Raw genomic sequence first — 144,179 nt, 5'->3', positions numbered from 1 at the left:
AAGTTCCACCTGGTGGGCATGTCACAAATGAGGCGGTTGGTGGGCAGGTTGCATTCCCTTTGAATGTCAGCCAGCCGAGCACTGGCATTGTATGACTGGAGGAAATGACCACAGACTTTTCTGGCCTGCCTCAGGAGATCCTGTAAGCCTGGGTACCTGCTCAAGAACCGCTGCACCACCAAATTCAGGACGTGTGCCAAACATGGGACATGGGTCAAGCATCCCTGTTGGAGGGCGTGAGAAGGTTGGTGCCATTGTCGCATACAACCATTCCTGGCTGAAGCTGGCATGGTGTCAACCACCTCTGAGCCTACCCCTGCAAAGCTGACAGAATCTCTGCCCCAGTGTGGCTCCTGTCCCCTAAGCAGACCAACTCAAGCACCGCATGGCATCTTTTTGCCTGGGTGCTTGCGTAGGCCCTTGACTGCTTACGGAGCACCGCTGGTTCAGAGGAGAAATCAGAAGAAGAGGCCATAGAGGAAATAGAAGAGGAGGGGGTGGAGGAGAGAGCTGTGGCAGAATGACCACTAGCATTTTGTAGGCGTGGTGGCGGAACAAGCTCCAATACTGAACCCTGTCCTGCATCCTTCCCAGCTGCCAGCAGAGTTACCCAGTGCACCGTGAAGGAAAGGTAACGTCCCTGCCCATGCCTGCTGGACCATGAGTCAGCGGTAATATGCACCTTACTGCTGACTGCACTGTCCAACAATACCAAAACATTGCCTTCCACATGCTGATAGAGAGCCTTCCGTGAAAAGAAATGGCGTTTTGGAACCTGCCACTGAGGTACAGCACATTCCTCAAATTCATGGAAGGGGGCAGAGTCTACCAGCTGAAAAGGCAGCAGTTGCAGTGCTATCAATTTGGCCAAGCTAGCATTCAGACGCTAAGCATGTGGATGGCTGGGACCGAATTCCTTTTTCCAGTTTAGCAACTGGGGTAGGGAAATTTGCCTGCTAAAATCAAATGGAGGTGTACTGATAGCAGATTGGCTGCAAGTACTTGGGACACCTATTGCTATACCTTTATTCCTCTCAGTGCAGGTTTTTGAGAGGACTGGAGGAATAGTGGGGTTGGAGATCCCAGATGAGGAGCAAGGAGAAGTCCACCTTTTTCTTTGATGTGGGTCTTTCAAGTGCTGTTACCAATGGACTGCATGGGAGGTCGTCATATGTCTGATCAAGCATGTGGTGCCCTACTGTTCTGGACACGCTTGATCCACTTCAGACGAAGGTTGCAAACAGCAACGGTGCAATCTGCTGCACAAATGTCAAAAAAGGCCCACACCAAGGAACCTTTCAAAATCAGCGGGGAGTCAGCAGCGCCCTGCACCTGCGGAGCTCTGTGGTGTGATGCAGTAGGGTGGCTGCCCTTAAGCTGCCCCCTAGAGGACATCCTGCCTCGTTGGAGTTGTGCCTCCTCCTCCTCTCTTCTATCAGGCACCCAAGTAGAGTCAGTGACCTCATCATCCCCTCCCTCCTTGTCACTGGAGCAAACTTGGCAGTATGCTGCAGCTGGGGGAACATGACTGCCAGTTTCTAGTCCTTCTTGGGCACCCCCTCTCTCTAGGCTCACGTTACTCCCTTCCTCAACCTGGAAACTAACATCGGAGCCTTATAATCGCTGCGCATCCTTCATTAGTATGTACCCGACACTGTGGTCAAATAGTTTGGGGGACTCCTCCATGCATGATGGTGGGGCTACAGAAGGAGTGACTGTGGACAAGGAGCCAGTGGAATAGGCCACTTTGGCAGCTGCATTGGAAGGCAAACTACTCTGAGCCTGGGTGACAGAGGATGAGGAGGATGAGGATGACTTTGTTATCCACTCCACCAACTCTTCTGTATGTTCAGGCTCAATAACACGGCCAGCAGCAGAAAAAAAGGACAAGCATGCCCCACGGCCACCTGCAGAGGATGCACCATGTCCGTGACCAGCACTGTTGACTGTAGACACAGAGCCTGCTTGCCCTCTTTTAGTGGCCTGTGAGTGTCTGCCTCTCCTTGGTGTACACCACCCAAAAAGTAGTAGCAACTGCAGTGTATTAAGTAATGTGTACACCACCAGAAAAGTAGTAGCAACTGCACTACGGTTGCACTGTATTGTGTGCTGTGTACACCACCAAAAAAGTAGTAGCAACTGCACTATGGCTGCACTGTATTGTGTGCTGTGTACACCACCAGAAAAGTAGTAGCAACTGCACTACGGTTGCACTGTATTGTGTGCTGTGTACACCACCAAAAAAGTAGTAGCAACTGCACTAGGGCTGCACTGTATTGTGTGATGTGTACACCACCAGAAAAGTAGTAGCAACTGCACTACGGCTGCACTGTATTGTGTGATGTGTACACCACCAGAAAAGTAGTAGCAACTGCACTACGGTTGCACTGTTTTGTGTGCTGTGTACACCACCAGAAAAGTAGTAGCAACTGCATTACGGTTGCACTGTATTGTTAGCTGTGTACACCACCAGAAAAGTAGAAGAAACAGTACACCACGGAATGCACTGTAGATATACGCTACACTGGATGCTGCAGAGTGTATATATATATATATATATATATATATATATATATATATATATATATATATATATATATACTAGACTGTCTGATCCTGTCTGTATAGCTGAACCCTGCACCTGAACCTTGTCCCTCCTTATATAGTGTGGGGTGTGAACTTAGTCCCCATGAGCCATAATTGGCCAAAGGCACCCTGCCAATTATGGCTCTCTTAGCAGAGGGCGCTGATATTGGCCAAAGCATGTAGGTCAGGTGCATGCTTTGGCCATTCATGCCTGAAAAGTGCCTCAGTGTGAAAGGGGTCTGAAGTAATTTTCATAAATTATTTGAAATGCATGTGAATACTAAATGTGAAAATGGATCAAGGGATATACAGTATAAAATTATAAAATTATATATATATATATATAAATACACACACACATATAGGATCCATTGATGATGCTTCAAAATACACAAGAAGTGAGAGCTGGGATTTTTAATGTGACGGTAACTTGCGCCACTAGTTTATTATATTCATGTGAATGTTGAAATAGTTTATTGAATTCATGTTAAAACATTGGAATATATATTAAAAACATTTAATCATAATTGGATTTAAAGTCCACAATGTCATTTATCTACAATTAGTTGTCAGCGTGTAGCAACCTGACATCATGTTTCGCAGATTTTTAGGCTTCTTCAGGAGATACTGTATATGCTACCAATTGTAAATAAAGATAAGCAATTTCACTTAAAAGGATTCAAATCCAATAAAGACTCAGCAGGGGAAGACACGGGAGGGAAATGGGGTAGGGAAGGAGACGGTATACGAGTGGCCGCAGGAGGAGTATGCGAGACAAATAATAATTCTCCTGAATGGAGGCTTAAGCACAGGTATGCAAGATATTAGCAGACCATATAATATCACACAGGGGTTGCATCAGATGCTTCAGGCAAGTTATCAAATCACTTTATAAACTGGTATTTTCTGGATCTCCAGTTTACTGCAAAATACACCACACAGCTCCCCACCATCAATCAATCATTGATGATGCTACGATACTATGTACCCATCGATTTTTTTTTTTTTTTTAATGGAAAAAAGTATAGTATTTCTTAGCTTTAATATTTTATATGTGTGTGTGTAATAATATATAATTTAATTAAAAAATATATACAGTATATATATATATATATATATATATATATATATATATATATATATATATATATATAAATATATGATATATGATATATGATACACACTGTATATATATATATATATACAGTGTGTATCACTTTAAAATATGCCAGACTGCGAGGCACAATGGAAGCTGAGCCAGCCAGTGCCAGCTTGTTTGCACACAAAGTCACATGATCATTATGATTGGCTGTCATAGTGAGCCCATGATCAGTAGACTGGATATCATTTGAACAGCTGCTGGGCTGTGAGGCACATTGAAAGCTGAGGCAGGCAGCGCAAATGCCAGCACCAGCTTATTTGTAAACAAAGCCATGTGATCACTATGATTGATCTGCTGATTGGTTTCTGATCATTGTACAGCAGCCAAAAACAAAGTCAGCTTGGGCCACAAGACATTTATTAACATATCTTTAGCACGGAACATTGTACAAAGAAACATCATATACAGATAGCTAGTGGGAAGCTGTAAATAGTATCCAAGTGAACCTTAAAGGAGTTGTAAAGGCAGAAGGTTTTTTTTATCTTAATGCATTCTATGCATTAAGATAAAAAAACCTTCTGTGTGTAGCAGCCCCCTTACCTGAGCTCCTTCTCTCTCCAGCGATGTCCACGATCCCCTCAGCCATCCAGAACACTCCTCCTGATTGGCTGAGACAGAGCAGTGGCGCCATTGGCTAATGCGGCTGTCAGTCAGCCAATCAGGGGAGAGAGGGAGCCGGGCCAGCTTGGGGTTCCGTGTCTGAATGGATACACTGAGCTCTGACTCAGCTTGGGTGCCCCCTGTAGCAAGCTGCTGGCTGAGGGGCACTCGCCAGAGGAAGGGACTAGGAGCAGCAAAGAGGGAACCCAGAAGAGGAGAATCCGGACTGCTCTGTGAAAACCCCACTGCACAGAGGAGGTAAGTATAAAATGTTTGTTATTTAAAAAAAAAAACGGGCCTTTACAATCACTTTAACTGGTTACGTGTTTATGAACCTCCAGGGTACAGTTGCAGCAAGCTCTATGGTTTTAACTGGAAATGTATTATTTATAAAGTAATCTGTAAACCTCAAAAAAAAAAAACAAAAGAAAACCAAAACCGAATATACCAAAGAAAAGAGATTAATCAGTAAAAAAACAGAAGAAAGCAACTAATCAGAGCTGATCTTTTAGTCGTAGCAGAGTATTGGTTAAACTTTATCTGAAAAGGTACCACACTTTTTTTGTTAAAGTTTACGTAAACCCAGGAACAAAAATAAAATATTTCAGCTTATCAGTATTTAGATTTGGTAGCGATATAAATGAAATCATCCTCCTTCCCACGCACACAAACACACAATATGATAATAGTGATTACAAACACCTTGAAGTGCATCTAAACCCAAAAACAAAAAATGTATATATTGCGGCTTACCAGTCCTTAGATGGTGTGACTGCATTAGATTTTTTCAGGCTCTTCCATTTTTACCTGGAGATCCAAATAACATGCCTCCTGCCCAACACTGTGAGTGTATTTTGATGTGATATGCAGCGTGTTATATTATATTGTTGTAACTCTTTTTATACATCATTTTTAGTATTTTTTGGCTATTATAATGTTCTTTTGTAGAGATTTCCCATTTCATCAACCCCCTGAGGAAGATGACTGAAGTTGAAATGCGTTGGAGTTCTATTTGTGTTTTTTGTGACCTTTATGGGTCCCCTTCAGTGGATTGATGGGTATTCATATGACAGTCATGTGATATGGATTTATATTTGAGCTTCTTGTAATCAAAGTAAAAAAAAATATACAGTCATTTGACAATATTCATCATAAAATTGACATCAAATGCATATCATCAACAATAGAAATCTAGAATACTTTTGAAGCATACAGAAAAAGAAGTATGAAAAAGGTATATCTAAAGGTATTGTCAGTTAAAATATAACAACATTGAATGGTATTTAGTCCTGTATTACCAATATATGTCTATGGGTTTTCCAAGCTAACTATCTACATTCAAATAGGTGCATTTTATCTTGTAGGGTATACAAAATCCTATCCATTATCATAATCATATCCACCCTGTCTCGGGTGGAGGGTAGGGGCACTACGGGGGTCTTCCAGTGGAGAGAAAAAGACCACAAAGTTGATATACATATAGTATGTACAAGACATTCCTCTTTGCGGAGGATACCTGGGATTGTCGCTCCGAGTAAACCCATTGAGATTGTGAGCTGTAAAGGAGTTCCAGCTATTGCAGAAGCAACAGCAGTTACTCCTTTCCATACTGAAGATAGAAGTCCACAATCCCAAAAGATGTGTCTAAAGGTGCCTGGAAGTTGACAACCCTGAAAGCATAGCCCAGGAAACCCAGGACCCAAGCCACCGGAGGATTGGGATTTATATAGAATGTGTTTGGAGAACCAGGGTCGTCTGTTCTGCCAGATAAATCTATTGATATCCTGCTGTAGTTTGTCAATAAAAGGTTTAGAGATCGTGATAGGGAGGGATCTGAAGAGGTATAAGAGTTTCGGTAGTTGGGTCATTTTTCACTGCCATGACTCTCCCTAGGAATGATATATGATATGAACTCCAATTTTTAAGCAGACTCCGGAGTCGGGACACACATGCTGGATAGTTAGCTGCAAAAATGGACAAGAATTGTGGGGTGATGTAGATGCCAAGATACAGGAATTTGTCATTAGACCATTGGAATGGGAAGTATCCTCAGAGTGTCTCACACTGGGCAGAGGCTAAATTAATGGGAAGGGCTGTGGATTTTGATATGTCTACCATAAGGCCAGAGATGGACGCAAATTTGTTCAAAACAGTGAATAGGTTGGGAGGGAGATTTGAGGTTGGGTCAAAAAGAGCATGACATCATCTGCATACATACAGAGTTTAAAATGGGAAGATTCCAGGGGAAATGCAGATATGTCTGGGTGTTGTTTAATGGCAATTGCAAGGGGTTCTATTGCTAGGGCGAATAATAAAAGAGACAGGGGGCATCCCTGACGGGTGCCTCTGCCCAGTGTGAGTTGCATCCTGGTAATTTAATTCTCGTTTTAGGATGGCTATAGAGGGCCTGAACACCCCTTAAAAATTCATCCCTAAAGCCCATCTGTTTTAGGACTGAAAACAAATAAGGCCAGAGCACACTATCAAAGGCCTTATTGATGTCAAGGCTCAAGAGGAGGGTTTGTTTTTGGTGTAGAGTAGCGTCTTGAAGCACATTCAGGATTAGGCGAATGTTGTCTGTGATAAATCTATTGGGAATAAATTCTGATTGGTCGAGAGAGGTCAGAGTCTCCATAATGTTGGCCAATCTATCTGCCAGGGTGCGACTAAAACCTTTAAGGTCATTGTTAATGACCGATATTGGTCTGTAGTTCTGTGGGAGTGAGTGGTCCTTAAGAGGTTTGGTTAACAGGGACATGTTGGCCAAGGTCAGTTCATTTGGGAAATGGTCTTCCTTAAGTATGTTATTGAACATAGTGGTTAACTGTGGGATCAAGACCGAGGCATAGTGTTTGTAATAACTGGCTGTGAATCCAGCAGGGCCTGGGGCGACTGAACGTTTCAGGGATTTAATTACGATAAGCAGCTCTTCTTCAGTAAACGGTGCGTTAAGGGAGGATGTTAAAGAAGGTAGAGGAAGGGAGGATAGCCAGTCATGTGAGGCTTGGGAGGGGTAGTGTGGTGGGTGGGAAAGTAAGTTGGAGTAGAAATTTTCAAAAATAGTCAGGACTTCTTTAGGGTGCGTGGCTATATGACCGGAGGCATTACAGAGCTTATATAGATGAGGGAGGTGTATAGTCTGATTCAGTTTACGGGCGAACATTTATTATTTATTTATTTAAGGTACTTATATAGCGCCGTCAATTTACGCAGCGCTTTACATATACATTGTACATTCACATCAGTCCCTACCCTCAAGGAGCTTACAATCTAAGGTCCCTAACTCACATTCATACATACTAGGGACAATTTAGACAGGATCCAATTAACCTACTAGCATGTCTTTGGAGTGAACATAGAGGACGCCAGGTTGCTATGGAGAAGGAATTTGGCTTTGGACCAACGGAGGGATTTTTCCATTTTTGTGGATAAGAGGGCATCCAGTTCCAATCTTTTCTGGGCTACCAATTGAGCGTTGGAGAGTGTTGGATTCCCTATTTGTATTTTATGTAATTTGTCCAACTCTAAGGTCAGCACATAGATTTGTTGCCAGCGTTCCTTGTTTTTTCTTGAGGCTATACTAATGAGATGGCTCCTTATCACCGCCTTGTGAGCCACCCATAGAGTGCTAGGGAATATTTCCGGTGTAGCATTTAGGGTAAAGTACTCCTGGATGGCAGATAAAATTTCTTGCCATGTGATAGGGTCTGCCAGCAGGGAATCATTCAATCACCATGTGTAAGGGGTGTCAGACAGGCCAATGAGGGTTGTAGTTAGAGTCACTATATTATGATCAGACCATGGACATACATGGATAGCAGAGCTGGTGGAGTTGGCCAGGATGATAGGGGTGCAGAATATGTAGTCCAACCAGGCAAATAAGTTGGGATAAGAGTAAAAGGTGTAGTCGCTTCTGAGCGCCATGCATCCGCTAATTGGCAGGATTGTAGCGATTTAGACATTGACTTGGGAAAGGCTGTAGAGGAGTGGGAAGCGGTGCTTCTGTCTAGCTGGGGATTGGTCACAAGGTTAAAATCGCCTCCTACATACACATGTGTCGAAGAATATCGATCTAGAATTTTAAAGAAGGAGGTGAAAAAAGAGGCCCACCCTACATTAGGTGCATACACATTTGCTATAGTTATCTCCCGTCCAGCTATTGACCCTTTGATTATGAGGAATCTGCTATCTGGGTCCCTGTAGATATGTTGGACCTCTAAGGGGAATGTGTTATGTAAGAATATTGCAACCCCTCTACATTTGGATTTGAACCTGGTAAAGAAGGCTTGCTTGTACGACCTATGAAAAAGGTAGGATGATTATTTTCGGCAAAACGGGTTTCTTGTATCAAGACTATTTGCGCTCCCAATTTTTTATACGCGGTAAAGGCTTTTTTCCATTTGTGGGGAGAATTAAAGCCATCCACATTATGTGATATACATGTAATCACCATTTGTGAAATGAGATCCAAACAGGCTTACCTGAAAGGAATAGAGGTGACTCCAGTGTATCGCAGAATTCTCCAACACAAGGGAAACGCCAAAGGAGGTATACCTTATCGAATACAACGTGGACAGACCATTACAATGTATGTTGTGATTGATAACTGAAAAAACAAAAACTTGAATTGAAAATGAACAATCAAAATAATAACAGAAAAGAAAGCCAGCCTAACGATTTTGAGCTGGTAAAACATGGGGTCAGGTTGCAAATAGGGATGAGCCGAACACCCTCCAGTTCGGTTTGCACCAGAACCTGTGAACGGACCGAAAATTCGCACGAACGTTAGAACCCCATTGACGTCTATGGGACTCGAACATTCAAAATCAAAAGTGTTCATTTTAAAGGCTAATTTGCATGGTATTGTCCTAAAAAGGGTTTGGGGACCCGGGTCCTGCCCCAGGGGACATGTATCAATGCAAAAAAAAGTTTTAAAAACAGCCGTTTTTTCGGGAGCAGTGATTTTATTGATGCTTAAAGTAAAAAAAAAGTGAAATATTCCTTTAAATATCGTACCTGGGGGTGTCTATAGTATGCCTGTAAAGTGGCGCATGTTTCCCGTGCTTAGAACAGTCCCTGCACAAAATGTCATTTTTAAAGGAAAAAAAGTCATTTAAAACTGCTTGCGGCTTTAATGTAATGTCGGATCCTGTCAATATGGATGAAAATCAGTGAGACAAACGGCACGGGTACCCCCCAGTCCATTACCAGGCCCTTTGGGTCTTGTATGGAAATTAAGGGGAGCCCCGCACCCAAATTAAAAAAGGAAAGGTGTGGGGTCCCCAGGCCCTATATACTCTGAACAGCAGTATACAGGCAGTGCAAACAAGACAGGGACTGTAGGTTTGTTGTTAAGTAGAATCTGTTTGTAATTTTGAACTGGTACATTTTTAACGTGTTTAGCTGCAGCCAAAAAATCTATTTTAAGCTTTTTGGAAAACCTAGGGAAGGGTTATCACCCCTGTGACATTTGTTTTGCTGTCTGTGCTCCTCTTCAGAAGATTTCACCTCACTTTTTGTCCCAATGACAAATGCTTTTTGAAAATGTAGGGTTTTTTGTGAAACAAGGATTGGTGATAAAGCATCAGTGGAAAGGAGAAAAGTTTTTCTCATATTAACTCTTACAGGAGAGAATTTCCTTTCCTAGGGGTAGATTTCATCTCAATTCCTGTTGCCTCCTTCCGTTTGCAAGTAGGAGTCGTTTGTAAGTTGGATGTTTGAAAGTAGGGGCCTGCCCTATATACTCAGCAGAAATTTGGGCCTTAGGTGTTGTTGTGGCCACAACACTGTAAGCCCTCACAGGGCCCTGCTGTGAAATATTAGATCAAGAATTGTAATTACATGCGCCTGTTGAACAGGGGCAGAAAAATTGGGCCTTTGGTGCTGGTGCTGGTGCCACAACACTGTAAGTCCTCCCAGATACTTTTGGTGGGCGCAGAAACCGGCCCTGCTGTGAAATATTAGATCAAGAATTGTAATTACATGCCCCTGTTGAACAGGGGCAGAAAAATTGGGCCTTTGGTGGTGGTGCTGGTGCCACAACACTGTAAGTCCTCACAGATACTCTTGGTGGGCTCAGAAACGGGCCCTGCTGTGAAATATTAGATCAAGAATTGTAATTACATGCCCCTGTTGAACAGGGGCTGGTGGTGGTGGTGCTGGTGCCACAACCCTGTAAGTCCTCACAGATACTCTTGGCGGGTGCAGAAACGGCCCTGCTGTGAAATATTAGATCAAGAATTGTAATTACATGACCCTGTTGAACAGGGGCAGAAAAATTGGGCCTTTGGTGGTGGTGGTGGTGCCACAACACTGGAACCCCTCACAGATGCTCTAGTTGGAGCTCAGGAACTAGCCCCGGTGCAAAGAATTGCATCAAAAATTGTAATTACACGCCCCTGTTAAACAGGGGCTGAAAAATTGGGCCTTAGGCACTGGTGCTGGTGACACAACACTGCAACACCTCACAGATACTCTAGTTGGAGTGCAGGAACTAGCCCTGCTGCAAAGAATTGCATCAAAAATTGTAATTACACACCCCTGTTAAACAGGGGCTGAAAAATTGGGCCTTAGGCACTGGTGGAGGGACTGGCAGCACCCAGAACCAAAAATGTTCTTACAAGCTATCTGCTTGGTAGCTGGTGGTGATCCAAGACTGATTCATTTTTATGAAGGTCAGTCGATCAACCGAGTCGGTGGACAGACGCACCCTGTGATCGGTTACAAAGCCTCCAGCAGCACTGAATGTGCGTTCCGAAAGAACGCTGGATGCAGGACAGGCCAGTAGCTCAATTGCATACTGTGCAAGCTCTGGCCAGTGATCCATCCTCAAGACCCAGTAACCCAGACGATTTTCGGTAGGAAAGGTGTCCAAGTCAGATCTTGCCCCTAGGTATTCCTGCACCATGTAAAACAGACGCTGGCGATGGTTGCTGGAACCGATCATACCTTGGGGCTGCGGACTAAAAAAATTGTCTGAACGCATCGGTCAGACGGCCACCTTCTCCACCACTACTTCTTTGACTGACCGAAGCCTCAGCAACACGTTGTCCAGAAACAGGAGTTTGTAACCTCCCAGTCTCTGGGAACACGTTGCACAGACCTTTCTGCAAGGCCTCCCGAAGATGTTTCATCTTCTGCTCCCTCTGCGATGGCAAGATAAGGTCCGCAACCTTACCCTTGTAACGTGGATCAAGGAGGGTTGCCAGCCAGTATTGTTCCTTCTCCTTGATACCACGAAAAGGAGGATCCTTCCGCAGGCTTTGCAAGATCAGGGAGGCCATGCAGCGTAGGTTTGCTGAGGCATTCGGTCCGGAGTCCTCTGGGTCACTAAGGACGACATAATCAGCAGCCACCTCCTCCCAGCCACGTACAAGTCCATGTGTTTCTTGGGACTGTAAATGATCCCTTAAAGACTGCTGCTGATGCTGAGTGCCAGGCTCCACCTCCATACTGACACAATCCTCCTCCTCCTCGTCCTCTTCCTGTGTGATCGGTGGGCACACAGGAACACTGTCTGGATAAAGGGGCCTTGAGAGCTAAGGAAGTCCTCCTCTTCCTGCCTCTGTTCTGCCTCAAGTGCCCTGTCCATTATTCCACGCAGCGTGTGCTCCAACAGGTGGACAAGGGGGACAGTGTCACTGATGCATGCACTGTCACTGCTCACCATCCTCGTGGCCTCCTCAAATGGTGACAGGACAGTGCATGCATCCCTGATCATGGCCCACTGGCGTGGGGAAAAAAAAACAAGTTCCCCTGACCCTGTCCTGGTGCCATAGTCGCACAGGTACTCATTGATGGCCCTCTGCTGCATGTGCAGCCGTTGCAGCATGGCCAATGTTGAGTTCCACCTGGTCGGCATGTCACAGATTAGGCGGTTCTTGGGCAGGTTAAATTCCTTTTGGAGGTCTGCCAGCCCAGCACAGGCATTATATGACCGGCGTAAATGCACACAGACTTTCCTGGCCTGCCTCACGACATCCTGTAAGCCCGGGTACCTGCCCAAGAACCGCTGCACCACCAAGTTAAGGTCGTGAGCCAAACAGGGCACGTGGGTCAGTTGTCCCTGTCGGAGGGCGGAGAGGAGGTTGGTGCCTTTGTCGCAAACCACCATTCCTGCCTTAAGTTGGCGTGGCGTCAACCACCTCTGAACCTGCCCCTGCAGAGTTGACAGAACCTCTGCCCCAGTGTGTCTGTCCCCCAAGCACACCAGCTCAAGCACCGCATAGGATCTTTTGGCCTGCATACTTGCGTAGCCCCTTGAACGCCTACGGAGCACCGCTGGTTCCGAGGACAAAGCACAGGAAGAGGCCATGGAGGAAGAAGAAGAGGAGGGGGTGGAGGAGAGAGGTGTGCCAGAATCATTAGTAGTGGCATTTTGGAGGCGTGGTGGCGGAACAACCTCCAACACTACTGCACCTTGTCCTGCATCCTTCCCAGCTGCCAGCAGAGTCACCCAATGCGCCGTGAAACTTAGGTAACGTCCCTGTCTATGCCTGCTGGACCATGAGTCAGCGGTAATATGCACCTTACCGCTGACCGCCCTGTCCAGCGAAGCATGGACATTGCCTTCCACATCCCGGTAGAGAGCCGGAATCGCCTTCCGTGAGAAAAAGTGGCATTTAAGTACCTGCCACTGAGGAACCGCACATTCCACAAACTCACGGAAGGGGGCAGAGTTTACCAACTGAAAATGTAGCAGTTTTGCCAAGCTAGCATTCAACCGCTGGGCATGTGGATGGCTGGGAGCGAACTTCTTTCGGCGGTGCAGCAGCTGGGGCAGGGAAATTTGCCTGGTATAATCTGACGTTGGTGTACCGAAAGCAAATTGCCCACAAGTACTTGGCTGTGACACACCTAATTCTACACCTTCATTCCTCTCAGTGCAGGTCTCAGAGAGGACTGAAGGTATAGTGGGGATGGAGATCTCAGCTGATGAGGAGCAAGGAGAGGTCCTCTTTGTTCTTTGGTGTGGGTCTTTTAGATACGCTTGCCAACGAACTGCATGGCAGGTCAACATATGTCTGGTCAAGCATGTGGTTCCCAAGCGGGAGATGTTTTGGCCACGTGAGATACGCTTGAGACATATGTTGCAAATAGCAGAGGTGTGATCTGATGCACTTGTCTCAAAAAAGGCCCACACCAAAGAACTTTTGGAATAACGCGCAGAGACAGCAGCGCCCTGCACATGCAGAGCTTTGCGGTGTGATGCAGTCAGTGTGCTGCCCTTACGCTGGCCCCTGGAGGGCATCCTGCCTCATTGGTGATGTGCCTCCTCCTCCTCCTCTCTCCTATCAGGCACCCACATTGAGTCAGTGACCTCATCATCCCCTCCCTCCTCATCACTTGAGCAAACCTGGCAGTATGCTGCAGCAGGGGGAGCATGACTGCCAGATTGCTGTCCTTCTTGGGCACCCCCTCTGTCCGTGCTCACGTTACTGCCTTCATCTAGCTCAGTATCATCATCAGAGCCTTCTAAACGCTGGGCATCCTCCTGGAGCATGTACCCAACACTGTGGTAAAACAGTTCGAGGGACACCTTATGAGCACATGGTGGGGCTAGGGAAGGAGTCACTGATGCCATTGAGCCGAGGGAAGAGGCCGCGTTGGCAGCTGCTTTGCCAGACAAAGTACCCTGAGCATGGGTGAGAGAGGATGAGGAGGATGAGGACGGCTTGGTCATCCACTCGACCAAGTCTTCCGCATGTTGCGGCTCAACACGGCCAGCTGCTGAAAAAAAGGCCAAGCGTGTCCCACGGCCACGTGCTGATGAGGATGCACCGTCTCCACGACCAGCACTGTTGCCTCTAGACACAGAGCCTGCTTGCCCTCTTTTATTGGCTTGTGACTGTCTGCCTCTCCTTAGTGCATGCTTGGCCAATCATCAGCCAGCAATGCACTGCGATGCCGCAGTGAATTATGGGCCGTGACACGCCACACGAATTTGGCGCGAACGGCCCATATCGTTCGCAATTCGGCGAACGGGCGAACAGACGATGTTCGAGTCGAACATGAAGCTCATCCCTAGTTGCAAATAGCAAAAACCTGAAACTGAGAAATTAACCATGTAAGGGGCAAAAATGCCCATAACTCCAGAAGTCCTATCCAGACTTCCAGAAGTCCAGATATGAGTGGAGTGGGGTGGCATGGCAACAGCATCTGCCGAACTAGCCTACAACGATTGAACAATATGAATAGAGCTTGCATGTCACGACTTTAAATCATAGGAGACAGAAAGCAAACAATTGCAGTCTGTGACCATGTCAGGGGCACAGAGGCAAGTTACTGTTGCAGAAATGAAAGCTGTCTTTTGGTATCCATCAGCATGGTTTTGGCAGGGAGTTGTGTCCACCTAAAAAAAAAGGGACAGGAACTGGCAGGATTTTATGAGAACCTGTATCTTCCTACTGGACAGCATACTGTGGAGGAACTTATGGGGTATCTACAGGGAATTAATTTCCCACAGATCACCAATGAGCATAGGAAGGCACTAGATGCTCCACTTACAGTGGAGGAGTTACAACTGGCGTTGGCTGCATTCCCAAACTTCAAGGCCCCGGGTCAGATGGGCTCCCCATGGAAATCTATAAGCAGTATGCTGCAATTCTCCTTCCTAAGCTCCTGGCAGTGTTTAATGCAGCTAGGGAAAATAGAACTCTTCCCCCTCTATGTCCACAGCCAATATTGTTCTGATACTAAAGTCTGGGAAAGACCCTGTCGACCCTGGATCATATAGACCCATTTCCCTGTTACAGAGCGATATTAAGTTACTGGCAAAAGTCCTAGCAATTAGGTTAAAAAAAGTCATTACGTCAATAGTGCATCCAGACCAGGCAGGGTTATGCCAAATAAATCAACGGCAGTGAATCTCAGGAGACTTTATTTGAACATTCAGTCCCAGGCCGATAAAAGGGGACAGAGGGCTCTGCTCTCGTTGGATGCTATGAAGGCCTTCGATAGCATAGAATGGGAGTATTTATGGGGCATTCTCCAGAGGTTTGGATTTGGGGAAACATACATCTCCTGGGTCCGTTTACTTTACTGCTGTCCGCAGGCAGCCATTAGAGCGTCGGGCAGAATGTCTCCTACCTTTGTGTTGGGTAGGGGTACAAGACAGGGGTGCCCTTTGTCTCCCCTGCTCTTTGTGCTAGCCATTGAGCCCCTGGCTATCACAATTAGAGATCACCCGGGTATCATTGGCTTTCGTTATGGCGACAGGCATGAGAAACTGATGCTCTATGCGGATGACACTATGATTCTGCTGGGGACGTTGAAGATTCTCTTCGGGAAACCATGTCAACCATAGCAGAATTTGGTACTTACTCGGGACTCCAGATCGACTGGACAAAATCCTCCCTAATGTTAATAGATGAAGGGGGCAGGCCTCCCATCAACAACTCCATACCCCTGTCTACATCCTTTAGGTATCTGGGAGTCCAAGTGACGCCTATTGTGAGAGAGTACGGGAGATTCAATATCTCCCCATTACTACAGAAATTCCGAGACCAGATTAAGACATGGAACTCACTATGTTTATCGATAGCTGGTAGGGTGAATCTGATAAAGATGATCCTCATGCCCCAGCTATTATATATACTCCACAATTCTCCAGTGGTGGTCCCTTTGAAAACATTCAGAATTGTAAACTCCCTCTTCTGTCTGTTAATTTGGAAGAATCGCCCTCCCAGAATCAAGCTTGAACACCTACAACGCCCTAAAGATGAGGGGGGACTGGCCCTACCGAACCCATGGCTATATTACTTAGCAGCCCAACTTCAGCACTTAATAGGGATCATGGGTGGGGAGGCAGATAGGTCAAGTATCACCCGCAGCTCCTCGGAGACTGTGATGTTACATACGGTAAAGCGAGATTCAGTGTCGTCGGCACTTGAGTCTCTTGCTTTTGGGAAACCAAATAAGATATACCCGACCTATAATCTTCTCCAGAAAATCTGGAACAAAATTAGATACCTGCAGGGGGTGAGGGGATACACTGACTTTAGCACAATATTGTCTAATGGGACCTACCCTGAAATAGCACAGTTATAGCATGGGGCACTATGGAGGAGATATGGGGTGGTATACATTAGAGATATTTTTCAGAACGGAATTTTGTTATCTTTTGAGGTTCTGCAGGAAAGACACGGCTTGCCGTCCAATATGAAGTTCCACTATATGCAATCGAAACATGCGGTGAAGGCTCAGAGCATTGCTTCCGAGTGGTCTCCTTTACCTACACCACTATTTAACTTAGTCCTGAGAGCTGCTAACACTAAAGGTTTCATCTCTCAATGTTATAATATGCTCCTGCAGGGCTTCATGAATAAACGTCCCTTGAGAGTGATGGAGAAGTGGGAGAGAGATGTGGGACAGATGGATGGGGATCAGTGGGAGGAGATTTTACAAGCAGTGCCCACAAGTTCACTTAATGTATCACAGAGGTTAACACAACTGTAGCTTATTTTTAGAGTGTATTATACTCCACACAGATTGCACCAAATGGGTCTCAGATCCCCCCCGATGTGCACTAGATGCAAAAGAGACCATGGAGATCTGATTCATCTTCTGTGGCGGTGCCCGAAGCTTCATCCCTATTGGGGCGGAGTGGTGGGCACCATTAATAGGGTATTTCAGATCTCTATGCCTACTGACCCTAAACACTGTTTATTAAATGTGCTAGAAGTATTTGAATGGGAAGAAAGCATCAGAATAGCAGTCACTAGGACCCTATTGGTAGCACGTAAGATGATAATGTTACACTGGATATCAGAGGACCCTCCCACAGTTAAGGAATCGATCGCCGCAGTTGGGAACATGATCAGAATGGAGAAAATGGTATATCAGCACAGGGGGTGTACCCGAAAGTTTGAGAAACTCTGGGGACAGTGGCTGGATGTACCGGGACTAGTCCCAGTGGATCTGGTGATGGAGAGGTTATTGGGTATTAATGCTAACTAAATTCATTTGACCATACTATTGATCAGAATGATGGGCCGCACTTAGGATTGTGGTATTGCCAAAATGTAATGAGAATTTATAAAATGTGCAATGTAACTGAGTATTGTTTAAAAAAAAAAGGGGGAAAAAACAACAACAAAAGTATGTTCGGACCGGAATCATTCAGATCTCATGAAGTGATCTGGGGAATATGCAGGCTGTGTTGTCCTTTTTAATCTTTGTATAAAAAACTTTATGTATTTTACTTGTGAACTTTTTCTGATGCCTTTAATGCCCCACCCATTGTCTTCATGCTATAGTATTCCTGCCACCTATAGAAAATGAAGCTGTACAGCTGACCTAGTCAAGCCAAGGGTGGCTATGCTCACTCCTCCACTGTATCTATGGAGGAGCAGCATCGTTACACTAGGGCAGGAAGTAAGTGAGGCATACAGAAAAACTCCCTTTCTCCTTATCTCCATAATGTAGGGAGATGTAATCTATGGGGGTTATTTACTAAAGGCAAATCCACTTTGCACTACAAGTGCACTGCATTGCAGTTGAAAGTGCACTGAGAAGTGCAGTTGCTGTAGATCCGAGCAGTACATGCAATGAAAGTGAAAAACAGCATTTTAACTTGCACATGATTGGATGATAAAATCAGCAGAGCTTCACCTCATTTCAGATCTACCCCTCAGATTTACAGCGACTGCACTTCCAAGTGCACTTGTAGTGCAAAGTGGATTTGCCTTTCGTAAATAACCCCCTATGGTTCACAGTAGAGAATTGAGGTAGGGCTAATAATGCTTGGGATAACAATGCAGAGTGCATAGGGCAGCACTGGGTTCCTGGCAAAATTAAGAGGGCACATATGGAGCAGATAAAACAAAACTCTTTAATGGTATATATAACAGAACAAAGGAGAACAAATAAGAGAAGTTCATTGTTTGGGTTTACATCCACATGAATGCAAACCTGGCCATGATGTGAAAAGCAACAGACTTGCCTGCAGGTTTCCCTGCCCCAAAGCAATCACCCCCCCCCCCCCCCCACATTGAGGGCATTTGGCCTGGTATGGTTCAGGAGGAAGAGGGCCTCCCCCCCTTTTCCTGGCCTGCTAGGCTGCAGATAGAGGTCTGGTATGGATTTTGGGGGCGCCACACTGTTTTTAAAAAAAAATTGGCATGGGTTTCCCCTTAAAATCCATACCAGACCCGAAGGATTGGGAGGGATCCCGACACCTTTTTTTAACATAAAATGAGGTTGTATTGCCGCCAATTTAAATTTTTTTCTTTATAAATGTCAATTTTGCTGCAGCAGGTTCTATACATGGTACAGATGTGTCACTTTATAGGCATACTAAGGGGACCCCTGGGCATTATATTTAAAGGAATTTTTCATTTTTATTGTTGCACTTTGAGCATTATTAAAATCACTGTAAAAACGATCTTTTTAAAACTTTTTTTTGCATTGATACATGTCCCCCAGGGCAGTACCCGGACCCCATAACCTTTTTATGGCCAATAACTTGCATATAAGACTTCAAAATAGGGACTGTTTGTATGCTTTAGCATTAACAGTACCCTTCACTGGAAGCTCAATAATATGGGGGGGGTGTCCTCAACTTTTTGGCAATTGAGTGTATAGCTCTATACACATTCTACACAGAGAAACAGAAGACAATAGAACATATTTAAGTTGTTTTAATAACTTCTGTTAAAGGCATTATATGACATAAATCATAGTAGAATTTATTATTGTGTCAAGACAGAACAGAGACAAAGAAACCTGTAAAAAATTGAAAAAATAGGGGAAAAAATGGATAATGTTACCTGTAACAAAAGCTAATTTACTTGTACCTAAAGCTTATCTCCAGGCAGATATAAAAGGCACCCCATTATATGTATTTTTAAAGCAAGCAGTTTAGATATAACCGTTGACTGTCCAAGTTGGTTTCTCGATTTTTTCAAGATATATTTATTGTTTTTTTTTTGTGAATAAACGTATATATATCTATATATTTATATATATATATATATATATATATATATATATATATATATATATATATATATATATATATATATATATATATATATATATATATGGTAATAACAATACAACAGTCTAGTCTCTCACATCTCTTTGCAGCTAAATATTATAGACATAGAAGCCCATCTACACGCATCACTAACTTACTAACCGACATATCTGTATGGATGTCACACCACTTCCTCAAACTCAACTTGTCCAAAACTGAGCTTATAATATTTCCTCCCCACGTGCCTCTTCCCTTGACTTCTCTGTCAAGAGCAATGGCACAACCATCCACCCGTCCCCACATGTCAGGGTGCTAGGTGTTATCCTGGATTCTGAACTCTCCTTTCAGCCCCACATCCAATCACTTTCCAAAGCTTGCCGCCTCAACCTCCGCAAAATCTCTAAACTACGTCCCTTTCTAACCAATGAAACCACAAAGCTCCTGATTCACTCCCTGGTTATCTCTCGCCTTGACTACTGCAACTCATTCCTCATTGGCTTACCTTTAAACAGACTATCCCCCCTGCAGTCCATCATGAATGCTGCTGCCAGACTTATCCACCTTACAAACCGCTCAGTGTCTGCTACCCCTCTCTGCCAATCCCTCCATTGGCTGCCACTCGCCCAACGAATTAAATTCAAAATACTAACAATAAGTTACAAAGCCATCCACAACTCTGCCCCCAGCTACATCACTAACCTAGTCTCAAAATACCAACCTAATCGCCATCTCCGTTCCTCCCAAGACCTCCTGCTCTCTAGCTCCCTCATCACCTCCTCCCATATCCGCCTCCGGGACTTCTCCCGAGCCTCGCCCATCCTCTGGAATTCCCTACCCCAATCTGTCAGACTGTCTCCAAATTTATCCACTTTTAGGCGATCCCTGAAAACTTTCCTCTTCAGAGAAGCCTATCCTGCCTCCATCTAACAACTGCACTATTTTCTCCATTAGCTCATCCCCCACAGCTATTACCCTTTGTATAACTTGACCCTCCCTCCTAGATTGTAAGCTCTAACGAGCAGGGCCCTCTGATTCCTCCTGTATTGAATTGTATTGTACTTGTATTGTCTGCCCTAATGTTGTAAAGCGCTGCGTAAACTGTCGGCGCTATATAAATCCTGTATAATAATAATAATAATAATAATCTACACCATATTTTCTCATCATCTTTTATCAAAGACCTGCAGTTTTTTTTGCAAAGATCATAAGTAAGTTTGAATAATGGAAGATTGCCATGTTTTTACCAAGCCCCAAAGGAAGGAGGAGAGGATCGCTTTCAACTGTAAAGTATTCATTGTAAAGTTTTGGCATGTTTAGAGATTGGTAAATCAGCAAAGAAACATAATAGGCAATTTTTGGGATGTGAGATATTGAGAAGTCCCAAGGTTGAGAAGGTACCATATATACTCGAGTATAAGTCGATCCAAGTATAAGTTGAGGCCCTAATTTACCACAAAAAACTGGGAAAAACTTATTGATCCGAGTATAAGACAAGGGTGAGAAATGCAGCAGCTACTGTAAGTGGAAAAAGAGGGTCAACAATGCCCATCTGCAGCTGTATACCTCCCTGTGTCCTGTGCATGTGTCCCTGTGTCCTGTGCATGTGTCCCTGTGTATGTGTCACCTACCTGTGTCCTGTGCATGTGTCCCTGTGTATGTGTGCATGTGTCACCTACCTGCGTCCTTTGCATGTGACCTGTGCATGTGTCTTGTGCATGTGTCCCTGTTTATGTGTCACCTACCTGTGTCCTGTGCATGTGTCCTGTGCATGTGTCCTGTTCATGTGTCCCTGTGTATGTGTCACCTACCTGTGTTCTGTGCATGTGTCCTGTGCATGTGTCCCTGTGTATGTGTCACCTACCTGTGTCCCTGTGTATGTGTCACCTACCTGTGTCCCATGCATGTGTCCTGTGTATGTGTGCATCCTACTTGTGTCCTGTGCAGCCTCCGTGTGGTGATCTCCATCCTCCGTGTGCCGCTCTGCACCGATTAGCGCGTGATAATACCATTCGGCCATTCTACTGTTCAAAAGCCGCGCCTCTTCCTCATCTGTGATAGGCAGAACACTCAATTTCCCAGCAGTCAGCGGTCAGCCTATCACGGACATTCTCTCATCCTCATACCACGGACGAGGATGAGGGAATGTCCGTGATAGGCTGTACACTGACTGCTGGGAAATGGAGTTTTCTGCCTATCACAGACAAGGAGGAGGCGCGGCTTTTGAACAGTGAATGGCCGCCGAATGGTAATAGCACACGCTGGCCACTGTCTGCCTGCATGACACGCTGATCATGTAGGCAGACGGCGGTGACTCGAGTATAAGTGGAGGGGGGCACTTTTAGCCCAAAAAAAAGGGCTGAAAATCTCGACTTATACTCAAGTATATACGGTAGTTATTGACCCTACACCAGAAATTATGTACATATTGACAGGTCCAAAAACAATGGAAAAAAAAGTCAGCATGTCCAGATATGTTTCCGGGTATTTGGAGTGCAAAGGATTTATCAGCTGAATTTAACCAGAACTCGTATTCTAGTATTGTGGCGAATTACAGCAGCCTTCTTTAACAAATGGAGGCAGGTAAACTTATTTGAAATTACAGTAATTACTAGGATAGACTATTGAATCAGAGAAACATAAGTAAAACAAATCAAAATATCCTGAAAAAAGCCAAAGAGCTCATGTCTCCTTAATCCATGACAATACATTTTCATTTGTGGATGTGGCTTCAGTTTACACCTCCTCAGAGTCGAAGGTTGACCTGGTCTTACTCCTGAAGCTTGCTGGAACACTTTCCTCCATGAAAGCTTTTTCAAGAACTGACCGGAAAGATTTGCGTAACTTTGTTTTGAAATCTCGCCCCATAAACACGTAGAGAACAGGGTTGATGCAGCTGTTAATGTAGGCCAAACTGGTGGTAAGAGGTGATCCAATGCGTGTTACATCATTCAGGTGATCATTGCCAGGATACATTTTAGACAACTCCAAAAAGGAGAAGACATGGAAAGGAAACCAGCAGATAAAAAATGAAATTATAACAACTAAAATAATTTTAAATGGCTTGCCAGATGTGTTCATGCGATTTCTTTGGATGCGAAACATAATTATTGCATAACACAGGATAATTAGAGAGAACGGAATGATGAAAGCAAATGTGAGTCGTATTATGATCATGCCCTTGTGTATTGAATCAGCAACATTTTGATCTTCATGAAATTTGGTAAAGCAAACAATTAAATTGTTATAAATAGTCGTATCTCTGAATATAAAAACAGGGGAGCTGAAAAGGAATGCTAGGATCCAAACTGCCAGGGCTGCAAAGGAGGCCACTCTAGGAGTTCGGTGATTCTGGCACCAAACAGGGAACATTACTGATGTACAACGATCGATGCTGATCACGGTGAGCAGGAAGATGCTGGCATACAGATTGATGGATATAATAGTGCTGTTAAGCTTGCACATGAATTTCCCTAAAGGCCAGTGAAAACCAAGGGCGGTATAGGCAATGCTGAATGGCAGGAAAAATGTGAAGATAAAGTCAGCTATGGCTAAATTAAGGAACCAAACAACATTGACAGTCCTTTTCATCCTAAAAGTGGTGAAATAGATGACCAGACCATTTCCAATTGTCCCCAGAAGAAAGGCCACAGAATAGATTACTATTGAAATTATATGAAACATATCTGACGTTTTTTTATTGTCATCATTGTCATCATGTAAGTCAATTGAGTAAGTATCTTCCAGCTCGTCCAGCGGAGTGACTGTGAAGAGCACATATGTCATTGAGATATTGAGATATACCGTAGAATTTTCCATTGTCCCAAAGCAAAACAGAGTCAAAGGAACCTGTGACAATGAAGTAAAAAATCTTTTATGAAAAAAAATGGTGATTTTCTCCACAACAAAGGCTTGTTTTCCTTACTTAAAACTTAACTTTAGGCAGACATAAAAGACCCCAACAAATGCAGCTTATTATCACAGAGGATTAAAAAAAAAAAAAAAAACTAAATACCCCACGTATCACGTGACCTGTTGGGTCCCCAGTCTTCTTTCTTTCAGACTGGAAAGTGAGAGGCTCCTCAATTGGGTGCCCACATTGCTGTCTGGGGAATGTTTGCTATTAGCTGTCCATATGTGGCTCACAGACTTCAGAAGACTGCAGTCTTCTATAATGATGTCACAAGTTAGGGCACAAACATATTTATTTGACTAAGGTCAGATCACATCAGGAATTATCTTGGCTTTCTATCATATAGACATGTGCAGAACGAAAAAATGTGTTCGTTTTGATTTGTTAATTACATAAATTTGTTTAGTTAAATTAGCTTAAATGGTTTTCAGAGTTGTTTGTTTTGTTTATTCAAATTTACCGTATATACTCGAGTATAAGTCGAAATTTCCAGCCCCTTTTTTGGGGCTGAAAGTGCCCCCCTCGACTTATTCTCAAGTCACCGCCATCTGCCTACATGATCAGCGTGTCATGCAGGCAGACGGCGGCCAGCGTGTGCTACATAGCACTCGGCAGCCTCTCACTGTTCAAAAGCCGCACCTCCTCCTCGTCTGTGATAGGCAGTCAGTGTACAGCCTATCACGGACATTCTCTCATCCTTGTCCGTGGTATGAGGATGAGAGAATGTCCGTGTTAGGCCGACAGCTGACTGCTGGCAAATGGAGTTTTCTGCCTATCATGGACGAGGAGGAGGCGTGGCTTTTGAACAGTGAATGGCCGCCACACACGCTGATCGTTGCAGAGCGGCACATGGAGGATGCACAGGACACAGGTAGGATGCACATAGACACATGCACACAGGTACATATACACATGACACATGTACACATACACAGGACACAGGTACATATACACAGGTACATGACACATGCACATATACACAGGACACAGGTACATGACACAGGTATATATACACATGACACATGACACATGCACATATACACAGGACACAGGTACATATACACAGGTACATGACACATGCACATATACACAGGACACAGGTACATGACACATGCACATATACACAGGACACAGGTACATGACACATGCACATATACACAGGACACATGACACATGCACATATACACAGGACACACGACACATGCACATATACACAGGACACACGACACATGCACATATACGCAGGACACATGACACATGCACATATGCACAGGACACATGACACATGCACATATACACAGGACACACGACACATGCACATATACACAGGACACATGACACATGCACATATACACAGGACACACGACACATGCACATATACACAGGACACATGACACATGCACATATACGCAGGACACATGACACATGCACATATGCACAGGACACATGCACAGGACACAGGGAGGTATACAGCTGAAGATGGGCATTGTTGACCCTCTTTTTCCACTTACAGTAGCTGCTGCATTTCTCACCCTCGTCTTATACACGGGTCAATACGTTTTTCCCATTTTCTTGTGGTAAATTAGGGCCTCGACTTATACTCGGATCGACTTATACTCGAGTATATACGGTAAATCGATCCAAATTTTTCCATTCCAATTTAAATCGAATTTCATTTGAATTGCATTCTAAACCAATTTGATTGTACATCAAATTTTATTCTATTCGAGTTTTGGAAGACAGGAAGAGTTAAATTCTTTCTACTCCATTCGATTCTATTGTTTTGTTTTGTTTTTTTTTTTTTTTGCTTTTTTTCTATTCTGTTCTTTTCTTTTGTATTCTATTCTATTTATTTCTGTTCTATTCAAATTCAAATTTATGCTATTCACAATTCAAAATTATTCTGTTTGAAATTAGAATTTCAGAAAGCGGTTGTATTGTTATATTCTTTCTATTCTATTCTTTTCTATTGTTTATTCTATTCTATTCTTTTCTATTATATTCTTTTCTATTCTATTCAAATTTGACTTTATTCTATTCAAAATTCAAATTTCAGAAGATGGCTGTATTCTTTCTATTTTATTCTTAGATATTCTATTTTTTATTTTGTTGTATTCTATTCCTTTATTTCATACTTAATTGTATTTTGTTCTTCTATTTTCTATTTTATTTTGTTCTGTTTTACTCTATTCTTTTATTTTCTATTCTATACCTTTTTTTCCTATTCTATTTTTTCTATTCTTTTATTTTCTATTCTGTTCTGTTTTACTCTATTATATTATATTCTTTTATTTTCTATTATATTCCATTATATTCTTTTCTATTCCTCCTTTATTTTCTATTCTATTTTTTTTGGAATTTCTTCGGAAATTTGAATGTGATTCGAAAACTATTCAAGTTTGAATTTTGTCCAAAATTTTGATTCGTTATTTCGGATTCATTTAAATTTGATACTATTGTAATTCGGATACCTCCGAATTTCATAATAACAAGAAATTTGTCCAAATTTCAATTTGGAACAAAACAAACCGCATATGTCTAACATCACAGGCATTAAACTAAAAATGTCTGGATCAAGCAACTATCTACAGGGTCCATTCTGTATATCTGTAAGTACTTGTGGCTGTAAAGGATTTTTTTTAAAAATAACAAACATCTCTATACTTACCTGCTCTATACAATGGAATTGCACAGAGTGGCCCCGAACTTCTCAATGTCCAGTACCCCCACAGGTAGCCGCTTTCCATGGGGGCACATGTGCATGCTCGCTCCCAAGCCCTGCTGCTGCGTCCATTGACGCACACAGCCGGACCCAGAGCCGCCCCCTGCTTCCTCGTCACTAACTTTGATTAACAGCACTGGGAGCCAATGGCTCCTGGTGCCCCAAAAAGCCAGTGAGACATGGAAGTGAGGGGAGAGAAGAGCTGCAGATGTGCACAGCGCTGGATCGAACGAAGGTTCAGGTAAGCATAAGAGGGAGTGAGGGGTCAAAATCAATGCCTAAACATTTTTTAACTTAATGCAAGGAATGCATTAAAGTGATACTAAAGTCTCGTTTTCGTTTTGTTTAAAATAACAAACATGTTATACTTACCTGCTCTGTGCAGTGATTTTGTACAGAGCAGCCCCGATCCTCCTCTTCTCAGGTCCTTTTTCGACGCTCCCAGCCCCTCCCTCCTGCTGAGTGCCCCCATAGCAAGCAGCTTGCTATGGGGGCACCTGAGTCAAGCCACAGCTCCCTGTGTCCATCCAGACATACAGCTGCAGGCCAGGCCCCACCCCCTCTCTCTCCTCATTGGCTCACTGGCTTTGATTGACAGCAGCGGGAGTCAATGGCGCTTCACTGCTGTCTCAGCCAATGAGGAGGGAGAGTCCTAGACAATCAAGTCGCTCGTGCAACATCACTGAATCGAGATGGGGCTCAGGTAAGTACTAGGGGGGCTGAGGGGGGCTGCTGCACACTAAAGGCTGTTTATCTTAATGCATAGAATGCATCAAGATAAAAAAAAACCTTCTGCCTTTACCAGCACTTTAAGGTAGAAAAAATGTTTAGGCTTTACAATCACTTTAAAACATATTTCCACTTTTGTAGTCAAGTTTGAGAAAACCCCACCATATGTTTATTATCTGTTCCCATTGACACAGTATGTCTAAAAAAATTAAAAACAAAATATTTTTTGCCTTTTACAAGTAGAAGTTTCTAAGGAGGAGCTGTCATGGCTGACTCTGAGCTATCTCTTTAACCACTTCCGGACCGCCGCACGCCGATATACGTCCTTACTTTGAAGAGGAATATCGTTGTTATGGCAGCAGCTAGCTGCCATAACCCCGGTATCCTCTTCTTCGGCCGGCGGTTCACTTTCCGATAAGAGTGCTCTCTGCAGAGGATTCACCATGAGATCACTTTTATCGGTAGCGGGAGAGGGCCCCCCCCGCCTCCATCCGGTACCCTTCGCCGCTCACCGGAGCCAGTGGCAGCAGCGGAGACGATCGGATGTTACCCCTTGCTGGGTATGGAGACGAGTGAGGGGAAGATGGCCCCCACCCGTCTCCATAACACTGCAGGGCGGAAGCAACATCAAAACGTCACTTCCGCCCATAGCTCTTAAAGGGCCATTTTTTTTTATTTTAGTGTAAATATTTTAGTCTTTTTGACCCCAGATCTCATATTTAAGAGGTCCTGTCATGCTTTTTTTCTATTACAAGGGATGTTTACATTCCTTGTAATAGGAATAAAAGTGACACAATTTTTTTTTTAAAAAAAACAGTGTAAAAATAAAAAATAAAAATAAAATAAATAAGAAAAACATTTTTTTTTTAAACGCACCCAGTCCCACTGAGCTTGCATGCAGAAGCGAACGCATACGTGAGTAGCACCCGCATATGAAAACGGTGTTCAAACCACACATATGAGGTATCGCCGCGATCGGTAGGATGAGAGCAATAATTCTAGCCCTAGACCTCCTCTGTAACTCAAAACATGCAACCTGTAGAATTTTTTAAACGTTGACTATGAAGATTTTTAAGGGTAAAAGTTTGTCGCCATTCAACGAGCAGGAGCAATTTTGAAGCTTGACATGTTGGGTATCAATTTACTCAGCGTAACATTATCTTTCACAATATAAAAAAATTGGGCTAACTTTACTGTTATCTTATTTTTTAATTCAAATCAAAAAAGTGTATTTTTTCCAAAAAAAAGTGACACTTGTAAGATTGCTGCGCAAATACGGTGTGACAGAAAGTTTTGCAATGACCGACATTTTATTCTGTAGGGTGTTAGGAAAAAAAATGTATAATGTTTGAGGGTTCTATGTAATTTTCTAGCAAAAAAAAATGTTTTTAACTTGTAAACAACACATCTCAAAAAGAGGCTCTGGCCTTAAGTGGTTAATATACAAAGCAGATGGTACCGGACACCTCAACAACTATCAAGAATCTTTCCACAAGCGGATTCTAGGTGTTGGAGAGACTGTCCAAAGGAGGGCACATATTTAAACTGCCCCAAGATTAAAAAATGTTGGCACTACACTTTAAGCCTATGAATTTACCCTTTGTCACTACTTATTTCATACTACCCCTTCCTCTTTAAAATCATCTAAATTAAGTGTTTCCCCACATCTTCTGAATGCAGCCAAAAGTCTCATCCCTACTCTGCTTCCAATATTTAGGGATGAGACTTTTGGCTCCGTTCAGAAGATGTGGGGAAACGCTTAAAGCCGAGGGATTTAGGGATCCCTCATCCCTAAATATTGGAAGCAGAGTAGCTGTCCTAATTTTAAAGGCTTGCAAAGAGAAGTAGAGAGGAGTGCGGAGGCAGAATGATGGGTTTATCTTAGTAAACATAAAGAACAACCGTTTCTCAACATCTGATCTGGTTCAATGTGCTATTCTTTGGAAATTGACAATCTTACTTAGCCACGACTGACCTACCAGTACTACATGTATGGTTGCACACATTCGCTACAACACCAGCAAGGGCGTCATTTCCCTCTAATGCCGCGAACACACGGTCGGACTTTCCGGCGGCAAATGCGATTGGAGCTTGTTGTCGGAAATTCCGACCGTGTGTAGGCTCCATCGGACAGTTTCCATCGGAATTTCCGTCACACAAAATTTGAGATCTGGTTCTCAAATTTTCCGACAACAAAATCCGTTCTCATAAATTCCGATCGTGTGTAGACAATTCCGACGCACAAAGTGGCAGAATCAAGCAGAAGAGCAGCACTGGCTATTGAACTTCATTTTTCTCGGCTCGTCGTACGTGTTGTACTTCACCGCGTTCTTGACATTCATAATTTTCGACCAACTTTGTGTGACCGTGTGTATGCAAGACAAGTTTGAGCCAACATCAGTCGGAAAAAAAACATGGGATTTTGTTGTCGGAATGTCCGATCGTGTGTACACGGCATTAGAGTTAATACCTGCTACTATGTAATTGACCATTTTTCTGTTATAGCTGACTGGTACCCCACCGAGCTCGCAGCTGAGTTGTTCTTCTCCAAGTGCTAAAGAGTGATGTAGTTTTGACTTTGTTGGTTTATAACCGATGGTTATATTATTTTATTGTTTTATTTTAGTTTATTTTGATTTTGTTTTTTGGTTAGTCGGTGGTTTGTTCTGTCTCAGACATGGGGCCTCCCTTCTGTGTTATTATACTCATGCTCTTTTGGAGACCGATGTCATGTGAAATACTGTATACATACAGCCCTTGCCTTCTTAAGTACACTTTGAATGGAGTTTCTATTGTGTGGTTCTAATCACTGCTCAGTATATGAAGGCAAATTTCTTAGATTTGATGACTGTCTGTCACTGAATATATTCTACTTGTGGGCAGGTGGGGAAGTAGTGTGGTTGTTTGTCACATCCTCCACGTTTTCCCATGAACTTGTTGGGCACCAAGTTCTGGGTCACATGGAAGGCCTACCCTGTGTGGGTTCTTCTGGACTACGTTAGGCACTTCATTACCGGGTCACTTTACACACACACATGGGGTACCTTTGCTTCTGTGCTGTCTTCATCAATACCCTAGGACAAGGCTGAAGCTGCCGTGGGGGAATACTTGACCTTAAAGCGGAGTTCCAGTGGAACTTCTGCTCGTTGTACTCCCCCCCCCCCTCCGGTGCCACATTAGACACCTTTTGGGGGCGGGGGGGGACAGAATACCTGTCTTTCACAGGTTTCCTGTTCCCAATTCCGGGAGCCTCAGCCATGGGTATTGATGTCACCGTCTCCTCCCTCCTCCTTCTCAGGCCACCAGGCCAGTAGGAGAGAGGAGCGGAGCCTTGCGCATGAGCGGTAGGATTCCCTTACTCACAATGGAGGCCGTATGCCCCTGACAGCTGATGGAAACATCAGCTGCGGTGCCGACATCGCTGGACTCCAGGACAGATAAGTGTCCGATTATTAAAAGTCAGCAGCTGCAGTATGTGTAGATGCTGCCTTTTAATTTTTGCAGCGGTGGGGGGACCTCCACTTTAACCACTTAAGGACCAAGCCTATTTTTCAAACTTCTTGTTCACAAGTTAAAATCATTTTTTTTTTGCTAGAAAATGACTTAGAACCCCCAAACATTATATATATATTTTAAGACACCCTAGAGAATAAAATGGCGGTCGTTGCAATACTTTATGTCACACCGTATTTGCGCAGCAGTCTTACAAGCGCATTTTTTGGGGAAAAAATACATTTTTTTTTAGTTAAAAAATAAGACAACAGTAAAGTTAGCTTAATTTTTTTCTATATTGTGAAAAATTATGTTACGCCGAGTTAATTGATACCCAACATGTCATGCTTCAAAATTGCACCCGCTCGTGGAATGGCAACAAACTTTGACCCTTTAAAATCTCCATAGGCGACGTTTAAAAATTTCTGCAGGTTACCAATTTTAAGTTACAGAGGAGGTCTTTTGCAAAAATTATTGCTCTCACTCTAATGATCGCGGAGATACCTCACATGTGTTTTTTGAACACCGTTTCCATATGCGGGCGCGACTTAAGTATGCGTTCACTTCTGAGCGTGAGCCCGGTGGGATGGGGCGCTTTATATTTTTTTAGGTTTTCTGATTTATTTTACTTTTTATTTTTTATTTTTACACTGTCCTTTTAAAAAAAAATGTAGGTCACTTTTATTTCTATTACAAGGAATGTAAACATCCCTTGTAATAGAAAAAAGCATGTCAGGACCTCTTAAATGTGAGATCTGGGGTCAAAAAGACTTAAATGCAATTAAATGTCTTTAATTTTCAAAAAAAAAAAAATCCCCTTTAAGACCATTGGGCGGAAGTGATGTTTGACCGGTATTCTACATCAAGGTACCGCAATATCGCAATAAGCGTATATTGATTGGTTTGCACAAAAGTTATAGCGTCTACAAAACAGGGGATAGATTTATGCTATTTTTATTATTATTTTTTTTTTTACTAGTAATGTCGGTGATCAGCAATTTTTAGTGGGACTGCGACATTGCGGTGGACAGATCGAACACTTTTGACTCTTTTTTGGGACCATTGACATTTATACAGCGATCGGAGCTAAAAATAGCCACTATTTACTGTATAAATCACACTGGCAGGGCAGGAGTTAACACTAGGGGGCGATCAAGGGGTTCAGTGTGTCATAGTGAGGTGTTTCTAGCTGTGGGTGGGGGGGAGGGCTGACTGGGAGTAGAGAGAGATCGCTGTACCTGATCACTAGGTAAGCGCGCTCCGGTCCCCTCCGCCGCTTACCGGAGCCGTCGGCAGTGGCGGAGGCGATCGGATCTTCACCCTTGCTGGGTATGGAGACGAGTGAAGAGAAGATGGCCCCCACTCATCTCCATAAAATTGCAGGGTGGAAGCGACATCAAAACGTCACTTCCGCCCAAAGCTCTTAAAGGGACATTTTTTTTATTGCATTTTAGTGTAAATATGAGATGTGGGGTCTTTTTGACCCCACATCTCATATTTAAGAGGTCCTGTCATGCTTTTTTTTCTATGTTTCTATGGATGTTTACATTCCCTGTAATAGGGATAAAAGTGATACTTAAAAAAAAAAAAAAAAACTGTGTAAAAATAAAAAATAAAAAGGTCAAATAAATAAGAAAAAAAAAAATTGAAACGCGCCCCATCCCGCCAAGCTCGCGTGCAGAAGCGAATGCATACGTGAGTGGGCGCCCGCATATGAAAACAGTGTTCAAACCACACATGTGCGGTATCGCCACGATCGGTAGAGCGAGAGCAATAATTTTAGCCCTGGATCTCCCCTGCAACTCAAAACATGCAACCTGTACAATTTTTGAAACGTCGCCTATGGAGATTTTTAAGGGTAAAAGTGTGTCGTCATTGTACAAGCGGGAGCGATTTTGAAGCGTGACGTGTTGGGTATCAATTTACTTGGCATAACATTATCTTTCACAATATAAAAAAAATTGGGCTAACTTTACTGTTGTCTTATTTTTTAATTCAAAAAAGTGTATTTTTTTCAAAAAAAGTGCACTTGTAAGACCGCTACACAAATACGGTGTGACAGAAAGTATTGCGACCGCCATTTTATTCTCTAGGGTGTTAGGAAAAAAATGTATAATGTTTGGGGGTTCTAAGTAATTTTCTATTAATTTTCTATTTTTAACTTGTAAACAACAAATCTCAGAAAGAGGCCCGGTCCTTAAGTGGTTAAATGGTGTCCCTCTTTCTCTTCTCGGACAGCTGGGAGGTGTGAAGTACCATCACCTCTATAAATGTGGAATAAAAAAGAGATTGGCATAGAGTGGCACACAACCAGAATAAGGGTTTATATCAATGAGTAAACACAATTTTCCAGACTAATCAGTTTACATTGGAGATCAGTTTGAGATGCTTCTGAGATCATTTACAGTTCATTGACAGTTGCATTTGACTTACCGTTAACTTCCTTCTGACTTGCATTTGACCCCTGTGTAAACAACACATCTCAAAAAGAGGCTCGGTCCTTAAGTGGTTAAAAAGAAAACCAGCATTTTTTTTAATTAATTTTTTTTAAGATATTTGACGTTAATGGGAACACGTAACAAATATAAATTAAGTGTTATCCCAACTTGGCTGCAAAAGTGGAAGTACACTTCAAAGTTGATAAACTAACCTAAGGACTAATATACAAGCTCTCCAGGGTATCCTGTGCTGTCTTTCACTTCCTTATCTCTGTATGTGCACATAGTCTAACAGCTCCAGCTAAAAACCATAATATTTCCCCTGCACACAGTGCATATTATATTTCAATGTAAGTGTTGCGAGTGAGACTACCATTTCCTGATAAGCAAAACAATTTGCAATTCTTACCTACAACCATGGTAGAAAGAAACCCTGGACTAAGGGGTATTGAAGATGGATCACTGAAGGCACAAAAAGTGCAAAGTCTTGAGCATAGAGCCAAGGAGAAGAAGGGACCCCAGTGAAGAAGTAAAATTGTGATGATAGAATTGCACAACCTTTTAACATACTGCCTGTAGGAGAAGGGAACCCATTGAAGGAATGGAACAGTGACGTATTTTTTAACTCCTTCTAAGCACCCCTTTGTGTTAGCCTATGTGTCCATGCACACATAAACTGTCAGAGGCATTTGGAGGCAAAAGCGTTTACGGGTAGTAGAAAAAACGACAGCCTGTGCTTCCAGGAGCAGTAAAAACGAGCTGTAAAAATGTCTGACGCTGCTAAAAGCTGCTAAACACGGCTTAACGCTGTTAAGTTACATCAAGCATTTCTGTTTTAGGTAAAATTCAATGTTTCCCTATACAGGAGGTCCCCGAGTTATGAACCTCCAACTTGCAAATGACTCCTACTTACGAACGGGAAGCAGCATCGGCGGGCACATCGGAAAACATCGGAAAACAGCGGAAAACATAGGAAAACATTGGAAACCGATGTTGGAAACAGCGGAAAACATCGGAAAACAGTGGAAAACATCGGAAAACGACATCGGAAAACATCGGAAAACGACGTCTCTGGCGTTCTGTGCATGCGCTTCCGACTTACGAACAAATCCGACTTAAAAACAAACAGGCAGTCCCTAACCCGTTCGTAACTCGGGGACTGCCTGTTAGAGCCCATTGATTTGAATAGATGTGGTACCAGAAGTTGGATCGTGATGATCCAACTTGCAGTATGACTTGTGCGCTGAGTATCTTGAAGAGGAACACTGCGCCAAAATGGCGTGGGATCCCCCCCAAGGTACCAGACCCTTTAGTCTGGTATGGATTTTATGGGGAACCCCTAAGCCAAACAAAACGACATGGGGGTTCCCCCAAAATCCATACTAGACCCTTATACAAGCTTGGCAGGTCAGAAAAGGGGGGGAGTGAGCGAACGCCCCCCCCCTCCTGGACCATACCAGGCCACATGCCCTCAACATGGGGGGGTGGTTGCTTTGGGGCAGGGGGGGCCTGTTGATGGGGACAAGGGCCTCTTCCTGACAACCCTGGCCATTGGTTGTCGGGGTCTGCGGGCGTGGGACTTATCGTAATCTGGAAACCCCCTTTAACAAGGGGCCCACAGATACCGGCCCCCCAACCTATGTGAATGAGTATGGGGGTACATTGTACTCCTACCCATTCACCCAAAAAAAAAGTGTCAAGAATGAAAACAGTACACGGATTTTTCAACTAATTTATTAAGGCAGCTCCGGCGTCTCTTCCGATTTCTTCTCCCTACGGCGATGTCTTCATCCTCTCGTTCTTCTCCTCTCACCACTGATGACTTCTTCCGCCACTGTCTTCTCTCTCTGCTGGGTTCACCTTTCTCTCCTATCTTCTTCCGCTGTCTTCTTCTGCTGTCTTCTCCTCCTGTTCTTCCTCCGATGTTCTCTCAACGCTTTCTCCCGGGCAGTGACGTCACATAGGGTGGGACCTCCGAATGACGTCGACGGGTGGCCCTGCCCTTTGGCTATATAAGTATTGGCACGCAGCGGACCCAGCATTACAGTGGGAGAGAGCATTGAGAGAACATCGGAGGAAGAACCGAGGGAGAAGACAGCGGGAGAAGACAGCGGGAGAAGACAGCGGACGAAGACAGGGGAGAGAGGGGAACTGGCAGAGGGAGAAGACTGGCAGAAGTCATCAGCGGTGAGAGGAGAAGAACTGGAGGATGAAGACATCGCTAGAGGGAGAAGAAATTGGAAGAGACGCCGGAGCTGCCTTAATAAATTACCTTAAAAACCTGTGTACTGTTTTCGTTCTTGACACTTTTTTTTTTTTTTTGGGTGAATCTCATTCACATAGGGTGGGGGGCTGGGATCTGGGGGCCCCTTTGTTAAAGGGGGTTTCAAGATTCTACCCCCGCCCGCAGACCCCGACAACCAACGGCCAGGGTTGTAGGGTTGTAGGGAAGAGGCCCTTGTCCCCATCAGCATGGTGACAAGGTGCTTTGGGGTGGGGGGAGCAGGGCCTCCCCTGCCCCAAAGCATCCACCCCCTATTTTGAGGGCATGTGAACTAGTATAGCATAGGTGGTAACTCGCCCCCCCTTCCTGACCTGCCGGGCTGCATGCTCAGATAAGAGTCTGGTATGGATTTTGGGGGGACCCCCCTGCCATTTTTTTTGGCATGGGTTCCCCTTAAAATCCATACCAGACTGAAGGGTCTGGTATGGATCTTGAGGAGGACCCCACACCATTTTCTTTTTTCATTTTGACGTGGGGTTTCTCTTCAAGATCCTCAGCGCACAAGTCGCACTGCAATTTGGATCATCATGATCCGACTTCTGGTGCAACTTCTATTCAAATCAATGGGCTCTCATAGGGAACCATTGATTTTGAATAGAGGCAGAGAAACGCCGCTAAAAGCTAGTGCGGCTAAACGTGCATTAATGCCAACACAAAAAGCTACTAAAAGCACATTTTTACAGCTGCTTTTTCCTGCGTTGCTAGTGGCTTTACAGCTTGTTTTTTCTAATGCCCTGTGTGCATGGGGCATTAGACAGGGGTAAAAGTAGCATCAGCCTGCATCACAGTGCCAGGGTGGTGAAAGGACTACAAAAGAGGAGTGTAGCAGTGATGATAAGAGGGTACAACCATCTACAGTATGCAGAGAGGATGGGAAGACATAGGTCTCATCAAAGGCCACAGTGGAGGAGTAGAATAGTAAGAAACGACACAATCCACAGCCATATCAAAGGCCCCAGTGGAGGAATGGAATGGTAAGGAGGGAAGGACAGGTAGAGGAGGAGGAGGGAGAAGGAGCAAAAGCGGAGGAGCAGAACAGTAAGGATGAGAAGACACAGTCCACATCACAAGGAAGGGGGAGAGGGAGCCACATTGGAGGAGTGGAACAGTAAAGAAGGGAGGACACAGTCAACATCACAGAGAAGGGGGGAGAGTGAGCCACAGTGAAGGATTGGAACAGTAAGAAAGAGAGAACACAGTCTACATCACAGAGAAGGCATTAGAAGGACCCACAGTGGAGTTGTGGAACAGTAAAGAAGGTAGGGACCCAGTCAACATCACAGAAAAGAAGAGAAAAGGAAACACAGTGGAGAAGTGGAACGGTAAAGATGGGAGGGCATAGCAGGAGCCGGGGACAGAATGAGGAGAATGAGAAGAGGGTAGTGAAACCATAAGGAAGAGAGCAGAGAAAATGGTGCATGTCCCCCAAGGGCATAAAGCTAACTGCATGCATATTCAAGTGTATATTATACACGACAAAATTATTATACCCATTTTAAACAAAAAAGTAGCTGTAAGGCTCATAGGTATGAATCATAAGTTACTTACTTGGCTTTGGTAAAGAGATGCTTCTTCCAGATCAGAACTCTCTAAAAATGTCTGCAATGCTGTTTTTGAGTAAAATATATGCTTGCCAAGGGAGGACACCTCTTGGTTAGTTTTAGAAGCAAAAGGAAGGAAGTTTAGAGAATTAAAGCATTCAGTATTAAAGAGCTTAGATCTTACTGATTAGTGTACCAGTGAAAAAATGTATCTAACCCAACAATCTCCTGGCTGTCCAGAGCTATAGGTACCTGGAAGAATCACTGTTTGTGAAGACATGTAACTATATCTCCAGCTTCCATCCCTTCCACTTTGAAGGATCAAGAAAGGAGATTTGTGAGAAGAGGAATTTACATTTTCTAGATTATGCTGTAAAGAAAACTTTGTTCTCAATCATCTCCATTTGACAATGTCCCTTGTATGTTACTTATGTCCTGCCTATACGACACCTGTTAGCAGCCTATGGTGTCCATACATGTATTGATTTGCGATCAGTCTAAGTATGAGCAAACACAAACATAAATTAAAATATCGAACTCTGCAACACAAAATGTATTGTTCTGCACTTTCAAATCAACTCCAAAGACATGCTGGTAGGTTATTTGGCTTCTGTCCAAAATTGGCCCAAGTATATGAATGTGAGTTGGGGACCTTGGATTGTGGGCTCCTTGAGGGTAGGGTAGAGACCGATGTGAGTCTGTGATGTATGTGTGGAACACTATGTAACTATGTAACTATGTAACTGAAATTACCGTAGTATCTATCAGTCATACTTTTAAATGTATCCGTATTATTATGTTTGATATTTGTATGATCAATTATAAGCTCTCTATAAGATTCCGCCATGGCTGATCAACTTGCCAGAGTCTACATCAATCAAAAGTGCACCAAATCGATCAAATAGAGGCTCTTTGGTTTGATTGAATGGTCATATCGATATGTGTGTGGCTACTATTAAAGATAGTGGTATAAATGGTACTTTTATGTGTTAGCAGCCAACTGCACCTACCTATTGCCATCTTGCAGCCTGCCTGGACACATATATTTTTGTTAGAATTAGCTTCAGATGCTTGTTTTGTGTTTTTCTTGTAGTGCTCTAATTTTTGTGTTGCCCACTGTGTTAGCTTTAGTGTACTTTTTATGCTCATAAAGTGTAACTATTGGCAACATCAAAAATGACCAGCCTGTCACAAGTGTTAACAGCAGTTTTTTTTAAATTTGTGAGTCTTCCCGTAACATATTTGTACAACCTGTTGATTCCACCAGCGTATCCATTATTTTACTATGTCTTGTAATAGGGTGCATTCTCCAGTGAAATCGCAGTAGTGTTGTCACCTTGTGGCCTTCCTTCTCTGAGCTGGCCGCTTAGCTGTCGGCTAATTGCCAGCTCCTATTTCTCCACAGTTACTTGATGATATGCTGCTCATCAGTCCTGCCTACTTAAGCCGTCCAGTCCAGAGGGTCTCTGCCTTCACCTTGGTCAACATCACAGAAATCTCCTGCAATTCTGTTCAAGACTTGCTTTGCTGACATCCCTTCTGGCTCCAGATCCTGCTTGATGCTCCGCTACACAGGGGCGGATCCAGAGCCTAGTCTCGGGAGGGGCACTGCCAGAAAATACGTTTTTTTTGCGGACAATTTATCGGGGAAATGGCTGTTGTTGGTGCTTTAATCATCATGGTTGTTATGGTGTCAGGATGATTGAAGCGCATTATTTCTATTAAATGAAATCATTCAACTCACCATAATGCAGAATTAGTGGGAACCCCGAGCGTGTCACTTGCCACCGTCGCCTGCCACATTTTGTGGATTGTCACTTGCCTGCCACCAGATGCAGATTGACACCTGCCACATGTTGCGGATTGTCACTTGCTATGTCAGCTGCCACTAGATGCAAATTGTGACTTGCCACGTCACCTGCCACTGGATGCAGATTGTCACTTGCCACATCATATGCCACACATTGCGGATTGTCACTTGCCACGTCAATTGCCACTAGATGCGGATTGTCACTTGCCACGTCATATGCCACACATTGCGGATTGTCACTTGCCACATCATCTGCCACTAGATGCGGATTGTCACTTGCCATGTCATAAGCCACACATTACGGATTGTCACTTGCCACGTCTTCTGCCACTAGATGCGGATTGTCACTTGCCACGTCATCTGCCACATGTTGCGGATTGTCACTTGCTATGTCAGCTGCCACTAGATGCAAATTGTGACTTGCCACGTCACCTGCCACTGGATGCAGATTGTCACTTGCCACATCATATGCCACACATTGCGGATTGTCACTTGCCACGTCAATTGCCACTAGATGCGGATTGTCACTTGCCACATCATATGCCACACATTGCGGATTGTCACTTGCCACGTCATCTGCCACTAGATGCGGATTGTCACTTGCCATGTCATAAGCCACACATTGCGGATTGTCACTTGCCACGTCTTCTGCCACTAGATGCGGATTGTCACTTGCCACGTCATCTGCCACTAGATGCGGATTGTCACTTACCACGTCATCTGCCACTAGATGCAGATTGTCACTTGCCACGTCATCTGCCACTGGATGCAGATTGTCACTTGCCACGTCATATGCCACACATTGCGGATTGTCACTTGCCACATCAATTGCCACTAGATGCGGATTGTCACTTGCCACGTCATATGCCACACATTGCGGATTGTCACTTGCCACGTTATCTGCCACTAGATGCGGATTGTCACTTGCCATGTCATAGGCCACACATTGCAGATTGTCACTTGCCACGTCATCTGCCACTAGATGCGGATTGTCACTTGCCACATCATCTGCCACTAGATGCGGATTGTCACTTGCCACGTCATCTGCCACTAGATGCGGATTGTCACTTGCCACGTCATCTGCCACTAGATGCGGATTGTCACTTACCACCAGATGTGGATTGTCACGTGCCAGGTAAGGTGGTGTTTTGCTTGTCTCTTGTTTCCTTGTCCCAGAGACAGGCAGCAGAGAGAGAATGTAATCTCCCTGCTGCCCGTGCTACCTGCACAGTGAGGGCGGAAGTTAATGTAGAGATGTGGGGGTGGTGAGAGATGATGTCATCTCTCTGCTCCCCTGCCCGTCGGCTCGCTGATTGGCCAGCCACCCCCACACACACACCTAGCCTGCCTCAGTCTCACCTGCCCATCCACACACGGAGCCACCCGGCAGCCCGGCCAATCCGCTCTCTCTCCCGCCTGCCTGCCCTCAAACAGAGCTGCCCGGCACTCCCACTGAGCTGCCCGCTCTCTTATTCTCCCGCGGTGGAGCCGCCCGCTCTCGGAGCCGCTCGCCCCCCCCTGGATCTGCCCCTGCTGCTACATTGATCTCTAACTTCTGGTTTGGCTGACTATCTGTTCCGGTTACTGAACTGTGGCTATGTTTGAATACGTTTGTTCTTTTTACTTTTATTATTAAACAAGTGTGATTTAACTGTACCTCTGTCTCGGGCTGATTTCATGGTTTCTGACACTTCCCTTGTTGCAAGATCAAACTCTGGGCTCATCCCGACCATCCTGTCTCCCACTGCTCCCCCATCCTCCCCTGGAACAACCCCCCCCCCATCTTGCAGTATTTTAAGCCTTTCTTATATACTAACCTTTCTATGACACCCTGCATTCACAGTATGTCCCTGGCCTGTTGGAATGAATGACTCTAGGCACCATTCAACCTAGAGGACACATCTAGAAGAGTACATCTAAGATCAGAATGGGATTACTGTAGGAGACAGCACTGGAGAGGAGGTGAGTATTGCAGCAAGAACTGCTGTTTTATTTAAGTCAATGGTTGTGGCTCACTTTAAAAAAATATTGCCCAGAGTTGAGCTGTAATATATTATTAATAGTAGGAAGCCAGCAGGCTACCTCTTTCTCTTGACAGGTTTTCTTTATTTCCAAGTAGTCATTGTTAAAGCTGAAGTAAATCCATCAAATTAACAGTTTTCCAAAACAGTTACATTCCAGACATGCCATCAATGATAACTGTCGCTGTTGCTTGTGCTCTCAACCAAACTGTCAAGTCATCAAATGACTGGTGTCATCACTGATCACATGTGCGGCACCATGGCAGTTGCTGATTAAACAGAGGCAAGGATGGCAGCTTCTTATAAAGGATAGTAGGGTTTAGTTCCACTTTACCTGTGATGTACTATGGAATTTTTTTATAGTACGTAAGCAAAGCTCTAAGCAGTAGGAAAGCATGTTCAGTGCCAGTAAAAGGGTTAAGCAGTATGCTGTAGCTCCCAAATGTCCTGCATTTAGAGGGACTGTCCCTCTTTTAGAGTCAGATCATTCTGTCCCCATTTTCTTCTCAGCCATCCTTCTTTTTGGTCTGATTTATAGACCTTTATACAAAAATGAACAATTTAACTGCCAAAAAATGTTTTATTGCATTAAACCTTCTATCCCACCTAAAATGATTGTATTTGTTATTTTAAAAAGCTAGTATAAAGTAAAGGAAGTGATGGCTCTGGTTGGTTTAACTGGTCATTTTTGGCATTTTAGCTTTGGACAACATAGAAGAAGGAAGTTCTTTGGGCACCTGTTTTGTATTAACCACTTCCGGACCACCGCATGCCGATGTACGTCCTCACTTTGAGGGCGGATATTGTTGTTATGGCAGCAGCTAGCTGCCATAACCCCAGTATCGCCGTATTTGTAACGGCGGACCGGTATAAGATAAAAGTGGTCTCTGCGGTAGATTTGCTGTGAGATCACTTTTATCGGCGGCAGGAGAGGGCCCCCCCACCGCGATCCGGTGCCCTCCGCCGCTTACCGGAGCCATCGGCAGCAGAGGAGGCAATTGGATCCTTCCTGTACCTGTGCATGGAGACGAGTGAGGGGAAGATGGCCCCCACCCGTCTCCATGACACTGCAGGGCGGAAGCGACGTCAAAACGTCACTTCCGCCCATAGCTCTTAAAGGGCTATTTTTTTTTTTTTTTTAAATGACAACATTTTTTTTATTGCATTTTAGTGTAAATATGAGATCTGAGGTCTTTTTGACCCCAGATTTCATATTTAAGAGGTCCTGTCATGCTTTTTTTCTATTACAAGGGATGTTTACATTCCTTGTAATAGGAATAAAAGTGACACAAACACGCCCCGTCCCGCCGAGCTCGCGTGCAGAAGCGAACACATGAGTGAGTAGCACCCACATATGAAAACGGTGTTCAAACCACCCATGTGAGGTATCGCCACGATCAGCAGAGTGAGAGCAATCATTTTAGCCCTAGACCTCCTCTGTAACGCAAAACATGCAACCTGTAGAATTTTTAACTGTCGCTATGGAGATTTAGAAGGGTAAAAGTTTGTCCTCATTCCACGAGCGGGCGCAATTTTGAAGCATGACATGTTGGGTATCAATTTACTTGGCGTAACATTATCTTTCACAATATAAAAACAGATTGGGCTAACTTTACTGTTGTTTTTTTTCATTCAAAAAAGTGTATTTTTTTTTTAAAAAGTGGGCTTGTAAAAGACCGCTGCGAAAATACGGTGACAGAAAGTATTGCAATGACCGCCATTATATTCTCTAGGGTGTTAGAAAAAAATGTATAATGTTTGGGGATTCTAAGTAATTTTCTAGCAAAAAAAAATTGTTTTTAACTTGTAAACAACAAATCTAAAAAAGAGGCCCAGTCCTTAAGTTGTTAAATGGCGTCCCTCCTTCTCATCTCGGACAGCTGGGAGGTGTGAAGTACCATTACCTCTATAAATGTGGAATAAAAAAGAGATTGGCATAGAGTGGCACACAACCAGAATAAGGGTTTATATCAATTGGTAAACACAATTTGCTTTCCAGACTAATCAGTTTATATTGGAAATCAGTTTGAGATGCTTCTGAGATCATTTACAGTTCATTGACAGGTGCATTTGACTTACCGTTAACTTCCTTCTGACTTGCATTTGACCTCCTTCTAAGCTGAATAGTTTAACAAATCATTTTTTGACATATTAGCTCCTCATGGACCAGGTAAGTGGAGGCATGGAAGCTGCTGGTTCTTTGGCAACATACTTTGTATTAAATTATGTCCTTCTTTCTCATCTTGGAAAGTTTAGAGGTATGAAGTACCATCACATCTCTAAAATGTGGAATATTCTGACTTGCAATTGACCACCTTCAAAGAGGCCCCAACCTACTTCAAGCAGCTTTTGAATTCTCATTGACTTGTATGGGAAGAGAAGCAAGTTCTCACCTGAACAACAGAACTCGTTTGTGCACTGGTGCGCAGTCACGTTGGAACAGGAAGGGGCCATCCCCAAAACTCTTCCCACAAAGTTGGGAGCATGAAATTGTCCAAAATGTCCTATTTCGTGTCGGCCATTACAGCGAGCGTGAGGTCCTTGTGACGGTATCCAAGGTGCAAAATGCAGAACAACGCCGGTGAATTTGTGGACTTGTACATCCCCCGTAAATGTTCTGCCAGCAACCGTATCATTGGCGCCAAGGCCCATGCTTCCATCCAGATTAATATTGCAGAGATCGATATGACAACAGGCAGAGTAACTGGCCAGTACAAGACCTACGCTATCTGCGGCAGCATTCGTAGGATGGGTGAATCTAACAATGCCATTCTCAGGCTGGCAAAAGCTGATTGCATTATTTCAAAGAAATTCTAAACAAAGAAACCTTTGAAATGAACCTTTGTGAGGAAATTGTCCAAAATGTCTTGGTATGCTGACACCTTCAGAGTTCCCTTCACTGGAACTAAGGGGTCAAGCCCAACCCCTGAAAAACAACCCCACACCATAATCCCACCTCTTAGAAATGATTTGAAGCAGTGCACAAAGCAAGGTCCATAAAGACATGGATAAGCGAGTTTGGGGTGGAGGAACTTGACTGGCCTGCACAGAGTCCTGACCTCAACCCAACAGAACACCTTTGGGATAAATTAGAGTGGAGACTCTGAGCCAGGCCTTCTCATCCAACATCAGTGCCTGACCTCACAAATGCACTTCTGGAAGAATGGTCGAACATTCCCATAGACACACTCCTAAACCTTGTGGACAGCCTTCCCAGAAGAGTTGAAGCTGTTATAGCTGCAAAGAGTGGGCCAACTCAATCTTGAACTTAAAATAATTTCAAGGGTTCCTTCATGGTAAAAAGTCTGAGAAAACACTGCTGTAGACAATCACAGATTAACCTAAATAATCTGATTATTATATATAATTTCAGGACAGATTTATTTAAAATGTATTTTATTTCTATATTTTATTTTAAAACCATTATTGTGAAAAAAATCTTTATAAATCTTTATACATGTTTTAGAGGGTTCTGAGGGTTAGCACACAGTTTTGTCATTTCCCCTTTTTATTTACTGTACATATGATGTGGCATCACAGGTTCTTCTTGTGAAAAACGTATGTAATAATATTATCTAATAATATATCAAATAATCTTTGGCTTGTAAAAATATAAAATTACTGATAAATGTAAATTACTATATAAAATTAAATAAAGGCCTTTAAATAATTATATATATATATATATATATATATATATATATATATATATATATATATATATATATATATATATATATATATATATATATATATATATATATATATATATATGTGTATATATATATATATATATGTGTATATATATATATATATATATATATATATATATATATATATATATATATATATATATATATATATATATATATATATATATATATATATATATATACAGTGCTTTCCACATTTTGTCATGTTACAACCAAAAATGTAAATATATTTTATTGGGATTTTATGTGATAGACCAACACAAAGTGGCACATAATTGTGAAGTGGAAGGAAAATGATAAATGGTTTTCAACATTTTTTACAAATAAATATATGAAAAGTGTGGTATTCAACCCCCTTTACTCTGATACCCCTTCCTAAAATCCAGTGGAACCAATTGCCTTCAGAAGTCACCTAATTAGTCAATACAGTCGTATTGTGGAGAAGTTTAAAGCAGGGTTAGGTTATAAAAATATATCCCAAGCTTTGAACATCTCATGGAGCACTGTTCAATCCATCATCCGAAAATGAAAAAGAGTATGGCACAACTGTAAACCTACCAAGACATGGCCGTCCACCTAAACTGACAGGCCGGGCAAGGAGAGCATTAATCAGAGAAGCAGCCAAGAGGCCCATGGTAACTCTGGAGGAGCTGCAGAGATCCACAGCTCAGATGGGAGAATCTGTCCACAGGACAACTATTAGTCGTGCTCTCCACAAATCTGGCCTTTATGGAAGTTTAGCAAGAAGAAAGCCATTGTTGAATGAAAGCCATAAAAAGTCCTGTTTGCACTTTGTGAAAAGCCATGTGGGGGACAGAGCAAACATGTGGAAGAAGGTGCTCTGGTCATATAAGACCAAAATTAAACTTTCTGGCCTAAAAGCAAAACGCTATGCCTGGGGGAAAACTAACACTGCACATCACCCTGAACACACCATCCCCACCGTGAAACATGGTGGCGGCAGCATCATGTTGTAGGGGTGCTTTTCTTCAGCAGGGACAGGGAAGCTGGTCAGAGTTGATGGGAAGATGGATGTAGCCAAATACAGGGCAATCTTCAAAAGACTTGAAACTGGGGCAGAGGTTCACCTTCCAGCAGGACAACAACCCTAAACATACAGCCAGAGCTACAATGGAATGGTTTAGATCAAAGCATATTCATGTGTTAGAATGGTCCAGTCGAAGTCCAGACCTAAATCCAGTTGAGAATCTGTGGCAAGACTTAAAAATTGCTGTTCACAGATGCTCTCCATCCAATCTGACAGAGCTTGAGCTATTTTGCAAAAAAGAATGGGCAAAAATGTCACTCTCTGGATGTACAAAGCTGGTAGAGACATCCACAAAAAGACGTTGTTGCTAAATATCAGGCCCTCCCCTCTTTGAATGTGTTTCCTGTTGTGAACTCTGTGCTCCTGGTCTGTCGAACGGTATTGGCTGTCCTGGGGGAGGGGCTGGAGGGTTTATATAAAGACAGGCTAGAGGTGGTAAGGGCGTGACCTGAAGAAGGAGGCCACGCCTCTGAAACATGTAGTCTTGGCAACCGTTTTTTGTTAGCTAAAGAGGAGACATCCTACTCACCTTGTCCTTCCTCTCCGTCCGCGAGTGACGTCATGCAGCACCGGCTGGACCGTGCGCGTGCCCTACAGCAGACACAGCCTGATGAGACAAGGAAACAGAGTCCGCAGTGACTTCTCATACCATCACCACTCGTTCTTGGGAGCCAACCCAGTTATACAGGCCAGGAAGGGAGACATACATCCTGCTGTACATGCGATCTAAAGTCCTATATTTGTGAGTGCAATCCTCTATTGTTTGATTTTGCATTTGTATCATTAAAATGGAATTACACTAGGGCAGCCGTGCGCTCTTTTTTCTTCCGTATATTTCAGATTAAGTCCGCCACCCAGTGGATATTTGAGAGAGCTGCAGCACCTAGAGCAAGAGAACTTCTTTTATATAGACTGTGAACATTTGAGAGTTGGTGGTGGGGTCAGCGCTGACTTTGGTTTTTTTGTGCACAGTGGTGTAGTGGTTAGCACTTTTACTTAGCAGCAATAGGGTCGCTGGTTCAAATCCCGACCATACTTCATCTGCCTGGAGTTTGCGTGTTCTACCCGTGCCTGCGTGGGTTTCCTCCGGGTACTCCGGTTTCCTCCCACACTCCAAAGACTTGCTGGTAGGTTATTCAGATCCTGTCTATTAAATTAGCCTAGTATGTGTATGTGTTTGTAAGCGCATCAAGTAAATGACCATGCTACATCAAGATGCAACTCAACTACCAACCTTTTTCTCTCACAGACCGGTGTTGTCTGTGTTTCCCAGGCAGAGAGTGAAGGCTGTCTGTCACAGGTGAGTTTAAACTGGCCTGGGGGGAGAGGACCAAGATCCAAACTGGATTGTGAATCAGCGATCCCTGAACATGTATGAGAGGAGCCTGGGAGACATATAAACCCCGGCTGCGATTGATGGCGTTTTTTTCAGAATTTTTCAGTTTGTTTGCGCCCCCCCAAAAAAATTTTGAGCACCAGCTGCCACTGAGCCTGGGAGATGTATAAACCCCAAACAGGACTTTTTCTGGCTCTCTCTGGGACGCTCTGCTACATATCCCCCCCCTTGTTTCAACCCTGTGGTCCAACAGGAGAGAACATGAGACAGGACATCTACATTCCCCATCTCCCGGCCTGTGTTTTACAGTGAAGGAGTAATCCTGTAGAGCCAAAAACCACCGGTTCACCCGTCTATTTGTCTCCTTATTTTGGGCCATCCATTTCAGGGGAGTATGGTCAGTTATTAACCTAAACTGGCGCCCTAACAAATAGTACTTTAGTGCGTCGACAGCCCACTTTATGGCTAAAAATTCCTTTTCAATGACTGCATACTTTTTCTCATGGTCATTGAGCTTTCTGCTTAAGTACACCACAGGGTTCTTGTGTACCTGTGACAATACTGCCTCGATACCTAGATCTGCCGCATCCGTCTGAGCCAAAAAATCTTTGTAAAAATCGGGGAAGTACAGCACTGGCTGTGCACAAAGAGCCTTCTTTAAGACTTGAAATGATTCCTCTGCTACTGGGGACCATTTCACCATTACGGAGTCTTTCCCTTTCATAAGGTCCATCAGTGGGGCAGCTATAGTTGCAAAATTCAGGATAAACCTTCTATAATATCCTGCGATGCCAAGAAAGGCCTTGTCCTGCTTCTTGTTTGCAGGACGTGGCCACTCTATGATGGCTTCTATTTTATTCACTTGAGGTTTTATGACACCACGGCCAATAGTGTAGCCCAAATACCTGGCTTCCTCTAAACCAATGGCACATTTTTTTTGGATTTGCCGTAAAACCTTCTTTGAAGAGGGAATCAAGGACAGCCTGGACACAGGGCAAGTGAGACTCCCATTCAGTGCTATGTACCACTATGTCGTCTAGATAGGCTTCTGCATAACGTCGGTGGGGTCTTAGGGTCCTGTCCATGGCCCTCTGAAATTTCGCAGGGACCTTTTGCAACCCAAAAGGCATTTTTTTATATTGAAAGGAACCCTCCGGGGTCACAAATGCAGTCTTCTCTTTGACACTACCAGTCGGGGATATTTGCCAATAACCTTTTGTCAAATCCAAAGTGGTGAGATAGCGGGCCTTGCCAAGTCGGTCTATATGTTCATCTACCCTGGGCATTGGGTACGTGTCAAACTTTGTAACTGCATTAAGCTTTCTGAAGTCGTTACAGAACCTCCACATGCCATCTGGTTTTGGGACTAGCACGATGGGGCTAGACCAGTCACTATTGGACTCCTTAATGACATCTAGCTTCAATATCCTTTTAACTTCATCACTGATGTCCTTTCTTCTAGCTTCAGGAATTTGGTAGGGTTTGAGCTTGACACGGACCCCAGGTTCAGTAACTATATCATGCTGAACTGCTGAAATCGTGCCAGGTAACTCTGAAAATTTGTCTCTATTCCTTATCAGGAACTCTCTAGCTTCCTGATTTTGGGAATATGACAGGGTGTCTGGAATCGTGACCTCAGGGATCAGAGGGGACTCAGTACCCTTAGACATTACCGGGAGGGACCTCACAGTTAATACCAGTCTATCCTTCCAGGGCTTTAACAGGTTTATGTGGTAAATCTGTTCGGGGTTCCTTTTACCTAGTTGATATACTTTGCAATTGACCTCCCCAACTCTTTCAATTACTTCGTAGGGACCCTGCCACTTAGCAAGGAACAGTGGGAACCAACACCAGGACTCTGTCACCAGGTGAGAAAACACGGAGTTGGACCCCCCTGTTGTATATTCTCTGTTGGGCTGCTTGGGCCTGCAGTAAGTGTTCTTTTACCATAGGCATGATTGCTGCAATCCTGTCCTGAATTTGAGCGATATACTCAATGATACTTTTGTGGGGTGTCTGCTCCCCCTCCCAGGTTTCCTTGGCTATGTCTAATGCCCCATACACACGGTCGGACATTGATCTGACATTCCGACAACAAAATCCATGGATTTTTTCCTACGGATGTTGGCTCAAACTTGTCTTGTACACACACGGTCACACAAAGTTATCGGAAAATCCGATCGCTCTGAACGCGGTGACGTAAAACACGTACGTCGGGACTATAAACGGGGCAATAGCCAATAGCTTTCGTCTCCTAATTTTTTCTGAGTATGCGTGGCACTTTGTCCGTCGGATTTATCTACCATGATCGGAATTTAAAGGTTCGAATTTTGTTGTCGGAAAATTTTATAGCATGCTCTCAAACTTTGTGTGTCGGAAATTCCGATGGAAAAAGTCCGATGGAGCCCACACACGGTCGGAATTTCCGACAACAGGCTCCGATCGCACATATTCTGTCGGAAAGTCTGACCGTGTGTACAGGGCATTAGAGTCCCCGAGGTTGTCTCCCATAAAGCAACTCAAATGGAGAGTACCCCGTAGAGGACTGGGGAAGCTCCCTAATGGCAATCATCAAGTATGGAATCAGGAAGTCCCAGTTTTTTCCCATCCTTGTCAACAACCTTTTTTAAGATGCTCTTTAATGATTTATTGAAAAATTCCACCAAGCCATCAGTTTGAGGGTGGTACACAGAGGTTTGCAACTGCGTCACCTTAAATAACTTGCACAGCTCCCTAGTTATTAAATGGGGTGCCCTGGTCTGTAAGGACCTCCTTAGGGATTCCAACATGACTGAACACCATGAACAGCTCTTTGGCAATGTTCTTAGCAGAAAAAGGTACCTGCCTCAGGGCAACGGGTAGCATAATTTATGATTGCAAGGATATTCTGATGACCCCGGGCAGAATTGGGGAGTGGTCCTACAAGGCCATGGCAATCCTCTCAAAGGGCACTTCAATAATGGGCAAAGGCACTAAAGGACTTCAGAAGTGGGGCTGACATCTGACACACAGGACAGGATTTACAATAATTCTCAATATCTTTCTGTATCCCAGGCCAGTGAAACCTGTGTAACACCCTTTCATTCGTCTCTTAACCCCTAAATGACCTCCTAGCAAGTTCCAACACAACCCGTCTGTATGGCTTAGGGACCACCATCTGTTCAACAATTTCATCATTCTTTTAATAGACACGATATAGTAAATCCTCATTGATGCTGAAATAAGGAAAACAAGGCCTGTCCTCTGGTTCGACAGGTACATCGTTAATCACTATTACATTTCCCAGGCCTGGCAAGAGTAGGATCTTTTCTCTGCTCAGTACCAAAGTTTTCCTTGTGCACATCAAGGTCAGCAAACTCTAATGTAGCCTCAGAGTCCGCAAACGGCTTGCACCTTCACTGGTTGTGGGGACATCCTCAGGCTCCTCCAGTTCTCCTGCCATAACTGAGAAAGGAAAACCCGGGGAACCCTGAGAGGAGTCCCACATTGTTGGTGCTGACCAAGAGTTCTGGCTCTGCCACTGAGTCATTTACTGTGACCGAGTCAGGACGATCCCACAGTTCCCAAAACTTAGGGAAATCCCTACCAATCATGGCCTCGTGCACCCAGTAGGGCACAAGTCCAACCGTATGGGTCACTGTACCTAAGTCAGTTTTAAAGTGAACAGTGGCTATAGGATACACCTGGGTATCCCCATGTACACAGATCACAGCAACTTTTTTAGAATTAAAATTCACAGTTTCAACCATCTCAGCTTTAACCAAAGTCACTAAACTTCCAGAGTCCATCAAGGGCATAATAGGCTTATGATTAACAGTCATTTGGCACATGTGTTTTCCTACATTTTGAGCTGCAGCGCATGAAGCAGCAGCAAATATAGACTGCCTTCTAATAGATACCTCACACTGCATGGGCTCATCTGTCAACGGACAGTTTGCTGCAACATGTTGCTGCAACATGGGTGGAAAGACCATGCGGCTGTAGGGGTGGTGACCAGGCTCTCTGCAGCAAAGTATCTCTCAACGAGCTCCACCAGGTTGCCTGCCAACTTGGGGTCTTCTTGACTCACCCACTTCTGCAGGGAAATGACCACACGCTCCACTATTTGTGGCGCAGACAGGGACTCCGGCTGTAGCCATTTCCGCACCAGGTGGATTAGATCAAACATCTGCGATCCTGGGGCCTCTCATCTTGGAAGAACCAGCTGTGGACCCGCTATGCTCGCACAGCCAAGGTGATACCAAGTCGCAACAGGATTTCCCGCTTGACCTTCTCATAGTTTTTCACTTCTGCCAACTCCAGATCATGGTAGGCCTTCGGCGATTCTCCAGAAAGTAAGGGGGCTACCAGTACTGCCCACTGGGTTTCAGGCCAACCTTCCCTCTCAGCTGTCCATTCAAACGTTAGCAGAAAGGCCTCTGTATCATCATCTGCAGTCATCTTAGAAAGAAAGCGACTCACATGGATGGCTGAGGGCTTGTCTCCAACATCATCAATTTTAGCAGGTGACCACTGTGCTAGCGTCTCCACAACCTCAGTCAGGGTTTTCCTATTCGCTTTTGCAGCAGTGGCTAGCTGTTCAAACAGCCTCTGCGATTGCTCCTGTACAGCACCAATCTGTTGGCACAGCGCCTTGGTTTGCTCCTGTGTGATAGCGTTGGCTATCTGTTGTGCAGCGTTTGCTTGCTGCTGTGCAGCATTGGATAACACCATTCATTCCACCAGAGAAATAGGCATTGCTCACCATAGTCTTGTTGCTGCAAATATACATCAGTTAGTCCAGACAGCATATGTTCAGTCTCAAAATCACTCTATAGGAAGCATGACCATCCACCATAATTTGGACATTATTATTTATTAGCCGTTCATTAGGACCAACATCTTATCTATTTACCTCTTAGTATTGGAGGGACTATCATATGTCTTGTAGTGCATATCAAGACATAGGAAGCCTTAGCCACAAAGATCATCACAAACTGCAGAATGTATACAGCATATGGACAGCGTGTGTTATTCCTAACATCACTCTGAGAGGGGCATGACCATCTACCATAAATTAGGCATTATAGTTTGTTGGCGGTTCGTTAGGGCCATAAGCTTGTCCATTTCTCTCTTAGTGTTTAAGGAACTGTCACATGCTTGTTAGTATATAGCAGAACATGGAAGGTCGTAGCCACATATAACACTGCAAGCTGGCCGCCATGGCCACTACATACAACCCTAGATACTGTCTTGGCCTTAGTCTTCACGGGGCATATCAAACCACCCAAAGTTAGGCATTGCTCACCGCAGGTAGACATCAATTAGCCCAATGGGGATATATACAGTTTTATCATTGATCCAAGGGGGACACATCATTGCACCATAGATTAAGTATTTGCTCACCACAGTCCTGCTTCCACAGATATACAGTGGGGACGGAAAGTATTCAGACCCCCTTAAATTTTTCACTCTTTGTTATATTGCATCCATTTTCTAAAATCATTTAAGTTCATTTTTTTCCTCATTAATGTACACACAGCACCCCATACAGACAGAAAAACACAGAATAATTGACATTTTTGCAGATTTATTAAAAAAAGAAAAACTGAAATATCACATGGTCCTAAGTATTCAGACCCTTTGCTGTGACACTCATATATTTAACTCAGGTGCTGTCCATTTCTTCTGATCATCCTTGAGATGGTTCTACACCTTCATTTGAGTCCAGCTGTGTTTGATTATACTGATTGGACTTGATTAGGAAAGCCACACACCTGTCTATATAAGACCTTACAGCACACAGTGCATGTCAGAGCAAATGAGAATCATGAGGTCAAAGGAACTGCCTGAAGAGCTCAGAGACAGAATTGTGGCAAGGCACAGATCTGGCCAAGGTTACAAAAAATTTCTGCTGCACTTAAGGCTCCTAAGAGCACAGTGGCCTCCATAATCCTTAAGTGGAAGACTTTTGGGACGACCAGAACCCTTCCTAGAGCTGGCCATCCGGCCAAACTGAGCTATCGGGGAAGAAGAGCCTTGGTGAGAGAGGTAAAGAAGAACCCAAAGATCACTGTGGCTGAGCTCCAGAGATACAGTCGGGAGATGGGAGAAAGTTGTAGAAAGTCAACCATCACTGCAGCCCTCCACCAGTCGGGGCTTTATGGCAGAGTGGCCCGAAGGAAGCCTCTCCTCAGTGCAAGACACATGAAAGCCCACATGGAGTTTGCTAAAAAACACCTGAAGTACTCCAAGATGGTGAGAAATAAGATTCTCTGGTCTGATGAGACCAAGATAGAACTTTTTGGCCTTAATTCTAAGCGGTATGTGTGGAGAAAACCAGGCACTGCTCAACACCTGTCCAATACAGTCCCAACAGTGAAGCATGGTGGTGGCAGCATCATGCTGTGCGGGTGTTTTTCAGCTGCAGGGACAGGACGACTGGTTGCAATCGAGGGAAAGATGAATGCGGCCAAGTACAGGGATATCCTGGACGAAAACCTTCTCCAGAGTGCTCAGGACCTCAGACTGGGCCGAAGGTTTACCTTCTAATAAAACAATGACTCTAAGCACACAGCTAAAATAATGAAGGAGTGGCTTCACAACAACTCTGTGACTGTTCTTGAATGGCCCAGCCAGAGCCCTGACTAAAACCCAATTGAGCCTCTCTGGAGAGACCTAAAAATGGCTGTCCACCAACGTTTACCATCCAACCTGACAGAACTGGAGAGGATCTGCAAGGAGGAATGGCAGAGGACCCCCAAATCCAGGTGTAAAAAACGTGTTGCATCTTTCCCAAAAAAGAATCATGGCTGTATTAGATCAAAAGGGTGCTTCTACTAAATACTGAGCAAAGGGTCTGAATACTTAGGACTAGGGATGAGCCGAACACCCCCCGGTTCGGTTCGCACCAGAACCTGCGAACGGACCGAAAGTTCGCACGAATGTTAGAACCCCATTGACGTCTATGGGACTCGAACGTTCGAAATCAAAAGTGCTCATTTTAAAGGCTAATTTGCATGGTATTGTCCTAAAAAGGGTTTGGGGACCCGGGTCCTACCCCAGGGGACATGTATCAATGCAAAAAAAACTTTTAAAAACGGCCGTTTTTTCGGGAGCAGTGATTTTAATGATGCTTAAAGTAAAAAAAAAAAGTGAAATATTCCTTTAAATATCGTACCTGAGGGGTGTCTATAGTATGCCTGTAAAGTGACGCGTGTTTCCCATGTTTAGAACAGTCCCTGCACCAAATGTCATTTTTAAAGGAAAAAATCTCATTTAAAACTGCTTGCGGGTTTAATGTAATGTCGGATCCTGGCAATATGGATGAAAATCAGTGAGACAAACGGCATGGGTACCCCCCAGTCCATTACCAGGCCCTTTGGGTCTTGTATGGATATTAAGGGGAACCCCGCACCCAAATTAAAATAAGGAAAGGTGTGGGGCCACCAGGCCCTATATACTCTGAACAGCAGTATACAGGCTGTAGGTTTGTTGTTAAGTAGAATCTCTTTGTAATTTTGAACGGGTACATTTTTAACGTGTTTAGCTCCAGCCAAAAAATCTTTTTTAAGCTTTTTAGAAAACATAGGGAAGGGTTATCACCCCTGTGACATTTGTTTTGCTGTCTTTCCTCCTCTTCAGAAGATTTCACCTCACTATTTGTCCCAATGGATTGGAAAGCATCAGTGGAAAGGAGAAATGTTTTTCCCATATTAACTCTTACAGGAGAGAATTTCCCTTCCTAGGGGTAGATTTATTCTCACTTCCTGTTGTCTCCTTCCGTTTGCAAGTAGGAGTCGTTTGTAAGTTAATTGTTTGAAAGTAGGGTCCTGCCCTATATATTCAGCAGAAATTTGGGCCTTAGGTGTTGCTGTGGCCACAACACTGTAAGCCCTCACAGGGCTCTGCTGTGAAATATTAGATCAAGAATTGTAATTACATGCCCCTGTTGAACAGGAGCTGAAAAATTAGGCCTTAGGCACTGGTGCTGGTGCCACAACACTGCAACCCCTCACAGACACTCTAGTTGGAATGCAGGAACAAGCCCTGCTGCAAAGTATTGCATCAAAAATTGTAATTACATGCCCCTGTTAAACAAGGGCTGAAAAATTGGGCCTTAGGCACTGGTGCTGGTGCCACAACACTGCAACCCCTCACAGACACTCTAGTTGGAACGCAGGAACGAGCCCTGCTGCAAAGTATTGGATCAAAAATTGTAATTACACGCCCCTGTTAAACAGGGGCAGAAAAAATGGGCCTTAGGCACTGGTGCTGGTGCCACAACACTGCAACCCCTCACAGACACTCTAGTTGGAACGCAGGAACGAGCCATGCTGCAAAGTATTGCATCAAAAATTGTAACTACACGCCCCTGTTAAACAGGGGCAGAAAAAATAGGCCTTAGGCACTGGTGCTGGTGCCACAACACTGCAACCCCTCACAGACACTCTAGTTGGAATGCAGGAACGAGCCCTGCTGCAAAGTATTACATCAAAAATTGTAATTACACGCCCCTGTTAAACAGGGGCTGAAAAATTGTGCCTTAGGCACTGGTGGTGGCGCCCAGAACCAAAAATGTTCTTACAAGCTATCAGCGTGATGATTGAGGAGGAAGAGGATAATTACTCAGGGATAGTCACTCAGCATCAGCATAGGCAGTCTTTGGCACCCCACTAACTTGTAGGTTTAGCAGAACACTGTGAGCAGGACGCACTGCACTAACTGTAAATAGTCTAGCTGCCTGACTGTGGTACTAATAGGATCAAAAGAATACCAGCAATTGTCTTCAGGTAGTTGTATTTACTGTAACAAGACAAGCCTGCCTGTCAGTAAGAAGATAACAGAAACGGATCTAGCTGAACACTGTGAGCAGGACGCACCCCACTAGCTTGTAGGTTTAGCTGAACACTGTGAGGTGGACGCACCCCACTAACTTGTAGGTTTAGCAGAACACTGTGAGCAGGACGCACCCCACTAACTTGTAGGTTTAGCAGAACACCGTGAGCAGGATGCACTGCACTAACTGTAAATAGTCTAGCTGCCTGACTGTGGTACTAATAGGATCAAAAGAACACCAGCAATTTTCTTCAGGTAGCTGTATTTACTGTAACAAGACAAGCCTGCCTGTCAGTAAGAAGATAACAGAAACGGATCTAGCTGAACACTGTAAGCAGGACACACCCCACTAGCTTGTAGGTTTAGCTGAACACTGTGAGGTGGACGCACCACACTAACTTGTAGGTTTAGCTGAACACTGTGAGGAGGACGCACTACACTAACTTGTAGCTTTAGCTGAACACTGTGCACTACACTTACTTGTAGGTTTAGCAGAACACTGTGAGCAGGACGCACTGCACTAACTGTAAATAGTCTAGCCGCCTGACTGTGGTACTAATAGGATCAAAAGAACACCAGTAATTTTCTTTAAAATACTGTAACAAGACAAGCCTGCCTGTCAGTAAGAAGATAACAGGAACGGATCTAGCTGAACACTGTGAGCAGGACGCACTGCACTAAATGTAAATAGTCTAGCTGCCTGACTGTGGTACTAATAGGATCAAAAGAACACCAGTAATTTTCTTCAAAATACTGTAACAAGACAAGCCTGCCTGTCAGTAGGAAGATAACAGGAACGGATCTAGCTGAACACTGTGAGCAGGACGCACTGCACTAAATGTAAATAGTCTAGCAGATAACAGGAACGGATCTAGCTAAACTGAATACAGTGTATATATATATATATATGCAACACCTGGGATGCATATATATACACAATACACTTTAAGTGCAGCTAACTGACTGACTGTCCTGCCTAATCTAGCTAACTCAAATGAAATGACACTGTCTCTCTCTCTCTCTATTTCTCAGCACACCGGAACACACTGCACAGGGCCGCCGTGCAGGCGGCCTTATATAGTGTGGGGCGTGTACTAAATCCCCTGAGCCATAATTGGCCAAAGTCTCCTTGGCTTTGGCCAATTATGGCTCTCTGTTAAGGCGGCGCTGTGATTGGCCAAGCATGCGGGTCATAGTGCATGCTTGGCCAATCATCAGCAAGCAATGCACTGCGATGCCGCAGTGAATTATGGGCCGTGACGCGCCACACGAATTTGGCGCGAACGGCCCATATCGTTCGCAATTCGACGAACGATCGAACAGCCGATGTTCGAGTCGAACATGGGTTCGACTCGAACACGAAGCTCATCCCTACTTAGGACCATATGATATTTCAGTTTTTCTTTTTTAATAAATCTGCAAAAATGTCAACAATTCTGTGTTTTTCTGTCAATATGGGGTGCTGTGTGTACATTAATGAGGAAAAAAAAACTTAAATGATTTTAGCAAATGGCTGCAATATAACAAAGAGTGAAAAATTTAAGGGGGTCTGAATACTTTCCGTCCCCACTGTACATCAATTAATCCCTTACTTAGCTACAATTAGAAAATGAAATAACCCATCAATGGAGAGAGAACAGACAGGAAAAAGTAAAGATCAAGAGTTTATTATGTAGTGAGGATCAGGAAGCTGCCTCCAGGGGAAGGTAGGAGACTGCAGAGGGACTCAAGGTTCAAGGGATACAGACAAGTTACATTCAGTATTGAGCCCCAAGGGCTGCAGACTGTTCAGGTTGTAAATCCACATCTTTTCTTTCTGATAGAGAATTCTATCAAAGTCTCCTCTTTGTGGTGGTAAGTTAAGTTTGTAGATTCCTTTGAAGACGAGTACCTTGAGTTCAGCATTGTGAAATTTGATAAAATGGAGAGCAAGGGGACGTTCATCGTCCTTTTTAGGGATACTTTGAATGTGTTTGCCAATTCTGACTTTTAATGGCTTCTTTGTTTTCCCGATAAATGCAATGTAAAGTAGTGAATGTACAGCTTGTATAACTGTAAATTTGCTGTCCCCTCAAAATAACTCAACACACAGCCATTAATGTCAAAACCGCTGGCAACAAAAGTGAGTACAACCCTAAGTGAAAATGTCCAAATTGGGCCAAAGTGTCAATATTTTGTGTGACCACCATTATTTTCCAGCACAGCCTTAACCCTCTTGGGCATGGAGTTCACCAGAGCTTCACAGGTTGCCACTGGAGTCCTCTTCCACTTCTTCATGGTGACATCATGGAGCTGGTGGATTTTAGAGACCTTGCGATCCTCCACCTTCCTTTTGAGGATGCCCCACAGATGCTCAAGTCTTCGAATTGAGGGGATCATGCTCTGCATGTTGGCATTTATGGTTCCCTCAATGAACTGTAGCTCCCCAGTGTAGGCAACATTCATGCAGCCCCAGACCATGACACTTTCACCACCATGCTTGACTGTAGGCAAGACACACTTGTCTTTCTACTCCTCACCTGGTTGCTGCCACTCACACTTGACACCAGCTGAACCAAAAAAGTTTATCTTGGTCTCATCAGACCACAGGACATGGTTCCAGTAATCCATGTCCTTAGTCTGCTTGTCTTCACCAAACTGTTTTGAGGGCTTTCTTGTGCATCATCCTTATAAGAGGCTTCCTTCTGGGACGACAGCCATGCAGACCAATTTGAAGCAGTGTGCGGCGTATGGCCTCGGCACTGACAGGCTGACCCCCCCACCCCTACAACCTCTGAAGCAATGCTGGCAGCCCTCGTACATCTATTTCCCAAAGACAACCTCTGAATATAAGGCTGAGCACGTGCACTCAACTTCTATGGTCGACCATGGTGAGGCCTGTTCTGAGTGGAACCTATCCTGTTAAATTGTTGCATGGTCTTGGCCACCATGCTGCAGCTCAGTTTCAGGGTCTTGGCAATCTTCTTATAGCCTAGGCCATCTTTATGTAGAGCAACAATTCTTTTTTTCAGATCCTCAGAGTTCTCTGCCATGAGGTACTATGTTGAACTTCCAGTGACCAGTATGAGAGAGTGAAAGCGATAACACCAAATTTAACACACCTGCTCCCCATTCACACCTGAGACCTTGTAATGCCCCGTACACACGATTTGAAATTTCCCCAGCAAAAGTCCCATGTGAGCTTTTGGTCAGAAATTCAGATCGTGTGTATGCTCCATCGGACTTTTGCTGGCGGAATTCCCACCAGCAAAAGATTGAGAGCAGGTTCTCTATTTTTCGGTCAGAAAAAGTTCTGATCGGAAATTCCGATCGTCTGTACCAATTCCGACGCGCAAAATTCCTATGCATGCTCGGAAACAATTCAATGCATGCTCGGAAGCGTTGAACTTCGTAGTGTTGTACATCATTGCGTTCTTGACGGTGGAAAGTTCAGAGAACTTTTGTGTAACCGTGTGTATGCAAGCCAAGTTTGAGCGGAATTCCGTTGGAAAAACCAACCAAGATTTTTCTGACGACAATTCCGCTCATGTGTACGGGGCATAACACTAACGAGTCACATGAGACCGGATAGAGAAAATGGCTAATTGGGCCCAATTTGGACATTTTCACTTAGGGGTGTACTCACTTTTGTTGCCAGCGGTTTAGACATTATTGACTGTGTGTTGAGTTATTTTGATGGGACAGAAAATTTACACTGTTATACAAGCTGTACACTCACTACTTTACATTGTAGCAAAGTGTCATTTCTTCAGTGTTGTCACATGAAAAGATATAATAAAATATTTACAAAAATTTGAGGGGTGTACTCACTTTTGTGAAATACTGTATATAAGAATCATTGATGATGCTACAGGATAGACAAGAAGTGCTCCCCAGAGGGAGAGCTGGGATTTTTAAGGTGACGGTAACTGCTTGATATAGTTTATTGAATTCATGTTAAAACACTGGAATATATATTAAAAACATTTCATCATAATCGGATTTAAAGTCCACGATGTCAGTTATCTACAATTAGTTGTCAGCATGTAGCAACCTGACACGTTTCGCAGATTTATAGGCTTCTTCAGGAGATACTGTATATGCTACCACATCAATCAATTGTAAATAAAGAGAACCAATTTCACTTAAAAGGATTTAAACCCAATAAAGACTCAGCAGGGGAAGTCCCGGGAAGGAGATGGTATACAAGTGGCTGCAGGAGGAGTATGCAAGACAAGTAATAATTCTCCTGAATGGAGGCTTAAGCACAGGTATGCAAAATATTAGCAGACCGCATAAAATCACACAGGGGTTGCATCAGGGGCTTCAGACAAGCCATCAAATCACTTTATAAACTAGTATTTTCTGAATCTCCAGTTTACTGCAAAATACACCACACAGCTCCCCGCCATCAATCCATCATTAATGATGCCACGACACTATGTACCCATCGATTTTTTTTTTTTAATGAAAAAAAGTATAGTATTTTTTAGCTTTAACATTTTATATGTGTGTGTAATAATATATCATTTGATTTTAAAAAAATATACATATATATACATATATATACACATATATATATATATATATATATATATATATATATATATATATATATATATATATATACAGTGTGAGCCAGTGCCAGCTTGCTTGCACACAAAGTCACATGATCATTATGATTGTCTGTCATAGTGATCCCATGCTCAGTAGACTGGATATCACTTGAACAGCTGCTGAGCTGTGAGGCACATTGAAAGCTGAGGCAGGCAGCGCAAATGCCAGCACCAGCTTATTTGTAAACAAAGCCATGTGATCACTATGATTGGCTGTCATAGTGAGCACATGATCGGCAGCTCTGCTGATTGGATTCTGATCATTTTACAGCAGCCCAAAACAAAGTCAGCTTGGGCCACAAGACATTTATTAACATATCCTTAGCACGGAACATTATACAAAGAAACATCATATACAGTTAGCTAGTGGGAAGCTGTAAATAGTATCCAAGCGAACCTTAAAGGAGTTGTAAAGGCAGAAGGTTTTTTTATCTTAATGCATTAAGATAAAAAACCTTCTGTGTGTAGCAGCCTCCCCAGCACACCCCAATTACCTACCTGAGCTCCTTCTCTCTCCAGCGATGTCCACGATCCCCTCAGCCATCCAGAACACTCCTCCTGACTGGCTGAGGCAGAGCAGCGGCGCCATTGGCTCATGTGGCTGTCAATCAAAGTCAGTCAGCCAATCAGGGGAGAGAGGGGTGGGGCCAGCTTGGAGCTCCATGTCTGAATGGATACAAGGAGCTCTGACTCAGCTTGGGTGCCCCTTATAGCAAGCTGCTGGCTGAGGGGCACTCACCAGAGGGAGGGACTAGGAGCAGCAAAGAAGGACCCCAGAAGAGGAGGATCCGGACTGCTCTGTGCAAAACCAATTGCACACAGGTAAGTATAACATGTTTGTTATTTAAAAAAACAAAAAACAAAAAAAAACGAGCCTTTACAATCACTTTAACTGGTTATGTGTTTGTGAACCTCCAGGGTACAGTTGCAGCAAGCTCTATGGTTTTAACTGGAAATGTATTATTTATAAAGTAATCTGTGAACCTCAAAAAAACAAAAACAAAAGACAACCAAAACCCGAATAAACCAAAGAAAAGAGATTAATCAGTAAAAAAACTGAAGAAAGCAACTAATCAGAGCTGATCTTTTAGTCATAGCAGAGTATTGATTAAACTTTATCTGAAAAGGCACCACACTTTTTTTGTTAAAGTGTACGTAAACCCAGGAACAAAAATAAAATATTTCAGCTTATCGGTATTTAGATTTGGTGGCGATATAAATGAAATCATCCTCCTTCCCACGCACACAAACACACAATATGATAATAGTGATTGCAAACAAGCACCTTAAAGTGCATCTAAACCCAAAAACAAAAATGTAAAATATTGCAGCTTAGCAGTCCTTAGATGGTGTGGCTGCATTAGATTGATTTTTTCCATTTTCACCTGGGGATTCAAATAACATGCCACCTGCCCAACACTGTGAGTGTATTTTGATGTGATATGCAACATGTTATATTATACTGTTTTAACTCTTTTTATACATAATTTTTTGTATTTTTTTGACTATTATAATGTTCTTTTGTAGAGATTTCCCATTTCATTAACTCCCTGAGGAAGATGACTGGAGTTGAAACGCGTTGGTATTCTATTTTTGTTTTTGTTGTGACCTTTATGGGTCCCCTTCAGTGGATTGATGGGTATTCGTATGACAGTCATGTGATATTGATTTATATTTTAGTTTCTTGTAATGGAACTGTGTTGTCCTTTTTCATCTTTGTATAATAAACTTTATGTATTTTACTTGTGAACTTTTTCTGATGCCTTTAAAGCCCCACCCATTGTCTATGTCTTCATGCTATAGTATTCATGCCACCCCTAGAAAATGAAGCTGTACAACTGACATAGTCAAGCCAAGGGTGGCTATGCTCACTTCTCCACGGTATCTATGGAGGAGCAGCATCGTTACACTAGGGCATGAAGTATGTGAGACATACAGAAAAACTCCCTTTCTCCTTATCTCCATAATGTAGGGAGATGTAATCTATGGTTCACAGTAGAGAATTGAGGTAGGGCTAATAATGCTTGGGATAACAATGCAGAGTGCATAGGGCAGCACCGGATTCTTGGCAGAATAAAGAGGGCACATATGGAGTAGATATAACAAAACTCTTTAATGGTATATTTAACAGAACAAAGGAGAACAAATAAAAGAAGTTCATTGTTTGGGTTTACATACACATGAATGCAAACCTAGGGTTTGCTCATGATGTGAAAAGCAACAAACTTGGCTGCAGGTCTCACTGCCTCAAAGCCCTCATCCCCCCCCCCCCACGTTGAGGGCATGTGGCCTGGTATGGTTCAGGAGGAAGGGGGCACTAGCTCACCCCCCTTTTCCTGGCCTGTCTAGGCTGCAGATAGGGGTCTGGTATGGATTTTGGGGGCGCCACACTGTTTTTTAAAAAAATTGGCATGGTATTGATTGTGGGGGGGAGGACCCTGGCGCCTTTTTTTTAACATAACCTGGTACAGTATTGCCGCCATTTTTAATGTCATTTAATTTTTTTTTCTTTATAAATGGTAGTTGTAGCACTTCTTGCCACCCGCCCACCGTCAAATGACGGCTGGGCAGTGCGGCTCTCGTTCTGGGTGGATGTCATATGACGGCCTCCCAGAACGACTGCTTTTGTGTGCCCCCCGGGGGCGCGTAGTGCAGCGTTCGTGGTCCGCGCCGTGTTGCTAGGATACGGAGCGACCCTGATCTGTGTAAAGAGCCATGGCTCTTTAACCATGTGATTGGCTGTATCCAATCACAGCCGGTCACATGTAAACACGGAGATGCCGGTAATCGGCGCGCCTCGCCTCACACTGACAGAGTGTGAGGAGAGGAGAGTCAATCAGCGGCATCTCTTTACAGGGGACAGCTAGGTATGTAATCAGGGCACTGATCATCAGTGCCCTGATTACAATTAAGTGCCACCACTGCCAGCAATCAGTTCCAATGAGTGCCCACAAGTGCTAGCAATCAGTGGCCACAAGTGCTAGCAATCAGTGGCCATTAGTGATGCCAGTCAGTGCCACCCATCAGTACCGCCTATCAGTGCTCATCAGTGCAACATATCAGTGCCACCTATCAGTGCCCATAAGTGCGGAATATTCATGCCTCCTCATAAGTGCCACCTCATCAGTGCCACCTCATCAGTGCCCATAAGTGCCGCCTCATCAGTGCCCATAAGTGCCGCCTCATCAGTGCCCATCAGTGCTGCCTCATCAGTGCCCATCAGTGCTGCCTCATCAGTGCCCATCAGTGCTGCCTCATCAGTGCCCATCAGTGAAAGAGAAAAATTACTTATTTACAAAATTTACTTACAGAAACTAAGAAAAACTTTTTTTTAAACATTTTTGGTCTTTTTTTTGGGGGGGAAAAATTAAAAACCCAGGAGTGATTAAATACCACCAAAAGAAAGCTCTATTTGTGCGAAAAAAATGATAACAATTCCACATGGTTACAGTGTAGCATGACCGCGCAATTGTCATTCAAATTGTGACAGCGTTGAAAGCTGAAAAATGGCCTGGGCAGGAAGGGGATATACAGTGCCCAGTATTGAGGTGGTTAAGCATCAATAAAATCACTGTAAAAACGATCTTTTTTTTTTTAAAAAAAATTTGCATTGATACATGTCCCTGGACCCCCATAACCTTTTTATGGCCAAAAACTTGCATATAAGGTTTCAAAATGGGGACTGTTTGTATGCTTTAGCAACTTTTACTCAACTTTTGGCCATATAGTGTATAGCTCTATACACATTCTACACTGAGAAACAGAAGACAATAGAACATATTTAAGTTGTTTTAATAATTTCTGCTAAAGGCATTATATGACATAAGTCATATTAGAATTCATTATTGTCTTAAGACAGAACAGAGACAAAGAAACCTGTAAAATGTTGAAAAAAATAGGGGGAAAAATGGGTAATGTTTCCTATAACAAAAGCTAATTTCCTTGTACCTAAAGATTATCTCCAGGCAGATATAAAAGGCACCAACTACCACAGATCTGTAATCATTAATACCCCATTATATGTATTTTTAAAGCAAGCAGTGTAGATATAACTGTTGACTGTCCAAGTTGGTTTATTGATTTTTTCAAGATATATTTATTGTTTTTTTGTGTGAATAAACGTTTATATATATATATGGGATGTGAGATATTGAGAAGTCCCAAGGTTGAGAAGGTCGTCATTGACCCTACATCAGAAATTATGTACATATTGACAGGGCCAAAAACAATGGAAAAAAAAGTCAGCATGTCCAGATATGTTTCCAGGTATTTGGAGTGCAAAGGATTTATCAGCTGAATTTAACTAGAACTGGTATTCTAGTATTGTGGCAAATTACAGCAGCCTTCTTTAACAAATGGAGGCAGGTAAACTTATTTGAAATTACAGTAATTACTAGGATAGACTATTGAATCAGGGAAACATAAGTAAAGCAAATCAAAATATCCTAAAAAAAGCCAAAGAGCTCATGTCTCCTTAATCCATGACAATACATTTTCATTTGTGGATGTGGCTTCAGTTTACACTTGCTCAGAGTCGAAGGTTGACCTGGTCTTACTCCTGAAGCTTGCTGGAACACTTTCCTCCGTGAAAGCTTTTTCAAGAACTGAACGGAAAGATTTGCGTAACTTTGTTTTGAAATCTCGCCCCATAAACACGTAGAGAACAGGGTTGATGCAGCTGTTAATGTAGGCCAAACTGGTGGTAAGAGGTATTCCAATGTGTATTACATCATACAGGTGATCATTGCCAGGATACATTGCAGACAACTCCAAAAAGGAGAAGACATGGAAAGGAAACCAGCAGATAAAAAATGTAATTATAACAGCTAAAATAATTTTAAATGGCTTGCCAGATGTGTTCATGCGATTTCTTTGGATGCGAAACATAATTATTACATAACACAGGATAATTAGAGAGAGCGGAATGATGAAAGCAAATATGAGTTGTATTATGATCGTGCCCTTGTGTATTGAATTAGCAACATTTTGATCTTCATGAAATTTGTTAAAGCAAACAATGAAATTGTCATCAATGGCCGTATCTCTGAAAATAAAAGTAGGTACGCTGAAAAGGAATGCTAGGATCCAAACTGCCAGGGCTGCAAAGGAGGCCACTCTAGGAGTTCGGTGATTCTGGCACCAAACAGGGAACATTACTGATGTACAACGATCGATGCTGATCACAGTGAGCAGGAAGATGCTGGCATACAGATTGATGGATATAATAGTGCGGTTAAGCTTGCACATGAATTTCCCTAAAGGCCAGTGAAAACCAAGGGCGATATAGGCAATGCTGAACGGCAGGAAAAATGTGAAGATAAAGTCAGCTATGGCTAAATTAAGGAACCAAACAACATTGACTGTCCTTTTCATCCTAAAAGTGGTGAAATAGATGACCAGACCATTTCCAATTGTCCCCAGAAGAAAGGCCACAGAATAGATTACTATTGAAATTATATGAAACATATCTGCCGTTTTATTATTGTCATCATATATGTCAGTTGAGTAAGTATCTTGCAGCTCGTCCAGCGGAGTGACTGTGAAGGGCATATGTGTCATTGAGGTATTGAGATATACCGTAGAATTTTTCATTGTCCCAAAGCAAAACAGAGTCAAAGAAACCTGTGACAATAAAGAAAAAAATCTTTTATGAAAAAAAAATGGTGATGTTCTCCCCAACAAAGGCTTGTTTTCTTTACTTAAAACTTAACTTTAGGCAGACATAAAATACCCCAACAAATGCAGCTAATTATCACAGTGGATTAAAATAAATAAATAAATAAATAAATAAATAAATAAATAAACAAAACGAAATGCCCCACGTATTTATCTAATTCGGTGGTCACTTGACCTGTTGGGTCCCCAGTCTTCTTTCTTTCAGACTGGAGAGTGAGAGGCTCCTCCATTGGGTGCCCACATTGCTGTCTGGGGGATGCTTGCTATTAGCTGTCCACAGACTTCAGAAGACGGCAGTCTTCTATAATGATGTCACAAGTTAGGGCACAAACATATTTGTTTGACTAAGGTCAGATCACATCAGGAATTATCTGGGCTTTCTATCATATAGACATGTGCAGAACGAAAAAATGTGTTCGTTTTGATTTGTTATTTACATAAACTTGTTTAGTTAACCACTTGCCGACCGCCTCACGCAGGTATACTGCGGCAGAAGGGCTCGTACAGGCAAAACCACGTACCTTTATGTTCCCCTTTAAGAGGCGGCCAGCGGCACGTGGCAAGCTCTACGAGTCGGGTCGCGGGTCCCGCGGACTCGATTGCCGCCGGGATACCCGTGATCGCCTCACGGGGAGGAAGAACAAGGAGATGCTAATGTAAACAGCATCTCCCCGTTCTGCCTAGTGACAGTGTCACTGGATCTCTGCTCCCTGTCATCAAAGCAGAGATCAGTGACGTGTCACACACAGCCATGCCCTTCACAGATAGAAACACGCCCCTAGGACACACTTAACCCCTACCCCTGCCACCTAGTGGTTAACCCCTTCACTGCCAGGGTCATTTACACAGGAATCAGTGTATTTGTATAGCACTGATTGCTGTATAAATGACAATGGTCCCAAAAATGTGTCAAAAATGTCCGATGTGTCCGCCATAATGTCGCAGTCAGAATAAAAATCGCTGATCGCCGCCATTTAAAAAAAAAAATGATTAATAAAAATGCCATAAAACTATCCCCTATTTTGTAAACGCTATAACTTTTGCGCAAACCGATCAATAATCACTTATTGCGATTTTTTTACCAAAAATATGTAGAAGAATACGTATCGGCCTAAACTGAGGGAAAAAATTGTTTTTTTATATATTTTTGGGGGATATTTATTATAGCAAAAAGTAAAAAATAATGCGTTTTTTTCAAAATTGTTGCTCTTTTTTTGTTTATAGCGCAAAAAATAAAAAGCGCAGGGGTGATCAAAAACCACCAAAAGAAAGCTCTATTTGTGGGGAAAAAAGCACGTCAATTTTGTTCGGGAGTCACGTCGCACGACCGCGCAATTGTCAGTTAAAGCGACGCGGTGCCGAATCGCAAAAAGTGCTCTGGTCAGGAAGGGGGTAAATTCTTCCGGGGCTGAAGTGGTTAAATTAGTTCAAATAGTTTTCGGAGTTGTTTGTTTTGTTTATTCAAATTTGAATCGATCCAAATTTTTCGAATTCCATTCCAATTTAAATGGAATTTCATTTGAATTGCATTCTAAACTAATTTGATTCTACATCAAATTGTATTATATTCTAGTTTTGGAAGATAGTTATATTCTTTCTATTCTATTCGATACTATTGTTTTGTTTTTTTGGGGTTTTTTTTGGTTTTTTTCTATTCTGTTCTTTTCTTTTGTATTCTATTCTATTTATTGCTGTTCTATTCAAATTCAAATTTATGCTATTCAAAATTCAAATTTATTCTATTTGAAATTAGAATTTCGGAAAACGGTTGTACTGTTATGTTCTTTCTATTCTATTGTTTATTATATTCTATTCTTTTCTATTCTATTATTTTCTATTATATTATTTTCTATTCTATTCAAATTTGACTTTATTCTATTCAAAATTCAAATTTCAGAAGATGGCTATATTCTTTCTATTTTATTCTTATATATTCTATTTTTTATTCTGTTCTATTCTATTCCTTTATTTCATACTTAATTGTATTTTGTTCTTCTATTTTCTATTTTATTTTGTTCTGTTTTGCTCTATTCTTTTATTTTCTATTCTATACTTTTTTTTCCTATTCTATTTTTTCTATTCTTTTATTTTCTATTCTGTTCTGTTTTACTCTATTATATTATATTCTTTTATTTTCTATTATATTCCATTATATTCTTTTCTATTCTTCCTTTATTTTCTATTCTATTTTTTTGGGAATTTCTTTGGAAATTTGAATGTGATTCGAAAACTATTCAAATTTGAATTTTGTCTGAAATTTTGATTCGTTATTTCGGATTCATTTAAATTTGATACTATTGTAATTCGGAAATTCGGATACCTCTGAATTTCATAATAACAAGAAATTTGTCCAAATTTCAATTTGGAACTAAACATACCCCCACAGGTAGCCGCTACCCATGGGGGCACTTGTGCATGCTCGCTCCCAAGCCCTGCTGCTGCGTCCATTGACACACACAGCCGGACCCGGACCCGCCCCCTGCTTCCTTGTCACTAACTTTGATTGACAGCACTGGGAGCCAATGGCTCCTGGTGCCCCAAAAAGCCAGTGAGACATGGAAGTGAGGGGAGAGAAGAGCTGCAGATGTGCACAGCGCTGGATCGAATGAAGGTTCCGGTAAGCATAAGAGGGAGTGAGGGGTCAAAAACAATGCCTAAACATTTTTTAACTTAATGCAAGGAATGCATTAAAGTGATACTTGTTTTTTTTTTGTTAAAAATAACGAACATGTTATACTTACCCGCTCTGTGCAGTGATTTTGTACAGAGCTGCCCGATCCTCCTCTTCTCGGTTCCTTCTTCTACGCTCCCGGCCCCTTCCCTCCTGCTGAGTGCCCCCATAGCAAGCAGCTTGCTATGGGGGCACCTGAGCCAAGCCACAGCTCCCTGTGTCCATTCAGACATGGAGCTGCAGGCCAGGCCCCACCCCCTCTCTCTCCTCATTGGCTTACTGACTTTGATTGCCAGCAGTGGGAGTCAATGGCGCTTCACTGCTGTCTCAGCCAATGAGGAGGGAGAGTCCTGGACAGTTAAGTCGCTCGTGCAACATCACTGAATCGAAATGGGACTCAGGTAAGTACTAGGGGGGCTGAGGGGGACTGCTGCACATTGATGGCTGTTTATCTTAATGCATAGAATGCATCAAGATCAAAAAACCTTCTGCCTTTAACAGCACTTTATGGTACAAAAAAAATGTTTAGGCTTTACAATCACTTTAAAACATATTTCCACTTTTGTAGTCAAGTTTGAGAAAACCCCACCATATGTTTATTATCTGTTCCCATTGACACAGTATGTCTAAAAAAATTATAAACAAAATATTTTTTGCCTTTTACAAGTAGATGTTTCTAAGTAGGAGCTGTCATGGCTGACTCTGAGCTATCTCTTTAACCACTTCAGCCCCCAAAGGATTTACCCCCTTCCTGACCAGAGCACTTTTTACAATTTGGCACTGCGTCACTTTAACTGCTAATTGCGTGGTCATGCAATATGGTACCCAAACTAAATTTGCGTCCTTTTCTTCCCACAAATAGAGCTTTCTTTTGATGCTATTTGATCGCCTCTGCGGTTTTTATTTTTTGCGCTATAAACGGAAAAAGACAGAAAATTTTGAAAAAAAATGATATTTTCTACTTTTTGCTATAAAAAAATACATTTAGGCCAAAATGTATTTGGCCACATGTCTTTGGTAAAAAAAATGTCAATAAGCGTATATTTATTGGTTTGCACAAAAGTTATAGCGTCTACAAACTAGGGTACATTTTCCAGAATTTACACAGCTTTTAGTTTATGACTGCCTATGTCATTTCTTGAGGTGCTAAAATGGCAGGGCAGTACAAACCCCCCCAAATGACACCATATTGGAAAGTAGACACCCCAAGGAAATTGCTGAGAGGCATGTTGAGCCCATTGAATATTAATTTTTTTTGTCTCAAGTGATTGAATAATGACAAAAAAAAAAAAAATTACAAAAAGTTGTCACTAAATGATATTGCTCACACAGGCCATGGGCATATGTGGAATTGCACCCCAAAATACATTTAGCTGCGTCTCCGGAGTATGGGGATACCACATGTGTGGGACTTTTTGGGAGCCTATCCGTGTACGGGGCCCCGAAACCAAGCACCGCCTTCAGGATTCCTAAGGGCGTAATTTTTTGATTTCACTCCTCACTACCTATCACAGTTTTGAAGGCCATAAAATGCCAAGATGGCACAAAACCCCCCCAAATTACCCCATTTTGGAAAGTAGACACCCCAAGCTATTTGCTGAGAGGCATGTTGAGTCCATGAAATATTTTATATTTTGACACAAGTTGCGGGAAAATGACAAACTTTTTTTTTTTGCACAAAGTTGGCACTAAATGATATATTGCTCAAACATGCCATGGGCATATGTGGAATTACACCCCAAAATACATTCTGCTGCTTCTCCTGAGTATGGGAATACCACATGTGTGGGACTTTTTGGGAGCCTAGACGCGTACGGGGCCCCGAAACCAAGCACCGCCTTCAGGATTTCTAAGGGCGTAAATTGTTGATTTCACTCCTCACTACCTATCACAGTTTTGAAGGCCATAAAAGGCCAAGATGGCACAACCCCCCCCCCCCAAATGACCCCATTTTGGAAAGTAGACACCCCAAGCTATTTTTTGAGAGGCATGTTAAGTCCATGGATTATTTTATATTTTGACACCAGTTGCGGGAAAATTACAAACTTTTTTTTTTTTTGCACAAAGTTGTCACTAAATGATATATTGCTCAAACATGCCATGGGAATATGTGGAATTACACCCCAAAATACATTCTGCTGCTTCTCCTGAGTACGGGGATACCACATGTGTGGGACTTTTTGGGAACCTAGCCGCGTACGGGGCCCCGAAGCCAAGCACCGCCTTCAGGATTTCTAAGGGCGTAAATTTTTTATTTCACTCTTCACTACCTATCACAGTTTTGAAGGCCATAAAATGCCAAGATGGCACAAAACCCCCAAATGACCCCATTTTGCAAAGTAGATGCCGCAAGCTATTTGCTGAGAGGCATGTTGAGTCCATGGAATATTTTATATTTTACCACAAGTTGCAGAAAAATGACAAACTTTTTTTTTTTTTGCACAAAGTTGTCACTAAATGATATATTGCTCACACAAGCCATGGGCATATGTGGAATTGCACCTCAAAATACATTCTGCTGATTCTCCTGAGTACGGGGATAACACATGTGTGGGACTTTTTGGGAGCCTAGCCACGTACAGGGCCCTGAAAACCAAGCACCACCTGCAGGATTTCTAAGGGCGTAAATTGTTGATTTCACTCCTCACTACCTATCACAGTTTTGAAGGCCATAAAATGCCAAGATGGCACAACCCCCCCCCCCCCAAATGACTCCATTTTGGAAAGTAGACACCCCAAGCTATTTGTTGAGAGGCATGTTAAGTCCATGGATTATTTTATATTTTGACACAAGTTGCGGGAAAATTACAAACTTTTTTTTTTTTGCACAAAGTTGTCACTAAATGATATATTCCTCAAACACGTCATGGGCATATGTGGAATTACACCCCAAAATACATTCTGCTGCTTCTCCTGAGTACGGGGATAGCACATGTGTGGGACTTTTTGGGAACCTAGCTTCATACGGGCCCTGAAATCCAATCACTGCCTTCAGGATTTCTAAGGACGTAAATTTTTGATTTCACTCCTCACTACCTATCACAGTTTCGAAAGCCATAAAATGCCAGGATAGCACAAAACCCCCCCAAATTGACCCCATTTTGGAAAGTAGACACCCCAAGCTGTTTGCTGAGAGGCATGGTGAGTATTTTGCAGCTCTCATTTGTTTTTGAAAATGAAGAAAGACAAGAAAATTTTTTTTCTTTTTTCAATTTTCAAAAGTTTGTGACAAAAAGTGAGGTCTGCAAAATACTCACTATACCGCTCAGCAAATAGCTTGGGGTGTCTATTTTCCAAAATGGGGTCATTTGGGGGGGGGGTTGTGCCATCTGGGCATTCCATGGCCTCCGTAACTGTGATAGGCAGTGAAGAGTGAAATCAAAAATTTACGCCCTTGGAAAGCCTGAAGGCGGTGCTTGGTTTTCGGGGTCCCGTACGTGGCTAGGCTCCCAAAAAGTCTCACACATGTGGTATCCCTGTACTTAGGAGAAGCAACAGAATGTATTTTGGGGTGTAATTTCACATATTCCCATGGCATGTTTGAGCAATATATCATTTAGTGACAACTTTGTGCAAAAAAAAAAAAAAAAAAATTTGTCTTTTTCCCGCAACTTGTGTCACAATATAAAATATTCCATGGACTCGACATGCCTCTCAGCAAATAGCTTGGGGTGTCTACTTTCCAAAATGGGGTCATTTGGGGGGGGGGGTTTGAACTGTTCTGGCATTTTATTCACAACATTTAGAAGCTTATGTCACACATCACCCACTCTTCTAACCACTTGAAGACAAAGCCCTTTCTGATACTTTTTGTTTACAAGAAAATTACTTTGAACCCCCAAACATTATATATTTTTTTAAAGCAAATGCCCTACAGATTAAAATGGTGGGTGTTTCATTTTTTTTTCACACAGTATTTGCGCAGCGATTTTTCAAACGCATTTTTTTGGGAAAAAACACACTTTTTAAAATTTTAATGCACTAAAACACACTATATTGCCCAAATGTTTAATGGATACCAACCATGACATGCTTTAAAATTGCGCACAAACGTGCAGTGGTGACAAACGAAATACATTTTTAAAAGCCTTTAAAAGCCTTTACAGGTTACCACTTTAGATTTACAGAGGAGGTCTACTGCTAAAATGACTGCCCTCGATCTGACCTTCGCGGTGCTACCTCACATGCATGGTGCAATTGCTGTTTACATTTGACGCCAGACCGATGCTTGCGTTCGCCTTTGCGCGAGAGCAGGGGGGGACAGGGGTGCTTTTTTTTTTTTTCTTTATTATTTTTTTGCTTTTTTATCTTATTTTTAAACTGTTCCTTTCATTTTTATTTTTTTTAATCATTTTTATTGTTATCTCAGGGAATGTAAATATCCCCTATGAGCAATAGGTAGTGACAGGTACTCTTTTTTGAAAAAATTGGGGTCTATTAGACCCTAGATCTCTCCTCTGCCCTCAAAGCATCTGACCACACCAAGATCGGTGTGATAAAATGCTTTTCCAATTTCCCAATGGTGCTGTTTACATCTGGCGAAATCTAAGTCATGAAATGCTCGTGGCTTCCGGTTTCTTAGGCCATAGATGTTTGGAGCCATTCTGGTCTCTGATCAGCTCTATGGTCAGCTGGCTGAATCACCGACTGCATATTCAGGTTCCCTGTTGGGACAGGAGAGCCAGAGAAAAACATGGAAGACGGTGGGGGGGCATTCCCTCCCACTGCTTGTAAAAGCGGTCTAGAGGCTAATTAGCTGCTAGGATTGCTTTTACATGAAAGCCGACCGCTGGTTGAAAAGAATGATACCAAGATGATACCTAAACCTGCAGGCATCATTCTGGTATAACCACTCAAAGTCCAGCAACATACCAGTACGTTGCTGGTCCTTGTTGGGCATATATTGTAAACTTTTTTTCATGCAGCCTGTGGGCTGAACGAAAAAAAGATATTGATCGGTGGGTATGCCCACCATTAGAATACCTCCCTTCGGTCCAAGATGGCCGCTTAGACTGGGAGCTCCGCACCACTCCGACCTAACGCCCGCCACAGCTGCAGCTTAAGCCCTCGTTCCGGTCCGGCACACATACCAGCTGCCGGGGACACCACTAGCTACAATTGGATGTCGTTTAACCCCACCCGGAGGTATCTCATTGCCGCGCTGAACGATTCCACAGCGCGATCGTCACCTCACGAGGCCTGCCCTGCCTGTCGGACTCCATAGCAGACCAGGCTCTTCCATCCTCACAGTCCTCTGATGCCACAGTGAGTACTCTCCCGGGGATCCCCTCACCAGCATCCACTGAATCTCTTTTAAGGAGGACATTAGGAGGGGCAGCTCTCACCCCTCAGAAGGAACTTCTACACAGCCCGGATCCATGGGATGCACAGGCCAGGGACTCCCCTCTCTCCCCTAATGATTTCCCCTCTATGATGGCTGCTTTCTCTCAGATGCTCTCAAAAGGCCTCTCCCACACAGCAGCACAGATCACTGCCTCCATACACACCGATATGCAGCAGATTGGTGCCAGAATTGAAGTGATCGAGCAAAAAACTGACCAGGCGATCCTGAGAATTAACCAGAATACTCCAGGACCAACTGGAATCTGCTACCTCAAAAATAGATGACCTCGAGAACAGGTCGAGACGGTACAACTTCTGTATCAGGGGGCTCCCCGAAACCGTCAAAGACACCCACATGGCAGTCCAGGACTTTATCAAAATTTTAATCCCTAACATTCCAGCCCATCGTTTGGAGCTTGACAGAGCCCACAGGGCGCTACAACCACCTCACTCTGATGGTCTGCCAAGAGACATCATCATGAAACCGCATTTCTATGCGGTTAAAGAAGAAGTGATGAAACTTTCCAGGTCAGCAGAGAAGTTAATGAACCAGGGCCACCAGATTCAAATCTTCGCGGATCTATCCCCATATACAGTACAAAAACGAAGGGCCCTGAAACCGCTATTACAAGTCCTGGTGGGCAAAGAGATCACGTATAGATGGGCCTTCCCGCTAAGACTGAACTTCTCCTTCTGCAACAAACCATACAGCTTTTCTTCGTTCCGAGACAGGGAACGACTTCTCTTACACCTTGGATTGATTACTCAGGAAATTCCACAGTCTTCTTCTTCTCGAGGAGCATCGTCAGTTTGGCAGAAACAGCTTCCCAAACGATCAAAAGAATCCTTTCCCCCATGAACAGGCCTGCCTTATGTTCAGACCCTATCTATGGTCTTCCCTTTAGACTGTGTCGGTGACCGGTCTGCTGCCATACTAATGGTGACTTTCCTCATCTGAGTGCTCCCCAGGATTATTTTTAAGATCCTTACGGGTTCAGCTTACCTTTGGAAAATGTTTTTTTTTTTTTTCTTTTTCTTTTTTATTATATTTCTTTTTCTTTCTCCAACTATTCAAAGATTTTTGAACATTCCTACTATGTGATAGCAGGGCTTAGACTGCAATGTTTATATACCGCCACAGTTTTACTCAGAGGCTGCGTTGACCGGAGTGGTCGTAGTGCGCCTCCTTCTGGCTCCAATAGTTGAACTTTAGTTCTTTCATCTATCGGACCCAGACTCTCTTGACCCTCGATTCGCAGGGCACTTCTTTTGGGTACCGGCCCAGACAGGGATGGGTCCCTCTCTGGTCCGTGGGGATTGGGGTAACTACTATAAGATGCACTATCTAATGATTTGTTTCTTCACTCCTCTCTCTTTCTCTTCTTTCTTGCTCCTCTTCACTCTTCTATCCCCTTTCCTCTCCCCCACCTCCCCCCCTCCTCTTCAGTTACAGGAACTCACTGGATCTCCCTCTTGCCGTATCACAGATCGAATCCACCATGCCACTGGGGTCGCTTCCTATCTGCCAGGGACAACAACGAAGTCCGGTGAGATTCACACACACTTAGTATCACACCTATTGTTTCACCATGACTGATTCCACGCCAACGATCGGGACATTCAAGATATTCTCCCACAACGTACAGGGCCTTAATTCCCCCCGTGAAGAGACGCAAAATATTGCAACAGCTTCACACACTGAAGGCTGATGTGGTACTGCTCCAGGAGACTCATTTCCCTGCCACCTATCAGCCCAAATTTCTTCACAAAAACTTCATGCATTTCCACCTAGCTAATGCTGACAACAAAACGAGAGGAGTGGCGGTCTGCTTCTCAAACAGAACTCACTTTGTGCACGCAAATACCATCTCAGACCCCGAGGGATGTTACATACTAGTGACAGGAACGATTAATGGTGAGGCTTACACGTTTGTCTCATACTATACACCGAACACACATCAAGACCTCTTTTTTGACGCCACGCTGAAGATCCTAAAGCCGCATTTAGTTGGCACAGTAATAGTGGGGGGAGACTACAATACCCCATTCGACTTCTCCTCAGATAAATCTAACCCCCTGCAGCCCAAAACCAAATGGCCCCCTAAACGTAGCCTTCGGGTAGCGCAGATAGTCCAATCTTATGGCCATATTGATATCTGGAGGGAAATGAATCCCCAAACTAGAGACTACACGTACTATTGGGTTCCCCACCACACTTTCTCCAGGATAGACCACATATTTGTCCCACCACACGTAATCCCGAGAATAATTGCTTCCAAAATATATGACACGCCACTATCTGATCACTCAATAAAGTCACTGTCGTTAAAAGGTGGGTCGGGAGTGAAGGGTTCCTTTAAATGGCGCCTCAATGAAACTCTCTTGAGCATCCCAACCCATTGCACAATTCTAGAAAAAGCCTTATCCTACTACTTTAGTGAGAATGACATGGAGTCGGTTTCGCCGGGCTGTCTATGGGCAGCACACAAGGCGGTGATGAGGGGCAGGCTCTTACAACTCTCCTCTCAACATAAGAGGGAGAGCAGGGCAGAAGTTTCATGACTCACAGCAGACTTTCGCCTGTTGAGTAAAAAACATAAACAAAACCCCACGCCGGACAGCCTGGCCAAACTTGACTCGGCTTGAGTAAAACTCAATCTCTCTCTCACTACTTCAGCGGAGAAACACTTGAGGTGGTCAGGCGCACGTTTCTATTACCAAACAGATAAGATAGGCTCCAAGTTGGCAACCAAACTTAGCCCGAGGGTCCGCACCTCGGTATTTCCCAAAATTCGAGCCTCGTCGGGCAATTTAACACAGAATCCAACAAGAATTATGGAATGATTTCATAATTATTACTCACACCTTTATGAGAAATTGCCTCACACGCATTACAAGGCTAGAAAGCTGTTCCTCCAAGACATTAACCTGCCTCACCTGCAGCAAACACACTGAGAACTTCTAGACGCACCCTTCTCCTCTGAGGAAACATTAGATGTCATTAAATCCTTGAAAGCAAACTCTGCCCCAGGTCCGGACGGTTTTTCGGTATGTTATTATAAGTTTGGCCCACGTTTGGCCCCTTACATGGCCCGGTTCTTCAACTCCCTCCGGGATGGAGCCCCTCTCCCAAGTGATTTAAACTCAGCTTTTATATCCATCATACCTAAACAGGGTAAAGACCCAAGCGAAGTTGGCAGCTACCGCCCTATCTCGTTAATCAATAACGATCTCAAAATAATGACAAAAATCCTAGCAAACAGGATGTCTAACTTCATAGCAAATTATATACATAGGGACCAAGTGGACTTCATCCCGGGGAGACAAGGTCCGGACCAGGTTCGCAGAGCTATTGATTTGATTTCCCTTCTGCAGAACCAATGGGACGGCGGCCCTGCTCAAAAGGGTTTTTTTGTTGTCACTGGATCTGCAGAAGGCCTTTGACTCCGTGTCGTGGCCCTACCTTTTTGACATTCTAGAGCGCTGGGGGTTCGGCAAAGGTTTTCTTACAATAATTCACACACTGTACTCATCACCCTCAGCTCAGGTGCGATTAATGGGTCACTACTCGGAACCCTTCGATATTCGTAGGGGAACTAGACAGGGCTGTCTCCTTTCACCCTTGATTTTTGCTATTGCGATCGAGACACTGGCTATAGCCATTAGATCGAACGAGAGCATCAAAGGAGTGAATTGCGGACCTGACATTCACAAGTGTGCCCTATTTGCTGATGACATGTTATTGTTCCTGACAGCCCCTCTCATATCCACACCAAATGTCTTCAGACTTCTCAGAGACTTCGGCGTCGTCTCAGGTCTTCAGGTGAACGTAACTAAATCCGTGGCCCTCAATGTTTCGGTCCAGCGCCTCTAATAGACCAACTCAAACAACACTTTCCCTTCACGTGGGCAGGAAGCTCAATCCCCTATCTAGGTATCAAGCTGACTAAAACCTTTGGAGACTTATATGCCGCCAACTACCCCCCCATGTTCCGCTCTCTAGAGCTGGACCTACAGAAATGGTCGAGAGAGGGCCTGTCATGGCTGGGTAGACTTAACGCAGTCAAAATGAATCTCCTGCCCCGTCTTTTATACCTGTTCCGCTCACTTCCTATTCCAATTAAAAAATCTATCCTCTCCAAATTTCAATCCAGGGTGATCAGATTTGTCTGGGATGACCGGGGTCACCGCTTTGCTAAGGATATTCTGTTCAGACTTAAGACTCAAGGTGGCCTAGGTCTACCAAATTTATGGCTCTACTATCAGGCAGCACAGCTGGCACAGTTCTCAGCTATATATACCAAAAATCGCAGGCCTGATTGGATCTCCCTTGAGAGGCAAGCCGTACCACATTTCACACTCGACTTCTTAGCATGGAGACCTCCCAAACATAGACCTGCTATTCTAGCTCCTACCTTATCTCACTCCTTAGCCCTCTATGATCAATTACATAAAAATGTCAACTTGATATCACCCTTAAGGCCTCTCACGCACTTGTTTCACAACCCTGATTTTCCCCCTGGGATGAATATATATGATTTTCATTGGTGGCTGAACAAAGGCCTTTTCCGGATAGGCCATTTCTTTACACCTAACGGCCCCATTTCATTGGGCCACTATCTGAGTACACTGGAAATGCCTACCTCAGAAACGTTCATACTGTCACAAATACGGCACTTCCTTCGCACACATTGGACTGACAAGTTTAACACTCCTAAGGCCATGATGTATGAGCTTTGGTGTTCCTCGATAGGCCCCCAAAAAGGTGGGATATCCATTATTTACACTTTCCTGGCAGATAGGATAGACGTCCCGGCATATGCTCGATCCTGGGAGTTGGACCTGGACATCCAGTGGGATCCTGACATGTGGTTCCAAGCCTTCAGCAGATCATCTAAAGGTATCTTAAATATTGCTTTGATAGAGGCTAACATTAAAGTCTTCACTAAATGATACTATGTCCCAGCCAGGCTCTCCAGGATATTCCCAGATTCCTCACCCCTATGTTACAGAGGTTGTGGTCATAAAGGCACGATGCATCATATCTGGTGGACGTGCCCCCACATACGGAGTTACTGGAATAAATCTCTTCATCTTCTAAGGAGAGTCTCTGGGATAGATGTACCACAGGACCGCACATACATTCTACTAAACCGCAAAGTACACAACATACCTAAAACTACACAACAACTTATCTTCTTTATGTGTTTGGCAGCCAAAGTCACACTAGCGAAAGCCTGGAAAACCCCTTTGGTGTCCATTTTGGCCACCAAACGGAAGATTTCGTGGATAATGTCACAGGAACAAATAGTGGCGAAACTGCATGACACGGTCCAACACTTTGAAGGGATCTGGGAACCTTGGGCCAGGTATGTCGGTATCCCACTTTACCCGGGCCATCTACTAACGTAGGGGGGAGTTCAGCGAGACTATAACCCTTCTCCATGTACCCCACCCCACCTCCCTCCCTCTTCCCTCCTCTTGCTTCCTCCTTCTTGCTCTTCTTTCTCCTTTTTTTCTCTTTTTTTCTTTCTTCTTTTTTTTCCCTCTTCTTCCTCACTCATTCTAACGTCAGATAATGGCTTTACAAGGCTAAGACCTGTCCCTTAGCTTCCATAGATTGTTCTCAACTGTTAATTTGGTATCCCAGCATAGGAGATAGCTAGTCACTTTCTTTTATCTAACCTAGGCAATGGGACCGTTGGCTTCATCCCGGGGGTTGTGACGCCTGGGTATCTCCCCGGCGGGTGCGCCTCCCCGGGGGAGCCGATGGGCGATAGGGGGGTGCCTCTCCTGGGAGGGGTCCTGGAGCTCTCTCACTCCGCAGTGTGTTCCCATTGGGGTGGGGTGATGATCTCGGGGGCCTGCTCGGGGGGGGGCCTCCTGGTTGAAATTCCTCTCAGGCTGTCCATATTCTATGGTAGCATACTTGGGTTCCCAGTCGAACTGAGCAACAGGCACAGGGGGTCGGAGCGTTATGCCCCCTCCTGCCTGCCGACTCATTAAATCTGGAGGAACCCTCCTCAGGTGATTTGACACACAGCATACGTTATAATGCAAGTAATGAGGGCCATGCTATACCCTGTGATTACAGGTTCCACATAATGTGAATTTTTTTATCTTTTCTAGGGCTCCTGGTATTGCTATCTCCTCTTCTTCTTAGGTCTTCACAATTACATAAGAGGAAGGTGCATAGTTAGCACTTTAATGTTACGTCAGTAAATGTACCAGGACTTTATTGTTATACCACCCTTGTAAAAGATATGTTGTTCATCCAATGTATTTACCTCCTTTGGCTGCCTTAGTCATTGAGGAGTATAATATTGTATGTTATGTCATTGTTATATCTTCATTGAAAAAATTCAATAAAAATATTGAACTAGAATACCTCCCTTCATCCACCCACTTCTAATGATGGGCATACATGCACCGTTTATATATGCCGAAGCATGGGGGCATCCTCCCGCAAAAGGCAGGAGCAAATCGCTCCTCCACCCACTGCTACCCCCACGCTTCGGCATATATGCTGAAGTATGTAACTGTGGTGGTGAAATCACCTCCGACAGCGCTGGAGTCACGGTTTTATGTATCGTGGGAGCAAACGCTGTTGCTGTCAAGATAAATAAATCCGCTCTGCAGCTGAATGGCATACCTGAAAACAAAAAAGTGGTTAACAATAAAAAAACAAAGTATAAAAAAATTGCATACCTATAAAGCAAACATGATAAAAACATAACAATAAAACATTGCAGTATAGAATACAATAAAAAAGAGCAGAACAATAGAGAGAGATTAGAGAGAGAACAATAAAACAACAACTATTTTTGTTTTTTTTATTTTATATATTTTTTTGTGTTTTTTTACTTTTTTTTGTTTTTTTTTTCTTTTTACACTTTTTTTTGTAACTTTAACTTTTTTAACTGGTACCAGGTTTGGGTCTCTCAAAATGCGATGGCATCTTGGGAGACCCTGTGAAAGAGTGTCCTAGTCTGTGCAGTGCTGCGCTAATACTCAACTAGTGTATGGTAGCGTTCAAAACATTCACCAATGCAAAGACCAGGATTGTCAGGACAGAAGGGACAATAATACCGGGGGTCACGCCTATATCCGCGCTTGCTGCAGATACAACATCTTTTTTGGAGGGCTCGTTGGGTAGGGGTACTCGGGAGGACATATAGAAAATGCCTCTCATGCAGCCGGCTTACTGCATTTGGTTGGGGATGGTGAGGTGGAGCACCGTCTGGAAACAGAAGGGCTCTGACGATCTCTTCCTGGAATTTAAGGAAGGATCCGGTCTGTCCTGAAGCTCTGTATAGCACATAAGCATTCAGCAAAGCCAATTGAAATAAATAAACAGACACTTTCTTGTACCAGCGTCTGGCCTTACGGGCAACTAGGTACAGCGCCAACAACTGGTCGTTGAGGTCCACCCCTCCATTATTGAGGTTATATTCGTGGACACAGAGGGGTTTCTCCAAAACACCAGTCGCCGTAGGAATTTGGACCGTCGTGTCTGCATGAAGAGAGGTAAGAACAAAAACATTCTTATTGTGCCTCCACTTCATAGCGAGCAAGTTATTACACTGCAAGCAGGCTCTCTCCCCCAGCCTAAGACGGGAATTTACAAGCCGCTGGGGAAAGCCCCGGCGATTAGGCCACACACTGCCACATGCTCCAATCTGATGATCAAAAAGGTGGCTAAAAAGTGGCACGCTCGTGCAATAATTGTCCACGTACAAGTGGTACCCCTTTCCGAATAAGGGTGACACCACATCCCACACTATCTTGCCAGCGCTTCCTATGTAGTCAGGGCAGTTTGTCGGCTCTACGTGACTATCTTTGCCCTCGTAAACCATAAAACTACATGTATAGCCTGTGGCCCTGTCACAGAGCTTATACATCTTGACCCCGTATCTGGCACGCTTGCTGGGAAGGTACTGTTTGAATGACAAGCGGCCAGAAAATTTAATCAGGGACTCATCAACGCAGACAACTTGATGGGGAGTAAACAAGTCTGCAAAACGTTGGTTGAAGTGGTTTACGAGGGGCCGAATTTTGTAGAGCCGATCGTATTCAGGGTCTCCACCAGGAAACAGAGTTCATTGTCATTGAAGTGCATGAACCGCAAAATCTACTTGTATCGTGCCCTGGCCATGGAGGCAGAGAACACGGGCATATGGTAAATTGGGTCAGTGGACCAATATGACCGCAACTCACTCTTTTTATTTATGCCCATGTTGAGGGAAAGGCCCAGAAAGATCTTAAAATCGGAAACCGTAATTGGTTTCCTATATCTGGCAAGGGAGGACTGGGGAATAGTGGCGATGTGTTGACCAGCGTACAAATTGCTTTGGTCCACAATAGATCTATAGAGATCTTCGGTGAAAAACAGCGAATAAAAATCCAGTGATGTAAAATCAACTGTTTCCACCTGAATGCCGGGTTGGCCAGTGAATGGGGGAAGTACAGGTGCTGCAGAAGTGGTGGGTTCCCAATACAGATTGGCGAATGCAGCAGGAAGGGCACTATGGGCACGACGGGCCTGTGTTCGTCTTCTTGGTGGCAGCGGGACACTACTAGTGCTTGCCACCTTGCCAGCTTGAACTGTACTTATGGGACTCGCCACGTCACCACGTGTTACTGCAGTGCTGGATGTACGACCAGGGTGTACTAGGCCGCTGGTGCTTGCCAGTTCACCAGAAGGAGTAGTGGCGCTAGTACTTCTCTGCTCCATACGAGGGACCTGCGGTTCTTGCACTTCAAGGACAGAAGAAGAAGATTGGGGTCTGGTACGCCTAACCTTGGCAGGGGCCACAACTCCGTCGTCAGAGCTATCTGTCATGGAGCCGCTGTCCTCTACAGGATCGTATTCTGAGCCTGAATCTGACAGATGAGTGACTTCCTCTTCACTATCTGTCATGCTCAGAAACGTGTAGGCCTCTTCACTAGTGTACCTTCGATTTGCCATTTTGGGCTCTAAATTTAGGGGTACACTAGTGAGACTCACAGGCAAAAAAGCTCCTGACTGTTAGCGACTGTATCAAAACACTACCAAAAAAACTGTTAGCGATCGCAGGGATCAGGCCTGACTCTGCGAACGCTGCAGTTATGTGTGCTTAGTGTTTTGTAAGTGACAGTTATCGATCGATACTGCACTTGGGTGGGCTGGGCTGGGCTGGGCAGGGCCGAGGGGAAAAACGCAGGTGCTAGCAGGTATCTGGGCTGATCCCGCTAAGACTGCATTTTTGGGAACCCTAAACTGCTGGGGACGCTAGTATAGATCTGATCGGATCAGATATTGATCCGTTTAGATACTATAGCACTAAGGGAGGTGTATGCTGCGTGCGTGGGTGTTAGCGGTACTGGCGCTAAACTGACGCTGCCTGGGGCGACGCAGACCTTATCTGACCCTAAAACTTAACTTATATCACTGCCGGGCGATCAGGGGGTTAAACCTTTATAAGGTAATAAACAATGGGTGCCCTGAAACTATAATAAACAAAGTAACTAACCAGCGTCACCCGTAACAGTTATACGGTGATCGCTGGTGAAAGGGTTAACTAGGGGGCAATCAGGGGGTTAAAACCTTTATTAGGTAGTATATGGGGGTCCCTGTCGCTATAAAACACTGAAGGCGAACCTATATACTTACCTCCCTAACTAGCGTCACCTGTGTCACTAATACAGCGATCAGAAAAACGATCGCTTAGTGACACTGGCGACGGGGGGTGATCACGGGGTTAAAATTTTATTAGGGGGGGTTAGGGGGGTACCCTAGACCTAAAGGGGGCTAACCCTAACTGCCCTACCACTTATAACTGTCACAAACTGACACCAATGCTAAAAAAAAAAAAAAAACTGCTATTGGTGTCACTGTGACGGGGGGGGGGTGATTGGGGGGTGATCAGGGGGTGTTCGGGGGGTGATGGGGGGTGAAAAGTGTGCCTGGTGTGTTCTACTGTAAGTGTAGTGTTGGTGCACTTACTTGGATGTCTTCTCTCCTTGGCGCCGGAACGAAAAGACCGACACGAGGAAAGATGACATCACTTCCTCTGCCGCTGTTTACATTACAGTGGCAGAGGAAGAATTTAATTCGTGGGGAGCGATCGCGAGGGGGTGGCCAAGAATGAGTGGCCTCCCCCTCTACCTGTGTCGCTTCCCCCACGAAGCCGACCACCTCGGGCACCGGGGGGGGCGCGGTGCGCCCCCAGCCCGCGGAGGGCAGGTCACGTACCAGGTACGTGATTTTGCCTGTCCGTGCCATTCTGCCGCAGTATATCTGGGTTAGGCGGTCGGCAAGTGGTTAACCACTTCCGAACCACCACGCGCTGATATACGTCCTTACTTTGTAGAGGAATACCGTTGTTATGGCAGCAGCTAGCTACCATAACCCCGGTATCCTCTTCTTCGGCCGGCGGTCCACTTTCCGATAAGAGTGCTCTCTGCAGAGGATTCACCATGAGATCACTTTTATCGGTAGCGGGAGAGGGCCCCGCCGCCCTCCGGTGCCCTTCGCCGCTCACTGGAGCCAGCGGCAGCAGGGGAGGTGATCGGATGTTACCCCTTGCTGGGTATGGAGACGAGTGAGGGGAAGATGGCCCCCACCCGTCTCCATAACATTGCAGGGCGGAAGCAACATCAAAACGTCACTTCCGCCCATAGCTCTTAAAGGGACATTTTTTTTTATTTTAGTGTAAATATTTTAGTCTTTTTGACCCCAGATCTCATATTTAAGAGGTCCTGTCATGCTTTTTTTCTATTACAAGGGATGTTTACATTCCTTGTAATAGGAATAAAAGTGACACAATTTTTTTTTTTAAACAGTGTAAAAATGAAAAATAAAAGATAAAATAAATAAGAAAAACTTTTTTTTTTTTTAAACACACCCAGTCCCACCGAGCTTGCATGCAGAAGCAAAAGCATACGTGTAGCGCCCGCATATGAAAACGGTGTTCAAACCACACATATACCGCCGCGATCGGTAGGATGAGAGCAATAATTCTAGCCCTAGACCTCCTCTGTAACTCAAAACATGCAACTTGTAGAATTTTTTAAACGTCGCCTATGGAGAATTTTAAGGGTAAAAGTTTGTTGCCATTCCACGAGCGGGCACAATTTTGAAGCATGACATGTTGGGTATCAATTAACTCGGCGTAACATTATCTTTCACAATATAAAAAAATTGGGCTAACTTTACTGTTATCTTATTTTTTTAATTCAAAAAAGTGTATTTTTTCCAAAAACAGTGACACTTGTAAGAGCGCTGCGCAAATACGGTATGACAGAAAGTTTTGCAATGACCGACATTTTATTCTCTAGGGTGTTAAGAAAAAAAATGTATAATGTTTGGGGTTCTAAGTAATTTTCTAGCAAAAAAAAAGTTTTTAACTTGTAAACAACACATCTCAAAAAGAGGCTCATGCCTTAAGTGGTTAATATACAAAGCAGATGGTACCGGACACCTCAACAACTAGCAAGAATCTTTCCACAAGCGGATTCTAGGTGTTGGAGAGACTGTCCAAAGGAGGGCACATATTTGCACCTATGGTGGAACTGCCCCAAGATTAAAAAATTTTGGCACTACACTTTAAGCCTATGAATTTACCCTTTGTCACTACTTATTTCATACTACCCCTTCCTCTTTAAAATCATCTAAATTAAGTGTTTCCCCACATCTTCTGAATGCAGCCAAAAGTCTCATCCCTACTCTGCTTCCAATATTTAGGGATGAGACTTTTGACTGCGTTCAGAAGATGTGGGGAAACGCTTAAAGCAGAGGGATTTAGGGATCCCTCATCCCTAAATATTGGAAGCAGAGGGATTTAGGGATCCCTCATCCCTAAATATTGAAAGCAGAGTAGCTGTCCTAATTTTAAAGGCTGGCAGAAAGAAGTAGAGAGGAGTGTGGAGGCAGAACGATAAGTTTATCTTAGTAAACATAAAGAACAACAGTTTCTCAACATCTGATCTGGTTCAATGTGTTATTCTTTGGAAATTGACAATCTTACTTAGCCACGACTGACCTACCAGTACTACATGTATGGTTACACACATTCGCTACAACACCAGCAAGGGCGTCATTTCCCTCTAATGCCCCGGTGGCAAATGCGATTGGAGCTTGTTGTTGGAAATTCCGACCGTGTGTAGGCTCCATCAGACAGTTTCCATCGGAATTTCCGTCACACAAAATTTGAGATCTGCTTCTCAAATTTTCCCACAACAAAATCCGTTCTCATAAATTCCGATCGTGTGTAGACAATTCCCACGCACAAAGTGCCAGAATCAAGCAGAAGAGCAGCACTGGCTATTGAACTTCATTTTTCCCAGGTCGTCGTACGTGTTGTACTTATCCGCGCTCTCGAAGTCCGGAATTTCCGACCAACTTTGTGCGACCGTGTGTATTCAAGACAAGTTTGAGCCAACATCCGTCAGAAAAAAAACATGGGATTTTGTTGTTGGAATGTCCGATCGTGTGTACACGGCATTCGAGTTAATACCTGCTACTATGTAATTGACCATTTTTCTGTTATAGCTGACTGGTACCCCACCGAGCTCACAGCTGAGTTGTTCTTCTCCAAGTGCTAAAGAGTGATGTAGTTTTGACTTTGTTGGTTTATAACCAATGGTTATATTATTTTATTGTTTTATTTTAGATTATTTTGATTTTGTTTTTTGGTTAGTCAGTGGTCTGTTCTGTCTCAGACATGAGACCTCCCTTTTGTGTTATTATACTCATGCTCTTTTGGAGACTGGTGTCATGTGAAATACTGTATACATACAGCCCTTGCCTTCTTAAGTACACTTTGAATGGAGTTTCTATTGTGTGGTTCTAATCCCTGCTCAGTATATGAAGGCAAATTTCGTAGATTTGATGACTGTCTGTCACTGAATATATTCTACTTGTGGGCAGGTGGGGCAGTAGTGTGGTTGTTTGTCACATCCTCCACGTTTTCCCATGAACTTGTTGGGCGCCAAGTTCTGGGTCACATGGAAGGCCTACCCTGTGTGGGTTCTTCTGGACTACGTTAGGCACTTCATTACAGGGTCACTTTACACACACACATGGGATACCTCTGCTTCTGTGCTGTCTTCATAAATACCCTGGGACAAGGCTGAAGCTGCCGTGGGGGAATACTTGACCTTAAAGCGGAGTTCCAGTTGGACTTCTGCTCGTTGTACTCCTCCCCCCGCAGGTGCCACATTAGGCACCTTTTCACAGGTATCCTGTTCCCACTTCCGGGAGCCTCAGTCGCGGGTATTGATGTCCTATTGATGTCACTGCCTGGGCTCCCTCCTCCTCCCTCCTCCTTCTCTGGCCACCAGGCCAGTAGGAGAGAGGAGCGGAGCCTCGCGCATGAGCAGTAGGGTTCCCTTATGCCGCGTACACACAAGCAGACTTTTTGACCAGACTGGTCCGACAGACTATCTGACGGACTTTCGACGGACTTCCAACGGACTTTCCGAATGAACGGACTTGCCTACACACAATCACATCAAAGTCCGACGGATTAATATGTGATGACGTACTACCGGACTAAAATAAGGAAGTTGATAGCCATTAGCCAATAGCTGCCCTAGCGTCGGTTTTTGTCCGTCGGACTAGCATACAGACGAGCGGATTTCTGGGTCCGGCGGAGTTATGATGTAAAGATTTGAAGCATGTTCCAAATCTAAAGTCCGTCAGATTTTCGACTAGAAAAGTCCGCTGAAGGTCCGATGAAGCCCAAGTATGATCGGATTGTCCGCCGGACTCGGTCCGTCGGACCAGTCCGGTCGAAAAGTCCGTACTCGCAATGGAGGCCGCATGCCCCTGACAGCTGATGGAAACATCAGCTGCGGTGCCGACATCGCTGGACTCCAGGACAGATAAGTGTCTGATTATTAAAAGTCAGCAGATGCAGTATGTGCAGCTGCTGGCTTTTAATTTTTGCAGTGATGGGCGGAACTCCGCTTTAACCACTTAAGGACCAGGCCTATTTTTCAAACTTGGTGTTCACCAATCTTTTTTTTTTTTTTGCTAGAAAATGACTTAGAACCCCCAAACATTATATATATTTTTTAAGACACCCTAGAGAATAAAATGGGGGTCATTGCATTACTTTATGTAACACCATACAGTATTTGCGCAGCAGTCTTAAAAGCGCATTTTTGGGGGGAAAAATACATTTTTTTTAGTTAAAAGTTATAGCGTCTACAAAACGAGGGATAGAGGGGCGTGGCTGGCCATGGCGGAGTCCGGACGCTGATTCCTGAGCTCCCGACACACGGAACTATCCCCGCGGCCGTTTCACTATATGAGACAGTCACCCGACTGATGCCCAGAAGGAGGAGGACCCAGAGCGTCCCGCGGCCCCGAACATCGGCGGTAATCACCCGCTACTTTGGCTCCCGGGACCCAGAAACACCGGTCCTCGTGGAGTCGGCCACAGCCAACATGGCGCTGGCGCCTCCGACCACAAGCCGCGCAGTGGCGAACAGACCTTCCCCACGATCAAGCCTCACTGCTTCACCAGAGGCGCCCACAGATGAGGTGAGAGACTGCTCTCCGATCCCCTCACCAAGCCTAAGCCTGTCTCCCTCACATGCCGCCGCTGAAGACAGGCACGGCACTGAAGAGCTACTCCCTTTAGAAGCCCTGAAGCAGATTCAACACAGCTTAGCCACTCTCCCCACTAGACAGGAGCTAGATCACTGGGCTCAACGTATTGAATCCTCCCCTTAAAGAGAGAGGTGGAGGATCTTCGGGCGCAGGTCACCCACACTGATAATAGGGTCACTGCTATTGCCTCAGATCAAGCTTTACAGGAGACCCGCATTACTGCTTTGGAATCCATAGTGTCCCACCATAGATCCCAACTCCTCCAAGTCCGACTAAGGTCAGAAGATATCGAGAACAGGAGCAGGAGGAATAACATTAGGATCAGGGGTTTACCGGAAGCCACGGCTCCCGGGGACCTTGCTGTGACTATTACGTCCATTTTTAACTCCTACCTTGATAGAGCCCCAACCACAGAGATTGAGCTGGACAGAGTACACAGAGTGTCTCCGGGCATGACCCCTGCTAGCGGACGCCCAAGGGATGTTTTGTGTCGTGTCCACTACTATAAAGAGAAAGATCTGATCCTCCGGAAGGCTTGGCACAGGGGTCCTATTGACTTTGATGGCGCTTCTATTCAACTCCTGCCAGATCTGTCCCGTGCTACCCTAGGGATGCGCAGGGCAGTTAGACCCCTCCTAAATGCTATACGCGAATCTGGAGCTACATATACCTGGGGCTTCCCATTTTATGTGCAAGTGAAGAAGGAAAATCGCCAATTTACCCTGAGGTCACCGGACCAACTCCCTGAACTCTTTCTGTTCTTGGGGTCTGACCCGATCCCCGTACCCAATTGGTTGGATGTCCTCCTTGATGATCCAGTTCCACAGATATCCAATCCCTTGCCCCAAAGGCGCAGAAGGTCTCGCTCCAGAGGTGCGGTCTCTGGTCAGGCTCACATCCACCCTTCTGATCCGGAACTGTGACAGCCATCAAGTGCCCTGTGAACTTCCAAAGATGACATTGCACGGTTCTACCTATAGCCTATACCCCTCGGTCATGAAACTTTGCTCCCGCTGGTTACATCATGGCTAACTTTAACCTTACCGGTCCAGGACACCCAAAGATCCAGAGTTATATGTCTAAGCGGAGGGATGGGCGAGCTCTGATTGACATTCAGTTGATATGGGGCGGCTTTGTACTTTGTTTCCAGCTCATCCTCTTCCAGGTTTCTCTGCCAATGGGATGGCATATAAGGACTTGCCCCTTTCACCCCAGTTCCCATGGTTGGGTGGCCCGATAAGGGAGGTTTTGGGGGCATTTCATAACATGTTAAGGTTACAAATACATTAAGCTGTTTTCTGCTGAATTTTTTAGCTCCGTTTATCTATAAGTTATCCTGCCACAAGCGGCCATTGCACTGCTCCCTGCATCTTATATGACAACCGCAAACCCAATCCCACTCAAACGGTTGGTATTTGGGCCCCGGGGATCCGGTCAGTCCCTAAATAACTGTGCATTCAGTTTCTTTTATATTCCTCATTTTTATACTTGCGGGGAGTGGTTCAGTGGATAGCTTCAGGCCCTGGTCAGATCGCTATGTTTAAGGTCCCCGTGACTTACTGTCACTTCACCTTGGCCCGGGGAGGCCCATGTGTGTAATCGGGTCCGCCACGGTCAACACTTCCCCCACATAGGCCCGTTCTCCACCTGCGTTTTTAGGTGGAGACCATATATTAGTCTTGTGTTTACCAGATCTTTCAGGTACAAGTGTATATATCGTTGTGAATTTGTGCTACCACCCTTGAGGGAGTGTTCCTGACAGGTGGTTTACTTATCTACCTTTCTCTCTCTCTTCCTCTATTTCTTTCTCTTTCTCCTTTTCCTTCCCCTTCCCCTCTCTCTTTCTCTCTCCTCCCTCCCCCCCCCCTTTTTTTTTTTTCCAGGGAACACTTCGTTCATCATCATGCCAAAAGTTACCATGCTCTCCCTGAATGCCCACGGGCTGAATATCCCAGAGAAGAGGTCGCAGGTGCTAGGTGAGATTTGGAGAAATCGTGCCCACGTAGCCTTCCTCCAGGAGACTCATTTTAAGGCTTCAAAACCCCCAAAATTTGGGAACTTCAGGTACCCTTTTGTTTACCACAGCTGCTCCCCAGACTCTAAATCTCGGGGGGTAAGTGTTCTCATCTCTAAAAATGTGGCTTGGTCGATGTCAGCTGTCTTCAGTGACAATCTGGGACGCTACCTCTTTGTGAAGGGTTCAATCTATGGGCAGGTTGTTACACTAGCCAACATCTACGCCCCCAACATAGGTCAGGTGGGCTTTATTGAGGACTGCTTGGACAAACTGACTGACTTTGCAGAGGGACAAGTGATCTTGGGAGGTGACCTAAACGTAGCCTTGGACCCCCTGTTGGACACCTCCACGGGTTCCTCGCATCTGTCGTATGCGGCCCTTCGTCGGATTAAGAAAGCCTTGACAGCTGTTCACTTGGTGGACGCGTGGAGGATCACACACAGCGAAACTAGGGACTATACCTTTTTTTCGTCCCCCCATAACTCTTACTCAAGACTGGATTACTTTCTAATACACCAATCGGCCCTTCCTTTAGTGTCCTCCAGCAGTATAGGGGTGAGATCCCTCTCGGATCACGCACCAATTTTACTGACACTCATGTTGGGAGGGGGGCGGCCACATCAACCAGGGTGATGGCGGTTAAATGAGAGCTTGATCCAGCAGCCACCATATGCAAAAATGGTGGAGGAGGAGATTAAAGCTTATTTTGCAACAATACAGCTTCGGTGTCCTCGCCTTGCTTGTTATGGGAGGCACACAAATGTGTAGTCAGGGGTAGGGATGAGCCGAACACCCCCCTGTTCGGTTCGCACCAGAACATGCGAACAGGAAAAAAGTTTGTTCGAACATGCGAACACCGTTAAAGTCTATGGGACACGAACATGAATAATCAAAAGTGCTAATTTTAAAGGCTTATATGCAAGTTATTGTCATAAAAAGTGTTTGGGGACCCGGGTCCTGCCCCAGGGGACATGGATCAATGCAAAAAAAAGTTTTAAAAACGGCCGTTTTTTCAGGAGCAGTGATTTTAATAATGCTTAAAGTCAAACAATAAAAGTGTAATAGCCCTTTAAATTTCGTACCTGGGGGGTGTCTATAGTATGCCTGTAAAGGGGCGCATGTTTCCTGTGTTTAGAACAGTCTGACAGCAAAATGACATTTTGAAGGAAAAAACTCATTTAAAACTACCCGCGGCTATTGCATTGCCGACAATACACATAGAAGTTCATTGATAAAAACGGCATGGGAATTCCCCAAAGGGGAACCCCGAACCAAAATTAAAAAAAAAATATGACGTGGGAGTCCTCCTAAATTCCATACCAGGCCCTTCAGGTCTGGTATGGATATTAAGGGGAACCCCGGCCAAAATTTAAAAAAAAAAATGACGTGGGGTTCCCCCTAAATTCCATACCAGACCCTTCAGGTCTGGTATGGATTTTAAGGGGAACCCCGCGCCAAAAAAAAAAAAAAAAACGGCGTGGGGTCCCCCCAAAAATCCATACCAGATCCTTATCCGAGCACGCAACCTGGCAGGCCGCAGGAAAAGAGGGGGGGACGAGAGTGCGGCCCCCCCTCCCTCCTGAACCGTACCAGGCCACATGCCCTCAACATTGGGAGGGTGCTTTGGGGTAGCCCCCCAAAACACCTTGTCCCCATGTTGATGAGGACAAGGGCCTCATCCCCACAACCCTGGCCGGTGGTTGTGGGGGTCTGCGGGCGGGGGGCTTATCGGAATCTGGAAGCCCCCTTTAACAAGGTGACCCCCAGATCCCGGCCCCCCCCCTGTGTGAAATGGTAAGGGGGTACATAAGTACCCCTACCATTTCACGAAAAAAGTGTCAAAAATGTTAAAAATGACAAGAGACAGTTTTTGACAATTCCTTTATTTAAATGCTTCTTCTTTCTTCTATCTTCCTTCATCTTCTGGTTCTTCTGGTTCTTCTGGCTCTTCTGGTTCTTCCTCCGGCGTTCTCGTCCAGCATCTCCTCCGCGGCGTCTTCTATCTTCTTCTCCTCGGGCCGCTCCGCACCCATGGCATAGGGGGGAGGCTCCCGCTCTTCTCTTCTTCTTTTCTTCTCTTCTGTTCTTCTTCATTTTCTTCTCCGGGCCGCTCCGCAATCCATGCTGGCATGGAGGGAGGCTCCCGCTGTGTGACGGCGCTCCTCGTCTGACAGTTCTTAAATAACGTCACGGGGAATGCCACAGGGAAGTCCCGTCAAGTCACCGTGCGTCAGAGGGGGGCGGGGTCACCGGGTGGCCCCGCCCCCCATTATTTAAGAACTGTCAGACGAGGAGCGCCGTCACACAGCGGGAGCCTCCCTCCATGCCAGCATGGATTGCGGAGCGGCCCGGAGAAGAAAATGAAGAAGAACAGAAGAGAAGAAAAGAAGAAGAGAAGAGCGGGAGCCTCCCCCCTATGCCATGGGTGCGGAGCGGCCCGAGGAGAAGAAGATAGAAGACGCCGCGGAGGAGATGCTGGACGAGAACGCTGGAGGAAGAACCAGAAGAGCCAGAAGAACCAGAAGAACCAGAAGAACCAGAAGATGAATGAAGATAGAAGAAAGAAGAAGCATTTAAATAAAGGAATTGTCAAAAACTGTCTCTTGTCATTTTTAACATTTTTGACACTTTTTTCGTGAAATGGTAGGGGTACTTATGTACCCCCTTACCATTTCACACAGGGGGGGGGCCGGGATCTGGGGGTCACCTTGTTAAAGGGGGCTTCCAGATTCCGATAAGCCCCCCGCCCGCAGACCCCCACAACCACCGGCCAGGGTTGTGGGGATGAGGACCTTGTCCTCATCAACATGGGGACAAGGTGTTTTGGGGGGCTACCCCAAAGCACCCTCCCAATGTTGAGGGCATGTGGCCTGGTACAGTTCAGGAGGGAGGGGGGCCGCACTCTCGTCCCCCCCTCTTTTCCTGCGGCCTGCCAGGTTGCGTGCTCGGATAAGGGTCTGGTATGGATTTTTGGGGGGACCCCACGCCGTTTTTTTTTTTTTTTTTTTGGCGCGGGGTTCCCCTTAAAATCCATACCAGACCTGAAGGGTCTGGTATGGAATTTAGGGGGAACCCCACGTCATTTTTTTTTTAAATTTTGGCCTGGGTTCCCCTTAATATCCATACCAGACCTGAAGGGCCTGGTATGGAATTTAGAGGGACTCCCACGTCATTTTTTTTTTTTAATTTTGGTTCGGGGTTCCCCTTTGGGGAATTCCCATGCCGTTTTTATCAATGAACTTCTATGTGTATTGTCGGCAATGCAATAGCCGCGGGTAGTTTTAAATGAGTTTTTTCCTTCAAAATGTCATTTTGCTGTCAGACTGTTCTAAACACAGGAAACATGCGCCCCTTTACAGACACACTATAGACACCCCCCAGGTACGAAATTTAAAGGGATATTACACTTTTATTGATTGACTTTAAGCATTATTAAAATCACTGCTCCTGAAAAAACGGCCGTTTTTAAAACTTTTTTTTGCATTGATCCATGTCCCCTGGGGCAGGACCCAGGTCCCCAAACACTTTTTATGACAATAACTTGCATATTAGCCTTTAAAATTAGCACTTTTGATTTCTCCCATAGACTTTTAAAGGGTGTTCCGCGGCATTCGAATTTGCCGCGAACACCCCAAATTGTTCGCTGTTCGGTGAACTTGCGAACAGCCAATGTTCGAGTCGAACATGAGTTCGACTCGAACTCGAAGCTCATCCCTAGTCAGGGGAGTACTTATAAAATTGGGAGCTGAAGTCAAGAAAGAAGGTCAACGAGAAGTGGACTCTCTCTTGGAGCGCATTGGGGTCCTGGAAAAGCAACATAAACTATCTCTAGCCCGAGACGTTGCCGTAGATCTACAGAACTTACGTGACTCCCTTAACTCTCTCCTGATGGCTAAAGCAAAAACCAAATTCATGTACTCACGGAGACTATTCTATGAATTTGTAGGTAAACCCGGCAGACCCCTAGCCCGTGCATTACGTGAGACCACGACACGTTCCTATATCCCCTCTCTGACGTCTCCTTCGGGCCAAAAAATCTTCAAATCACAAGAGATTGCCAACTGCTTTCGCAGTTATTACGAGAAACTTTACAATTTGACCCCTACGGTAACAGAGTCTACATCGCAGACTCATAATTCGTTAATAGACGAATACCTGCTCACTTCAGGTGTTCCCACGTTGACGTCTCAGGAGAGGGAGGAAATGGAAGGCCATATTACAGAACAAGAAGTGCTCAAAGCCATCAAAGGTTTGGAAGCTCGCAAAGCACCGGGACCCGATGGTTTTCCCTGCTTTATTATCAGACGTTTGCATCGCACTTGGTGCCGCGTTTTGTGCAGGCCTACAATGCGCTCCTGGACGGGACCCCACTCCCTAGGGACTCCTTATTTGCTCACATAGTCCTGATCCCTAAAGAGGGTAGAGATGCGACAGACTGTGCAAACTACCGCCCAATATCTTTATTGAATACGGACCTCAAGATATTTACCAAAATATTAGCTAACCGCCTGATCTCCTTTGTCCCCAAATTAATCCATTACGACCAAGTAGGTTTTGTCCCAACTAGGGAAGCCAGGGATGATACGATTAGGGCCTTGAATCTTATCCACTTGACCGGGTCCAGGAAAACTCCAATGTTGCTGATTTCAGCTGACGCGGAGAAAGCCTTCGACCGGGTCAACTGGCTCTTTATGAAACGCACGCTGAAGCACCTTGGCCTAGGGCCCCATATGTGTCAATGGATAGAGGCAATCTACTCCCAACCCTCAGCAGCAGTCCGAGCAAATGAAGCAATTTCAGCTCCCTTTCCCTTGAGCAACAGGACAAGACAGGGATGCCCACTGTCACCTTTAATATTTATATTGGTACTAGAACCCCTGCTAGCTCACATTAGGAATGACCAAAATATAAAGGGCATTAGCACGTGCAACACACAGCATAAAGTTGCGGCTTACGCCGATGATTTATTATTTTTTGTGACAAGTCCCGTCACTTCAATCCCCAATTTACTACAGGCGCTCAAGACATACTCTGCTCTTTCTAATTATAAAATTAATGTGCACAAATCAGAGGCGCTAAACATTAATTTACCCAAGGAGACTTTCAATATTATTCAACAGAATTTCCCCTTCTCATGGGCACGCCAAAAAATGAAATACCTGGGCGTTTACCTTACACCCTCAGTGCCAGCAGTCTTCCAAGAGAATTACGTCCCCTGGCTTGCCTCTCTACGTCGAGATCTCCAGCGCTGTCACAAGAATACTTTCTCCTGGTTCGGAAGGAATAGTATTTTAAAGATGGCGGTTTTGCCAAAATTATTATATCTCCTCCAAACATTGCCAATAACGGTCCCAAATCACTTCCTTCGCTCTGTCAGAGGGGAATTTTTGAATTTCTTATGGGGCTACAAAGTAAAAAGACTGTCTCATCATATCCTGTCCTTACCAAAAGACCAGGGCGGCTTGGGGTTCCCAGACCCGTTTAAATACTACCAGGCGGTTCATCTAACTAGAGCCCTAGATTGGGCCAAGCATGCCTCAGAGAAGGAGTGGGTGGGGGTGGAGCAGGCAATGACATCTCTACCGCTCCCAACCTTGATGTGGCAGACTTCAGCCTTGCCAGTACCCCTGAAATCCCACCCTTTGATTGGGACTACGGTGTCGGTGGCAGCAAAAACGGGTTGTGTCACATTGGTCTCCCACACTCCCTCACCTTTGTCACCGGTAATTGGCGCTCAGGAGTTCCCATGTAGTCTCGGGAGGAGGTTTAGGGAATTTCTGATAATTAACAGATTTAGATTTCAAGACTTTCATCATGAGGGTCGATGGCGCACCATCGAGGAAATACAAGCAATGCTATCGCCACCATTAGATAGATGGAGAGCAACGCAGATCAGACACTTCCTTACCTCCTCGAAGTTCGTGCCATCCACTAGTTATTCCACGTCTGCTTTTGAGAGGCTCTACCTGGATCCTACTCCCCTCCGTCATCTACTTTCCTTAATGTATGGGATTCTAGTCGAACCTCAGGACGGCTTTATACCTCATTATTTACGGAAATGGGAGAATGACCTGAGTCGAGCCTTCTCGGAGGAAGAGAGAGAACGAATTTTATACTTTGCACACCGCTCCTCAATTGCGAGCAGGTTCCAGGAGGTTGGGTTTAAGATAATGACTCGCTGGTATAGAGTGCCCAAGCTTCTCCACAAAATCTACCCTTCAGTTCCTTCTTCCTGCTGGCGTTGCCAGCACCCTGACGGATCATTACTGCACATTTTCTGGACATGCCCCCGGGTTCGTCCCTTTTGGGAAGACATTAGGCGCATCGCTCTTAGACTGACGGACATTACATTAGCAGATGATCGGGCTCAGTGCCTGCTCCACCTTACACCGATGTCGAGACGTCGGTATAAGAAGTCCCTCTTAATACACCTTCTAAACGCCGCTAAAATATGCATTCCGCAAAAATGGAAATGCTCAGATCCCCCGTCAGTTGGACAGCGGATAGCTGTGGTGAATTAAATTAACCTGATGGAACAATTGACGGCTGCATTACAACGTAAGGAGGAAAAATTCAACAAAACCTGGTTTCACTGGCACGATTTCCGATTCTCTCAGGATTACAACACCTTTGTGACCCCCTCAGTAGAGCTACAGTGACAGAGCATGTGGGTTTTTTTTTTTTTCTTCTCGCCAACCCCCTCTCCCTCCCCTTTCTGATCTTCCACCCTTTCTCTCTTTTAAACCTGCCTTATCTTATCGGTTCTTACCATGTTCATGTCTTCTTTCCTGTCTTCAGTTTTCCGTACTGTTATGTCCTCTTTATTACTTGAAAAACTTGTGTGGGTGCACCAGACTTGGGGCGAGCATATTGCCTTTTTATTGTACATTGTAGTACTTTATGGTTAATGTGGGTGAGCTGGCGCTATTTTTGGTGCCAGCCGACTTGTCACCTTCATATAGTATATTGATGCTGTGTTTTTGTTTTATGTATCGGTCTGCCCTCAATGTACAAACTGTCAATGTTGGTCTTGTTTTGCCCTACCCGGTGTACTCAATAAAAAACTCTTTAAATGTTAAAACGAGGGATAGATTTATGCTATTTTTATTATTAATTTTTTTTTACTAGTAATGTCGGTGATCAGTAGGGATGAGCTTCGAGTTCGACTCGAACATTGGCTGTTTGCAAGTTCGCCGAACAGCGAACAATTTGGGGTGTTCGCGGCAGATTCAAATGCCGCGGAACACCCTTTAAAAGTCTATGGGAGAAATCAAAAGTGCTAATTTTAAAGGCTAATATGCAAGTTATTGTCATAAAAAGTATTTGGGGACCCAGGTCCTGCCCCAGGGGACATGGATCAATGCAAAAAAAAGTTTTAAAAACGGCCGTTTTTTCAGGAGCAGTGATTTTAATAATGCTTAAAGTCAAACAATAAAAGTGTAATATCCCTTTAAATTTCGTACCTGGGGGGTGTCTATAGTATGCCTGTAAAGGGGCGCATGTTTCCTGTGTTTAGAACAGTCTGACAGCAAAATGTCTGACAGCAAAATGACATTTTGAAGGAAAAAACTCATTTAAAACTACCCGCGGCTATTGCATTGCCAACAATACACATAGAAGTTCATTGATAAAAACGGCATGGGAATTCCCCAAAGGGGAACCCTGAACCAAAATTTAAAAAAAAAAATGACGTGGGAGTCCCCCTAAATTCCATACCAGGCCCTTCAAGTCTGATATGGATATTAAGGGGAACCCCGGCCAAAATTTAAAAAAAAAAATGACGTGGGGTTCCCCCTAAATTCCATACCAGACCCTTCAGGTCTGGTATGGATTTTAAGGGGAACCCCGCGCCAAAAAAAAAAAGAAAACGGCGTGGGGTCCCCCCAAAAATCCATACCAGACCCTTATCCGAGCACGCAACCTGGCAGGCCGCAGGAAAAGAGGGGGGGACGAGAGTGCGGCCCCCCCCTCCTGAACCGTACCAGGCCACATGCCCTCAACATTGGGAGGGTGCTTTGGGGTAGCCCCCCAAAACACCTTGTCCCCATGTTGATGAGGACAAGGGCCTCATCCCCACAACCCTGGCCGGTGGTTGTGGGGGTCTGCGGGCGGGGGGCTTATCGGAATCTGGAAGCCCCCTTTAACAAGGGGACCCCCAGATCCCGGCCCCCCCCTGTGTGAAATGGTAAGGGAGTACCCCTACCATTTCACTAAAAAACTGTCAAAAATGTTAAAAATGACAAGAGACAGTTTTTGACAATTCCTTTATTTAAATACTTATTCTTTCTTCTATCTTCCTTCATCTTCTGGTTCTTCTGGTTCTTCTGGCTCTTCTGGTTCTTCCTCCGGCATTCTCGTCCAGCATCTCCTCCGCGGCGTCTTCTATCTTCTTCTCCTCGGGCCGCTCCGCACCCATGTCATGGGGGAAGGCTCCCGCTCTTCTCTTCTTCTTCATCTTCTTCTCTTCTTCTCTTCTTCTTTTCTTCTCTTCTTCATTTTCTTCTCCGGGCCGCTCCGCACCCATGCTAGCATGGAGGAAGGCTCCCGCTGTGTGACAGCGCTCCTCGTCTGACAGTTCTTAAATAACGGGGGGCGGGGCCACCCGGTGACCCCGCCCCCCACTGACGCACGGTGACTTGACGGGACTTCCCTGTGACGTCACGGGGAATGCCACAGGGAAGTCCCGTCATGTCCCGTGCATCAGAGGGGGGCAGGGTCACCGGGTGGCCCTGCCCCCCGTTATTTAAGAACTGTCAGACGAGGAGCGCCGTCACACAGCGGGAGCCTCCCTCCATGCCAGCATGGGTGCGGAGCGGCCCGGAGAAGAAAATGAAGAAGAGAAGAAGAGAAGAAAAGAAAAAGAGAAGAAGATGAAGAAGATGAAGAGAAGAGCGGGAGCCTCCCCCCATGCCATGGGTGCGGAGCGGCCCGAGGAGAAGCAGATAGAAGACGCCGCGGAGGAGATGCTGGACGAGAACGCCGGAGGAAGAACCAGAAGAGCCAGAAGAACCAGAAGAACCAGAAGATGAAGGAAGATAGAAGAAAGAAGAAGTATTTAAATAAAGGAATTGTCAAAAACTGTCTCTTGTCATTTTTAACATTTTTGACAATTTTTTAGTGAAATGGTAGGGGTAAGTACCCCCTTACCATTTCACACAGGGAGGGGGGCCGGGATCTGGGGGTCCCCTTGTTAAAGGGGGCTTCCAGATTCCGATAAGCCCCCCGCCCGCAGACCCCCACAACCACCGGCCAGGGTTGTGGGGATGAGGCCCTTGTCCTCATCAACATGGGGCAAGGTGTTTTGGGGGGCTACCCCAAAGCACCCTCCCAGTGTTGAGGGCATGTGGCCTGGTACGGTTCAGGAGGGGGGGCCACACTCTCGTCCCCCCCTCTTTTCCTGCGGTCTGCCAGGTTGCGTGCTCGGATAAGGGTCTGGTATGGATTTTTGGGGGGACCCCACGCCGTTTTTTTTTGTTTTTTTTTGGCGCGGGGTTCCCCTTAAAATCCATACCAGACCTGAAGGGTCTGGTATGGAATTTAGGGGGAACCCCATGTCATTTTTTTTTAAATTTTGGCCGGGGTTCCCCTTAATATCCATACCAGACCTGAAGGGCCTGGTATGGAATTTAGGGGGACTCCCACGTCATTTTTTTTTTAAATTTTGGTTCGGGGTTCCCCTTTGGGGAATTCCCATGCTGTTTTTATCAATGAACTTCTATGTGTATTGTCGGCAATGCAATAGCCGCGGGTAGTTTTAAATGAGTTTTTTCCTTCAAAATGACATTTTGCTGTCAGACTGTTCTAAACACAGGAAACATGCGCCCCTTTACAGGCATACTATAGACAACCCCCAGGTACGAAATTTAAAGGGATATTACACTTTTATTGTTTGACTTTAAGCATTATTAAAATCACTGCTCCTGAAAAAACGGCCTTTTTTAAAACTTTTTTTTGCATTGATCCATGTCCCCTGGGGCAGGACCCAGGTCTCCAAACACTTTTTATGACAATAACTTGCATATTAGCCTTTAAAATTAGCACTTTTGATTATTCATGTTCGTGTCACATAGACTTTAACGGTGTTCGCATGTTCGAACGAACTTTTTTCCTGTTCGCATGTTCTGGTGCGAACCGAACAGGGGGGTGTTTGGCTCATCCCTAGTGATCAGCAATTTTTAGTGGGACTGCGACATTGCGGTGGACAGATCGAACACTTTTGACATTTTTTTGGGACTATTGACATTTATACAGCGATCGGAGCTAAAAATATCCACTACTTACTGTATAAATGACACTGGCAGGGGAGGAGTTAACACTAGGGGGCGATCAAGGGGTTCAGTGTGTCATAGTGAGATGTTTCTAGCTGTGGGTGGGGAGAGGGGACTGACTGGGAGTAGAGAGATCGTTGTTCCTGATCACTAGGTAAGCGTGCTTTAGTGCCCTCCGCCGCTTACCGGAGCCGTCGTCAGCGGCGGATGCGATCGGATCTTCACCCTTGCTGGTTATGGAGACAAGTGAGGAGAAGATGGCCCCCACTCATCCCCATAACATTGCAGGGCGGAAGCAACATCAAAAGGTCACTTCCACCCATAGCTCTTAAAGGGACATTTTTTTTTTTTAAATTACATTTTTTTTTTATTGCATTGTAGTGTAAATATGAGATCTGAGGTCTTTTTGACCCCAGATCTCATATTTAAGAGGTCCTGTCATGCTTTTTTTTTCTAAAAGGGATGTTTACATTCCTTGTAATAGGAATAAAGGTGACACATTTAAAAAAAAAAAACAGTGTAAAAATAAAAAATAAAAGGTAAAATAAATAAGAAAAATTTTTTTTTTTAAATGCGCCCCATCACGACGAGCTCACGTGCAGAAGTGAACGCATACGTGAGTAGCGCCCGCATATGAAAACGGTGTAGAGCGAGAGCAATAATTCTAGCCCTGTACCTCCTCTGTAACTCAAAACATGCAACTTGTGAATTTTTTAAACTTCGTCTATGGAAGTTTTTAAGGGTAAAAGTGTGTCGCCATTCCACGAGCGGGAGCGTATTTGAAGCGTGACATGTTGGGTATCAATTTACTCGGCGTAACATTATCTTTCACAATATTAAAAAAATTGGGCTAACTTTACTGTTGTTTTATTTTTAAATTTAAAAAAGTGCACTTGTAAGACCGCTACGCAAATACGGTGTGACAGAAAGTATTGAGACCGCCATTTTATTCTCTAGGGTGTTAGAAAAAAAATGTATAATGTTTGGGGGTTCTAAATAATTTTCTAGCAAAATAAAAATGTTTTTAACTTGTAAACAACACATCTCAAAAAGAGGCTCGATCCTTAAGTGGTTAAAAAGGAAACCAGGCATTTTTTAAATTTATTTTTTTAAGATATTTCACGTTAATGGGAACACATAACAAATATAAACTAGGTGTTATCCCAACTTGGCTGCAAAAGTGTAAGTATACTTTAAAGTTGATAAACTGACCTAAGGACTAATATGCAAGCTCTCCAGGGTATCCTCTGCTGTCTTTCACTTCCCTATCTGTGTATGTGCACATAGTCTAACAGTTCCAGCTAAAAATCATAATATTTCCCCTGCACACAGAGCATGTGATTTTCAATGTAAGTGTTGCGAGCGAGACTACCATTTCCTGATAAGCAAAACAATTTGCAATTCTTACCTACAACCATGGGAGAAAGAAACCCTGGACTAAGGGGTATTGAAGATGGATCACTGAAGGCACAGAAAGTGCAAAGTCGTCTTGAGCATAGAGCCAAGGAGAAGAAGGGACCCCAGTGAAGAAGTAAAATTGTGATGATGGGATTGCACAGCCTTTTAGTATACTGCCTGTGGGAGAAGGGACCCATTGAAGGAATGGAACAGTGAGGGAATCACAGAACCACAACCTGCAGTACAGAGGTACTGTAACAGGAGAAGTGACCACAATGAAGATGCAGAATACTGAGGCGGGGGGGACCCCCCGCCATTTTTTTTTGGCATGGGTTCCCCTAAAATCCATACCAGACTGAAGGGTCTAGTATGGGTCTTGGGGAGGACCCCACACCTTTTTCTTTTTTCATTTTGGCGCGGGGTTTTCTTCAAGATCCTCGGCGCACAAGTCGCACTGCAATTTGGATCATCATGATCCGACTTCTGGTGCAACTTCTATTCAAATCAATGAGCTCTCATAGGGAACCATTGATTTTGAATAGAGGCAGAGAAACGCCGCTAAGAGCTAGCGCGGCTAAACGTGCATTAATGCCAACACAATAAAGCTACTAAAAGCACATTTTTACAACTGCTTTTTCCTGCGTTGGTAGTGGCGTTACAGCTTGTTTTTTCTAATGCCCTGTGTGCATGGGTCATTAGACAGGGGTAAAAGTAGCATCAGCCTGCATCACAGTGCCAGGGTGGCAAAAGGACTACAAAAGAGGAGTGTAGCAGTGATGATAAGAGGGTATAACCATCTACAGTATGCAGAGAGGATGGGAAGACATAGGTCACATCAAAGGCCACAGTGGAGGAGTAGAACAGTAAGAAAGAAACGACAAGATCCACAGCCATATCAAAGGCCCTAGTGAAGGAATGGAATGGTAAGGAGGGAAGGACAGGTAGAGGAGGAGGGAGAAGGAGCCACAGCGGAGGAGCAGAACAGTAATGCCCCGTACACACGATCGGACATTGATCGGACATTCCGACAACAAAATCCATGGATTTTTTCCGACGGATGTTGGCTCAAACTTGTTTTGCGTACACACGGTCACACAAAGTTGTCGGAATTTCCGCTCGCCAAGAATGCGGTGACGTACACCACGTACGACGAGACTAGAAAAGGTGACTTCAGAACCAAGCGCGGCACCCTTTGGGCTCCTTATGCTAATCTCGTGTTAGTAAAAGTTTGGTGAGAGACGATTCGCGCTTTTTCAGACTCGTGGTTTTCAGATCGTTTTCTGCTGTTCAGTTTGTGCTCGTGGGTTTGTATCTGCTCTTCAGTGCGTGCAGCAAGCTACGCGTGACTTTGTCATTGTATTCTTGTTCGTTCGTTACTGTTTTTCAGGTCGCTCTTCACAGGCCTTGCTGTTCTTCAGTGCGTTCTGTTACTTCGTTCTTAGCAGCCGACCGTTTTCTAGCCAGTGCGTATACGTACTCCTCGTAGAGTTCGTGCTGTGTGGGGGCTTGGTGTTTGGGTCCTTATCTTGACACAAGCCCAGTCCATGAACAGGGTGGGGAGGAGTTCATGGACCAAGAATTGGTTGCTCCAGCGTGACCAGTTCTGTCATATGCCTTTGCTCCGTGAGATCCGTGAGAATAACCCTGATGATTTCAGGAACTTTCTCCGGATGACGGACCCCGTATTTCACCATTTGTTGGCTTTGCTGACCCCCTATATCAGCAGGCAGGTTACCTGCATGAGGCAAGCCATCACTCCGGAGCAGAGGCTAGTCACCAACCTGCGGTACTTGGCAATGGGGAGAAGCCTACAGGACTTGAAGTTCTCGACAGGCATCTCCCCCCAGGCTCTAGGGACCATTATCCCAGAGACCTGTTCTGCCATCATCCGGGTCCTGCAGAAGGAGTATATTAAGGTAAGATTTTTATCCTTTAACATCACGTTTTATTGTATATAATGTTTGATAATATATTGTATTTCTTTCCTCATTCCCTAATTACCATGATTGTGATATGCTGTAAATGTCCCCTTTGTTCTCATGCATGCTGGATTTTTATGTAATTATTTTTTTTCTCCCTCATACATATTTGCCTTCACTTATCTCCCCAGCATGCTCTCCTGGCCCTATATTCACCTCATGTAGTCACTTAACAATGTATTTTAGCAGCTCCATAGTAGTGCTTTACCCTAAATACCCCCTAAATGTTTTGAAATGTGATTGATGCTTAAAATTCATGCAGAGTTCCAGAGGCTTTTTTTAGGGGTCCCCAAATCATTTTTAACCCTCCCTCCCCCCAACTGCTAAGTCAGCTGATACCAATTCTCTATCTATCCTCAATCATCTATCTGCTGACTTAGCCATACCCATACACACTATACCCATCTCTTTTGTGCTCAGATGTATGGATGAATTCCCCAAAGCATGTAATGCAAGGGCCTGCCTGTATACATTCAAATGGTACTGTTTAAAGTTTTTGTATCCTATTATTATCTTGCTAGGTAATAGCAGAATGTCCAAGTGTGCTAAAATGTGTACAATGTGTATTCATATCTTTGTCTTATGATACTTCTTACCTGTCCAGTGGGCTGCCAATAGTGTAACTAAGGAGGGGCTGTTCAAAGCAATACAATTTATTTAGGCATTCATCTCTCAATGAAGTGAAGAGGGTTACCTGTCCAAGAGCTTCCCCCCCTATAATGTTAGAAATGGCCCATGAGAGAGGGGGAGGGGGAATCTGATAGGTGTACCTTATACTTTAGTCTTTAAAAACTCCCCTCAAATAAATGTTATCTTGATGTTGGCCAAGAATGTTTGTGTCTAATCTGCTTTCCCTGTTTATGTGCAAAATGACTAATTTTTTTTTGCTTTGACTCCACAGTTTCCTTCCACGCCACAGGAATGGCAGACTGTGGCCTCCCACTTTGCCCAGCGGTGGGACTTTCCTAACTGCAGTGGGGCAATTGATGGGAAACACATCCACATCGTCCCACCACCCAACTCGGGTTCATACTATTATAATTATAAGGTGTTCAATAGTATTGTGATGTTGGCGGTGGTGTCGGCTACTTATGAGTTCCTGTATGTGGACGTGGGGAAGAATGGCCGGATGTCCGATAGTGGAGTCATCGCCCAGACGGAGTTCTACAGGCGTCTCCAGAATGGCAGCTTGGACTTGCCACCTCCAGAAGACAATGTGGAAGGACTCCCATTCGTCTTCGTTGCAGATGAAGCATTTGCGCTGGGGGACAATCTTATGCGGCCATTCCCGATGAGGACCCTCACCCCGGACCAGAGGGTTTTTAATTACCAGTTGGCCAGAGCCAGAAGAGTGGTGAAGAACACGTTTGGAATCATGGCCAGCCGGTTCCGCCTATTTCTTACACCCATACATATGGCGGAGTATAAACTTAATCATATTATCCTGGCATGCTGTGTTCTACACAACTTTTTACGGCAACATTCTGCCAACTATGCTGGCTCAGTTGGGCCGGAGGCTGCAATTCCAAATGAACCAACCCTGACGGCGCTTGAAAGTGGCCGTCCTGGCTTGCCCCCCCTGAGTGCCCGTGACGTCCGGCTAAGATACCTTGAATTCTTTGCGGGTAGGGGGGCTATCAATATACCAGACAATGTGTAAAACCTTTTTCAAATAAGAAAAAAAACTACTCAAATCTTTGGTGACATTTACTGCTTGTGTTTGTTTTAGCTGACCCTGACAGAAATGTGGTGAGTCCTGAAAATGGCGTGATTGTGTAACCTTACAAAGCACTGTTGGGTGTTATTTACTAAAGGCAAAGACACTTTGCACTACAAGTGCACTTGAAACTGCACTTGTAGTGCAAAGTGGATTTGCCCTCAGGAAATATCACCCATTGTCACAGAAAACACCAATTAGAGCACCACAAAAGTGTTGGAGCGTTGAAACAATAATCCACACAATCTTGATTATCAATCTTTTTAATACCAGCACAATCACATGTGCATTTACAGAAGGTTTTTTTAAACAAACCAACATGTTTGTTGTATAACAATTTTTGGGGTCACATTAGAAAAAGTAGAAATGTCCATTTAAGATAAAACAGGCATGTTTAAAAACAACAAGAAAGACACAAATCTTGAACTTACAAAGTTCACATTTAGTAGAACTTGAAGGCAATATGAGACATGAGTATTTACAAACTGTGTTTGATATTGCGTTCAGATGGGGTGAAGTCACCCCAGGAAAAGCCAAATTTTGAAGATGCACACAAATTTCCTAATGTCAACATGTGCTAGCTGCCATCACGGGGGATCAAGGGATGTGTTTTGGGGGTGCAACCCCTTCCTCACAGCTACTTTATTATTGAGGAAGGGGTTGCACCCCCAAAAGCATCCATTGATCTCCCGTGATGGCAGATAGCACATGTTGACACACTGTGTGCCTCTTCAAAATTTGGCTTTTCTAAAATGTATCCAAAAAATGTCAATTATTTTTAGGACACCAAAAACCAAAGGGATTTGGAGGGGTTTTAAACTCTCCCTAAAACATCAATGATGTTCTTCATTTTTTGCTGAACATCATTGATGTTTTTCTGGATGTTTTCCCAAGTCCCTATTACACCCCATGATCTCCCCGATCAGGATCTGTGCACTTTCCGAGGTGAAAGGATCTGGATCCACAACATCACGATCACCTACAAAGATAGAAACCAAAAAACAACATGTATTATAAATATGCCGGCATCCATCTCCTACCTGAGCCAGGGGCGGATCCAGAGTCTAGTTTCGGGAGGGGCACTGCCAGAAAATATATTTTTTTGGGGTACATCTATTGGGGAAATGGCTGGTGTTGGCGCTTCAATCATCATGGCACCATGGTTGTTATGGTGTCAGGATGATTGAAGCGCATTATTACTATTATTACATTGTTATAAAAAATTAAATAGTTTAACTCACCATAATGCAGAATCAGTGGGAGCCCCGAGTGTGTCAACTGCCACGTCACCTGTCACCAGATGCAGATTGTCACTTGCCACGTCGCCTGCCACATGTTGCGGATTGTCACTTGCCACGTCGCCTGTCACCAGATGCAGATTGTCACTTGCCACGTCGTCTGCCACATGTTGCGGATTGTCACTTGCCATGTCACTTGCCACGTCGCCTGCCACATGTTGCGGATTGTCACTTGCCACGTCACCTGTCACCAGATGCAGATTGTTGCCTGCCACATGTTGCGGATTGTCACTTGCCACGTCGCCTGTCACCAGATGAAGATTGTCACTTGCCACCTGCTAAGGTGGTCTCTTGTGTCCCAGAGACAGGCAGCAGAGAGATGATGTAATCTCTCTGCTGCCGCAGCTGCCTGCATGGTGGGGGGGAACTGCAGGGATGCAGGGCAGGCGCCGGGCGGTGAGAGATGATGTCATCTTTCTGCTCCCCCGCCCGCCGGCTCCCTGATTGGCCAGCAGCCCGCCCACAAACACATGGACTCTAACAAACCATTGAGAATCAGACCTGAGTGTTTGAAAATCGCGCTGCTTTGTATGAAATTTACCGCTACGCGACCTCTTTTGGATTCAACACTATGAGGAGCGGCACATGTCAGCGGCAGCTCTCTCACTCCCCGAGCCGCCCAGTGGCTCTCTCACTCCCAGAGCCGCCCAGCGGCTCTCTCACTCCCGGAGCCGCCCAGCGGCTCTCTCACTCCCGGAGCCGCCCAGCGGCTCTCTCACTCCCGGAGCCGCCCAGCGGCTCTGTCTCACTCCCGGAGCCGCCCAGTGGCTCTCTCACTCCCGGAGCCGCCCAGCGGCTCTCTCACTCCCGGAGCCGCCCAGCGGCTCTGTCTCACTCCCGGAGCTGCCCAGTGGCTCTGTCTCACTCCCGGAGCCGCCCAGCGGCTCTCTCACTCCCGGAGCCGCCCAGCGGCTCTCTCACTCCCGGAGCCGCCCAGCGGCTCTCTCACTCCCGGAGCCGCACAGCGGCTCTCTCTCACAGTCACTCACCCGCATTTCTCGGAGGGGGCAATTGCCCCGTTGCCCCCCCCCCTGGATCCGCCCCTGACCTGAGCCTGTGGTCGCAGACACTCACCTGTTGTGGTGCCAATTTCCACCACGTCTTCCTCCTCCTGCTCTGCTTGTCTTGGGTGGATTTCCCCTTCTTCCAGAGGTGGGGGGTCTCTGGTCTCCTTGGATGAGGGGTGTCCTCCGAGTCTTTTCTCCCCTATGTAAAAATAAATAGGTATACTTAGCACACAGATATTTGATGGCAGAACTATAAATATGAAACATTGCTTGGAAGTGGGGTACAATTGTCTGTTTTGGCAGAGTTCCAAGATGTAGCATTTTTCTTGTCCTTTGTCAAGCTTGAATACTTTACCTGTCTTGTACAAGCTTCACAGATGGAGACACCCCTATAGTATACACTGGAGCACCTGTGTGGGACCCCCTAATAAAAAGGATGCTCTTGTGTCCCACACTAGTGCTCCAGCGTCCAGATGTGAAAACTGCTGCTGAGTGTCCTCTCCTTACACAGAATCTAGTTTGCATTTCATTCTAGTAACAAACCCATCTACACAACCAAATTATTTTCAGACAAGTAGGCCCTAAAAAATGTGGGCAAATGCATATTTCCAAAACAATGGTGTTTTCTAGGCCGCACGAAAAATTTTGATACGAACGAATAATGTGCCCATGAACTAGAAAGTTGCCATTTAGAAATGGACACAACCAAATTATTTTCAGACAAGTAGGCCCTAAAAAATGTGGGCAAATGCATATTTCCAAAACAATGGTGTTTTCTAGGCCACACAAAAAATTTTGATACGAACGAATAATGTGCCCATGAACTAGAAAGTTGCCATTTAGAAATGGATAACAGTTAAGAAAAGCACATGGAGCAGCACGAACGTAATAAACATAAAAAGAATCGGAACACAGCACAACTACTTACTTTTTTGCAGCACTCTCCGGATCTTTCTGTACTGCTCATGCTCTCTTAATTTGAGGTCCGACCACCGCTTCCTGAGCTGATCCTTGGATCTCCGTACCCCGAAATTCCGGTGCAGGCTTTTGACCACTTTTGCCATGATCTTGGCCTTTCTGACATTGGGGTTGAGGTAAGGTCCATACTTCCCGTCATAGTCGGCCCTTTTCATTATGTCGACCATCTCCAACATCTCCCCAAAGGACATATATTATGCCTTATATCGTCTCCTTCTGGATCCGGACATTTCAGGCTCCGGGCTTTCCTCCTCCTCCTCCTCGTTGGTGTAATTATCAGACACCTGCTGTTTCTCCGACAGAAGAGAAGGGGCAGGGAATAGACTAGAAAGAACGTCATAGGCGGAGAAAGAACGTCAGGGGCAGGCTGAGTTTCACGCATGCGCAGTGTCTATAAAGCGTAACACGCGTGCGTAGTACGTACGATCTGTGAGCGGAGGAATGATAAACGGAGGCGCCGATCGTGATAGCGAAGGTAAGATTTAACATTGGGCCTATACTGCTTCTAGATTGAGGCCTGTATTTGCACAAGTTTATTAGACTTTAGGCTGACATTAGGGTTTGTCTTGTGTTGTGTCTTGCAGTAAAAATGGATATCTTGAAAGATCAGGACTTTATGCCAATCTTCATTGATATGTTCAGGGAGCTGCCTTGTCTATGGCAGATAAACCACCCTGAATATAAGAACCAAACAAAGAGGAAGGCAGCGCTGGATAATTTGTTGGAATTTGTGAAGCCGGTGATCCCCATGGCAGACATCACCTATTTGAAGGTTCTAATTGGTGGCCTGAGGAACACTTATCTATGGGAGCGCAAGAAGGTCCAGGATTCCCAGAGATCCAGAGCTGCAGATGACATCTTTGTCCCCAGGCTCTGGTACTATGACAGGCTGCATTTTCTGGCAGGTCAAACTGAACCCAGGCCAGCACTCTCCACTCTTCCTTCCACGCTTCCTTCCCCCCCCAGCTGAGACTTCTGACGCCCAACCTGGGCCTTCCAGGCAGCAACATGTGGAGGAGCCCAGCTTGAGCCAGGTATAGCATTCCTCTAAATATTTATGGTTGTCCAATCAATGATGTTAACTAGATGTTAGTTTGGAGTACTAATTTCTGATTGTGATTGATGAAGCAAAAACTAAAACCATGTCCCTTTTTCATACACAGGGAAGTCTCAGCCAGGAGGTGGCCGGGCCAAGCAGGCTGCCTGATATCCAGGTCCCTCCCCTACACCTTCAAAAACAAAGTGGCAGGAAGAGGAGTAACCTGGAGGAGGCTGCCATAGGTCTTGTTTGGAAGGCTACAGAGGCCCTGAGAACCCCCCACAGTGTGGAGGAGGACTTTGCTGGCATAACCGCCTGCAAAATGATGCAGATTGAGGAGGGCCAACGACTCCTGTGTGAGTTCCTAATTTTGGAAGCTCTCAATAAGGGGTTGAGGGGCCAAATAACATGTGCTACCCACATTTGTGACCTCACACATGGTCCTCCTCCTCCTCCTCCTCCTCCAGGTCCTACTCCTCCTCCTCCTCCAGGTCCTACTCCTCCTCCTGCCACATCTCCAACACCAGAGCCACAGCCGGGAAGGAAGCGTGGAAGGAAGACCAGAGAGTGATGGCCCTGGGTTCAGTCTGGTCTGGCAAAATATGCAGCCTCTTGTAGGACCACAGCCTGGGGACACAGATGTCATCTGCTGCTTTCCGGATCTCTGGGACTTCTGGACCAGACTGCACTCCCTTACATATGGACTCCTCAGGCCACTAATTTTGCTGAAAAAGAATTGATGTCTGCCCTGGGGGTCAAAGGCTTCGCCAATTTCTGCTGTTTCTCCAGCGTTGCCTCCCTCTTTGTTTGGTTCTGAGCCCTTAATAAAGGAATTTTTGTTTCAATTATACTTGCCTATGTGTGTTTTCCTTCAAAAAGGACAGTTTGTTTGTGAGGAGGCAGGTACATTTCAAAAATACAATGTGAAATTAACAAGAGACACCAACACCAAACAATCTCCTTGAGATTAAATAATACAAGATATCAATGGTGTTGTGGTAACTTGACACACAAAACACACACAAAAATATTATGGAGTAAAACACAAAAAAACAAAAATAAAAAAACAGCCTTGAAAATAATACAAACCCAAAAAAACAAAAAACAGCCTTGAAAAACAAAAAAAAAACAGCCTTGAAAAAAATACAAACCCCAAAAAAAACAAAAAACAGCCTTGAAAAAAAAAAAATTTAAAAACAACCAAACAGAAATTTGGTCAGATGTGACAAATCAAAATATATTGAGGGAATCACGATAAATAATAAAGAAATAAGTTTGTGAGAAGTCTGTGTGAATATGAGCAGCAAAACTACTTCATTCTTCTCACATTATAAAGATGAAGAGAGTGCGCTGTATTAAACTATTGAAAACATTGCAGCGTGATGAAAGTGCTGTATCCATTCCGAATGCCAATTTTACCAGACGGAGCTGTTCCATCTCGGAATTTCCTCTAAACATGCGTAGCACTTTGTGCGTCGGAACTGGCCACACGCGGTCGGAATTGACGCGATCGGATTTTGTTGTCGGAAAATTTTATAGCCTGCTCTCAAACTTTGTGTGTCGGAAAATCCGATGGAAAAAGTCTGATGGAGCCCACACACGGTTGGAATGTCCGACAACACGCTCCGATCGCACATTTTCCATCGGAAAATCCGACCGTGTGTACGGGGCATAAGGATGAGAAGACACAGTCCACATCACAAGGAAGGGGGAGAGGGAGCCACATTGGAGGAGTGGAACAGTAAAGAAGGTAGGACACAGTCAACATCACAGAGAAGGGGGGAGAGTGAGCCACAGTGAAGGATTGGAACAGTAAGAAAGAGAGAACACAGTCTACATCACAGAGAAGGCATTAGAAGGGCCCACAGTGGAGTTGTGGAACAGTAAAGAAGAGAAGGACCCAGTCAACATCACAGAAAAGAAGGGAAAAGGAAACACAGTGGAGAAGTGGAACAGTAAAGATGGGAGGGCAGAGCAGGAGCTGGGGACAGAATGAGGAGAATGAGAAGAGGGTAGTGAAACCATAAGGAAGAGAGCAGAGAAAATGGTGCATGTCCCCCAAGGGTATAAAGCTAACTGCATGCATATACATGTATATATTATACACGACAAAATTATTATACCCATTTTAAACAAAAAAGTAGCTGTAAGGCTCATAGGTATGAATCATAAGTTACTTACTTGGCTTTGGTAAAGAGATGCTTCTTCCAGATCAGGACTCTCTAAAAATGTCTGCAATGCTGTTTTTGAGTAAAATATATGCTTGCCAAGGGAGGACACCTCTTGGTTAGTTTTAGAAGCAAAAGGAAGGAAGTTTAGAGAAGTAAAGCAGTCAGCATTAAAGGGCTTAGATCTTCCTGATTAGTGTACCAGTGAAAAAATGTATCTAACCCAACAATCTCCTGGCTGTCCAGAGCTATAGGTACCTGGCAGAATCACTGTATGTGAAGACATGTAACTCTATCTCCAGCTTCCATCCCTTTCACTTTGAAGGATCAAGAAAGGAGATTTGTGAGAAGAGGAATTTACATTTTCTAGATTATGCTGTAAAGAAAACTTTGTTCTCAATCATCTCCATTTGACAATGTTCCTTGTATGTTACTTACGTCCTGCCTATACGACACCTGTTAGCAGCCTATGGTGTCCATACATGTATTGATTTGCGATCAGTCTAAGTATGAGCAAACACAAACATAAATTAAAATATCGAACTCTGCAACACAAAATGTATTGTTCTGCACTTTCAAATCAACTCCAAAGACATGCTGGTAGGTTATTTGGTTTCAAGTATATGAATGTGAGTTGGGGACCTTGGATTGTAGGCTCCTTAAGGGTAGGGTAGGGACCGATGTGAGTCTGTGATGTATGTGTGGAGCACTATGTAACAATGTAACTATGTAACTGAAATTTGTATCTATCAGTCATACTTTTAAATGTATCCGTATTATTATGTTTGATATTTGTATGATCAATTATAAGCTCTCTATAAGATTCCGCCATGGCTGATCAACTTGCCAGAGTCTACATCAATCAAAAGCTCACCAAATCGATCAAATAGAGGCTCTTTGGTTTGATTGAATGGTCATATCGATATGTGTGTGGCCACTATTAAAGATAGTGGTATAAATGTTACTTTTATGTGTTAGCAGCCAACTGCACCTACCTATTGCCATCATGCACCCTGCCTGGACACATATATTGTTGTTAGAATTTGTTTCAGATGCTTGTTTTGTGTTTTTCTTGTAGTGCTCTAATTTTTACTGTGTTGCCCACTGTGTTAGCTTTAGTGTACTTTTTATGCTCATAAAGTGTAACTATTGGCAACATCAAAAATGACCAGCCTGCCACAAGTGTTAACAGCAGTTTTTTTTTAATTTCTGAGTCTTCCTGTAACATATTTGTATTACCTGTTGATCTCACCAGTGTATCCATTATTTTACTATGTCTTCTAATAGGGTGCATTCTCCAGTGAAATCACAGTAGTGTTGTCACCTTGTGGCCTGGCTTTCATGCTGAAGCTCTAAGCTTTCTCATGAACCTGGAGAAAGTTCTGACTTCCTGTCAGGGTTGGGCTCAGCCCTTCCTTCTCTGAGCTGGCCGCTCAGCTGTCGGCTAATTGCCAGCTCCTATCTCTCCACAGTTACTTGATGATATCCTGCTCGTCAGTCCTGCCTACTTAAGCCGTCCAGTCCAGAGGGTCTCTGCCTTCACCTTGGTCAACATCACAGAAACTATCTCCTGCAATTCTGTTTAAGACTTGCTTTGCTGACATCCCTTCTGGCTCCAGATCCTGCTTGATGCTTCGCTACATTGATCTCTGACTTCTGGTTTGGCTGACTATCTGTTCCGGTTACTGAACTGTGGCTATGTTTGAATACGTTTGTTCTTTTTACTTTTATTATTAAACAAGTGTGATTTAACTGTACTTCTGTCTCGGGCTGATTTCATGGTTTCTGACACTTCCCTTGTTGCAAGATCAAACTCTGGGCTCACCCCCCCCCATCCTGTCTCCCACTGCTCCCCCATCCTCCCCTGGAACAACCCCCCCCCCCCATCTTGCAGTATTTTAAGCCTTTCTTATATACTAACCTTTCTATGACACCCTGCATTCACAGTATGTCTCTGGCCTGTTGGGTTGAATGACTCTAGGCACCATTCAACCTAGAAGACACATCTAGAAGAGTACATCTAAGATCAGAATGGGATTATTGTAGGAGACAGCACTGGAGAGGAGGTGAGTATTGCAGCAAGAACTGCTGTTTTATTTAAGTCATTGGTTGTGGCTCGCTTTAAAAAAATATTGCCCAGAGTTGAGCTGTAATATATTATTAATAGTAGGAAGCCAGCAGGTTACCTCTTTCTCTTGACAGGTTTTCTTTATTTCCAAGTAGTCATTCTTAAAGCTGAAGTAAATCCATCAAATTAACAGTTTTCCAAAACAGTTACATTCCAGACATGCCATCAATGATAACTGTTGCTGTTGCTTGTGCTCTCAACCAAACTGTCAAGTCATCAAATGACTGGTGTCATCACTGATCACATGTGCAGCACCATGGCAGTTGCTGATTAAACAGAGGCAAGGATGGCAGCTTCTTATAAAGGATTTACCTGTGATGTACTGTGGAATTTTTTTTATAGCACTCAAGCAAAGCTCTAAGCAGTAGGAAAGCATCTTCAGTGCCAGTAAAAGGGTTAAGCAGTATGCTGTATCTCCCAAATGTCCTGCATTTAGAGGGACTGTCCCTCTTTAGGAGTCAGATCATTCGGTCCCCATTTTCTTCTCAGCCATCCTTCTTTTTGGTCTGATTTATAGACCTTTATGCAAAAATGAACAATTTAACTGCCAAAAAATGATTTATTACATTAAACCTTCTATCCCACCTAAAATGATTGTATTTGTTATTTTAAAAAGCTAGTATAAAGTAAAGGAAGTGATGGCTCTGGTTGGTTTAACTAGTCATTTTTGGCATTTTAGCTTTGGACAACATAGAAGAAGGAAGTTCTTTGGGCACCTGTTTTGTATTAACCACTTCAGGACCGCCGCATGCCGATGTAGTCCTCACTTTGAGGGCGGATATCGTTGTTATGGCAGCAGCTAGCTAGTATCGCCGTGTTTGTAACGGCGGACCGGTATAAGATAAAAGTGGTCTCTGTGGTGGATTCGCCGTGAGATCACTTTTATCGGCGGCGGGAGAGGGCCCCCCCGCCGCGATCCGGAGCCCTCTGCCGCTTACCGAAGCCATCGGCAGCGGAGGAGGCAATTGGATCCTTCCCATGGCTGTGCATGGAGAGGAGTGAGGGGAAGATGGCCCCCACCCATCTCCATGACACTGCAGGGCGGAAGCGACGTCAAAGCGTCACTTCCGCTCATAGCTCTTAAAGGGCTATTTTTTTTTTTAAATGACAGACAACATTTTTTTTTATTGCATTTTAGTGTAAATATGAGATCTGAGGTCTTTTTGACCCCAGATTTCATATTTAAGAGGTCCTGTCATGCTTTTTTTCTATTACAAGGGATGTTTACATTCCTTGTAATAGGAATAAAAGTGACACATTTTTTTTTAAACAGTGTAAAACTAAAAAATAAAAGGTAAAATAAATAAGAAAAAAAAAATTTTAAACACTCCCCGTCCTGCCGAGCTCACGTGCAGAAGCGAACACACGCGTGAGTAGCACCCACGTATGAAAACGGTGTTCAAACCACACATGTGAGGTATCACCGCGATCGGCAGAGCGAGAGCAATAATTGTAGCCCTAGACCTCCTCTGTGACACAAAACATGCAACCTGTAGAATTTTTTAACTGTCACCTATGGAGATTTTTAAGGGTAAAAGTTTGTCCTCATTCCACGAGCGGGTGCAATTTTGAAGCATGACATGTTGGGTATCAATTTACTTGGCGTAACATTATCTTTCACAATATAAAAACAAATTGGGCTAACTTTACTGTTGTCTTATTTTTTAATTAAAAAAGTGGGCTTGTAAGACCGCTGCGCAAATACGGTGTGACAGAAAGTATTGCAACGACCGCCATTTTATTCTCTAGGGTGTTAGAAAAAAAAATTATAATGTTTGGGGATTCTAAGTAATTTTCTAGCAAAAAAAAAACAGTTTTTAACTTCTAAACAACACATCTAAAAAAGAGGCTCAGTCCTTAAAGTGGTGTTCCGGCCAAAATTATACTTTTTAAATAAAAATACCCCTATAATACACAAGCTTAATGTATTCTAGTAAAGTTAGTCTGTAAGCTAAGGTCTGTTTTGTTAGTTTATAGCAGTAGTTTGTTATTTAATAAACTTACAGCAGGACGTGGCCATCTTAAGTGTGGGGATCTGAAGCCAGACTGTATTTCTTCCTGGATCTCATCGTTGCAGATCTCGCACATGCTCAGTGCAGCACAAGCAGTGTAACAGGTTTCAGGACAGGTTTCCATAGCAACGGCAGTTTCAGAGGAAGTTGCCACCCCTTCCCAGAAGGCATTGCAAACAGGAAATGATGCTACGGGCTGTGGCCAGGGAGGAGGAAGTGAAAAATGAATACAGCAGATATACAGTAGGTGCTGAGAAATAAATAAAAAAATATCCAATTTGTTTACAGTGACAGTTTAGTGAGGGATGCTGAAGAGTTGTAAAAGTGGGTGGAACTCCACTTTAAGTTGTTAAATCGTCCCTCCTTCTCATCTCGGACAGCTGGGAGGTGTGACGTACCATCACCTCTATAAATGTGGGAAAAAAAAGAGATTGGCATAGAGTAGCACACAACCAGAATAAGGGTTTATATCAATTTGCTTTCCAGACTAATCAGTTTATATTGGAAATCAGTTTGAGATGCTTTTGAGATCATTTACAGTTCATCGACAGGTGCATTTGACTTACCGTTAACTTCCTTCTGACTTGCATTTGACCTCCTTCTAAGCTGAATGGTTTAAAAAATCATTTTTGACATATTAGCTCCTCATGGACCAGGTAAGTGGAGGCATGGAAGCTGCTGGTTCTTTGGCAACATACTCTGTATTAAATGATATCCTTCTTTCTCATCTTGGAAAGTTTAGAGGTATGAAGTACCATCACATCTATAAAATGTGGAATATTCTGACTTGCAATTGACCACCTTCAAAGAGGCCCCAACCTACTTCAAGCAGCTTTTGAATTCTCATTGACTTGTATGGGAAGAGAAGCAAGTTCTCACCTGAACAACAGAACTCGTTTGTGCACTGGTGTGCAGTCACGCTGGAACAGGAAGGGGCCATCCCCAACTCTTCCCACAAAGTTGGGAGCATGAAACATGTTATACTTACCTCCACTGTGCAGCTCGTTTTGCACAGAGTGGCCCCGAACCTGGTCTTCCGGGGTCCCTCAGCGGCTGTCTCAGCTCCTCCCCGCAAGAAATAACCACCTTCATGCGAGCTCTCTCGCATGGTGGTTAGTTCTTGCGGGTGCGCTCCCGTAAAACAGCCGGCGGCTATAGCCGCTCACTGTATCACTCGGCCCCGCCCCCCAGTGCGCCGCGTCATTGGATGTGATTAACAGCAGCGTGAGCCAATGGTTGTGCTGCTTTCAATCCATCCACTCTAGCCAATCAACGGCCAGGCTGAGCGGCGAAGAGGACATCGGGGGCGAGCGCAGCAAGTTTAGGGACTCATGTAAGTAAAACGGGTCGGTTGGGGGGGGGGGGTGGTATTGTCAGATGTTTTTTCACCTTAATGCATAGGATACATTAAGGTGAAAAAACGCAAACCTTTACAACCCCTTTAATGTTGCAGCGGTCGATATGACAACAGGCAGAGTAACTGGCCAGTACAAGACCTACGCTATCTGCGGCAGCATTCGTAGGATGGGTGAATCTAACGATGCCATTCTCAGGCTGGCAAAAGCTGATTGCATTGTATCAAAGAACTTCTAAACAAAGAAACCTTTGAAATGAACCTTTGTAAGGAAATTGTCCAAAATGTCTTGGTATGCTGACGCCTTCAGAGTTCCCTTCACTAGAAGTAAGGGGCCAAGCCCAACCCCTGAAAAACAACCCCACACCATAATCCCCCCTCTTGGAAATTATTTGGACCAGTGCACAAAGCAAGGTCCATGAAGACATGGATAAGCGAGTTTGGGGTGGAGGAACTTTACTGGCCTGCACAGAATCCTGACCTCAACACGATAAAACACCTTTGGGATAAATTAGAGTGGAGACTCTGAGCTAAGCCTTCTCATCCATCATCAGTGCCTGACCTCACAAATGCACTTCTGGAAGAATGGTCGAACATTCCCATAGACACACTCCTAAACCTTGTGGACAGCCTTCCCAGAAGAGTTGAAGCTGTTATAGCTGCAAAGGGTGGGCCAACTCAATATTGAACCCTACAGCCATTAAAGTTCATGTGTGTGTAAAGGCAGGCGTCCCAATACGTTTGGTAATATAGTGTATAATTAATATTAGCGGGAATCACCACATAGCCTAAAATAATTTCAAGGGTTCCTTCATGGTAAAAATTCTGAGAAAACACTGCTGTAGACAATCACAGATTAACCTAAATAATCTGATTATTATATATAATTTCATCCAGATTTATTTAAAATTTATTTTATTTCTATATTTTATTTTAAAACCATTATCGTGAGAAAATCTTTATAAATATCTATACAGATTTTAGAGGGTTCTGAGGGTTAGCACACAGTTTTGTTATTTCTGGAAATGAACGTTCCTCTTTTTATGTACATATGATGTGGCATCACATGTTCTTCTTGTGAAAAACATATGTAATAATCTTATATAATAATAATATATCTAATAATCTTTGGCTTGTAAAAATATAAAATTACTAATAAATGTAAATTACTATATAAAATTCAATAAAGGCCTTTAAATAACTATATATGTGTGTATATATATATATATATATATATATATATATATATATATATATATATATATATATATATATATATATATATATATATATATATATATATGTATATATATATATATATATGTATATATATATATATATGTATATATATATATATATGTATATATATATATATATATATATATATATATATATATATATATATATACACTGTGTATCTATACTGTATATATATATATATATATATATATATATATATATATATATATATATATATATATATATATATATATATATATATATATATATATATATATATATATATATATATATATATTTATTTATTTATTTATTTATTTATTTATTTATATATACACACATATATATGTATATATACCATATATATATGTATATATACAAATACAACGTGGCAGGAAAATGATAAATGGTTTTCAACATTTTTTACAAATAAATAAATGAAAAGTGTGGTATTCAGCCCCCTTTACTCTGATACCCCTTACTAAAATCCAGTGGAACTGATTGCCTTCAGAAGTCACCTAATTAGTAAATACAGTCCACCTGTGTGTAATTTAATCTGAATATAAATACAGCTGTTCTGTGAAGCCCTCAGAGGTTTGTTAGAGAACCTTAGCGAACAAACAGCATCATAAAGGCCAAGGAACACAACGGACAGGTCAGGGACAAAGTTGTGGAGAAGTTTAAAGTGGAATTAGGTTATATAAGTATATCCCAAACTTTGAACATCTCACAGAGCACTGTTCAATCCATCATCTGAAGATGAAAAAAGTATGGCACAACTGCAAAAACCTAGCGGTGTCTCGGCACCGACTACACAATATATACAGGCCCTAACTACCAGGCTGAGTAAGCCTACAGCTTGTCAGCCTCCACAGATACAGCTTAACAGGTTTTTTAGGGGCAGCATAGTCAGAGGCGGCTCTCTAATTAGGCAAATTAGGCGATGGCCTAAGGCCTCGCCCTCTCAGGGGCCTCGCCGCCGCCTAGTTTGCCTAAAGAGCTGCCTCTGCTACCCTCCTGCATCAATCTAGTACAGTCAGCGCAGTGGAGCTTCGTGCCCGCCTCGTTCAGTTTACAAACAGTCCTCCTCTCTGCTCTGTAACACCACGCCCCATCAGATCACTGCCCAGTCTCCACTCCTGTCAATAAAAGTCCATTGGAACAGCCGGCAGAGACACACACAGAGACCGACAACTGCCCCGCCCCTCACCGCCCCACCAGCAAATGCTGTCCATCCCTTGAGCCGATATCTTGTGCAAGGGCCGGGCACAGCTAGCACCTCAGTAGGATCACGAGTCCACCATCCTTCCAGGGCGGGGCTTCTGTGATGGAGGCGGAGTTAATGCCAGTTCACTCGCTGTAGCCTGTCTGTGTGCAGACGACTGACTGCTGAGCTGAGGATGCGCTGACTGAGCTGTGAGGGGACAGAGCCACTATGTGTGAGGTACATGTGACTGGGGGTGTGTATGCATGTCACTAGGAGGGTGAACATGTGATTAGGGGGTTGAACATGTGATTGAGGGGGTGTGCATGTCACTAGGGTTGTGTGCATGTCACTAGGGGGTGAACATGTGATTAGGGGGGTGAACATGTGATTGGGGGGTGTGCATGTCACTAGGGGGAGTGAACATGTGATTGGGGGGTGTGCATGTCACTAGGGGAAGTGAACATGTGATTTGGGGGGTGTGCATGTCACTAGGGGGGGTGAACATGTGATTTGGGGGGTATGCATGTGACTGGGGGGGTATGTGCATGTGACAGGTGGGGTACATGTGACTGGGGGTGTGTGCATGTGACTGGGGGGTGTGTTCATGTCACCAGGGGGGGTGCATGTCACCAGGGGGGTGTGAATGTGAGTGGGGGGTGTGTGCCTGTGACTGGAGGTGTGTGTGCATGTGACTGGGGGGGTGTTCATGTCACCAGGGGGGGTGCATGTCACCAGGGGGGTGTGAATGTGACTGGGGGTGTGTGCATGTGACTGGGGGGTACATGCGACTAGGGGAGTGTGCATGTGACTAGGGGTGTGTGTGCATGTGACTGGGGGTGTGTGTTCATGTCACCAGGGGGGGTGCATGTCACCAGGGGGGTGTGAATGTGACTGGGGGGTGTGCATGTGACTGGGGGGTACATGCGACTGGGGGAGTGTGCATGTGACTGGGGGTGTGTGTGCATGTGACTGGGGGGGTACATGCGACTGGGGGTGTGTGTGTGTGCATGTCACCGGTGGGGTGTGTGCATGTGACTGGGGGGGTGTGTGCATGTGACTTGGGGGGTGTGTGCATGTCACTGGGGGGTGTGAATGTGACTAGGAGGGTGTGTGCATGTGACTAGGGGGGTATCCATGTGATGGGGGTGCGTATGTGACTGGGGGGGGTGCATGTCACCGGGGGGTGTGTGTATGTGACTGAGGGGTGTGCATGTGACTAGGGGGGTGTGTGCATGCGATGGGGGGTGCGTATGTGACTGGGGGGGTACATGCAACTGGGGGTGTGTGCATGTGACTGAGGGTGTGTGCGTATGTAACGGTGGTGTGTGTGCATGTGACTGGGGGTGTGTGTGCATGTGACTGGGGGTGTGTGTGCATGTGACTGGGGGGGTACATGCAACGGGGGTGTGCATATGCGACGGGGGTTAGAGCATGCAACCGGGGTGTGAATGTGACTGGAGGTGTGTGCATGCGACAGGGGGTCCGAATGTGACTGGGGGGTAAATGTGACTGGGGGGTGTGCATGTGACTGGGGTTTACAGTCAGGTCTGCTCAGTCCTCTGCCAGTGTCCCAGTGTGCCTGCCTGTGATTGACAACCTGGGTCCCCCTGAACTGACTCTACCCCACCCTCATCCCCAGCCACCCAGGGCTCCACTGCGGTGGTCGGGAGGTCCCAGCTCAGTCCAGTGCCGATCCTCAGCCATGGTGGGCAAGGTGCTCTTCATTCTGTGCTGGCACTGCTCATGGTCGGTTTCTCTGCGGCTATCTCCCACCAGGAGCTCTTCCACTATGAGGAGTCCGAGGGAACCTACTGCTGCCCAACAGGGATGATGAGACCTCCGAGGTGGTGAAATTTCGCACAGCCCCTTCTCTTCTATGAGGCCGAGTTCAAGAAGCTCTATGTAAGTACAGCACCAAGAGAGACAGAGCACTGACACCAGCACCGAGAGAGACAGAGCACTGACACTGCACTGAGATGGAGTGCCCCGACACCAGTACTCTTAATGCAATTCAATTTTATTGCTTGAATTATTTTTTCCCTTATGGACATGAGTGGGGCCTCATGTGTAAGTTATGCCTAAGGCCTCACAAAGCCTAGAGCCGCCTCTGAGCATAGTGGTGTAGTGGTTAGCACTTTCACCTAGTCGCAATAGGGTCGGTGGTTCAAATCCTGACCACAACACCATCTGCCTGGAGTTTGCATGTTATCCCTGTGCCTGTGTGGGTTTCCTCCGGGTACACTGGTTTCCTCCCACACTGCAAAGACATGCTGGTAGGTTAATCAGATCCTGTCCATTAACTTGGCCAAGTATGTGTTTGTAAGCATGTTGTTGGGTAAATGACTGCTCTATATCAAGATGCAACTCAACTCTCCACTACCAACCTTTTTCTCTCACAGACCAGTGTTGTCTGTGTTTCCCAGGCAGAAAGTGAAGGCTGTCTGTCACAGGTGAGTTCAAACTGGCCTGGGGGAGAGGACCAAGATCCAAACTGGATTGTGGATCAGAGATCCCTGAACGTGTATGAGAGGAGCCTGGGAGACATATAAACCCCAAACAGGACTTTTCCTGGCTCTCTCTGGGATGCTCTGCTACATATCCCCCCCTTGTATTAACCCTGTGCCCCAACAGGAGTGAAGACGGGACAGGGCATCTACATTCCCCATCTCAACACCTGGCCTGTGTCTTACAGTGAAGGAGTAATCCTGTAGAGCCAAAAACCACCAGTTCACATGTCTATTTGTCTCCTTCTTTTGGGCCATCTATTTCAGGGGAGCATGGTCAGTTATTAACTCAAACTGGTGCCCTAACAAATAGTACTTTAGTGCGTCGACATCCCACAATAACTGCATACTTTTTCTCATGGTCATTGAACTTTCTGCTTAAGTACACCACAGGGTGTTCTTCCCCATTGTGTACCTGTGCCCCGATACCTACATCAGCTGCATCCGTCTGAACCAAAAAATCTTTGTAAAAATCGGGGAAGTACAGCACTGGCTGTGCGCAAAGAGCCTTCTTCAAGACTTGAAATGATTCCTCTGCTACTGGGGACCATTTCACCATTACAGAGTTTTTCCCTTTCATAAGGTCCGTCAGTGGGGCAGGTATAGTTGCAAAATTCGGGATAAACCTTCAATAATACCCTGCGATCCCAAGAAAGGCCCTGTCCTGCTTGTTGTTTGCAGGACATGGCCACTCCTGGATGGCTTCTATTTTATTCACTTGAGGTTTTATGACACCATGGCCAATAGTGTAGCCCAAATACCTGGCTTCCTCTAAACCAATGGCACACTTTTTTGGAATTTGCCGTAAAACCTTCTTTGAAGAGGGAATCAAGGACAGCCTGGACACGGGCAAGTGAGACTCCCAGTCAGTGCTATGTACCACTATGTCCTCTGCTGCATACCATCAGTGAGGTCTTAGGGTCCTGTCCATGGCCCTCTGAAATTTTGCGGGGGCATTTTGCAACCCAAAAGGCATTTTTTTTATATTGAAAGGGTCACAAATGCAGTCTTCTCTTTGGCACTACCAGTCAGGGGTATTTGCCAATAACCTTTTGTCAAGTCCAAATTGGTCAGATCAGGGCCGATCCTAGGGTCACAGATGCCTGGGTGCAGAAATATTTCTGGCGCCCCCATATGGGTGTGGTCATCTTACCAACTCCTCCGCTTTACAAATGTTTCTGTGGCAACGACTCAAACACAGAGATGCTCCCCTAAGAAGTCTTCTTTACCCTGGGATCCTCCCATGATCTTTTAACAATAAAGAAAATACAGGAAGAGCGTACACTAATGAGACCTGCAGGGGAGTCCCTCTGATGCACACAGAGAGGGCTTCTGTTAGAAAGAGTCCCCAGACATACTACAGGAGACGGTCAGAGACTGCAGACATAGTACAAGAGATGATCAGAGACTGCAGACATAATACAAGAGATGATCAGAGATTGCATATATATTACAGGAGACAGTCAGAGACTGCAGACATAGTACAGGAGATGATCAGAGACTGCAATCATAGTACAGGACATGGTCAGAGACTGCAGACATGATACAAGAGATGGTCAGAGACTGTAGTTATGATACAAGAGACGGTCAGAGACTGCAGACATACTACAGGAGACAGTCAGAGACTGCAGACATACTACAGGAGACAGTCACAGACTGCAGACATACTACAGGAGATGGTCAGATACTGCAGACATAGTACAGGAGATGGTCAGACACTGCAGACATAAAACGGGAGATTGGCAGAGACTGCAGACATAATACAGGAGATTGGCAGAGACTGCAGATATAGTACAGGATATGGTCAGAGGCTGCAGTTCCTATGGACATTAGTAAATAATGGCTGATCGGCCCTCTCACCTGACCCAGCGATACAGCAACGGTTCCTCTGATCAGGAGTCAGCTCACGCTGAATTGCCTGTGGCAACTCTGCTGGGTAGCACCCAGATCTGTATTCCTGCAATGACTCCATTCCTTTCTCCGCCAGGGATGGCGCTAGGCTGTGTGGCTTTCCCTCTGGTGGCGCAGGGCAGCGGGGTTCTCTCTCTCTGATGGTGTTCTCTCAGCACTGTCCTCTCCCTCTGGAGTCCTGGGTGCACTTCCCTAAAAGCTTTCCCAGGCTCCTGTCTCTCTCCAATTCAGCTGAGCATGCTGTGTGGGCTGCAGTTTCCGTGTTACAGTGGAGCTGCCAGTCCTCGGGACTACATGTCCCACAATCCTCTTCTCTGCTCCTTTTTCTATTCTATTTCTTCCTTGGCTGATATGAAGGCGGGGGAAGAAAAATAGTGGGCAGCTGTGCTGGCAAGCGCCGCTCACTAGTACAGCAGTGCGCGCGAGGAGGGGAGGGAGAGGGAGGGGGAGAGGGAGGGGGGAAAGAAGAGCTGCATTGGCGTCACTAGGGTTGGGGTCACCCTCCCTTCCACCAACTATAGTCGCCCCTCAGTACAGACCCCCCTCCCCTAAGTATAGACCCCCCTCCATCAGTGCAGAACCCGCACTAAGTATAAACCCCTCCCTCAGTACAGACCTTCCTCAGTACAGACCCCCTCCATCAGTATAGACCCCCCCAGGACAAACCACCACCTTCCATTAGTACAGACCCCCCCAGGAAAACCCCCCTCCATTAGTACAGACCTCCCCAGGACAAACTACCCCCCCTCTATTAGTACAGACCCCTCCCTTCATTAGTACAGACCCCCAGGACAGACCTCCCCCTCCATTAGTACAGACCCCACCAGGACAAACCACCCCCCTCCATTAGTACAGACCCCCCCAGGACAGACCCCCCCATTAGTACAGACCCCCCAGGACAAACCCCCCATTAGTACAGACCCCCCAGGAAAACCCCCCTCCATTAGTACAGACCTCCCCAGGACAAACCACCCCCCTCCATTAGTACAGACCCCTCCCTTCATTAGTACAGACCCCCCAGGACAGACCTCCCCCTCCATTAGTACAGACCCCACCAGGACAAACCACCCCCCTCCATTAGTACAGACCCCTCCCTTCATTAGTACAGACCCCCCAGGACAGACCTCCCCCTCCATTAGTACAGACCCCACCAGGACAAACCACCCCCCCCATTAGAACAGACCCCCCAGGACAAACCCCCCCATTAGTACAGACCCCCCCTCCATTAGTACAGACCCCCCCAGGACAGATCTCCCCCTCCATTAGTACAGACCCCCCAGGACAAAACCCCCTCCATTAGTACAGACCCCCAGGACAGACCCCCCTCCATTAGTACAGACCCCCCCTCCATTATTACAGACCCCCCAGGACAGACCCCCCCTCCATTAGTACAGACACCCCCCTCCATTGGTACAGACCCCCCAGGACAGACCCCCCTCCTCCATTAGTACAGACCCCCCTCCCCCATCATTAGTACAGACCCCCCTCCTCCATTAGTACAGACCCCCCTCCATTAGTACAGACCCCCCCTCTTCCATTAGTACAGACCCCCAGGACAGACCCCCCCTCCTCCATTAGTACAGACCCCCCAGGACAGACTCCCCCTCCTCTATTAGTACAGACCCCCTACTCCTTTAGTACAGACCCCCCAGGACAGACCCCCCCTCCTCCATTAGTACAGACCCCCCTCCTCCCTTAGTACAGACACCCCCTCCATTAATACACACCCTCCCTCCATTAGTAGAGACCCCCCCATTAATACAGACCCCCCAGGACAGACCCCCCTCCATTAGTACAGACCCCCCTCCTCCATTAGTACAGACCCCGCAGGACAGACCCCCCTTCTCCATTAGTACAGACCCCCCAGGACAGACCCCCCTCCATTAGTACAGACCCCCCAGGACAGAGTACCCCTCCATTAGTACAGACCCCCAGGACAGACCCCCCTCCATTAGTACAGACCCCCTCCTCCATTAGTACAGACCCCTCAGGACAGACCCCCCTCCTCCATTAGTACAGACCCCCCAGGACAGACCCACCCTCCATTAGTACAGACCCCCCTACTCCATTAGTACAGACCCCCCAGGACAGACCCCCCCCCTCCTCCATTAGTACAGACCCTCAGGACAAACCCCCCTCCTCCATTAATACAGACCCCCCAGGACAGACCCCCCTCCATTAGTACAGACCCCCCAGGACAGACCCCCCTCCATTAGTACAGACCCCCCCTCCATTAGTACAGACCCCCCCATTAGTACAGATCCCGAGGACAGACCCCCCCTCCATTAGTACAGACCCCCCTCCATTAGTACAGACCCCCATCCATTAATACAGACACCCGAGGACAGACCCCCCTCCATTAGTACAGAACCCCCCTCCATTAGTACAGACCCCCGAGGACAGACCCCCCTCCATTAGTACAGACCCCCCTCCATTAGTACAGACCCCCGAGGAGGGGGAGGGGCTTGAGCAGGAAACACATTGTTTTTCTCGTCAGAACACCGGTGGAGAGAGCCGCTGGGACATGAACAAGAGGAGGAGGAGGAGGGAAGGGAGCACTCTGGCGCTTCAGCGCCCCCACCTCTCTGAGCACTCACCTGGGATCGGCCCTGGGTCAGATAGCGGGCCTTGCCAAACCGGTCTATATGTCTACCCTGGGCATTGGATACGTGTCAAACTTTGTCACTGCATTAAGCTTTCTGAAGTCATTACATGCCATCTGGTTTTGGGACTAACACGATGGGGCTAGACAAGTCACCACTGGACTCCTCAATTACATCTAGCTCCAACATCCTTTTAACTTCATCACTGATGTCCTTTCTTCTAGCTTCAGGAATTTGGTAGGGTTTGAGCTTGACACGGACCCCAGGTTCGGTAACTATATCATGCTGAACTGCTGAAATCGTGCCAGGTAACTCTGAAAATTTCTCTCTATTCCTTATTAGGAATTCTCTAGCTTCCTGTTTTTGGGAATGCGACAGGGTGTCTGGAATCGTGACCTCAGGGATCAGAGGGGACTCAGTACCCTTAAGCGTTACCGGGAGGGGCCTCGCAGTTAATGCCAGTCTATCCTTCCAGGGCTTTAACAGGTTTATGTGGTAAATCTGTTTAGGCTTCCTTTTACCTGGTTGATATACTTTGCAATTGACCTCCCCAACTCTTTCAATTACTTTGAAGGGACCCTACCACTTAGCCAGGAACTTGCTTTCAACAGTGGGAACCAACACCAGGACTCTGTCACCAGATGAGAAAACACAGAGTTGGGCCCCCCTGTTGTATATTCTCTGTTGGGCCTGCAGTAAGTGTTCTTTTACCATAGGCATGATTGCTGCAATCCTGTCCTGCATTTGAGCGATATGCTCAATGACACTTTTGTGGGGTGTCTGCTCCCCCTCCCAGGTTTCCTTGGCTATGTCTAAGAGTCCCTGAGGTTGTCTCCCATAAAGCAACTCAAATGGAGAGTACCCCGTAGAGGACTGGGGAACCTCCCTGATGGCAAAAATCAAGTATGGAATCAGGAAGTCCCAGTTTTTTCCCATCCTTGTCAACAACCTTTTTTAAGATGCTCTTTAATCTTTTATTGAAAAATTCCACCAAGCCATCAGTTTGAGGGTGGTACACAGAGGTTTGCAACTGCGTCACCTTAAATAACTTGCACAGCTCCCTAGTTATTTGTGTAATAAATGGGGTGCCCTGATCTGTAAGGACCTCCTTAGGGATTCCAACATGACTGAACACGATGAACAGCTCTTTGGCAATGTTCTTAGCAGAAAAAGGTAAATGCCTCGGGGTAACGGGTAGCATAATCCATGATTACAAGGATATTCTGATGACCCCGGGCAGAATTGGGAAGTGGTCCTACAAGGTCCATGGCAATCCTCTCAAAGGGCACTTCAATAACGGGCAAAGGCACTAAAGGACTTCAGAAGTGGGTTAGTGGGGCTGACATCTGACACACAGGACAGGATTTACAATAATTCTCAATATCTTTCTGTATCCCAGGCCAGTGAAACCTGTGTAACACCCTTTCATTGGTTTTCTTAACCCCTAAATGACCTCCTAGCAAGTGCCCATGGGCAAGTTCCAACACAACCCGTCTGTATGGCTTAGGGACCACCATCTGTTCAACAATTTCATAATTCTTTTAATAGACATGATATAGTAAATCCTCATTGCTGCTGAAATAAGGAAAACAAGGCCTGTCCTCTGACAGGTACATCGTTAATCACTGTTACATTTCCCAGGCCTGGCAAGAGTAGGATCTTTTCTCTGCTCAGTACCAAAGTTTTCCTTGTGCACATTAGGGTCAGCAAACTCTAATGTAGCCTCAGAGTCAGCAAACGGCTTGCACCTTCACTGGTTGTGGGGACATCCTCAGGCTCCTCCAGTTCTCCTGCCATAACTGAGAAAGGAAAACCCGGGGAACCCTGAGAGGAGTCCCACATTGTTGGTGCTGACCAAGAGTTCTGGCTCTGCCACTGAGTCAGTTACTGTGACCGAGTCAGGACGATCCCACAGTTCCCAAAACTTAGGGAAATCCCTACCAATCATGGCCTCGTGCACCCAGTAGGGCACAAGTCTGACCGTATGGGTCACTGTACCTAAGTCAGTTTTAAAGTGAACAGAGGCTATAGGATACACCTGGGTATCCCCATGTACACAGATCACAGCAACTTTTTTAGCATTAAAATTCACAGTTTCAACCATCTCAGCTTTAACCAAAGTCACTAAACTTCCAGAGTCCATCAAGGCCATAATAGGCTTATGATTAACAGTTATTTGGCACATGTGTTTTCCTACATTTTGAGCTGCAGCGAATGTAGCAGCAGCAAATATAGACTGCCTTCTAATAGATACCTCACACTGCATGGGTTCATCTGTCAACGGACAGTTTGCTGCAACATGTCCCAGTTCTTGGCAACGGAAACACCTGATGTTGCCCCAGTTTGGTTTGCTGACAGGCAGTGGCTTCCCTTGTTTGGGACACCAAACTTCAGTCCTGGCACCAAAAATCCTCCCCCTATCTCCTTGCCATGTTTACCACCCACTTCCCCTGGAACAGTCTTACCGGTTGCCTGGGGAGACTGTTGCTTTAGGTGGAAAGACCATGCGGCTGTAGGGGTGGTGACCAGGCTCTCTGCAGCAAAGTATCTCTCAATGAGCTCCACCAGGTTGCCTGCCGACTTGGGGTCTTCTTGACTCACCCACTTTTGCAGGGGAATGACCACATGCTCCACTATTTGTGGAGCAGACAGGGACTCCGGCTGTAGCCATTTCCACACCAGGTGGATTAGATCAAACATCTGCGATCCTAGGGTCTCTCATCTTGGAAGAACCAGCTGTGGACCCGCTCTGCTCGCACAGCCAAGGTGATACCAAGTCGCAACAGGATTTCCCGCTTGACCTTCTCATAGTCTTCCACTTCTGCCGACTCCAGATCATGGTAGGCCTTCTGCGATTCTCCAGAAAACAAGGGGGCTACCAGTCCGGCCCACTGGGTTTCAGGCCAACCTTCCCTCTCAGCTGTCCATTCAAACGTTAGCAGAAAGGCCTCTGGATCATCATCTGCAGTCATCTTAGAAAGAAAGCAACCCACATGGATGGCTGAGGGCTTGTCTCCAACATCATCAATTTTAGCAGGTGACCACTGTGCTAGTGTCTCCACAACCTCAGTCAGGGTTTTCCTATCCGCTTTTGCAGCAGTGGCTAGCTGTTCAAACAGCCTCTGCAATTGCTCCTGTACAGCACCAATCTGTTGGCACAGCGCCTTGGTTTGCTCCTGTGTGATAGCGTTGGCTAGCTGTTGTGCAGCGTTTGCTTGCTGCTGTGCAGCGTTGGATAACACCAATCATTCCACCAGAGGAATAGGCATTGCTCACCATAGTCTTGTTGCCGCAAATATACATCAGTTAGTCCAGACAGCATATGTTCAGTCTCAAAGTCACTCTATAGGAAGCATGACCATCCACCATAATTTGGACATTATTATTTATTCGCCGTTCATTAGGACCAACATCTTATGTATTTACCTCTTAGTATTGGAGGGACTATCATGTGTCTCGTAGTGCATATCAAGACATAGGAAGCCTTAGCCACAAAGATCATCACAAACTGCAGCATGTATACCACATATGGACAGCATGTGTTATTCCTAACATCACTCTGAGAGGGGCATGACCATCTACCATAAATTAGGCATTATAGTTTGTTGGTGGTTCGTTAGGGCCATAAGCTTGTCCATTTCTCTCTTAGTATTGGAGGAACTGTCACATGCTTGTTAGTATATAGCAGAACATGGAAGGCCGTAGCCACCTATAACACTGCAAGCTGGCCGCCATGGCCACTACATACAACTCTAGATACTGTCTTGGCCTTAGTCTTCACGGGGCATATCAAATCACCCAAAGTTAGGCATTGCTCACCGCAGGTATACATCAAGTAGCCCAATGGGGATATATACAGTTTTATCATTGATCCAGGGGGGACACATCATTCCACCATAGATTAAGTATTTGCTCACCATAGTCCTGCTTCCACAGATATACAGTGGGGACGGAAGGTATTGAGACCCCCTTAAATTTTTCACTCTTTGTTATATTGCAGCCATTTGCTAAAATCATTTAAGTTCATTTTTTTTTTCCTCATTAATGTACACATAGCACCCCATACAGACAGAAAAACACAGAATAGTTGACATTTTTGCAGATTTATTAAAAAAGAAAAACTGAAATATCACATGGTCCTAAGTATTCAGACCCTTTGCTCTGACACTCATATATTTAATTTAGGTGCTGTCCATTTCTTCTGATCATCCTTGAGATGGTTCTACACCTTCATTTGAGTCGAGCTGTGTTTGATTATACTGATTGGACTTGATTAGGAAAGCCACACACCTGTCTATATAAGACCTTAGAGCTCACAGTGCATGTCAGAGCAAATGAGAATCATGAGGTCAAAGGAACTGCCTGAAGAGCTCAGAGACAGAATTGTGGCAAAGCACAGATCTGGCCAAGGTTACAAAAAAATTTCTGCTGCACTTAAGGTTTCTAAGAGCACAGTGGCCTCCATAATCCTAAAATGGAAGACTTTTGGGACGACCAGAACCCTTCCTAGAGCTGGCCATCCGGCCAAACTGAGCTATCGGGGGAGAAGAGCCTTGGTGAGAGAGGTAAAGAAGAACCCAAAGATCACTGTGGCTGAGCTCCAGAGATACAGTCGGGAGATGGGAGAAAGTTGTAGAAAGTCTACCATCACTGCAGCCCTCCACCAGTCAGGGCTTTATGGCAGAGTGGCCTGACGGAAGCCTCTCCTCAGTGCAAGACACATGAAAGCCCGCATGGAGTTTGCTAAAAAAACACCTGAAGGACTCCAAGATGGTGAGAAATAAGATTCTCTGGTCTGATGAGACCAAGATAGAACTTTTTGGCCTTAATTCTAAGTTAATTCTAAGTGGTATGTGTGGAGAAAACCAGGCACTGCTCAACACCTGTCCAATACAGTCCCAACAGTGAAGCATGGTAGTGGCAGCATCATGCTGTGGGGGTGTTTTTCAGCTGCAGGGACAGGACGACTGGTTGTAATCGAGGGAAAGATGAATGCGGTCAAGTACAGGGATATCCTGGACGAAAACCTTCTCCAGAGTGCTCAGGGCCTCAGACTGAGCCGAAGGTTTACCTTCCAATAAGATGTAACAAGTATTCGGCGCAAGTAATGACAGCTATATCCAGATAACAGTAATGTGCAAGGATGAGTTTTAAAAAACATATGTATATATATATCTCATAAGTATAGCATGAGAACTGAGTCCATAATGTAACACAGTAAGTGAAGGGGGCAGGAGTTATGTGTAGAGTCCACATTCAGGGCAGCCTTCTGGTGGGAGTGAAAGCCATTATCCCAAAGGTACTGCAAAACACAAGGAGAAGGAGGCGCCTCTGGGTGCAGACGTTTAAAACAATTTATTAAAACAAAGCAACAAGTGGTATAGCACTCACATTTGCATGGTCAATATAAAGCATAAAAGTGTCCCAGATCAATCCAGGGGGTTCGTGGAGTCATTTCATCTCTGCTGGTAGATGTAGGGGTCTGGGCAGTCTCACAGCGCTGGATGTGCTCGGCCGAGCAGTAGAGACAGGCACCAGAGCGAGGCTTGAATGGCAGCCGATCCAGTCGAGGGATGATGACGTCACACGATATGCGACGCGTTTCCTAAGCTGGCACGCCGTGAATGGTGTGACGGCGGCGCTCCTTTGTCAAGCAGCAGCAGCTTGACAAAGGAGCGCCGCCGTCACACCATTCACGGCGTGCCAGCTTAGGAAACGCGTCGCATATCGTGTGACGTCATCATCCCTCGACTGGATCGGCTGCCATTCAAGCCTCGCTCTGGTGCCTGTCTCTACTGCTCGGCCGAGCACATCCAGCGCTGTGAGACTGCCCAGACCCCTACATCTACCAGCAGAGATGAAATGACTCCACGAACCCCCTGGATTGATCTGGGACACTTTTATGCTTTATATTGACCACGCAAATGTGAGTGCTATACCACTTGTTGCTTTGTTTTAATAAATTGTTTTAAACGTCTGCACCCAGAGGCGCCTCCTTCTCCTTGTGTTTTGCAGTACCTTCCAATAAGACAATGACTCTAAGCACACAGCTAAAATAACGAAGGAGTGGCTTCACAACAACTCCGTGACTGTTCTTGAATGGCCCAGCTAGAGCCCTGACTTAAACCCAATTGAGCATCTCTGGAGAGACCTAAAAATGGCTGTCCGCCAACGTTTACCATCCAACCTGACAGAACTGGAGAGGATCTGCAAGGAGGAATGGCAGAGGACCCCAAATCCAGGGGTGAAAAACATGTTTCATCTTTCCCAAAAAGATTCATGGCTGTATTAGATCAAAAGGGGCTTCTACTAAATACTGAGCAAAGGGGCTGAATACTTAGGACCATATGATATTTCAGTTTTTCTTTTTTAATAAATCTGCAAAAATTTTCTGTGTTTTTCTGTCAATATGGGGTGCTGTGTGTACATTAATGAGAAAAAAAATGAACTTAATTGATTTTAGCAAATGGCTGCAATATAACAAAGAGTGAAAAATTTAAGGGGGTCTGAATACTTTCCGTCCCCAGTGTACATCAATTAGTCCCTTACTTAGCTACAATTAGAAAATGAAATAACCCATCAATGGAGAGAGAACAGACAGGAAAAAGTAAACATCAAGAGTTTATTATGTAGTGAAGATCAGGAAGCTGCCTCCATGGGAGGGTAGGAAACTGCAGAGGGACTCAAGGTTCAAGGGATACAGACAAGTTACATTCAGACTGTTCAGGTTGTAAATCCACATCTTTTCTTTCTGATAGAGAATTCTATCAAAGTCTCCTCTTTATGGTGGTAAGTTAAGTTTGTAGATTCCTTTGAAGACGAGTACCTTGAGTTCAGCATTGTGAAATTTGATAAAATGGAGAGCAAGGGGACGTTCATCGTCCTTTTTAAGGATACTTTGAATGTGTTTTCCAATTCTGACTTTTAATGGCTTCTTTGTTTTCCCGATATATGGAATTTAAAGTAGTGAATGTACAGCTTGCATAACAGTGTAAATTTGCTGTCCCCTCAAAATAACTCAACACACAGCCATTAATGTCTAAACCGCTGGCAACAAAAGTGAGTACAACCCTAAGTGAAAATGTCCAAATTGGGCCCAAAGTGTCAATATTTTGTTTGACCACCATTATTTTCCAGCACTGCCGTAACCCTCTTGGGCATGGAGTTCACCAGAGCTTCACAGGTTGCCACTAGAGTCCTCTTCCACTTCTTCATGATGACATCATGGAGCTGGTGGATTTTAGAGACCTTGCGATCCTCCACCTTCTGTTTGAGGATGCCCCACAGATGCTCAAGTCTCCGAAATGAGGGGATCATGCTCTGCTTCGGTATGTCACAGTACATGTTGGCATTCATGGTTCCCTCAATGAACTGTAGTTCCCCAGTGTCGGCAGCATTCATGCAGCCCCAGACCATGACACTTCCACCACCATGCTTGACTGTAGGCAAGACACACTTGTCTTTCTACTCCTCACCTGGTTGCTGCCACTCACACTTGACACCAGCTGAACCAAAAAAGTTTATCTTGGTCTCATCAGACCACAGGACATGGTTCCAGTAATCCATGTCCTTAGTCTGCTTGTCTTCAGCAAACTGTTTTGAGGGCTTTCTTGTGTATCATTCTTAGAAGAGGCTTCCTTCTGGGACGATAGCCATGCAGACCAATTTGAAGCAGTGTGCGGCGTATGGTCTCAGCGCTGACAGGCTGACCCCCCACCCCTACAACCTCTGAAGCAATGCTGACAGCCCTCGCACATCTATTTCTCAAAGACAACCTCTGAATATGAGGCTGAGCATGTGCACTCAACTTCTTTGGTCGACCATGGCGAGGCCTGTTCTGAGTGGAACCTGTTCTGTTAAATAGCTGCATGGTCTTGGCCACCGTGCTGCAGCTCAGTTTCAGGGTCTTGGCAATCTTCTTATAGCCTAGGCCATCTTTATGTAGAGCAACAATTCTTTTTTCAGATCCTCAGAGAGTTCTCTGCCATGAGGTACCATGTTGAACTTCCAGTGACCAGTATGAGAGAGTGAGAGCGATAACACCAAATTTAACATACCTGCTCCCCATTCACACCTGAGACCTTGTAATGCCCCATACACACGATTTGAAATTTCCTCAGCAAAAGTCCGATGTGAGCTTTTGGTCAGAAATTCAGATCGTGTGTATGCTCTATTGGACTTTTGCTGGCGGAATTCCCACCAGCAAAAGATTGAGAGCAGGTTCTCTATTTTTCGGTCAGAAAAAGTTCTGATCGGAAATTCCGATCGTCTGTACCAATTCCGATGCGCAAAATTCCTACGCATGCTCGGAAACAATTCAATGCATGCTCGGAAGCGTTGAACTTCGTAGTGTTGTACATCATTGTGTTCTTGACGGTCGAAAGTTCAGAGAACTTTTGTGTGACCGTGTGTATGCAAGCCAAGTTTGAGCGGAATTCCGTTGATAAAACCAACCAAGATTTTTCCGACGGAAATTCCGCTCATGTGTACGGGGCATAACACTAACGAGTCACATGAGACCGGATAGAGAAAATGGCTAATTGGGCCCAATTTGGACATTTTCACTTAGGGGTGTACTCACTTTTGTTGCCAGCGGTTTAGACATTATTTGCTGTGTGTTGAGTTATTTTGATGGGACAGAAAATTTACACTGTTATACAAGCTGTACACTCACTACTTTACATTGTAGCAAAGTGTCATTTCTTAAGTGTTGTCACATGAAAAGATATAATAAAATATTTACAAAAATTTGAGGGGTGTACTCACTTTTGTGAGATACTGTATATAGGAATCATTGATGATGCTACAGGATAGACAAGAAGTGCTCCCCAGAGGGAGAGCTGGGATTTTTAAGGTGACGGTAACTGATTGATATAGTTTATTGAATTCATGTTAAAACATTGGAATATATTTTAAAAACATTTCATCATAATCAGATTTAAAGTCCACAATGTCATTTATCTACAATTAGTTGTCAGCATGTAGCAACCTGACACGTTTCGCAGATTTATAGGCTTCTTCAGGAGATACTGTATATGCTACCACATCAATCAATTGTAAATAAAGAGAACCAATTTCACTTAAAAGGATTTAAACCCAATAAAGACTCAGCAGGGGAAGTCCTGGGAAGGAGATGGTATACAAGTGGCTGCAGGAGGAGTATGCAAGACAAGTAATAATTCTCCTGAATGGAGGCTTAAGCACAGGTATGCAAAATATTAGCAGACCGCATAATATCACACAGGGGTTGCATCAGGGGCTTCAGATAAGCCATCAAATCACTTTATAAACTAGTATTTTCTGAATCTCCAGTTTACTGCAAAATACACCACACAGCTCCCCGCCATCAATCAATCATTGATGATGCTACGACACTATGTACCCATCGATTTATTTTTTTTTTAATGAAAAAAAGTAAAGTATTTTTTAGCTTTAACATTTTATATGTGTGTGTAATATTATATCATTTGATTTAAAAAACATATACAGCATATACAAATATATATATATATATATATATATATATATATATATATATATATATATATATATATATATATATATATATATATAAATATATATATATATATACAGCCAATCATAATGATCATGTGACTTTGTGTGCAAGCAAGCTGGCACTGGCTGGCTCAGCTTCCATTGTGCCTCGCAGTCTGCCATATGTTAAAGTAATACACACTGTATATATATATATATATATATATATATATATATATATATGCATATATATATATATATATATATATATATATATATATATATATATATATATATATATATATATATATATATATATATATATATATATATATATATATATATATATATATATATATATATATATATATATGTATATAGTGTGTATTACTTTAACATATGCCAGACTGCTAGGCACAATGGAAGCTGAGCCAGCCAGTGCCAGCTTGCTTGCACACAAAGTCACATGATCATTAAGATTGGCTGTCATAGTGATCCCATGCTCAGTAGACTGGATATCACTTGAACAGCTGCTGGGCTGTGAGGCACATTGAAAGCTGAGGCAGGCAGCGCAAATGCCAGCACCAGCTTATTTGTAAACAAAGCCATGTGATCACTATGATTGGCTGTCATAGTGAGCACATGATCGGCAGCTCTGCTGATTGGTTTCTGATCATTTTACAGCAGCCAAAAACAAAGTCAGCTTGGGCCAGAAGACATTTATTAACATATCCTTAGCACGGAACATTGTACAAAGAAACATCATATACAGATAGCTAGTGGGAAGCTGTAAATAGTATCCAAGCGAACCTTAAAGGAGTTGTAAAGGCAGAAGGTTTTTTTATCTTAATGCATTAAGATAAAAAACCTTCTGTGTGTAGTAGCCGCCCCAGCACACCCCAATTACCTACCTGAGCTCCTTCTCTCTCCAGAGATGTCCACGATCCCCTCAGCCATCGAGAGCACTCCTCCTGATTGGCTGAGACAGAGCAGCGGCTCCATTGACTCATGTGGCTGTCAATCAAAGTCAGTCAGCCAATCAGGGGAGAGAGGTGTGGGGCCAGCTTGGGGCTCCATGTCTGAATGGATACAAGGAGCTCTGACTCAGCTTGGGTGCCCCTTGTAGCAAGCTGCTGGCTGAGGGGCACTCACCAGAGGGAGGGACAAGGAGCAGAAAAGAGGGACCCCAAAAGAGGCAGATCCGGACTGCTCTGTGCAAAACCAATTGCACACAGGTAAGTATAACATGTTTGTTATTAAAAAAAAAAGAAAAAAAAAAGAAAACAAGCCTTTACAATCACTTTAACTGGTTACGTGTTTGTGAACCTCCAGGGTACAGTTGCAGCAAGCTCTATGGTTTTAACTGGAAATGTATTATTTATAAAGTAATCTGTGAACCTCAAAAAAAAAACAAAAGACAACCAAAACCGTATATACCAAAGAAAAGAGATTAATCAGTAAAAAAACTGAAGAAAGCAACCAATCAGAGTTGATCTTTTAGTGATAGCAGAGTATTGGTTAAACTTTATCTGAAAAGGCACCACACTTTTTTGTTAAAGTGTACGTAAACCCAGGAACAAAAATAAAATATTTCAGCTTATCAGTATTTAGATTTGGTGGCTATATAAATGAAATCATCCTCCTTCCCACGCACACAAACACACAATATGATAATAGTGATTGCAAACAAGCACCTTAAAGTGCATCTAGACCCAAAACCAAAAATGTAAAATATTGTAGCTTACCAGTCCTTAGATGGTGTGGCTGCATTAGTTAGATTTTTTTAGGCTCTTTCATTTTCACCTGGGGATTCAAATAACATGCCTCCTGCCCAACACTGTGAGTGTACTTCTATGTAAAATGCAACATGGTATATTATACTGTTTTAAGTCTTTTTATACATAATTGTTTTGTATTTTTTTGGCTATTATAATATTCTTTTGTAGAGATTTCCCATTTCAACAACCCCCTGAGGAAGATGACTGGAGTTGAAACGCATTGGTGTTCTATTTGTGTTTTTTGTGACCTTTATTGGTCCCCTTCAGTGGATTGATGGGTATTCATATGACAGTCATGTGATATTGGTTTATATATGAGTTTCTTGTAATGGAACTGTGTTGCCCTTTTTCATCTTTGTATAATAAACTTTATGTATTTTACTTGTGAACTTTTTCACTCCTCCGCTGTATCTATGGAGGACCAGCATTGTTACACTAGGGCAGGAAGTATGTGAGACATACAGAAAAACTCCCTTTCTCCTTATCTCCATAATGTAGGGAGATGTAATCTATGGTTCACACTTCACAGTAGAGAATTGAGGTAGGGCTAATATTGCTTGGGATAACAATGCAGAGTGCATAGGGCAGCACTGGGTTCTTGGCAGAATAAAGAGGGCACATATAGAGTAGATATAACAAAACCCTTTAATGGTATATTTAACAGAACAAAGGAGAACAAATAAGAGAAGTTCTTTGTTTGGGTTTACATCCACATGAATGCAAACCTGGGGTTTGCCCATGATGAGAAAAGCAACAGACTTGCCTGCAGGTCTCCCTGCCCCAAAGCACTCACCCCCCCCACGTTGAGGGCATGTGGCCTGGTATGATTCAGGAGGACACTCGGCCCCCCCTTTTCCTGGCCTGCTAGGCTGCAGATAGGGATCTGGTATGGATTTTGGGGGCGCCACACTGTTTTTTAACAAAAATTGGCATGGGTTTCCCCTTGAAATCCATACCAGATCCGAAGGGCTGGGTATTGATTGTGGGGGGGGGACCCTGGCACCTTTTTTTAACATAACCTGGTACAGTATTGCCGCCATTTTAAATGTCATTTAATTTTTTTTTCTTTATAAATGTTAGTTGTTGCACTTTAACCACTTGCCGCCCGCCCACTCTCAAATGACGGCTGGACAGTGTGGCTCTCGTTCTGGGTGGACATCATATAACGACTGCTCTCGTGCGCCCCCTGGCCATCGCGGGACATGGCACAACCCCGATCTGTGTAAAGAGCAGCAGCTCTTTAACCATGTGATCGGCTGTGTCCAATCACAGCCGGTCACATGTAAACACTGAGATGCCGGTAATCGGCGCTCCTCGCCTCACACTGACAGAGTGTGAGGCGAGGGGAGACGATCAGCAGCACCTCCTCACAGGGGACAGCTAGGTATGTAATCAGGGCACTGATCATCAGTGCCCTGATTACAATTAAGTGCCACCACTGCCAGCAATCAGTTCCAATCAGTGCCCACAAGTGCTAGCAATCAGTGCCCACAAGTGCTAGCAATCAGTGGCCATTAGTGATGCCAGTCAGTGCCACCCATCAGTACCGCCTATCAGTGCTCATCAGTGCCACATATCAGTGCCACCTATCAGTGCCCATAAGTGCTGCATATTCATGCCTCCTCATCAATGCCGCCTCATCATTTGCCATAAGTGCCGCCTCATCAGTTGCCATAAGTGCTGCCTCATCAGTGCCCATCAGTGTATTAGAAAAATTACTTATTTACAAAATTTACTGACAGAAACTAAGAAAAACTTTTTCTTTTTAACATTTTTGGTCTTTTTTTTGGGGGGGAAAAAATTTAAAACCCAGGAGTGATTAAATACCACCAAAAGAAAGCTCTATTTGTGTGAAGAAAATAATAACAATTCCACATGGTTACAGTGTAGCATGACCGCGCAATTGTTATTCAAATTGTGACAGCGCTGAAAGCTGAAAAATGGCCTGGGCAGGAAGGGGATATAAGTGCCCTGTATTGAGGTGGTTAAGCATCATTAAAAACGATCTTTTTAAAAAAAATGTTTGTATTGACTTGTTCCCCAGAGCAGTACCTGGACCCCATAACCTTTTTATGGCCAACAACTTGCATATAAGGCTTCAAAATGGGGACTGTTTGTATACTTTAGCACTTACAGTACCCTTCACTGGAAACTCAATAATATGGAGGGTGTCCTCAACTTTTTGGCCATATAGTGTATAACTCTATACATATTCTACACTTAGAAACAGAAGACAATAGAACATATTTAAGTTGTTTTAATAATTTCTGTTAAAGGCATTATATGATATAAGTCATAGTATAATTCATTATTGTCTCAAGACAGAACAGAGACAAAGAAACCTGTAAAAATTTGAAAAAAATAGGGGGAAAAATGGGTAATGTTTCCTGTAACAAAAGCTAATTTCCTTGTACCTAAAGATTATCTCCAGGCAGATATAAAAATACACCAAATACCACAGATCTGTAATCATTAATACCCCATTAATTTTAAAGCAAGCAGTGTAGATATAACTGTTGACTGTCCAAGTTGGTTTATTGATTTTTTCAAGATATATTTATTGTTTTTTTGTGTGAATAAATGTTTATATATATATATATATATATATATATATATATATATATATATATATATATATATATATATATATATATATATATATATATATATATATATGGTAATAACAATTCAACAGTCTAGTCCAGGGATATGCAATTAGCGGACCTCCAGCTGTGGCAGAACTACAAGTCCCATGAGGCATAGCAAGACACTGACAGCCACAATCATGACACCCAGAGGCAGAGGCATGATGGGACTTGTAGTTTTGCAACAGCTGGAGGTCTGCTAATTGCATATCCCTGGTCTAGTCTCTCACATCTCTTTACAGCTATATATTATAGACATAGAAGGGCCTATAATGGACATTGGACACTGAAAAAAATGATCATAAGTAACCATTCAAATAAATGTACAATGTGGGCTAATCAGGATCCTGGATCCAGAGAAACAAGCATACCTAATTTTGTAACCCATCTGCACCATATTTTTTCATCATCTATTATCAAAGACCTGCAGTTTTTTTGCAAAGATCATAAGTAAGTTTGAATAATGGAAGATTGACATGTTTTACCAAGCCCCAAAGGAAGGAGGAGAGGATCGCTTTCAACTGTAAAATATTCATAGTAAAGTTTTGGCATGTTTAGAGATTGGTAAATCAGCAAAGAAACATAATAGGCAATTTTTGGGATGTGAGATATTGAGAAGTCCAAAGGCTGAGAAAGTCGTCATTGACCCTACATCAGAAATTATGTACATATTGACAGGGCTAAAAACAATGGAAAAAAAAGTCAGCATGTCCAGATATGTTTCCAGGTATTTGGAGTGCAAAGGATTTATCAGCTGAATTTAACCAGAACTGGTATTCTAGTATTGTGGAAAATTACAGCAGCCTTCTTTAACAAATGGAGGCAGGTAAACTTATTTGAAATTACAGTAATTACTAGGATAGACTATTGAATCCGGGAAACATAAGTAAAACAAATCAAAATATCCTGAAAAAAAGCCAAAGAGCTCATGTCTCCTTAATCCATGACAATACATTTTCATTTGTAGATGTGGCTTCAGTTTACACTTGCTCAGATTAAAAGGTTGAGCTGGTCTTACTCCTGAAGCTTGCTGGAACACTTTCCTGCAGCTTTTTCAAGAACTGACCGTAAAGATTTGCGTAACTCTGTTTTGAAATCTCGCAGTGTAAACACGTAGAGAACAGGGTTGATGCAGCTGTTAATGTAGGCCAAACTGGTGGTAAGAGGTGATCCAATGCGTGTTACATCATACAGGTGATCATTGCCAGGATACATTGCAGACAACTCCAAAAAGGAGAAGAGATAGAAAGGAAACCAGCAGATAAAAAATGTAATTATAATAGCTAAAATCATTTTAAATGGCTTGCCAGATGTGTTCATGCTGTTTCTTTGGATGCGATACATAATTATTACATAACACAGGATAATTAGAGAGAGCGGAATGATGAAAGCAAATATGAGTCGTATTATGATCATGCCCTTGTATATTGAACTAGCAACATTTGAATCTTCATGAAATTTGGAAAAGCAAACAATTAAATTGTTATGATTGGCCGTATCTCTGAATATAAAAGTAGGTACGCTGAAAAGGAATGCTAGGATCCAAACTGCCAGGGCTGCAAAGGAGGCCACTCTAGGAGTTCGGTGATTCTGGCACCAAACAGGGAACATTACTGATGTACAACGATCGATGCTGATCACAGTGAGCAGGAAGATGCTGGCATACAGATTGATGGATCTCATAGTGCTGTTAAGCTTGCACATGAATTTCCCTAAAGGCCAGTGAAAACCAAGGGCGAAATGGACAATGTTGAACAGCAGGAAAAATGTGAAGATAAAGTCAGCTATGGCTAAATTAAGGAACCAAACAACATTGACTGTCCTTTTCATCCTAAAAGTGGTGAAATAGATGACCAGACCATTTCCAATTGTCCCCAGAAGAAAGGCCACAGAATAGATTACTATTGAAATTATATGAAACATATCTGACGTTTTATTATTGTCATCATAGTCATCATATATGTCAGTTGAGTAAGTATCTTCCAGCTCGTCCAGCGGAGTGACTGTGAAGGGCATATGTGTCATTGAGATATTGAGATATGCCATAGAATTTTCCATTGTCCCAAAGCAAAACAGAGTCAAAGAAACCTGTGACAATGAAAAAAAATCTTTTATGAAAAAAAAAATGGTGATGTTCTCCGCAACAAAGGCTTGTTTTCTTTACTTAAAACTTAACTTTAGGCAGACATAAAAGACCCCAACAAATGCAGCTAATTATCACAGTGGATTAAAAAACAAAAAAAAAAAACTAAATACCCCACGTATTTATCTAATTCGGTGGTCACGTGAGATGTTGGGTCCCCAGTCTTCTTTCTTTCAGACTGGAGAGTGAGAGGCTCCTCCATTGGGTGCCCACATTGCTGTCTGGGGAATGTTTGCTATTAGCTGTCCATATGTGGCTCAGACTTCAGAAGACTGCAGTCTTCTATAATGATGTCACAAGTTAGGGCACAAACATATTTATTTGACTAAGGTCAGATCAGGAATTATCTGCGCTTTCTATCATATAGACATGTGCAGAATTAAAAAATGTATTGCTTTTGATTTGTTATTTACATAAATTTGTTCATTTAAATTAGTTTAAATGGTTTTCGGAGTTGTTTGTTTTATTTATTTAAATTTGAATCGATCCAAATTTTTCTAATCTCATTACAATTTAAATCGAATTTCATTTGAATTGCATTCTAAACTAATTTGATTCTACATAAAATTTTATTCTATTCAAGTTTTGGAAGATGGTTATATTCTTTCTATTCCATTCGATTCTATTGTTTTTTTTTTCTTTCTATTCTATTCTATTTATTTCTATTCTATTCAAAATTCAAATTTATTCTATTTGAAATTAGAATTTCTGAAAATGGTTGTGTTGTTATATTCTTTCTATTCTATTTATTCTTTTCTATTCTATTATTTTCTATTATATTCTTTTCTATTCTATTCAAATTTTACTTTATTCTATTCAAAATTCAAATTTCAGAAGCTGGCTATATTCTTTCTATTTTACTCTTGTATATTCTATTTTTTATTCTGTTCTATTCTATTCCTTTATTTAATACTTAATTGTATTTTGTTCTTCTATTTTATTAAGTGTTCTTGCATAGCAAGACCACTTACTGTTATCTCACATATATATTATTCTTATTATTATAGCCAAATTTACCACCCTAACTCCTCCCACAGTTTTTACACTACATAGACAAGTAATATACCGAAACGTGCGGATTGTTCCCGAATGGTGTGCTATTACTTTGTGGAACGTTTCGCCAAATGGTTCACGAAATATCGTCGTTTTTGCGGCGAAATTGGTCCCATAGGAATGAATGGGGAAACTAGAGTGGGAGATGACAAAAGCTGGAAAATCAGA

The 144,179-nt window shown here is 44.3% G+C and overlaps 4 protein-coding genes across 4 annotated transcripts; 1 reads left to right on the top strand and 3 right to left on the bottom strand.

Annotated features, from left to right (window-relative positions):
- Positions 1-21,575: 21,575 nt before the first annotated feature.
- Positions 21,576-36,509, bottom strand: LOC141109964 (chemerin-like receptor 1). The gene is made up of 2 exons (XM_073601216.1): positions 36,449-36,509; positions 21,576-23,171 (listed from the first exon to the last, which is right to left on the bottom strand). The coding sequence occupies exon 2, from the start codon at positions 23,139-23,141 to the stop codon at positions 22,059-22,061; it is 1,083 nt and encodes a 360-aa protein (XP_073457317.1). The 5' UTR covers positions 23,142-23,171; positions 36,449-36,509; the 3' UTR covers positions 21,576-22,058.
- A 6,272-nt stretch (positions 36,510-42,781) lies between these two features.
- Positions 42,782-43,089, top strand: LOC141109963 (small ribosomal subunit protein eS21-like). Its single transcript, XM_073601215.1, has one exon. The coding sequence runs from the start codon at positions 42,838-42,840 to the stop codon at positions 43,087-43,089; it is 252 nt and encodes an 83-aa protein (XP_073457316.1). The 5' UTR covers positions 42,782-42,837.
- Positions 43,090-61,879: 18,790 nt separating this feature from the next.
- LOC141110508 (chemerin-like receptor 1) lies at positions 61,880-112,079 on the bottom strand. The gene is made up of 2 exons (XM_073601890.1): positions 111,953-112,079; positions 61,880-65,403 (listed from the first exon to the last, which is right to left on the bottom strand). Exon 2 carries the CDS (start codon positions 65,371-65,373, stop codon positions 64,300-64,302), a length of 1,074 nt encoding a protein of 357 aa, XP_073457991.1. The 5' UTR covers positions 65,374-65,403; positions 111,953-112,079; the 3' UTR covers positions 61,880-64,299.
- Positions 112,080-140,826: 28,747 nt separating this feature from the next.
- Positions 140,827-142,900, bottom strand: LOC141109961 (chemerin-like receptor 1). The gene has a single exon (XM_073601214.1). The coding sequence runs from the start codon at positions 142,871-142,873 to the stop codon at positions 141,830-141,832; it is 1,044 nt and encodes a 347-aa protein (XP_073457315.1). The 5' UTR covers positions 142,874-142,900; the 3' UTR covers positions 140,827-141,829.
- Positions 142,901-144,179: the final 1,279 nt, after the last annotated feature.

The sequence above is a fragment of the Aquarana catesbeiana genome, linkage group LG10, assembly GCF_042186555.1.
Source record: "Aquarana catesbeiana isolate 2022-GZ linkage group LG10, ASM4218655v1, whole genome shotgun sequence".
Lineage (NCBI taxonomy): Eukaryota > Metazoa > Chordata > Amphibia > Anura > Ranidae > Aquarana > Aquarana catesbeiana.
This window is presented reverse-complemented; position numbering and strand designations above follow the sequence as displayed.

What these genes read in the sequence shown, in the direction of transcription:
- LOC141109964 (XM_073601216.1), bottom strand. Translation starts at nt 23,141, where the DNA reads ATGGAAAATTCTACGGTATATCTCAATATCTCAATGACATATGTGCTC.
- LOC141109961 (XM_073601214.1), bottom strand. Translation starts at nt 142,873, where the DNA reads ATGGAAAATTCTATGGCATATCTCAATATCTCAATGACACATATGCCC.
- LOC141110508 (XM_073601890.1), bottom strand. Translation starts at nt 65,373, where the DNA reads ATGAAAAATTCTACGGTATATCTCAATACCTCAATGACACATATGCCC.
- LOC141109963 (XM_073601215.1), top strand. Translation starts at nt 42,838, where the DNA reads ATGCAGAACAACGCCGGTGAATTTGTGGACTTGTACATCCCCCGTAAA.